Raw genomic sequence first — 144,179 nt, 5'->3', positions numbered from 1 at the left:
AGAACGGTGATGGATTAAACCCAGATCTTTTGACTGGGTGTGAGTGTTTGATTAGTTCAGATGCTCCGTCCATCACCACCCCCTTTTGTACAGTTTTTGGCCGCCATAAGTGTGGCAGGGTATGCTCAGACGTGAGTCCCTCGCTCACTTTGCCACTGGAATCAAGCAAGCCGGGCTGAAGATGGCTGTAATGCCAGAAACCGGTCCTTGGAAGCTTGTTTCCGGTCCAGGGAAGGCATGGCTTGGCAGTTTTGGCTGGACTGTTCCCATGAGGCACAGGGTCAGACTGATTTGCATATAGCCATGTCTGAACTGGGGTGGCAGAGTGGGCTAAAGAACGGTGATGGATTAAACCCAGATCTTTTGACTGGGTGTGAGTGTTTGATTAGTTCAGATGCTCCGTCCATCACCACCCCCTTTTGTACCGTTTTTGGCCGCCATAAGTGTGGCAGGGTATGCTCAGACGTGAGTCTCTTGCTCACTTTGCCACTGGATTCAAGCAAGCCGGGCTGAAGACGGCTGTAATGCCAGAAACCGGTCCTCGGAAGCTTGTTTTCATTTCCAGGGAAGGCATGGCTTGGCAGTTCGGGCTGGACTGTTCCCAGAGTGGGCTAAAGAACGGTGATGGATTAAACCCAGATCTTTTGACTGGGTGTGAGTGTTTGATTGGTTCAGATGCTCCGTCCATCACCACCCCCTTTTGTACCGCTTTTGGCCGCAAAAGTGTGGCAGGGTATGCTCAAGCGTGAGTCCCTTGCTCACTTTGCCACTGGATTCAAGCAAGCCGGGCTGAAGACGGCTGTAATGCCAGAAACCGGTCCTCGGAAGCTTGTTTCCGGTCCAGGGAAGGCATGGCTTGGCAGTTCGGGCTGGACTGTTCCCATGAGGCACAGGGTCAGACTGATTTGCATATAGCCGTGTCTGAACTGGGGTGGCAGTGTTGGCTAAAGAACAGTGATGGATTAAACCCAGATCTTTTGACTGGGTGTGAGTGTTTGATTGGTTCAGATGCTCCGTCCATCACCACCCCCTTTTGTACCGCTTTTGGCCGCCATAAGTGTGGCAGGGTATGCTCAGACGTGAGTCCCTTGCTCACTTTGCCACTGGATTCAAGCAAGCCGGGCTGAAGACGGCTGTAATGCCAGAAACCGGTCCTCGGAAGCTTGTTTCCGATCCAGGGAAGGCATGGTTTGGCAGTTCGGGCTGGACTGTTCTCATGAGGCACAGGGTCAGACTGATTTGCATATAGCCATGTCTGAACTGGGGTGGCAGAGTGGGCTAAAGAACGGTGATGGATTAAACCCAGATCTTTGGACTGGCTGTGAGTGTTTGATTGGTTCAGATGCTCCGTCCATCACTACCCCCTTTTGTACCGCTTTTGGCCGCCATAAGTGTGGCAGGGTATGCTCAGACGTGAGTCCCTTGCTCACTTTGCCACTGGTTTCAAGCAAGCCGGGCTGAAGACGGCTGTAATGCCAGAAACCGGTCCTCGGAAGCTTGTTTTCATTTCCAGGGAAGGCATGGCTTGGCAGTTCGGGCTGGACTGTTCCCAGAGTGGGCTAAAGAACGGTGATGGATTAAACCCAGATCTTTTGACTGGGTGTGAGTGTTTGATTGGTTCAGATGCTCCGTCCATCACCACCCCCTTTTGTACCGCTTTTGGCCGCAAAAGTGTGGCAGGGTATGCTCAAGCGTGAGTCCCTTGCTCACTTTGCCACTGGATTCAAGCAAGCCGGGCTGAAGACGGCTGTAATGCCAGAAACCGGTCCTCGGAAGCTTGTTTCCGGTCCAGGGAAGGCATGGCTAGGCAGTTCGGGCTCGACTGTTCCCATGAGGCACAGGGTCAGACTGATTTGCATATAGCCGTGTCTGAACTGGGGTGGCAGTGTTGGCTAAAGAACAGTGATGGATTAAACCCAGATCTTTTGACTGGGTGTGAGTGTTTGATTGGTTCAGATGCTCCGTCCATCACCACCCCCTTTTGTACCGCTTTTGGCCGCCATAAGTGTGGCAGGGTATGCTCAGACGTGAGTCCCTTGCTCACTTTGCCACTGGATTCAAGCAAGCCGGGCTGAAGACGGCTGTAATGCCAGAAACCGGTCCTCGGAAGCTTGTTTCCGATCCAGGGAAGGCATGGTTTGGCAGTTCGGGCTGGACTGTTCTCATGAGGCACAGGGTCAGACTGATTTGCATATAGCCATGTCTGAACTGGGGTGGCAGAGTGGGCTAAAGAACGGTGATGGATTAAACCCAGATCTTTGGACTGGCTGTGAGTGTTTGATTGGTTCAGAGCTCCGTCCATCACCACCCCCTTTTGTACCGCTTTTGGACGCCATAAGTGTGGCAGGGTATGCTCAGACGTGAGTCCCTTGCTCACTTTGCCACTGGTTTCAAGCAAGCCGGGCTGAAGACGGCTGTAATGCCAGAAACCGGTCCTCGGAAGCTTGTTTTCATTTCCAGGGAAGGCATGGCTTGGCAGTTCGGGCTGGACTGTTCCCAGAGTGGGCTAAAGAACGGTGATGGATTAAACCCAGATCTTTTGACTGGGTGTGAGTGTTTGATTGGTTCAGATGCTCCGTCCATCACCACCCCCTTTTGTACCGCTTTTGGCCGCAAAAGTGTGGCAGGGTATGCTCAAGCGTGAGTCCCTTGCTCACTTTGCCACTGGATTCAAGCAAGCCGGGCTGAAGACGGCTGTAATGCCAGAAACCGGTCCTCGGAAGCTTGTTTCCGGTCCAGGGAAGGCATGGCTTGGCAGTTCGGGCTGGACTGTTCCCATGAGGCACAGGGTCAGACTGATTTGCATATAGCCGTGTCTGAACTGGGGTGGCAGTGTTGGCTAAAGAACAGTGATGGATTAAACCCAGATCTTTTGACTGGGTGTGAGTGTTTGATTGGTTCAGATGCTCCGTCCATCACCACCCCCTTTTGTACCGCTTTTGGCCGCCATAAGTGTGGCAGGGTATGCTCAGACGTGAGTCCCTTGCTCACTTTGCCACTGGATTCAAGCAAGCCGGGCTGAAGACGGCTGTAATGCCAGAAACCGGTCCTCGGAAGCTTGTTTCCGATCCAGGGAAGGCATGGTTTGGCAGTTCGGGCTGGACTGTTCTCATGAGGCACAGGGTCAGACTGATTTGCATATAGCCATGTCTGAACTGGGGTGGCAGAGTGGGCTAAAGAACGGTGATGGATTAAACCCAGATCTTTGGACTGGCTGTGAGTGTTTGATTGGTTCAGATGCTCCGTCCATCACCACCCCCTTTTGTACCGCTTTTGGCCGCCATAAGTGTGGCAGGGTATGCTCAGACGTGAGTCCCTTGCTCACTTTGCCACTGGTTTCAAGCAAGCCGGGCTGAAGACGGCTGTAATGCCAGAAAGCGGTCCTCGGAAGCTTGTTTCCGGTCCAGGGAAGGCATGGCTTGGCAGTTCGGGCTGGACTGTTCCCAAGAGGCACAGGTTCAGACTGATTTGCATATAGCCATACCTGAACTGGGATGGCAGAGTGGGCTGAAGAACGGTGATGGATTAAACCCAGATCTTTTGACTGGGTGTGAGTGTTTGATTGGTTCAGATGCTCCGTCCATCACCACCCCCTTTTGTACCGTTTTTGGCCGCCATAAGTGTGGCAGGGTATGCTCAGACGTGAGTCCCTCGCTCACTTTGCCACTGGATTCAATCAAGCCGGGCTGAAGATGGCTGTAATGCCAGAAACCGGTCCTCGGAAGCTTGTTTCCGGTCCAGGGAAAGCATGGCTTGGCAGTTCAGGCTGGACTGTTCCCATGAGGCACAGGGTCAGACTGATTTGCATATAGCCATGTCTGAACTGGGGTGGCAGAGTGGGCTATAGAACGGTGATGGATTAAACCCAGATCTTTTGACTGGGTGTGAGTGTATGATTGGTTCAGATGCTCCGTTCATCACCACCCCCTTTTGTACCGCTTTTGGCCGCCATAAGTGTGGCAGGGTATGCTCAGACGTGAGTCCCTTGCTCACTTTGCCACTGGATTCAAGCAAGCCGGGCTGAAGACGGCTGTAATGCCAGAAACCGGTCCTCGGAAGCTTGTTTCCGATCCAGGGAAGGCATGGCTTGGCAGTTCGGGCTGGACTGTTCTCATGAGGCACAGGGTCAGACTGATTTGCATATAGCCATGTCTGAACTGGGGTGGCAGAGTGGGCTAAAGAACGATGATGGATTAAACCCAGATCTTTGGACTGGCTGTGAGTGTTTGATTGGTTCAGATGCTCCGTCCATCACCACCCCCTTTTGTACCGCTTTTGGCCACCATAAGTGTGGCAGGGTATGCTCAGACGTGAGTCCCTTGCTCACTTTGCCACTGGTTTCAAGCAAGCCGGGCTGAAGACGGCTGTAATGCCAGAAAGCGGTCCTCGGAAGCTTGTTTCCGGTCCAGGGAAGGCATGGCTTGGCAGTTCGGGCTGGACTGTTCCCAAGAGGCACAGGTTCAGACTGATTTGCATATAGCCATACCTGAACTGGGATGGCAGAGTGGGCTGAAGAACGGTGATGGATTAAACCCAGATCTTTTGACTGGGTGTGAGTGTTTGATTGGTTCAGATGCTCCGTCCATCACCACCCCCTTTTGTACCGTTTTTGACCGCCATAAGTGTGGCAGGGTATGCTCAGACGTGAGTCCCTCGCTCACTTTGCCACTGGATTCAATCAAGCCGGGCTGAAGATGGCTGTAATGCCAGAAACCGGTCCTCGGAAGCTTGTTTCCGGTCCAGGGAAAGCATGGCTTGGCAGTTCAGGCTGGACTGTTCCCATGAGGCACAGGGTCAGACTGATTTGCATATAGCCATGTCTGAACTGGGGTGGCAGAGTGGGCTAAAGAACGGTGATGGATTAAACCCAGATCTTTTGACTGGGTGTGAGTGTATGATTGGTTCAGATGCTCCGTTCATCACCACCCCCTTTTGTACCGCTTTTGGCCGCCATAATGGGGCAGGGTATGCTCAGACGTGAGTCCCTTGCTCACTTTGCCACTGGATTCAAGCAAGCCGGGCTGAAGACGGCTGTAATGCCAGAAACCGGTCCTCGGAAGCTTGTTTCCGGTCCAGGGAAGGCATGGCTTGGCAGTTCGGGCTGGACTGTTCCCAAGAGGCACAGGGTCAGACTGATTTGCATACAGCCATGTCTGAACTGGGGTGGCAGAGTGGGCTAAAGAACAGTGATGGATTAAACCCAGATCTTTTGACTGGGTGTGAGTGTTTGATTGGTTCAGATGCTCCGTCCATCACCACCCCCTTTGGTACCGCTTTTGGCCGCCATAAGTGTGGCAGGGTATGCTCAGACGTGAGTCCCTTCCTCCCTTTGCCACTTGATTCAAGCAAGCCGGGCTGCAGATGGATGTAATGCCAGAATCCGGTCCTCGGAAGCTTGTTACCGGTCCAGGGAAGGCATGGCTTGGCAGTTCGGGCTGGACTGTTCCCATGAGGCGTAGGGTCAGACTGATTTGCATATAGCCATGTCTGAACTGGGTTGGCAGAGTGGGCTAAAGAACGGTGATGGATCAATCCCAGATCTTTTGACTGGGTGTGAGTGTTTGATTGGTTCGGATGCTCCGTCCATCACCACCCCCTTTTGTACCGCTTTTGGCCGCCATAAGTGTGGCAGGGTATGCTCAGACGTGAGTCCCTTGCTCACTTTGCCACTGGATTCATGCAAGGCGGGCTGAAGACGGCTGTAATGCCAGAAACCGGTCCTCTGAAGTTTCTTTCCGGTCCGGGGAAGGCATGGCTTGGCAGTTCGGGCTGGAATGTCCCCATGAGGCACAGGGTCAGACTGATTTGCATATAGCCATACCTGAACTGGGATGGCAGAGTGGGCTGAAGAACGGTGATGGATTAAACCCAGATCTTTTGACTGGGTGTGAGTGTTTGATTGGTTCAGATGCTCCGTCCATCACCACCCCCTTTTGTACCATTTTTGGCCGCCATAAGTGTGGCAGGGTATGCTCAGACGTGAGTCCCTCGCTCACTTTGCCACTGGATTCAATCAAGCCGGGCTGAAGATGGCTGTAATGCCAGAAACCGGTCCTCGGAAGCTTGTTTCCGGTCCAGGGAAAGCATGGCTTGGCAGTTCAGGCTGGACTGTTCCCATGAGGCGTAGGGTCAGACTGATTTGCATATAGCCATGTCTGAACTGGGTTGGCAGAGTGGGCTAAAGAACGGTGATGGATCAATCCCAGATCTTTTGACTGGGTGTGAGTGTTTGATTGGTTCGGATGCTCCGTCCATCACCACCCCCTTTTGTACCGCTTTTGGCCGCCATAAGTGTGGCAGGGTATGCTCAGACGTGAGTCCCTTGCTCACTTTGCCACTGGATTCATGCAAGGCGGGCTGAAGACGGCTGTAATGCCTGAAACCGGTCCTCTGAAGTTTCTTTCCGGTCCGGGGAAGGCATGGCTTGGCAGTTCGGGCTGGAATGTCCCCATGAGGCACAGGGTCAGACTGATTTGCATATAACCATGTCTGAACTGGGGTGGCAGAGTGGGCTAAAAAACGGTGATGGATTAAACCCAGATCTTTTGACTGGGTGTGAGTGTTTGATTGGTTCAGATGCTCCGTCCATCACCACCCCCTTTTGTACCGCTTTTGGCCACCATAAGTGTGGCAGGGTATGCTCAGACGTGAGTCCCTTGCTCACCTTGCCACTGGATTCAAGCAAGCTGGGCTGAAGACAGCTATAATGCCAGAAAGCGGTCCTCGGAAGCTTGTTTCCTGTCCAGGAAAGGCATGGCTTGGCAGTTCGGGCTGGACTGTTCCCATGAGGCACAGGGTGTGAGAAGTTGGCCTGATATATGATGCTCACTAGTTCTAGTGATCACCTTGTATCAGTCCAAACAACCCTTATGGTGATTGGTTGTAAGTCAACCTTATAGACCAGGTATCCTAATGGTAGCATGGAAAAAGCAGTCTTCGGCTAAACTCTTTTGGCATGTGAAGCCAGCTGTTTTACCACAATATAACCCCTTGAATACCAGATGACAGGACACCACACAGGTTGTTATGAAAATAAACAGTATATTTAATAATAACAACACCTCTGAACTCTTTATGAGGTCAGAGGGCTAAGCACATGATGATCTCTTACGAAAAATACGACATGTTGCACAAAATTAGAATGGTGCCCTACGGATACGACAAACCATATACTAAGTAAGTGGAATGTGAAAGTCGATAAAAGGAATGGAGGTGTCCAGAGGCTGTAGGATCGATGGGACCACGCTACACTAACTCTAGGTAAGTAATAGGAGGCCCACGGAACGCGTGTGCAGAGTGTGAACTCACACGCGAGATGCGTAACAATGTCTATGGACAGTACAGTTCAAGTTAAAGGTGAGTACGGACAATCCTAACTAGTTAGGACAACAACGACTGTGGAATTGACACTAGGACAGTTAGACAACCCTTGAGCACCGAAATGCTCTCGTTACCTCACCCACGGGCTGCGGGTGCATAGGTGCCAAAGTGTGTAGGGTTCTCGCGTTGAAGTCAATGGAGCCTGAAAGAAAAGATGCTGCAGGCGACCAGGAGGGAGATGTCCGGTGCGATCCAAGGGTGGATCGGTGAAGAAGAGGACCTGAAAGCAGAGGGGACGGTGTTCAAAGTCACTAGCCAGTGACCGGTGTGGAACCAGGAAGGAACCAGGTGCTGTCGTCGCGATCAGGTGAAGAGTGGACGCTTGAATCTGCAGCCACGTGGACCAGGAGGTGTCTTCGACAACCAGGATGAAGGCACGAGCTGTCCCACGCAGGCTCTCGCTGTCGGCGGTGTTGGATCCGGGATTGGAGTCAACAGGCCTTGGTAAAGGCAACCCACGCGGTGAAGGGAAAAGACGTCTGGTGCGGACTAGGAGAGTCCGGGGTGCCCCTCTTTTGGAAGGGAGCAAGGGCCAGTCTGGAGCAACCAGACCAGCAGTGAAGATTCAAAGGTTCGTCGTCTAGGAGGCCACTAGCCAGGCGGCAAGTGACCAGACAACGCGTCGAGCAGCAGACAAGCAGAAGGGCCCCACGCAGATCTTGTGGAAGCTGGGGGGCTGATCTTCGGTGCAGGGGCTGCTCGGGGCTAGGGCTTCTCAATCCCCAAAGCACTTGGTCGAGTTTACCTCGGGAGTCGTGCTGGAAGCGAAGTGCAGGTTCGTTCAAGATGGCCGGTCCCACGTGTCTCGTCGCACCCACGGATCTCAGCTGTGCTGCAGATGTAGGTTGAGATCGGAGAGGTCTGGGAATTCTGGTCTCGTCGGGCTCTGAAATCTGGATCCTGGAAGAAAGACGACAAAGGGAAGCCGCTGGACGCTTGATGGTGCCTGCAGTTGCAGCGTGGACACTCCTTGCCCACAAGGGAGATGTCTTCAGTCTTCTGTGGAGCAGAACGTCGAAGTCCAGAGTTTCTTCTTGTAGAGTAGTTCAGGATTAATCTAATTTGGAATGGGACCAGCTCCTACCTTTATCCTGCTAAAGGGGGCTGCACTACTGACTAGGTCCCTCCCCTGGGTGGGACCAGGAAGGGGGGTGGTTACACCCCCTATCCTTTGTCTGGTTTCGCGCCAGAGTTGGGGCAGGGATGCCCCAGCAACTGGTTTGAACCGGTGTATGCACAGGACATCTTGTGTGCCCCAGGCATGTCTCATTCATTTAAGGCCTATCCTCCCCAATACACAAAATCCTGTCTGGGGTGGTGCTAGCACCTCCCAAGGCAGGAAACCCTTTGTCCAAGCCTCCTTCGCTGGAAGGACTCCCAGCAGCAGGAGGTCAGACTTGTGTCTGTGGTGGCAGCATCCATTTTGTGATGCCAAGGCTCGAATTAACTTTAACCAGGGTTCACAGTTACATACATGTCGTGTCCCTCTAGAAGGGTGGAATGCTACCCCCATCGCCAGAATTGGCGAGGGGATAGTATTCCAAATCGTATGACAACTTACATGACATGTTTTGAGAATGTTATACCAGAGTTAGCATTTAACCGCGAGGTTGATAATGCACTTAAGAGTATATGGTATAGCGTTATCATGACTGTTGCCACGGAGAAAGATGTTAGGCTAGCCCGGCTGAACAACTTTCCTCTGCCATCTTTCGAGGATTTTTGTGTATTGGCTGACGGTGTTTCCTCGGGCTCGCCTCTTAATCCTCTTCCACATAAATTCTGGAAACTGTTCCGGGAAGAGCTTTTCCCCCCCCTTTTTTCATCTGCTGTCAGTTCCTCAGGTCTGCTCGGGTCCCGGATTGCTGGAAGCTGGCTGTGGTCTCCCCACTCCTGAAGAAAGAAACTTTGGATCTCACTTGCCCAGCAAATTACAGGCCTATTTCCCTACTTCCATTTCCTATTAAAATTCTAGAGAAACTGGCCACAAAACATCTTTCCAGCTTCCTAGAGACCAATGCTTGCTTGGATGTGGCTTAATTTGGTTTTAGACCAGCCCATGGGACGGAGTCAGCTTTGGTGACTGTTCTAGATGATCTTCGGACGCGTGCCGACCACGGTCGAGCAGCCTTTTTAGTGCTGCTCGACATGTCAGCCGTGTTCGATACGGTCAGCCACACGATCTTGATCAGGAGACTGGAGGAGGCGGGGGTATCTGGCTTGGCCCTTGATTGGCTGGTGTCTTATCTTGGTAACAGGCACCAGGTGGTGGCCCTGCCACCCTTTAAATCTAACACCAGAAGGGTTGGACAGGGCGTGCCTCAGGGGTCAGCCATCAGCCCTATTTTATTCAATCTTTACCTCCGAGTATTATCCTAAGTAGGATTGACTACTGTAACGCACTACTTCTAGGGGCGCCTATGACCTTGGTGGGAAAATTGCAGCGTGTACAGAATTTTGCTGCCAAACTGGCCCTTTCGCGCCGACGCTCTGATTCATCTGCTATGGCACTCAGGGACCTTCACTGGCTGCCAGTCCCTCAGAGGATCGACTTTAAAGCTCTGTGTTTGGTATTCAGGGCCCTCCATGGACAAGGTCCGTCTCCACTGCAGGACCTGTTCTCTTGGAATACCCCGGACAGATCTCTCCGCTCGGCCTCAGCTTGCCTGGTAGTAGTGCCCAAGATTCGGAAGTCCCGGATGGGAGGTCGGTCCTTTAGGTTCACCGCAGCGAGACTATGGAATTCTCTTCTGTTGTGTTTGAGAGGTATGGGAGATCTCCCTTCCTTCAAGAAAGCCTTAAAAACACACCTTTTTCCTAGAACAATGTAAGCGGACCAGTAGCTGGAAACATCATGTATGGGTCACAACAGTCTAAAGCGCCAGGATACCCGTTGGGTGACAGCCATTGCGCTATACAAGTATGCCAATACATACATTCATACATACATATATACTAACCAACGCTTCTCCCTAGGTGTCAACCTTCTGCTGATGAAAGCTACTGATTGATCCTGGCCCTCTGCATTAAGTTGTGATAACACAGGCCCAACTCCTAGCTCATATGCATCTGTCTGGACAATGAACGTTGTAGAGTAATCAGGACTCCATATCTCAATACAACAGTTACTACATACAGGCACAAAACCCTGCAGTGCACATGGCCTGCTTCACGTCATCAAATGCCTTTGACTGCTAACTGTCCACTGACATTTCTTTGGCCTTTTCTTTGATATGAGATCATTCAGGGGAGCCACAATAGACCCAAATCCCTTGAAAAAACCTCTGTAGTACCCAGTCAGTCTCAAGAAAGCTCTGACCTCAGTCTCGTTAGTAGGAGCAATCCAGTCCATAATGGTCTGGATTTTGCTCTCCATTGATTGAACCTGGCCTCCACCTACCAAGTGGCCCAAGTAGACAATCTTTCTCTGCCCTATCTGACACTTGGTGGCCTTGATAGTGAGGACTGTCTTTTGCATGGCCTCCAGAAAATTTCTTAGGTAGACCAGGTGATCCTCCCAAGTGGAGCTAAAGACAGCAATATCTTTGTTTACCAACCTCTGAAATGTGGCAGGTGTACACTAGGGGTTGAGAATGCTCTCATAGGCTTGGCATTCTCATCTAGTCTGATTTGCCAGTAGCCTGCTGTCAGGTCAATTGTGCTCAGATATTTGGCTGAGGCCAAAGTATTGATCAGCTCATCTGCCCTTGGAATAGGATGTGTATCAGTCCTAGTGACTGCATTGAGACCTCTATAGTCCACAAAAAACACATCTCTCTTTTTCCACCCTTGATGTGAGGTTTTGGTACAAGGACTACTGGACTAGCCCAGGGGCTATCAGAAGGCTCGATGACCCCCCACTTCCAGCATATTTTGGACCTCTGTCCGGATGCAATCCCTGACATGGTCAGGCTGTCAGTGGATTTTACTCTTTACAGGCAGGCTATCACCTGTGTCCACTTCATGGGTACACCAGGTGCACTGACTAGGTGTCAGGGAGAACATATGCTTGTACTGGTTGATGACTTGCCTACAATCAGCGTGCTGTTGGTCAGTGAGGATGCCTGCCAAGGCTATTCCTTCTACTGACCCCCCCTCTGTGAGGTTTTAAGAGAGGAGATAAGGGTGAGGGTCGCTCTCTTCTTCCTGTCCCTCATCAGTGGCTATGAGCAATCTCATGTCAGCCCTGTCCTCAAAAGGCATCAAGCGGTTCACATGAAGTACCATGGGGGGACTTCTTGGAGTGCATATGTCCACCAAGTAGGTGACCTCAACTTTTTGTTCACAGATGGTGTGGGGGCCACTCCATTTGTCTTAAAGAGCTGCGAGGCCACAGGCTCCAAGACCCACACTTTCTGGCCTGGATGCGCTTAAAAAGCCAGCGGGACTTGAACGTCCTGCAGATGCACAACAAAGCACTGAGAAACCAGCTGGCTGCCAACAGTCAGCACAGGTGCTGAGAACACAGTGTACTCACTCAAGACCTTGTCCCCATCTCTCCCATCTGCAGATAGCAGAACATCCAGCAGACGCCCGCACTGCAGGCTAGGTCGGAAGGAACAGTTCCTGCAGTCTTCAGAATGGTATCAGATCACCGTGTTCTTAGTACAGAAGTAATGCCGGACCTTGGAGTCTGAGTCTACGCAGTCGTGGCAGGTGTTGCACACTTCCTTCAGAGCAGGTGGATGGCCCGTGAAACCACATCCTGCACCAAAGCCATCCCACCAGGAACATAGATCTCCATCTTGGCCCACAGCTGCAGGCTGAGCCACAATGTTCTCCAGACCTGGATGTCCTTGCCTGGGCTCAAAGCCTAAGTCACAAAGCGAGCTACTGGCAGGGCACGGTTCAGCTAATTTTTTGGAGCCTGCTTTGACATTTCATGGGTGGACATCATCACCCTGCTCTGAGCAGGTTGGCAGGCAAGGTCAGTATATGCAGCTGATGCAGTACCCTCAGCCAGGAGAAGGGTACAGTAGAGTTTATTCATTGTCCAAATGCATGAGGCCTCTTGTGCACCTGCAGAGGACTCATATTCACTAAAATACCACTTGGTTTATTTGTGCCTGATCCAGAGGTGTCCAAATTAGGCCCAGGATGAAGAGATAGTTACCATAGTGTCAGAAGAATCACTGACTGCCAGTACATTTCTAATAAACATACATGAATTTATTAATAAGTATATCGTAGAGTTTTTGCATGGACCCAGCCCTCCAGGACCTGAATTGACAAACACTGAATTAAATAAGTGTTTTGTTATTTTACCACATCTCATAGGCCCATATTTACAAAGCTTTCACACAACACAGGGCATGAAGCAAAGTTGCTGTGCTGTCTTGCATCAACTGAAGAGTGCAGGTCTGAGCAATATCTACAAAGAAGTTGCACAGTTTTGCTTCCTTCCTGTGCTGGTGCACTTACTGCAGCCACGCACCAATGCAGGCACTTTTGTGCTATATTGTGCAAGGGTGCTGGCATTGTAGTCAGCATAGCTTTGGTGCAGAACGAGGTACCTTGCGGCACAAAAACTGTGCTTCAAAGCGATTACCTCTTTGCAAACATGTTGTAGAATGTAGCACACATACAAAGGAATAAAAACGAGTAGATATATAAATATTTCTCATTGTTATGCCAGCCTCTGGAATGTGCAGGATTTTGGCCTTCTCTATAAGTCTTTGTAGATATGGATTTTCCTCAGAATCCATCGATGGACGCACAGGAATGACTGTGCACCACCTAATTTGGATTTGATGCAACGTAATGCAAGGCACTGTATTGTGCTGCCTTGCGTGACTGTTGGTAACAAACCAATGCAAATCGACGTTTGTGTTGGTTTGTAAATACCAACGCAAACACATCACAAAATCATTACACATGTACTCCATAATTTGACCCTTGTGACTTGTAACCATTCTTAAGAATAACAAGTACTACTATTTTATTCCCATTTATGGGAACCTAACAGCTGTGTGTCCAACAACATGCTAAACCATTGACAACAGTAGGGAGCATGGAGGCGTCTGCTGCTGATGAAAAGGGGTGCATCAGCAGCGTACCCTTTGCTGTTCATGCACCAACAAGTTGTTGGCATGAACGCAGCTGCAATCCCTAGCTTCCCCTCTGTGACACCTGGCACTGCCTTTGCGACCCCTAGGCTCAGATGTAGCAAAATCAGTGAAAGGAAACCAGTGACAGCTCATCCTCATTTGGGTGAGGGTGTGTTTATGTGGGGGTGTGTGTAAGTATGAATGCATGTGTATGCGTAAGCATTTTTGTTTGTGAGTGAAAGTAAAGGGCATGTGATGTCACTTCCGTTACTCTTGCATTTTGGTAAATTGATGTCCATGATGGTCGAGCACGTCAACTATCATATGATGGCTCAGTCTTACTTTACCTCTGTATTAATATATGTAAGTGGTAGGTAAACAACATGAAACTTGTTGAAAGGCAATGCATAGGATAGAAGGCAGAAATGCAATCTGGGAGAATCTAGGGATTGTCCTACGCCACAATCTAATAATATTTACAGACATGGACCTCTTTTCTTTATTGCTTTTAGATAAGAGCATACTCATAAGACCTACCTCCTCAACCAAGGCTCTGGGCCTTGCCCCTAAGGTCACCATGGAATGATTAATAGCTTATTTCCCTTTTCTATGACATACTAATATTATAAAGAGAGAGCCCAAACCTTTGAGGCGTGTAATCTCAGTAACCACAGCACCTATCACAACACCCAATACAGCGTTGGAAGGGGCAGTTGCAGCAGAAGGACATAGGCTATGCAGACGGCCACCATATTTCTTTTTTTTTTTTTTCAGAGTTTTATATAGCGCGCACTTGACCCGAACTGAATCAGGTATCAGAGCGCTTTACATAGCACCAGTTACGTTACATGAGGACACACATTTATTTTTGTTAGGCACGGGGAGATTAAGTGATTTGCCCAGAATCACAGGGTGTTTGGTGTCGTTACCAAGACTCGAACCCACATCCCCAGGTCCGAGGTCGAGCGCCTTAACCGTTAGGCCAACTCCTCTATACATTTAAAAGGTAAAAGAACCATGCCAGCAAAGTAGTCCCGTGTGAGCGTGTCTGCGTTGTGCTGTGGGCGTAGCTGGGGGTGTGACTAACACTGGGGGCGTGTGGTATGGCCATCACATCGTGGGCTGTGGGCGTGTGCTGGGGACGTGACAAACGCTGGGGGAGTGAGTCCACCCTTCATGCCATGTGAGTCGTACATACAAGCGCCAATTACGTTGCTGCGCAGCATCAGGGGGCACCCTGGGGGCGTGACACGCTGGGGGCGTGTGTCCGGCCTTCATGCCATGTGAACGCAATTGCGCCGCATCAAGGGGCACGCTGGGGGCGTGAGAAATGCTGGGGGCGTGTGCTACGTTCTGCCCTTCATGCCATGTGGGTCGTACATTAATCAGAAGATCGTCTGCTGTGGCCGTGTGCTGGGGGCATGACAAATGCGTTTAACTGGAGGCCTGGTAAGTAACATTACTGCAGCCTCTCCTGCGTGCTGTTACTGAACTCTCTCATTCAACGAAATTACACGCGCCTGCTACCATCAACCAGGGCTCTAGCCGGGCTCAGGCGGCGGATCAGAAGACTAATTACACGCCTGATAACATCAACCAGGGCTGCAGCTGGGCCTCAAGCGGGGTAACACGCGACTGCTAACATCAAACAGGCCTGCATCTGGGCCTCAAGCGGGGGAACACGCAAATGAGCGTGTCTGCGGGGACAATTACTGCAGCCTCTCCTACTCGCTGTCACTCAACTCTCTCATTAAAAGGGTTGACCCGCGGCTGATAACTCTCTCATTCAACGACATTACACGCGCCTGCTAACATCAACCAGGGCTGCAGCTGGGCCTTCTCCGTCCCTATTCTAATGAAACAAAAAATGTTGTCTATCGCGAGATTTTAAAATAAATTGCCATTGCCAAATACACACATTCTATTTCAGACACGGACAACGTCGGGACAGGCTGCTAGGGTAAGTATAAACTGATCCAGAGCTCCAATGTACACAGATGGGAACTTGAGCAGATCTCCTGTTTGTGAAGTGGTTCATTGTCAATTTTCCTATTTCTAAATCTAATTGACTTCTGCACAGTATTTTAAGGTACTTTGTAGACTGCTTCATGCTCTACAAAACTACATGTATGATTTATATATCTTTCAGGAGTAGGTGTGGACAGAAAGGTTTATGCTGAGTGGGTACTTGAAGAGGAGGCGCTGTAAGGGGCGCAAGGCGCAGAAGGAGGTGAGGATAGAAAGGTTTATGCTGAGTGGGTACTCGAAGAGGTGTGAGCTGAATGAGTTTGCAACAAGTGATTAGGCACATGTGAGGCTCTGTGTCTTGGTTATGACGGTGGTCATTGATTGATCTATTTACCTATGTTTGCAGACTGGGCCTCATGAAAGAGGACCTCATTATTTATTGGTCTCCTAGAGAACTATTAGTAGACATATCAGATTCCCAAACCGGCGAATCACTACTTTGGGCCCGATCACGATGCAGCTGAAAAGGGTCTTACTGTGTGTCGGAGCCCTTTAGCCCTCATTGTAATCGGCTGGTCAGATTTATTTATCACCGACCCAGTTTGATGGGGTCGGTGAGAAGGGAATCCAAATCGGATTTCCAAATGGCTTCCAATGGCCTGGGAGAGCCTGTGTGCCATTCGGAAAGCATTCAGTAATCCCTCTTACCAGTTGAGGGATTACGATGGCAGATTCCCACAACCTTTCTGTGCCGTCCTTTCAAACACAGAGAGGCTTTGGGAATTTGTCTTTGGGGGGCCCCCATCAGGGCCCCCAAAGTTTAACCTAAATTTGTCTTAAGTTTAACCCCTTCCATGCTCATGACGAGCTGACCTCGTCATGAACAATGGGAATCAATAAGGTACAGCACAGGGGAAAAATCTGGGAAGCACCCAAGGTGTTAACTGAAGACAAAACCCTAATTTAAGACAAAATCCTAATTTAGGACAAAATCCTAATTGAAGACAAAATCCTAATTTAAGACAAAATCCTAATTTAGGACAAAATCCTAATTTAAGACAAAATCCTAACTTAATACAGAATTCAAATTTAAGACAAAATCCTAATTTAAGACAAAATCCTAATTAGAGACTACTAAATGCCTTCTATGAATACAAAAAGTAGTAAGTTTAGGATTTTCTCGTCAGTTAGTTCTGTAAATCGGCTCCAACGTTCCTCACCTGGGCCTCCAGAGATCAGAGGAAAGTAGCAAAATGGGAGCTGGTGGACTCATCCACCTTTTTAGGCCTCTCTCATATCTCAAAGAACCTGATGGAGGATGGAGACCATGGGGACATTTTGCCTCTGCCAATTGCCACATTACCTGTTACTTGCAGATCCCTGCTGATCTGCACTGAGACAGAACTGAAAGCTGCCTAACAAAGCTCTCATAAAGCCTGTCGATGCAAATCTGGCTTCCTACCCCAAGGGGAGCAGAGAGTGCAGGTTTGCAGGAAGGTGTAGGACACATGAGGTGGCGTGGTGATGGGCATGAGGGCATGCATTTCCTTTTATATCTGGCCAGTGAGAATGTGAGGGAAGGTGGCTCTAAAGAAAAGGGAGGGGCGGTGGGACAACAGGACTCAAAGGCCCAGATTTACCATAGGATTGCATTGCCTTTTTGTCACACAGGGTGACGCAAGGACAACGCAATGCTTAAGTGAGATTTACTAAGCCCAACGAGGCCACTCTGCATGACCCTGCATTGCTGGAGTAACACAAGACAGCTCAAGTTGCTGCTGTGCGTTGCGTTGCAACAGAAAGGCATTACATTGGAGTAGAGTAGGTTTTCCCAGGCATCCATCTATGGATTTTGGCCCATTCCAAAATATATCAAGACTAGCAAACCTGGGAATACGTTAACATGCTGTGCCTCCTAGACAGTGGGGCATCGAGAAGAAATATCTTTATTTATCCTCCTTTTTTCACATTCTAAGTGTGCTGCTGAAGCTCACTTAAAAAGAGGTTCACGCCTTTAAGTATTGTTTTTGTGCAGGAAGATGTGCCCTTCTGCACAAAAACAATCCTGTCTACAGCGGGTAGACTGTGCCTGTATTGGCAAAAGGAAAGAAGATGCATCGCGGAACACGAACTACACTTACCACAGTCCTTAGGGGCGATCCCGCTGGTGTGTGAGTGGTGTGCGACCCCACCCGCAATTGTAATGTTAAAGCTCCCTCGAGCAGTTGGCTGACGAGCCTGGGACCCCGCACCTGCGGGGCTGAGTGGTACTAAACCTGGCAATATTTGGCAGCCACCGGCAACCCCAGAACACGGCCTAATCCATGCTGATGAGGGGTAAATACCCCAAAACACGTGTCCAGGGATGGCGAAGATAGCGAAGATAGCAGAGAATCGAAAGAAGATGCATTGCGGAACACTAACTACACTTACCACAGTCCTTAGGGGCGATCCCGCTGGTGTGTGAGTAGTGTGAGACCCCACCCCCAATTGTAATGTTAAAGCTCCCTCGAGCAGTTGGCTGACGAGCCTGGGACCCCGCACCTGCGTGCCTGAGTGGTACTAAACCTGGCAATATTTGGCAGCCACCAGCAACCCCAGAACACGGCCTAATCGCTGCTGATGAGGGGTAAATACCCAGAAACACGTGTCCAGGGATGGCGAAGATAGTAGAGAATCGAAAGAAGATGCATCGCGGAACACGAACTACAATTACCACAGTCCTTAGGGGCGATCCCGCTGGTGTGTGAGTAGTGTGCGACCCCACCCCCAATTGTAATGTTAAAGCTCCCTCGAGCAGTTGGCTGACGAGCCTGTGACCCCGCACCTGCGCGCCTGAGTGGTACTAAACCTGGCAATATTTGGCAGCCACTGGCAACCCCAGAACACTGCCTAATCCCTGCTGATGAGGGGTAAATACCCCGAAACACGTGTCCAGGGATGGTGAAGATAGCGAAGATAGCAGAGAATCGAAAGAAGATGCATCGCGGAACACGAACTATACTTACCACAGTCCTTAGGGGCGATCCCGCTGGTGTGTGAGTAGTGTGCGACCCCACCCCCAATTGTAATGTTAAAGCTCCCTCGAGCAGTTGGCTGACGAGCCTGTGACCCCGCACCTGCGCGCCTGAGTGGTACTAAACCTGGCAATATTTGGCAGCCACTGGCAACCCCAGAACACGGCCTAATCCCTGCTGATGAGGGGTAAATACCCCGAAACACGTGTCCAGGGATGGTGAAGATAGCGAAGATAGCAGAGAATCGAAAGAAGATGCATCGCAGAACACGAACTACACTTACCACAGTCCTTACGGGCGATCCCGCTGGTGTATGAGTAGTGTGCGACCCCACCCCCAATTGTGATGGGCATGAGGGCATGCATTTCTTTTTATATCTGGCCAGTGAGAATGTGAGGGAAGGTGGCTCTAAAGAAAAGGGAGTGGCGGTGGGACAACAGGACTCAAAGGCCCAGATTTACCATAGGATTGCATTGCCTTTTTGTCACACAGGGTGACGCAAGGACAACGCAATGCTTAAGTGAGATTTACTAAGCCCCACAAGGCCACTCTGCATGACCCTGCATTGCTGGAGTAACACAAGACAGCTCAAGTTGCTGCTGTGCGTTATGTTGCAATGGAAAGGCATTACATGGGAGGAGAGTAGGTTTTCCCAGGCATCCATCTATGGATTTTGGTCCATTCCAAAATGTATCAAGACTAGCAAACCTGGGATTACATTAACATGCTGTGCCTCCTAGACAGTGGGGCATCGAGAAGAAATATCTTTATTTATCCTCCTTTTTTCTTCTTTCTAAGTGTGCTGCAGAAGCTCACTTAAAAAGAGTTACACGCCTTTAAGTATTGTTTTTGTGCAGGAAGATGTGCCCTTCTGCACAAAAACAATCCTGTCTACAGCGGGTAGACTGTGTCTGTATTGGCACTAGGGGGCGCATGGGGCACCAGTGCAGATAGAGAGCAGGAATGTGCCATATGATGGTAAATATGACGTATTCCTGCTCTCGCCATGTGATGCAGCACAGCAAGCTGTCGTGCTGCGGTCACTGATTCAAATACTGATAAATCCGACCAAGGCTTTTTATTATTTGGGCAGGAAAGTATAAATGTTGAGGGTTGGTTGAATATTACATATGTTTTTGTACATATATGGGAGGAGAAGAGTCACACAATGTGGCAGGTAATGTTGAAGGGTGGGAGGAGGCCAGATATATCTTTTTTTTAATTATTTGGTTGAGGCGTGGCAAAAAGGGTGGTGAGGAATCTGGCAGGACACCAAGTGTAAGGCAGGGCTGGGCAGGATATGTATAAACGTGTTTTGTATGACTCCCCCATAATTCTGTACTCATGCACAGCTGATAACAGTAGGGGGAGATTAAATTAGATGCAACGGGTAAGGTAAAGTTGTAGAAGTTTAACTCTGAAGAATGGGGGTGTTTTTCATTCGAAGTGATATCACTTACAACTTGTGCTTCGCTCTTGTGCTCTATTTAATGTCTCTCAGTCCCTCAGTAAATATATATCTCCATTATTCACAGTTACCCATCTATAAATCTGCAGCATCTTTGAATTCAGTGAACAAAGTAATTTAAGACCACGAAACTGCTCAAGTATTAAAAGCACTTTGTGCTGAGAGAAATTGAAAAAACAATGCATGAAACTTTCCCACAGTTTTAGGGGCGGAGCCTGAATTCCTGAAAAGTGCAGCCAGTCACACCTCACTGCAAAGACCAAAGGCACTCTGCCACCTCTGCCTGTTTCCCTCACTGGGTGCCCGTCAGGACCTCCCTCCCCCCACCTTAGGGGTTTAAAAACCAGCTGCAGAGCAGGATAGGCTGAGAGGACCTGCAGATCAGCTCAGCCCCAAGGACCCTGTGCTGCTCAGCTCCATTCTCTTCACCATGAGGGCCTTCCTCACACTTCTGCTGGCTGCTGTGGTCGCTGAAGGTGTGGTGGGAATGCTCTTCTCAGGGCTTGCTTTTCATTTCTCATAAATGGTCCTTCTCACCAGCGTGCATTAATGTTTCTTCTGAGATATTTGGGGTAGATGTTGTTTTGATATTGCACTGCACTCTCTGGGCCTGATTCAAAGAACTAACTTAAAACAAAGTCTTAAACTTACTTCCATTTTGGTATTCACAGAAGGCACTTACTCATTTTGGTATTCACAGAAGGCACTTACTCATCAATGAGTAAGTGCCTTGATGAGTAAGTGCCTTCTGTGACTACCAAAATGAGTAAGTGCCGTCTGTGCCTACCAAAATGGATAAATTGTACTAAGTTTAGGAACTTGTCTTAAGTTAGTTCTGTGAATCAGGCCCTTCGTCTGGTTTTCTGTTACACATATTTGAGCAGTTTTATGTATTCATATCACTATGCTTCTTTTGTTTTTAGCAACAGCTCATTACTTTCTTGGTATGCCACTGAATGTTTGTTTGCAAATCGTGTGAAAATCAGGTGTAAAGGAATGGGTCCCGAAACGGATGTGAACAGAAAGACAAGGGAAAACTAAGAACTTTTTTTTATTTTATTCCTTTTTCTGTAGATGCTGAAAAGCAAAATAGCATTTTAAAGATGTTTGAGTTCATGGGGTAAACCTCTCCCATGATTCAGGTTCGCGCTCATACGAATATTGAAGTCCATCGTGGGGAAGTTTATTGGCTTACCATCAATTGTACTCTATGGGCAAGATTACCAAGACTTTCTTTCAGATTTACATTACGTTTTTTAATGCAAAATCTACAGGTGTGATTTTTAGTCCAACACAAATCAAGATTTGCATTGGATTATAATGCAATGCATAGCAATCCGCTGCCGTGAGTTACTTTGGGCATATTTACAAAATATCACACAGCGCAGAAAGCTACATTGCTGCACTGCGTGATATGGAAAGGGCAGGAATGTGCATATTTAACATTATACAGCGCATTTCTGTCTCTTCACCGTGCTTCCTAGAGTTGATTCAGGCACCCTTCACCATGGTGCAAGGGTGCCTGTGTTGTAAGCAGGATTCTTTTTCTGCAGGAAGGGACACCTTCCGGCACGAAACAATCCTCTGAGGCATTTTCTTCTTTCTATTTGTGCTGTATTCTGCATCACACATGGGAAATGAAACAAACAAGGAAAAATAATGATATTTCCCCTTGTTACACCTCTCCTGGGAAGGACTAGCAGTGACACATTCCCAGGTATGGCAGTAACGGTAAATCTGAGGATGCACCAAAATCCATGGTTGGGCACGTGGGAACACTCACACTTCACCCGTGGAATGCCTCCTTGGGGCAGAAAAACGCAATGCAGCAATTTGCGCTATGTTGCGTTGTTCCAAATTAATTATCCAGCCACTCAGGGCCACACAAGGTGGCCTTTTATGGCTTGATAAATCTAACTTTAGAGTTAGTCGCGGCTTCATCTCGTTGTGTGGTGCAATGCCGACACATCTCCTTGATAAATTTGTCCAATTGCATCATGGGGCATTCAATGGATGGTGCATAGGAACTCCAAAGCAACCACCCATGTGTTTTAATGCAAATTCCTTTCTGCGCCACCCTGAGGCAGGCATAACGAGGAGAAAAGTTGTAATTGCTCCTCGTTTTTCCTTTGCAGGGTGCTGCATTCTACGGTACACAGTCAAAGAGGGAAAGTGCATTAAAGCAGGGATCTCGATGAGCAGCTTGGGAGCTACAAGTAGCTCACCTGTACCCTGAAAGTAGCTCCCAGAAGTGCAGTCTAGCGCAGTATGTTATTCAAAGGATCCAGCCAAATTGAATATTCAGCAACATGCTTCTCTAGACCCTTATAGTAGCAGTCAGACCAACCAACGGCAGAGTCACACACTTACACACACACACACATTGTGATCGCCAGGGGGACTTGCAACACATCCACCGGTCTCCACCGTTAGTTTAACAGTGTCACACTGAAAAGTGTCACCCTGCAAAGCCCATTCTATCAGTCATAGAGACACTGTGAAAAAGATAAGATGTTCTTGGAGTGTTTTACCGAGAATGAAAAGGGCATATTTCACAGAAAAATGTGTACTTTGAGTAAGTGATATGCTGATGTTTGAAAACAAAATGATTGAAAGTCCAAACATTTTTTTAAAGCTGCTGTTTGAATGGAAGTTTATGGTGTTGTTTAGGAGATTTATAGGTGTTATTATTTACTTTGTGCCGGTGACAACTTGATGCTGTTACTATCCCCCGATTTAAGCAGTGAGTTTGTAAGTGTTCTATCACAATATCCAGTTTTAAATATCGTCCTGCCAGAATAATGTACCCAGAATATCGGTAAACAAAACATTAGGAAGGTTGGTGTATATTGAGAGGTATACTCATATTTATATTCTTATTTCAACATCTTGAAGATGTATCGATTTATATCTACTGCAGCAATGAACAGACACCCTTCCAATATGGCGCAAGGGTGACTGTGGTGGGGCACAGCTGCCAGAAATGTACCAGAGAAGTAAGAGGGTAGATCCTCCTGTCCAGGTGAGCTTAACCTGTGCCTAATTGGAACCCTAAAATAACATAAACACCTTTGCACCACAGGAGGAACAGGTAGCGATGAAGCCTGAATGTGTCTGTTGAAGGAATGAAGCACATTTAGAGGCATATTTACGAGGGGATTTCGTCTCTTTTTTTGGCTTAATGCCATTTTGTAAATATGGTAACCTTTCGTGCAGGCAGCTGCATGAAAGGGGTGTGCAATGCATGTCCATGTGGTCGTTGCACCACAACACCCATTGCTTTTGATACTGCCTCAGATTTACAAGGAGGTGTAAATCTGAGGCAGTGCCAAAAGCTGATGCCATGCAAGAGCAGGAGTTAGAATGGCGCTACAAGGAGAAATACAGTCCATTCTCCTTTTGTTTGCTTTTTCGATGTGTGCAGCACACATAGAGAGAGCAAAATGCCATTGATGACTGTTTATGTGCACATAAACAATCATTAAATAATGATGATTTGCTACTACTAGGTTTGCTGGAGAAAATACCAGTTTTTGATTTGTTTTAGATTTAAATGTAGTTAATTGGAGCACACAAAGAGATCCCTTAGTCACGGAAGAGTCTCCCTACTGCAGTTATCATTGCAGGCTGTTTGTGTGACAGACACTGTGACCCAGTGGGAGGCACACACTGCAGACAGGACAACATGGGATGTGCCATCCTCAATTTATTCACTACTTATCAGTCATACGCACACATACAATGTATGTAAAGTTTGTGCTGTCCATTGAGCTTAAATACTTTCCATACCTCTGAAGAATCATGTGGGGTTGTGGAGGAAATTACAGATTTACCTGTATTTTCACAATCACATTATTAACTATTGCTGGAATAGAAACAAGGGAAAGAAAGTTTCAAGGGCTATTTTGAAGCAGTTTCAGGGTAGTTCACATTGAAATGGGAAGTCCCCATGTTTTTAGGTCGAGCCTGGGCAGCGCATGCGCTCCTCTGCGAGGCATGATGAACTTAGAATATGGGCTTTAGGCAACCCCCATGTTTTCAGTTGATTCTCTTACCATCCTTTATAAATGCCCGTGTTTGATTGGTGGATAAGCTAACTAATCCCTCCTTTTAGGCATTTGTATCCACCCATGGGGACTGCCCTGTTACATGTGCTTATGCACTTCACGTTTATTTCCCAAACTTCGAGAGAACTCCTTTTTAGGTCTCGCCAGCGAGACTTATTGTCAGCGTGATGCCTCCCAAGGGAGACAGACTGTGGCACGAGCAGATTGGGGTCTGTGGACGCACACGTCCACCCACGTGCACATCTCCTGTCCCGAGGCAAAAGCATGCAGTTTCACTTTCGCGTCGACACTGCACTTACACCACGTAACCAACACAGCATTCAACATGTAAGTCGTAAGTCTTTAAATGCTTTAAATGTAGATATACCCCACTTACCAGCAAATGTGGTGACTTTGCGCTGGTCTCGTGTCTTCATCAGCATACTGCAGCACCACGCGGGGCTCCGTCTTGATCACAGGAGCCCCCTGAAGTCTGCCTCGCCGCCACTGTGCACGAGCCGCAGATCCAGGAAAAGCCCATGCGCGAGCAGCCCTCACGCTCTTATCCCTCCCTCTGTCTCCCGGATGTGGAGCACAGGTGTCGCGATGCTTGTTCTCAATGATAACAGTTTTGGGGCGAATGGGGGAAATGTGCCACTAAAGCCTAAGGTAATAAGACAGTTATGTATGTAAATGAATTTATAATTACACATAACTGTGCTCCACAAAGGAATTCATTAAAATGCACATTTTCGTAATGAGCCACATGAGGGCAGTGTTGGCAGATAAGTTTAAACCATTGAGAATAGCGCCGGTCCCTGTTCTTAATTTTCATGGACACACTACTCTGTGCATTTCCGCGCCACTTGTATCCAAAACCTTGCTTTATTTATTTTCGTGCTATTTAACTGATTTTCTCTACTGTCATTATTGGTGCCCTAGACTCAACAGACCCTATAATTAACTGTAAACTCATAAAGTTCTTGATTGCCTTTGAAAAGCGTCTGAAAGCTCTTGAAATTTTAAAATAAGATTTTCAGTATTTTTAAACATTTAACGACGATGAATCTGATAAAGCTCCTACCAGCATCATTTTAAATTCTGCGTTTGAAACTGCACTATGAAGAATTTTATTGATTTTTTTGTAATGCTCAATTCTCTTCCGTTTTGGCTTTGTTATGGTTTTAATTAACTAAACAATAAAGTTTATACTAGATATGGAGAAAATGTGTTGCTAAGGGAAGCTGAAACAAGTGAATTTAATCATTGCTCCGGAGAGTATGCGGCGTTTCCGGCAGAACTGGCGTCTTTGGAACTACGAAAACCACGTTCGAGTCACTCTCGGCGTCGGTTCAACATCGTGTGATTCGGGGCAAATCGCTAGGAATAGCTTCCAAACGAGGCAAAGGGTTGAGGCGCACATTATGACCTGCTCCTTTTGCTGAGTGGCTTTGCAGGTCTTTAAAGTACCTGGGAGTGGGGGCTTGAATTCAAAAAAGCTTGAAACTACCTGAAGGAGGAAAGAGAGCATTTAATGTGTATTCAAAGTCTTCACATTAACAATTCTAATTCATTATTAGGATTGACTGCGGGCCTGGCATGGGGCAGCTCTGCACTAGCAACCGTGGATTGCGAGCCACAGCCTATTTTTCAGATACATTTTCCTTAATGGAACGTTTTTTACTTAAATTTGGCAGTCGGCTTAACTTTGTATTTTAGGTGGTTGCCTAGTTATAGCATGCAATCAATAACGGACACCTTACATCCTAGACACACTGTTTGTATGATACTGTTTGTATGATACATTTTAAATCCATATTTACGAGATGTCTGCATTTATGCGTAATTTAAGAATCTGCTATACATCAAATCTAACTATGCAACTAAAAATTGCAGATTTGAGGCTACTACATAACTCCGTGCGATCTGAGACAGAGTTTCCAGTCCCGGGTTTCTTCTTTGTTTATTTGACAGCAACATAGCAATTCTGCAAAGCGCAACAAGTGCATTGTGGGAGTTGCAGTATTAGTCAGTTTGACACACTACACAACATTGATTTGTAACAGGAAAAAACAGGGCTCGACGCTCTTTGCATATTACAGGGTACCCTGTGCAGGTTGCAGTAAAGTTGTGGGTGTGCAGTATTGTTGTCGGGCATAAGTAAAAAAGTATTCCAGCGTTCAGCTGTCCTTCCTGTTAATTATGTGCTGAGTGAATAACCATCTAGTTATTGAATGTCTCGCTACTCTGATGGATTTATTTCTACACAGTGCACACTTGTATGTGGTATAATGACATTTCTAGCGGAACATGTTATCAAAATTATTATTTTGTACTGCAAATGCCCCTATTTATTTATCATTTTCATTTGATTAAGTAAATATTACCACGAGGGCCATGAAAAACAGACGGCTGACTCAGATGTGAGCCTCCAATGTGGGAAAGTTTCCACTGTCTGATCCGGGAGTGGGAAGGAATGCGTTCCGCTTATAAATATCCCAGAAATGCACCAAAGTGTGTTATTTACAGTAGCTCGCTCCGGTCGCACGGTTCCCCTCGCGCTTCGCCCGTAGGACAGCGGGCACATTGTGCACCACATGTGTTTTCTTCAACATGACACATTGCCTCACTTCAACCCAGTGAGTGACCAGGCACCTTCAGCCCCTTATGCAGGGCCAGTGATGTGTGTGTCTCAAGAGTCAGGGTTGTCTTTGCCAGGCACGTTTGCTTGTAGTAGGCCCCTTTTTTTGCAGTTTTACAAAGCGCAAATTCGACTGAAGGCATTGGAGCGCTTCACACAAGCACCAGTTGCGTTCTACAAGAGCACCCCCATTCCATGTTTCCTAGGCTCTGGGAGATTAAGTGATTTGCCTAGAATCACAGAATGTTCCAAAGTCCGCAGTTCTAGTCGTTACGCCACTACCTATCACCTGAGAGCTGATTTCAGGTTTTTATTATGCACAGAACCAGTCAGAAGCCCTCACCCCTAAATATGGGAAACCTTATACACACATACAAGCGTCCATTGTTGGGAAGTTTGCAGGTTTTATACACTGCTTGCTCACAGACTAAGCAAGCACCTTCCCCCCCTCCCTCCCCTAGTTCTCCCCCCTCCCGCCTGACTGTATCTATAAGCTGTAACAAACTATCACCCCTCAGACTGGGAAAGTGCAACGTCCGTCACACGCGTCCCAAGTTTTGTATTTGGGTGTTGAATGTGTGGTGTGTCTGCGTGGTTATTTGTAATATCAATACATCTAAGTCTCGTAAATACAACACATATTTCATTACAAATGCTATAGGTGTCACATTTGCGAAAGTTAAAAATATTGGCATTGTAAATGACAAAGCTATTAATTTCGCTATTTTCAAAACCAACACATAAATAAAAAATGTCTCATTTACAATACCAATAGCTCAAACGTTCCTAATGCGAGACCTATTGCATTGCAAATACTTGTTTGATTTCCCTGCCTCAGCTCATGTTCCTGCCATGAAATCTTTCTGGCCGCTTCATTTTTCAGCTAGGCCCCTAACTTAATTTTTTAATCTCCCAATGCCATTCCCCACACCACATCACTCATCCCACATGTCCGTGCTTTTTTCTTCAGCACCACAGCTGTTGTTAACTTTTAGTGCTGAGTTTTGGTTTTGAATACTCGCAGAAGGTTAGACTGATAGATAGATGAGGTAAGTGACCCTGCGGTGGTGCAGTGAAGCAGTGGCTTTGCTTCTCAAATGTAGCCATTTATTGTGAAGGAGTCTGTGCTGATACCAGAAGTGAGTATCTGCCCTGTGTGCTGCTTCCATGTTAGCAATGCTCTTATACACTCAAAACTGTATGCTTCATTTTCTGGTGCCCACTGTGCTGTTGTTAATGTCTCTGTGCCCTTCCACACACAACCTCACCCCCCACCCCTGCAGGAGTGCATGCCCATCACAACTAAGCATGGGCGTAAAATCCGTTCCGCTCGCTGATTTTGCGGATTTTCGGTAAATTCGCAATCCGCGAACTCTTGCGAACTTCGTAAAATCCGTGCGAAGCGGATTTTTTGCTTGGTCACACTTGCCAACTAGAATACTATACAATTTCGCGGGAGTAAACACCTGCGAACACGTAGATGCGGCGGTCAGCGACAATCTCGTAATTGCGAGATTGCAAAATTTGCAATTTCGCACAAGAAATCCACCAGCAGGCAGCATAAACCTTGAAAATTATGATTTTTATCAGAATAACTCCTCAGGTTGACATTTGCCTGCACTTTTTCTTTGCAAGGAGTCCATTTTGGGGGGGGGGGGTGGGAGGAAGGAAGTGCCCCCCAGTCTCCAACTTCCTGTTCCTGTCCAGCAGGCTCCTCCCAGTGCTTTCTTCATGTGCTGGTCACTTTGATTTGGATCTTGACCTGGAAGGATTACTTTTTGTGGATGCTGCTGGATATTTGGAAAACTGAAAGCACTCAGCAGGTGCAAAAGTTCAATCTTATCATTAGTAACCATTCCCTGTAGTGCTTCCTGAGGGGCCCCTTCAGAGTTCATTTGCCTACTTGCAACTATTCTATGACCCTGCTCTGACCCTCACAGCAGGCTCAGAAAATAGCTACAAGTATACAACAAAGGTCCTGTTAAAAAATTACACTGCAACAGAAAGCAATTACAGACAAAATTGAAAGCACTCAGCAGGTGCAAAAGTTCAATCTTATCATTAGTAACCATTCCCTGTAGTGCTTCCTGAGGGGCCCCTTCAGAGTTCAGTTGCCTACTTGCAACTATTCTATGACCCTGCTCTGACCCTCACAGCAGGCTCAGAGAATAGCTACAAGTAGGCCACAAAGGTCCTGTGAAAAAAAATGGCACTGCAACAGAAAGCAAATTACAGATAAGGAAGCAGGTGCCAGCCAGACTGGAAGTTTAAATTCAGTGACACATTAATCAACCCCAAATTAATTCATGTCAGTTGAAGCAGGGCAGGTGTGCTTGCTTTTTTTCACCCCCATAATCTACAATGATAAACCAACCAGAGGGTGGCAGTGATGTACCAGAGGGTGGCATGGGTGTACCAGAGGGTGGCAGTGGTGAAACAAAGGGTGCTGTGAACCTGTGATGATGAACCAGACGTAGAAACAACATAGTCGCGGCCGTTGCGAGCCGACAAGTAAGTTCGCAATTGCGAACTGGTACACAACCCTCGCGAACTGGCAGAAACCCTTGCGAACAAAAAAAAAAAAATTGCGAGAGTTTGCGGATTTTGCGGATTGCAAATCCGTAAATACGCAAGTTCGCGGATTGCCAATTCGCAAAATCCGCCCAGGCTTAGTCACAACACCCCTCCAAGGTTGCTACTTCTTGGTTTCTTTGCTGTAATACTTGCTCTAGCGTTTGCTGTCTCTTCTGTAGGCATTTGTCCCTGAGCCATATTGCAATATTTCCCTTGTGTGGTTTCTTCAGGCTGTGAACTTCCTCCCAATATAAATTGGTTTTCCAAAGTTTTTTTTTCCTTTCTAAATTATATGCGCTTAACTATGTGATAAGGAACTGATTTAGTCCCAGCTGTACTAGTATTTTGAGTACGTTTTTTTCCTTGTGCGATATCGGGGTAAACAAGGGAGTTTTAGTAACTGCTCCATTCCTCACACCGACAGGAATGTCTAAGGCATATAAAAAGAACACTCCCATTAACCATAGACTGCAGCCTCAAGCACAAATAGTGGGGGAAGCGCATATATTTTCCTTTCTACATCAGTCATTTGCTTTCGGAGGTTCCTATTTTTGAAAACACAATACTGCAGTGGAAACAAGGTAAACGAAAAAATACATATATCTAGGTAAACAATGGTAACTCCAGCTTCAGGCAGCTTGGAACTGTCTTTCTAATCTTATCATGTAGTTTCCTCATTAGGAAATTATGCTAAGTGAGAACTGAAAAGAACTGTGTTTCAATTTAGCAAGTTCATTTTGATTTTTTGGCCAGGAACGCTACATGGTGGTATTTGTAGTTTTGTATTTACCTTTTTAGGTCGAGCCTAGAGCCGCAGCACGCATGCAATGCTCGCTTTGCAAGGCACGCAGTATTCAGTATGGCAGAGAAGCTTTGTGGAAGCTCCGCCCACTGTCCGCCCATCTTTTTCATTGGTTTAGGTCCAAAATGCTGCCTACCGATTGGTTTTAGGCCTGTTAGTCCCTCAACATGAATGCCATGTCTTCATTAGTATCCTTCCATGGCTACAGGCCCCTTTACTATAAACACTATTTTCTTCTCCTGGCCCCCCTCCCGCAGTCCATGACTACTGGGCTCCCCTCCTGCCCCCCCCCACTGCACTCCCATTTGTGCCTTCTCGCACGTTGCACTCCTATTCCCAATGCAATAGGTCTAGCGTAAATGTGAGTCCTATTGCATTGCAAATGCTTGTTTTAATAGTAAGTAAGTAATGAGTTTATTGTGCAGTTAATTAAAACCATTACAATGATTGACCCACTATTATAAACAATAAAACCTCAATTTTTTTATAAAAAAGCTGATAGCCATAGTTAAAAAAAAACATGTGTTAAGAATGGGAAGAAAATCCACACCTCCGGCCTCGGTAATCCATAATCTTGTTTCTTCACTTCGGCCAGCGAATATTAGTAGCAGTCCATGAGATAAAAGTACCCCCCTTATTAAAGTCTTGGCTGCAGAATGATGACAGACCGAGATGCGCCGATTTAAAGTGCATAGTGCTACCTCGGCTTCTGTTGGTTTGTGCAAAGTATGTCATATGGTTAGCTTTTCGATAGTTTCCTTTGAGCCTTGGGTGTGCAAAAAAACCTGACATTGCATGCTTAAAACACTGTTACGGTTGTGAGCACTTTTTTTTAAAATGTAGGTCAGCTGCAATTAAAAACTTTACCAGACAGCAGCTTAGTTGAGTATCTTGGCCAGAGAAGCTTGCAAGCACCGCTTGTCTGCACGACCGTATTTGTTTTTTGTTGAAAATTGGTCTGAGTAGTCGCCGGCGCTCCTGCTTCAGCACGCGGCAAATGGTTATAATGTGGACTATGTCCTCCTCTCCTTCCCCACAAAGACAGCACATTGCTGGCTTTGGAGGGCGCAGCCAGGGGGGGCAGGTGGTATGCTGTCGGCAGCAGACCTAACCGAAATTTCAGAAACTTCTCTTTGATAGTTCTGGAGAAGTTAGAGAGGAGGTAAGCTTGAGGAGTCGCTTTACTATAATATTGTATAGTGAGCCAGCCATGCGAACGTTCAGTCAAGGCCGCTTTGTCTTGTAAGATGGACTCTTTTTTAACAATGTTATTTATGATTTTCTTGAAGCTTGCCATGGTCCCAGGCATTGCCCAGAGTTGCCGTAACCCCAACTGGTCCAGTGCAGTGTCCAAGAACAGTCTGGCTGGGCAAGTTTCTTTCGTTTCTACTTCTCTCCACAAATAGAAATTTAAATTTTCTGGTTGCCCTTTTTTGATTTTAAACCAGGGTTTAACAAAGGCTCCTTTCCTGGCTAGCTCCGGTTTTTGTATCCCAAATTCCAGCCTTATTTGCGCTGGAGATGTGTATCCAGGCAGCCCGTATATAATTCTTAGCGCTCTGGTGATGGTACCATTTAATGTTTCCGCATCCCTCCCTCTCATGGCTTCGCTTCCATAGGTGATAGATGGTATGAGTTTGGCCTGTATCACCTTGGTCAGAGGGAGGAAGCTCGGGCCCGCGGTTATGTTCTTCAAGTTTCTTAGTGCTACTGCTGTCATAAGCCCCCTCTTTTTTATTGCCTCAAATTGTACTTTGTAATTGCCTTTACTATCGATCATAACCCCCAGATATTTGTAGTCTTGTACGACTTCAAGCTTGCTTTTTGCCAAGTGCCAGTTGTATTTTGATTTTGTTTTCCGGTAATTTATACAGATGACTTTTGTTTTGTCTTGGTTGATGCTTAGTTTGTTGGTATCTGAGTATTGAGATGTAATGTCCAGCAGACGTTGTAATCCTATGGGTGTCCGACTGATAAGTACTAAATCGTCTGCATATAGGAGGTTAGATAGCTGGTGACCACCTAGCTTTGGGGCATGCGCGTTGCTTCCATTGAGTTGAACTGAAAGCTCAGCCATAAATAGATTGAATAGTGTGGGGGCTAATACACACCCTTGTTTTAGTCCTGAGGTTGTGTTCATCTTTTTCGATAGATGGTCACCTGCCCCCAGCTTTACTTGTATCCAGGTGTTACTGTGCAGAAGGATTAGTTGTCTTAGGAGCAATGATGGAATACCTAATGTTTTTAATTTTTGCCACAGAATATTTCGGTTTATGTGGTCAAATGCTGAACTGTAGTCGATAAAGCAGATGTACAGAGGCTGTTTAATTGAAAGTGCTGTGTCTATCTTAGTGAGAGGGCGGAGATATTAGTTGCAGTGCCCATGTCCCTACAGAAGCCGGTTTGATTGTAGGGTATTGCTTTGATTTCCGTGGCCCATGTTATTAATTCTTGAAGAAGTACCCCAGCATAATATTTGGCCTCGTTATCCAAAAGAGCTACCAGCCGATAGCTCTTTGGATCGTTCCTGTTGCCTTTTTTGTAAATGGGGGAGATTATTGAGCCTCTCCATGATGATGGTAATGTTGTTTTAATAGTCTCTTATGCTTAATTTTCGGAAGGGAGTGGCTTCTGATTTATTTTTATAAGTTTTCTGAAGGTTCCAAGTTGTTGTCTGCTCCTTGTGTTTCTATTGCCAAAATCAGTTAGGGCCTTTTTACACGGATCTCTCAGCAAACGTAAATGTTTGTTCAGTACAGTTACACTCTATTCATTGTCATACAGCCACGTGCAGCAGCAACTTGCTTCTCTTGCGGTGAAGCGGTTTTTACTTAATTATTTGCTTTTATGGAATATCAAGCGGCTGAGTAGCAACAAGACACAATGCAATTAGGGAACAGTTACAGAATAAAACATAACTGAGCCACAAGGAGGTAGATAAGCACCAAGAGGCCAAGTAATTGTTTATCAATGCACTACAGTAACATACTATAACACAACAGAGCGTCATGGTGTCAGATCATGGTTACCTTCCCTGCCATTGAAGAGGGCACACGGTATAACCTTTGAATGTAGTAGTCACATATTGTTGTACCGCTAATCACTTGCTTGGAGTTTAATTATTCCAAACAGGGTAGCTCACAGAGCTATTTGACTTTATAAATGTTTTTAGACATTTTGCACAGCAGGGTGGGCTGCTGTGCAACATACCTTCAAGTAAACAATGAAAAGCACAATGAATTGGTTAACGGTGCCCGCGCCATAGCACCTTGTTTTTATTTACGCCATTTTACACAACAGCTCGCGCTGCTGTGCTACATCACTAAAAGACATATACTGAATAGTATATATGACCTCTGTCCAGCCGGACAGGTATTTATTTTTCAATTTTTCTGTTATATTTATGAATATAGCACTTATACAAAAGTGGGCACAGCCTGTGACCCACAGAGGACAAGACAAAACAGGTGACAAAACAATTATGTAAAAACGCACAAAAGCGGTCTGTACTATTATTCACTTTTACAGACTAGGATTCATTCATAGCAACCCATTGTTTTACACAATTCGTAAGTTCAAACAAACATATGGTGCAGTAGAGTCGACGACGTTTCGATGCAGTTAGAGAATACATGCATCATCATCAGGACAAAAAGTAATATGTCGTGTTTGTCTTTAGAGTTATTTTTCAAGTTACATTACCCCTCATGGAAGCATAATTTCGTTATTGCAATCCAGGGGGAATCAATACAGAAATGCATAACAGCATCGCCCATAAGAGGAATAATGCGGGAAATTAGAATCCAATCGATCACCGCCAGAACCCCACCGCCCGGCTATCATGCACAACTGAATTGATTTTTATTATGGATTATTGGACCGCCGCTAGAACGAGCATCAATCCACCATTCTAATTTCCCGCATTATTCCTCTTATGGGCGATGCTTGTTTTAACATATTGCCCTTTGATACGGTTAACAGGAGTATGGGCATTAATCTCAATGGTATGACTGAGGCCAAGTCAACCTGAAAGTTTTGAAACTTTATATTGCAGAAACTAAAACATTTAACCAGTGGTGTGATCGGAGTTATTTCATAGAATCAATACAATAAGAGCTCGCTTAATAAAGGTCCTTTATAAGAACCCCTGCCAAGTTTAATTTTAAGGGGTTAACCCAACGCAACTGAGTTAGTTTTACCACATTTCAGCACTGATTTAAGTTGTCACATATTTATTCTGAACTTCAAGCAGACTCTGTAATATTTAATCATGCATGGTGGTTGGTAATAAATATTCGCCTATCTTACTGTACACAACATAAACTGAGAGACTGATGCTGCAAGGCTAGATCCTCATGTCAAACGTCGACGGGACGTTTTGTGCTTCTGAAGTGAAAAAGTGATGGCGTCAGACCTATACTTGCCAGGCACTCGCTGTGTGGTATGCTGCTGACCCTCTTGTTTCACTGTCTCCAGTGTTGCACGATTGGGCCATATAGTGATGCTGTGGCCATAACCTAAACACAGGATCAGCGAGAAGATTCAGCCCTCTGCTTTAGAGCCTGCCTGCCCAGGCTACCAGACTTGTAAACTGCACACTGCCGGGTCTCCCCAGATCATGCCCCTTGTAGAGGTACACAGAAGCATGAGAAACTGACTCCTAACTCCAGGTAGAGCAGTTGTGCTTTTTTTCATGTCGAGCATTCAAGACCTCTTGTATATACTTATATGGGTATGTACTTTGTGGGCTCTGGAGATCATCCCTAGGACTTGTCTGCTTCAGCATGTTTTTTTCTGTTCAACTGCCTCTACTTAACTGTCTTAATAGAAAACGACCAACAGAGGTCAGTAAAGTACCAGAATTGCTTTATGCATAGGGACTTTCTGTTTTAAATTTTTCTGGCAACTGCCTCTATTTAACTTTCTTGATAGAAAACGACCAGCAGAGGTCAGTAAAATACCGGACTTACTTTAGCATTCTCCAGATTCCAGTCTATAGAAATTGTCTTCCATGAGCACCCGTAGACAATACATTTTCTTTCCAAATCTTGTATTTTCAGTGATATGACCACGAAGGCCCTGATTTTATATTAAAAACTGTGTTTTGGACTATTCCATTTCCCGCTGAAAGGCAATATTTCTCTCCATGTGTTCCCATACCTGGTGTGTCAAGCAGTTTGGTGCACATTCTCCCTCCATGATAAAGAACAGTAGATGTTTCAGAACCCAGTCTAATGTGCTGCATAGCTAAATGCATATAAGGTCCCAAAGGCAAGACTGATTGCATTGCAAATGCTAGTTCAGGATGTAGCTTGTCCAGAGCAAACACAAACAACTACAAATGGCTGACCCGATTCTGCATGGTTTAGCCACTTAGCAGTTGATTATGCCAACGAGCTCACTAAAATCTCTGGCAAATGACTTACTGCACTGAGCAACTTGTACAGAGTGTAGATTGGGTAATTGTTTAAGTATCATTTTATTTTGTAGCTTTACTTTAATGTTTTAGTACCTATGCAAAGGGGGTGTGTAGTAAGCGGACATGATACATGTAAAAACAAGCATTTGCAATCCAATAGGACTCGCATTTACAAGAGTTTTAGCTATTGGCATTGTAAATGACAATACCTTTTATTTATGTGCACCCCTCCATTCCCCGGGGGCCATTTGTAATGCAACATGTTTTGTATTTACGTGACTTACATGTATTGATATTACAAATAACAATGGCTTTTAATTTTTTTAAATAATTAATACTTAAATAAAAGTTATTGTAATTTATAATGGCAATAGCTTAAACTTTTGTAAATAACTTTTGTGAAGATTATGTTCAGTGTATTTTATTGTGACGAAAATCCAAGAACAGAAGTGAAATATTAACATCTTTTTGTGACACTTGCAATAAAGCTTGAAACATTGAGAGAACATATTTGAACCAGTTGTTGTTGAATGGTTGCACAGATTGATGCTGTGGTGGCCCTGAGTGATGTTGTGGTGGCGACAAGTGATGCTGTGGTGTTCAGTGATGCTGTGATAGCGCATAGTGATGTTGTGGTGCCCCTGAGTGATGCTGTGGTGCCCCTGAGTGATGCTGTGGTGGTGCGATAGACAGATAGAGGGAAGGCAATAGATAGATAGAGGGAGGGCGATAGATAGAGTGAGGGCGATAGAGAGATAGATAAATAGAGTGAGTGTGATAGATAGACAGATAGAGTGAGGGCGATAGATAGACAGATAGAGTGAGGGAGGGCGATAGATAGATAGAGAGAGGGCCATAGATAAATAGAGTGAGAGCGATAGATAGATAGCTAGAGGGCGATAGATAGAGGGCGATAGATAGATAGAGTGAGGGTGATGGATAGATAGATAGATAGATAGATAGATAGATAGATAGATAGATAGATAGATAGATAGATAGATAGATAGATAGATAGATAGATAGATAGATAGATAGATAGATAGATAGATAGATAGATAGATAGATAGAGTGAGGGCGATAGATAGATAGATAGATAGATAGATAGATAGATAGATAGATAGATAGATAGATAGATAGATAGATAGATAGATAGATAGATAGATGCCAATAGATAGATTGATTGATATAGTGAGGCCAATAGATAGATAGACAGATAGATAGATAGATAGATAGATAGATAGATAGATAGATAGATAGATAGATAGATAGATAGACAGACAGACAGACAGACAGACAGACAGACAGACAGACAGACAGACAGACAGACAGACAGACAGACAGATAGATAGATAGATAGATAGATAGATAGATAGATAGATAGATAGATAGATAGATAGATAGATAGATAGATAGATAGATAGATAGATAGATAGATAGATAGATAGATAGATAGATAGATAGATAGATAGATAGATAGATAGATAGATAGATAGATAGATAGATAGATAGATAGAGTGAGGACGATAGATAGATAGAGTGAGGGCGACAGATAGATAGAGTGAGGGTGATAGATAGATAGAGTGAGGGCGACAGATAGATAGATAGATAGAGGGAAGGCGACAGATAGATAGAGTGAGGGTGATAGATAGATGTGTATGGTTGTGTGTGTGTGTGGTTGTGTGTGTGTGGTTGTATGTGAGCGTGGTTCGGTGTATAGATAGAGTGAGGGCGATAGATAGAGTGAGGGCGATAGATAGATTGATAGAGTGAGGACGATAGATAGATAGAGTGAGGGCGATAGAGTGAGGGCGATAGATATGTAGAAAATAGAAACCTTCTCAGGGGTCCCACTGATACTTGGTCCTTTTAAACCAACAAAGAAGAAATTGGCACAGAAGCTGAAATATAAAAGTAACATCTTTATTAACCTCAAATGATGGAGACTACGTCACACAGAAGCCTTAGCAAATGCATGAGGCAGTCTGTGGAGTACAGAAAACAGAGGCCTTATATATGCTTAGGGTTACATAGTCAGCATAAGACCAAGGGGCAGTCCTGGCTCATGTAAGCATGCAAAATGACTAATATGGACATACAAGATCTGCTTGCTCAACAAAGTGGGAGGAGCTAACAGTTGCTAATTATGGTGAACACATCCTGACATTTACAGACTAGAAACAGTTGCAAGGATAGCTGCAAGCTCAACTGAGCATGTGCGAAGGTGGAAGATGCTAAATATAGTTTGTTTCTAGGCAGATTACAAGAGCAGTCAACACTGAGGGTGGATAGAGCACGTGGCAGCACATGGCAAACAAGATGGCTGCCAGAAATACAAAATGGCTTTCAGCTCTTGCTAGCAAATCCGTCCAATCTTTAACAGATAGTCCTTTTAGCATGAGCTAAAGACATTACTATGATCCAGTAGGAACATAGAAAATATTTGCACATTAATTTTCATAAATTTATCAATATCCTAATTCATTACTAGGTGGGCATTTTCTATTCTAAACATTTCATTAAGTGGGTACATGTAAGGTATAAGCAGGAATACAAAGAGAACGAAGCATTGGGTCATAATTAACATACAGATAGCAGGAGAAAGTAATGACCACTATCAGAGAATTATCATTTTTCCTAGTCCTAAACAAAAGCAAATCCTAAAATCATCTAGTAAACATTTTCAGGGCTCCTATGCATTTCAGTGATTATTCATTTTAATTTCAGAATAGCCAACAACACATATCTAATAAAACATTTTCCAATTGACTTTTACATTTTCCTTTTATGAGGGCTAGAACATCAATCATATCTGGGACCAGGAGGAGCACACAGGGCCATAGGAATTAGGACGAAGAGCTGCAAAGGGCTGCTCCTCCTTAAAAACGGGACATCCAAAGGGGTACATTATTGACAAGAAAAAGAAGTCCTTGGGGAAATTGAAGTCGCTGTACAACCAACCAGAGTGGAGTCCTCTCCCTGTGTCCGTTTGAGCCTCACAGGAAAGCTCTTGTTGTTTACACGGTGGAGCTGCACAACTTGCAACTCAAGAATCACAGCCCAGTTTCAAGGAAAAAGTCTCTTCTTTCAGGATAGGGCAGTCACCCACCAGGCAAATGCTCTTAGCGATCCTGTCCAGGATCTCAGGCAGTGCACCAGTTTTCTTCACTTCAATCTAACAGGCACCAGAGACACAGCACCTGTACCCTAATCTCAAGTCCTTCCCTAACTCCTCTATTGCTCTGCTGGCGCACTGCTCATTCGTTGGGGCCACACATTGCATCCAGTGTGCTCAGGTATCTCTTGACCAACAAACAAAGAAGCAAATTTGCATTCAATATAGGACCAGGATTCAGAGGCCTGATGCTAGGATCTCTGAAGCAACCCTTGTTTCAAAAGGGGTCACCTCAAGCAAAGCTTCCTCGTCATTCTGGTCGGTCTGTGACTCTCAGCTGAGCATCAACCACAATTTCTCCTTTCTGATTTGTGATCCCGTCTTTCGCCCAAGACAGTGGCAGGGGTACACACCTGATCACAGGGCTTCCGCCTTCACTGAGGTTCTAGTTGCCAGAAATGCCTGTGCTGGTTACCTTCACTTTGGCTTCGAGCTGGACTGGTGCTGACTCTGACTCCCCAGGCTGAATCTGATGTCCGGGACCCTCTGGCAATGGTTGTAAGACAGCAAATATCTATTGGTGGACAGTACAAAAGGTCTTTAGACAAGGCACAGAAACAGTCTATCAACAGAGAGGATAGTCAGAATACTTCCTAGTCTTGGGACGCCCCATATATTAGCAAGGCACCCAAGAACCACTTTCATCTATCTATGTGAGAGTAAAAAAAAACAGCCTGGTCATATTGGCAAGTATAAAAGGAACTCTATGGAAATACATCACCCAATCCCAAACAGCCAAGGAAGTCTGTATTCATTTACTAAATTGTGAGGAAAAGAGAAAAACAACACAGACATAACCTAAACCCTTACATTGGTGTATTCCTGTGTGCTAATCTTAATACCCTCAAAAAAAAGGAAATATTGTACACTTTTGCTCATAAACGTTACATTACTTGTACAGGACTACAGACACTTATAAAATGATTCTTCTTAATTAAAGCACCTACATTGTACGCTTTAGGACCATGCTCTCATGTTATAGGAGCAGCAGGAAAATCTAAAACTGCTAATTTAACAGGGTTTCTTATCTATAAAACAAAAGTTTCTTCAAATTTTTTTTTGCTAAGGATCACATGGGCATCTTCCCTACGTCCAGCTTTTCATGTTCCAGACAATGCAACATCAGCTCTAATAAGGACTGTCAGTTTATTTACACAGACTAGCTAATAAAAAACTAGCAATGCCCTTGCAAAACTATGTAGCATGGAAAAACATACAATAATGGTGTTATCATCTAAGAATTTTAGAACAAAAACTACCCACATCTAGATCCCCTTAAAGGTCAAAATAAGGGAACAACAATCTAGACTACTGAACCTGTCATAATTTCATCAAACAGGATGGGCAGTGACATAACATATATTTATTCATTTTATTAATGTCAACACTGTTTAAAACAGTATTACTAAATAGCCAATTAAATGTCTCATTGCTATTTCACAGACAGCTTAGACAGGCTAAAAAAAATAATGAGAAAAGGAGAGAGCAACATACATATTACCTAGCCTTAATTTATAGAGGAGATAGCCTCCTTCCCCCATTTTGACAGTAGGAAACCTGAAACAGGTTTCACTTCTGTCAACACTATCAACCCCTATTTGTAGCAACTGGCCATAAACAAAGTTATAGGAGGTACATAGCACTTTTGAGGAGGTAAAGAATATGAATACCCAAACACCAATCCTTTTAGCAAATGTACAAATGTAACATGAGGGCGAATGAATTCAAACTAAATCCCATTAGCTCAGCCCTAGTAAGCACCAAACTAAATGCATTAGTGCTGTATATATGGCCAAGCTCACATATACAATTATATTGTGGTATATTCATATGAGTGCATAAAACTTGCTTTTACCAACAAAAAAAATAAGCACAACGCCTCCTTCTTTCCCTGCGCTGCCATCTTGTCTTTCAAAAAGTTTCAGATGTCAAAATGTCAAAGCAGAACTTGCTCTGGTAGCCCTGCCAGGCTTCTAAGTATAGAATTGACTTTTAACTCTTCCAAGCTGTCCTATTCTGTGTGCAAATTTTCCATGCAGCTTTCCCTATTCAAAGTCACCCTGAAAACAGAAAGCTGACCCATTCCCTGGTTTGTTAGAGTTAAGAAAATAACTTCTGCTCACTTGTCTAACAATATAGAAGTCAGCTATTTGTATTATACCTAAATGTATGCATTTACTGAAGCCTAAGGCACTTTAAAAGCAGCTCTGAATGGAAAAAATGCTGTTTAAATAGGGAATTTTGCCCAATTTTGACTTTGATATTTGGGGCACTAAAAAATGAATATCCTATAATTTTTTGGCATAATAATCATCCTCAAAATGTTCTCTAGATAGCCCAGGAGTGAGAAATCAGAAATAATCATATATACCGTTATAAAAATGAGTTTTTTACGCCTGCGCAGAGTGACATTCCATATGCTAATATCCTCATTATGCGGTACTACACAACTTAAATTCAATTCTAATGCTAGGAGGTCACAGTATGAGTATTAAGCTTTATAAATATTAAAAAATAAATTTAAAAGCACTCATTTTTTTAATAATATTTTATAATTATTTTTTTGTTTTAATAAAACCAATAATTTTTGATAATTCCACATGAAAAGCAAGCTGCATCCCTTGCCTATCATTTTTAGATGCATTCATTCACAAGCCTAAGCACAGAAGTTTAACTTGAAACACAACAAATTTTTGCACCACTTTTTAAAAGGACAATTATTTAACATCATCACCACGAATATGCTTATAAAAAAGGCTTTAAGAAAGGAAATCCTTACTTTAAATGTTTTCCTGTTATTCTAAATAATGAACCTGATTTTTGTAACATTTTAAAACAGCAGTCTGAAATGCAAGATTTTACCCAGTGTTCAACTGACAAAATCCTGGCTGAGTCAACATTCCTGTCTCTCCGTGGCCTACAATCAAAACAACAGGTGCTGCTAAGCGCATTTAAAACACAGCTGTTGTAAAGCTTTTCTAAGTGTTAAAATGGAAGCACGATGACTGTCTATTTAAAACTGAGGCATTTCAATGCATGTTCTATAATATGTGTTTTAGTTCAACAACATCCAATTTACTCAGATGGTGTGTTTGCCTGTTTATATCTAATACAATGTATCTAAGGAAAATGTTTTATAATTGTTTATTTATTACAAAAACACACAATTTCTTTTTTTAGACCTATTTTATTCCGATTGAATGTGAATTCTAATTATATGTTTTAAGCATTAGCAGTTTGTAATGTGCATAGTTGCTTACTCTATGAATTAAATAGTAACATATAATCATTTAGCATATCATATGGTTCATTTCTGGATTTTTATTTAATTTTTATTTAATATTAATTAAATGACATTTTGCATAACAGACTGATGACAGCAAGAAAACACAAACACACATTGAGCTCATTCCAGACATATAAAGAAGGGGTCATACACTCAGAATCACATAATACATAATACAGTGCGCTTAAGGCTATAAATCCTTACACAAGGAGCGCAATCGCTATTTACTTACAGAAGTATCACTAATGTGAAAACCACAAACCACATAGACATTTAAACACATGATTAACCCACAGATCAACACTTAGGACAGAAACAAAGGACAGCCCACAGACTGTTCTTAAACCAAACCATTTTTAAATACTAGTTGTAAGTCATATTTACAAGAAGCGCTTCTCAATAGTATTCCAAAAGACTGCAAAAAAAAATAGCCCAACAAACTGTTTTATTTCCAAGAATCCAAAATACACTCAATTCACTAGCTTTGTCTCGCAGAACACCAAAAAATCACTTCTGCATATCTCCTTTTATAAACGTGTCAGAATCACCAAGGAAGAAATATGTTTTTATACCTAAACCTATCTAGCTATTCCCTCAGAGGAGCCGGCTAATTTAATTCACATCTCACTATGGTACCTCCAAAAAGCACCACATCCTTCGATGTGTGCTTGAAACAGGCATGCCAAAAATATTGCAGAATATGCAAATATTATAACCAAAGTAGCGCTTAAGGTACTCTTCGTACGTTGCGCCGTTCAAACAAATTCAAACAGAGAAAAATTTCCTCATTACCTGCCTACATAAATTGCAATTTACATATTACATACATACTAATCAAAAGTTGGCTAACGCAAATCTAAGCCACAGTAAGTGTTACTAAACTACCTTACCAATCAAAGGCATCAAAACCAACAGCAAGAGCCCCAGAACGACTCTTACCAAACAAATGGTTGTCCAAATTCTAACTGCCAAGTTCTGAATGACCTAAGGGTCTTTTTAGAATGTTCACGCCAAAAAGGTTCTCAGTCAGGAGTGACATCATATGGAGGATCAAAATCAGGAAGACCAGAAATATACTGGGCTGCAGTGACAGAGAATCCCCAGAATCTCCGTGCACAGAGTACTTCCTTAGTAGAGTCTTGTCCTGTCCTCCTCAGTAGATTTCTTTCTCCTGAAAAGATCAATCCTTAGATAGCCACTTCTCTGATGAGTTCCACGTTGGGCGCCATTTGTAGAAAATAGAAACCTTCTCTGGGGTCCCACTGATACTTGGTCCTTTTAAACCAACAAAGAAGAAATTGGCACAGAAGCTGAAATATAAAAGTAACATCTTTATTAACCTCAAATGAGGGAGACTACGTCACGCAGAAGCCTTAGCAAATGAATGAGGCAGTCTGTGGAGTACAGAAAACAGAGGCCTTATATATGCTTAGGGTTACGTAGTCAGCATAAGACCAAGGGGCAGTCCTGGCTCATGTAAGCATGCAAAATGACTAATATGGACATGCAAGATCTGCTTGCTCAACAAAGTGGAGGAGCTAACAGTTGCTAATTATGGTGAACACATCCTGACATTTACAGACTAGAAACAGTTGCAAGGATAGCTGCAAGCTCAACTGAGCATGTGCAAATTTATTTATTTATTTATTTATATGATTTTTAAAGCGCAGCAATTACCCGTGGGTGTCTCGGCGCTGGGAGCTAGATCTTTTACCAGTGTCTTAGAGAACAAATGCATAGTTCTATGTCTGAAGGTGCTAATTAATTCATTGAGAAAACAACCATGTCTTAAGTTGCTTTCTGAAAATAAGCAATGTGGGGCTAGATTTTATGTTGAGAGGAAGAGAGTTCCATAATCTTGCTGCTGCAATGCTGAAACGTCTGTCTCCCCAGTTGACTTTCCTTGTTCTGGGAATTTGAATCAGGTGAGCGGTGTTGGAACGAAGCGTTCTAGGGGTTGGTAGAGGCTTGAGGGAGATTCTAAGAATTTTGGGTCCCATGTTGTTTATTGCCTTGTACACAATACATAAGGACTTAAACTTAGTACGGCTCCTGACCGGGAGCCAATGCAGTTGGGCCAGTTGTCTTCAGACGGAGGTAAATTTTGGAATGCCGAGTAGAACTCTAGCCGAGGCGTTCTGAATCATTTGCAGTTTGGAAATAACTTTTTCTTGCGCGTTGAGGAAAAGGGCATTGCAATAATCAGTACGTGAAAACACCAGAGTTGAAATAAGAGTTTTGCCAGTAGTGGTGGGGAGGTATGGCAAAAGCTTTTTAATTTTTCGCAAGATGTTGAATGACGATGAAACTACAGAGTTCACGTGGTGATGAAAATGGAGTTTGTCATCGAATATAACTCCCAGGTTTCTCACTTTGCTGACCGGTTCAGGTGGCGTGCCCATTTCCTCTGGCCACCATAAGGGAGACCAGGCAGGCTGGACCTTACCGAACAACATTACTTCGGTCTTGGAAGAATTCAATTTAAGACAGTTGGAGGCCATCCAGCTGCTGATGGCCCGCATGCCGTCTTTGAAGTTGGCCGATATAGTGGAACCGTTTTTGTGAATAGATAATACCAGCTGGGTATCATCAGCATAAGTGGTCAGATTGATATTATAAGCCTTTATTACCCTCGCTAAGTCCGACACGTAAATGTTAAAAAGGGTCGGACTCAAAGGTGGAAGATGCTAAATATAGTTAGTTTCTAGGCAGATTACAAGAGCAGTCAATACTGAGGGAGGACAGAGCACATGGCGAGCACGTGGCAGCACATGGCAAACAAGATGGCTGCCAGAACTACAAAATGGCTTTCAGCTCATGCTAACAAATCCGTCCAATCTTAAACAGATAGATAATAGATATAGTGAGGGCGATAGATAGATAGATAGAGTGAGGGTGATAGATATAGTGATAGATAGAGTGAAGGTGATAGATAGAGTTAGGGCGATAGATGGAGTGAGGGCGATAGAGTGAGGATGATAGAGTGAGGGCGATAGATAGAGTGAGGGCGATAATTAGAGTGAGGGCGATAGATAGAAGGCGATAGATAGAGTGAGGGCGATAGATATGTGTTAGGCCATTTTTTTGAGCCAAGCCCTTAATTACATTGACCACGCCTCTTTGAGAGACCCCCCCAGTTCATCCCACTTAAAGCCTTGCTGAAAGGAGCACCCGCAGCCTTTATCGAATGAGTTCTGCAATAAATGTGGAAATGTGTGCACGAGAGCTCAAGCAAAGCCTGCGGGTTTACAACCACCTTTAGAGTTTCAGAAAGACCACAAGACCAGCTCTTTCTGTGAGAATGCAGTGTTCCGATGTTAAATGGGAGAAGCTTTGCTGATTTACTGCTGATGAGGAGGTTGTCCGGATGTTGTTTGTATATTAAGCTCTGCCATGACACCACATCTTCGCCGTGCATAATCATCAGTCTCTTCCAAAGAAGCTGTCAAACAAGTGGGACATCAAAGTGCTACCCTGTTTGTGAGTGCGCGTCTTTGGGAGTGCGTGTGTTTGTGAGTGCGTGTCTTTATGAGTGCGTGACTTTGTGAGTGCGTGTCTTTGCGAGTGCGTGTCTTTTCGAGTGTGTGTCTTTGCGAGTGCGTGTGTTTTCGAGTGCGTGTGTTTGCGAGTGCGTGTGTTTGTGAGTGCGTGTGTTTGTGAGTGGGTGTGTAGCTGGAGCCCGTGATTGATTGAAATGGAGGGGGGAGGGAGAGCGGGTGGGTGAAAGCAGAACCAGCGCGCCGCTTTGAAGTCCCCATAAAGTCTTTCAACACGGATGCCAGCAGCGCCGAAGGATTGTTTGTTGCCTTAGTAGCTCATGAGCTAAGAATCCTCCAGGAATATGATGGATAAATAAAAATCCATCCGAAGAAACATATTGAAAGTGTCTTTCGGTTACCAGTGTATATTAGTGTTTAATAACGAGTGGGGGAAGTGGGAAATGTACCTCTCGTATCATCCTGTGGTTTGGCCGGACTCTTTAATTAATGGCCAGTTGTGTCAACATTGCCACAGACGTGGCTTCCATCTGGCGATAGGGACGCAAGCGTTGATTCTTAGGAGGGGAATGAGGCCTTGTCTATTGCTCCCCTCCACGGCCATCCTTGTTGGGCAGAGGGAGGGGCGGAAGGCTGCAGCCAGAGGCCACCATCCTCGCAAACACACAGTCGTGCAAGAAAAAAACGCTATCCCCACTAAAAGCCAAATTACTGTTGTGCCAAATGAATGTTGTGTAATCGTGCCATAGACGTGCAGTCAAATGCGCTCGCCACTCTCTTTGAAAGCGTTTATAGAGGAACACTCTATTAAGTAATGAGCTTTGCAAACATTTGCAATGCAATAGGTGTCGCATTATTAAAATTTGAGCTATTGGTGTTGCATTATTTAGCAATGCCAATAGCTCAAACTTTAATAATGCGAGACCTATTGCATTGCAAATGCTTGTTGCTCAATAGGCTCCTAATGATCGAGGCCCGAGCGCTTTTCGACGCAGTAGCTCTTCTGTCAGAGTGCCCTGAAGCCTGCCTCCCCTGTTGAGGGTAATAGGGGAGTCTTTTTGTTTAAAGTTGCCTGTTGACTATATTTCACCAATGTCACCATGCTTCAGTCCTATGCTTTTGTTTTACTAATCACTGCTTTCGGAGTCCGTTCACCTAAAGATCAGAACTACAATTCCCAGAAGTCTTCAGTTTGTTAAATAAAAGCTCCGGAACTGGAGCACATGGCATGGAGTCACCTGGGACTAGAGTTCCCTAAATTCAAAACCCTCAAGATATTTAGTGTCAGCTCCCCTCCAAGGCTTTCCTCTTTACTACAGCTCTCAAAGTAAAACAATGGACAGATAAAAGTCAGAGAAAGCAAGCGAAGACAGGGCAAGGAATCTGGAACAGGGAAAGAAATCTGAGGCAAGTGGCGACAGGTGAAACAAGCAGGGTCAGAGGGAGTCGGCAAAATTAAGGAGAAACAGCGGAGAGTCAGAGAAAGCAAGCAAGGACTGGGCAAGTAATCAGGGCCTGGGCGAGGAATCTGGGGAAGCACAGAAAGCAAGCAGGAACCGAGGATCATCAAAGAAGTCAAGCAGGCACAGAGGAGGGCGAGAGAAAGCAAGCACGGACAGGGCAAGGAATCCGGGACAATCAAGCAGGGACATATGAAACAAAGAGGGTCAGAGGGAGTCAGCGAAAGTAGAGAGGGACAGGGGAGGCACACAAAAATCAATCAAGGACAGACAAAGGTCAGAAAAGCAAGCAGGGACAGGGCACAGAATTCGGGGCAAGCAAGCAGTGGCAAGAGAAGCCAGCTGGGATCGAGAAGTGTCAGAAAAAGCAAGCAGAGACAGGGCAAGGAGTCTGGCACAGGGAAAGCAATTAGAGGCATGCAGGCAGCAACAGGGCAGGCTGGCAGGGGGATTCAGGGAAAGAACGCATGGGCAGAGGAGGGCCGGAGAAAGCAAGCTGGAACAGGGCAAGCAAAGAGGGGGCATGAAAGTATGGCTAGGATAGACTCACTGAAAGAACGCTGGGACAAGAAATCTGGAGCAGCGTAAGCATGCAGGGAAAGAAAGCATCGATGGGAGAAGCACGCAAGAACAGAGGAAGTTTAGAGAAAGCAGGCAGAGACAGGGCAACGAATGTGGGCAGGGGGAGAAACCAGGCACAGGGGAAGGGCAAGGAATCCGAGAAAGTGGAGGCACGCGGGGAAAACGAGCAGCGACCGGAGAAGCAAGCAGGGACAGAGGGTCACAGAAAGAAAGTAGGGCGTGGAATATGGGACAGGGTATTCAAGCAGGAAAGCAAGCAGGAGTGAGAAATCTGGAACAGGCAAAGTAGGCAGCGACAGGGCAAACAAGTTGGGACAAAACAAGCAAGCTGGGAGATGGAGCAGTGGATTAAAAACAAGAACAGGGGAGGAGCTACGCTAGCAACCAAGATGGCCGCATAAGCTCCCGGCTCCGTCGACCTCCGCCAGTTGCTAATATATCCTGTTATTGATCCGGCATTTGCACCAGACTACCGTGTGGCTGAATCGTTGCTCATTCTAAAGGTGCAACTTCGAGATCTTTATCGCTCCGAATGAGGGAGTAACGTCGTACTTCATTCTCGGCCTAACCCAGCATGTGAGCCGGAGCCTCGAGTACTGACCCGGCCGGGTCGGAATTGAACAACATCGGCTGCGGGACTTGGGTGGAGTCCGGTCTTTCGAAAGTGGAGAATATCCTGGTCAATTTGGATGGTGGTTCTGTGGCCCAGTTGATAATAAGGGGACGGCGGTGAGACGCATCTCTGGCTGTGGGCGGGGGTCCGCTGCCCGAAGACCCTGCTGCACCCCCCCGGGGTCGACGGGCTTGGATCCTCGCTGGTGGTGACGGGGTAGAGATTGCTGGATCGACGGATAGCCTGCCGTTACCGTCCGCCCCGCACGCGCCTGGTCCCCCCCGAAGTAGTCGACCTCCGGGGTTAAAGATTTTGTCTGCCGTTGAGCGGGAGAAGATGGAGCGGGCGGAACGTACACCATCGCTGAGAACAGTAATGGCCGCCACTGGGGCGCTTCATTCGCATGTCAACGCCATCATCCAAAAAATGGTCGAAACAGTAAAGACTGTGTGTTTGAGACCAGACTCCGACCCTTTGCCAGACCTGGAATACGTGGTTTTACCAGCACAGCTGGTTTCATTCGAGAAAGAAGGCCCCGTGCACTTTCCAGAACTGGCGTCTTTGTTCAGCTCTCGAACAATAGCTTGCGAGCTCGGAACTACTGGAAGCTCAACTTATTCGACAGCGATGCCGCCTAATGTGGACATAGCCGATCTCCTGCTTCTGGAGAAAGCTTTCAGTACTGATCAGATTGACTTCCTATCTTTCTTCTCCCATTTGGTTCTACTATATTCTCGAGGACTACTGTTGGTGGAAGAGCATCTTCGTGTAATTGGTGGATTTCGAAAACTAATACCTTGGACTCGCTTTGACTGTGATGGTTTTGACTCTCCTGAACACTTTAACTCTTCAGTAAATATGGCGGTCCTTGCTGAGGGCCCTCGCACAAAAGATCGGAAGGGCCAGGGATAAGTTTGACTTTCTGGGTTTTATATACTGACTTCCTCGGATAACGGGACATGCTGCCTATAATTGCGGCAGTCTGGTGGTTTTCATAACTTCCCCGATTTGTTTGCCTACTACTTTCTACCATTTATACTGTTTTGATTGAATGTAGGGGTTGTTATGCTTCTGGCGGGGTGGGGGGACCGGGAGCCTGTATGATTTCTCCTCCTCCACCCTTTTTTCCTACCTTTAGGACTTAGTTAGTGGGGCGACAGGCACGCTGCTAGTGGGGTCAGGCCGTAGCCATCTGCAGGGGTGCAGGGTGGGGGATAGGGGGGTTCTTTTGTTTTGCTTTTATTTAGTTTCTATGGCCTTTTTTCTTTCCTTTCTTCCCTTACTTTCTTATACGAGAGGCGGGTTGTCTATCCTGATCTGATATTTTTCTCATATTCGGGTGTCTACTCTGGTTTCAATTATCCTGATTTGCGGGTGGACAGGCTCTGACGGCTCCAGAATAGCGGGGTTGCGGATTGTGGTGTCTTTTCTCCTCCCATGTACCTATTAATGTTGATGTGCCAAAATCCCATAATTGATTTGCATATGCTCAGTCTATTTGCCTGTCCGCCACTGTACTGTGTCCTATTGTATGATACCCGATATGTGTATTACTTCCTCTTGTTTTCTTCTATTAATAAAAATATATATAAAAAAAAAAACAAGAACAGGACACATAAGCAGGGAAAAGGAAAGCAAAGCAGGTCGAGGGTAAGCAGGGACAAGGAAAGCAGGGCGAGGGTAAGCAAGCCAGGACAGGGAGTGGTTGTGACAGGAGGGAATGAAATGGGAACCAAAAGTGGACAGGATATAATGAATAAGGTAATTGACGTCATATAAGGTCATATTAGGAATGGACAAACAGGAGCAGAAAGAACACGCAGGGTTGAGTGCTACAAAGCGCGTTCAGTTTATCAAAGCACAGAATGATGGAGCCGGGAAAAAGCAATGAGAAACAGGAAAACACAGGGAGAGTGTATAATGATAAAGGCAGCGAGGGCTGGGGCTTGGACAGCAATCAAGTACGTGGTCGAGAAGGTACTGAATGGGAAAACACAGAAAATACCCAGGGCCAAGTAAGGAAGATGCAAGCACACTGGAGAGCAGACGGCAAGGAGTAGCAAGCAAAACAAGCTCTCGGCATTGCTGTGGCGGGGGAGCGGGGTAGCAGGAGCGCATTCCTTTGAAGTCTGATGTGGGGGTTGGGGGAGCAGCAGCCTTTGAAGCACAGACAAGTGGTGGTGTGTGACGTGGCTGGCGTTGTGCACGCGCCTGTCTCACATGAACTGTGTCTAATCCGCCGTTTTGGTAGACACATTTCAGACCGCTTACTATAATCTCGCGGGAGCAATGCGCAAGCGCATTGGCTCAGGCGAGACCTAAAAAACTCACGGTTCAGGGCTCGGACGGGGCCCCACGGGAGGAACAGAGAATCAGAATGGGCAAGGATGGCGCCATACAACTAGAATCTGCCAAACCGGGTGCCTCTGCTTCCCTTGACACTGCGTCTGAGCGTGAGGCTATGCGAGACGAGACCTAAAAAACTCACGGTTCGGAGCTCGGACGGGGCCCCACTGGAGGAGCAGAGAATCATGATGGGCAAGGATGGCGCCATACAACTAGAATCTGCCAAACCGGGTGCCTCTGCTTCCTTTGACACTGCGTCTGAGCGTGAGGCTATGCCAGTGACATTGAACTAGATGATGGACAATGTCCCTGAAACTATCTTGGAAACAGCTCCTGTAATGGAAGATATATGACCGGGTATTCTCCTGCAGGTGCTGAATGTTAATTGCTTGATACTTATGGTGAGATACAGTGATGTATACTGGGACCGCACAATTAATATATTGATGGTGGAGAAGTGGTCGGAATGAATGTGGGCCGTCTGAGAGCGCTGTGGAATCTGGTGATGGGCCTGGGTCAAGGAATAATTAGAATTCACACTGACTATGCCATAACCCCTCTGGAACCGTTCTATGATTATAAGCCCCTTAATGGGCACTTTGGGTGTATGGTGTTGGGTGGGTTTGGCCAGGAGGCTTGTTGCTTTGGGAAGTTCAGAAGCCGGCTGCGAGGTAAGCTGTGCAAGTCCTGGCACAAGCATGGGAAGGGCATGGATGTTAGCACCTTTGCAAGGTATTTGCCCGTGGGTGGCAGAGGAGGGAGCTTGTTACAGTTTGTATTTCTTGTTAGAAGTAACAACATGCATCAACTGTTGACAATAGGCAAAATGCGACACTACACGAACCGCTACCATGACAATGGAGAATAAGTTCCCTAGCTGGAATGTAAGGGGACTGGTTACATGTTCAAAACGCTACAGAGTACTCTCATTTCTTAGGTGTCATTATATATCTGTGGCCTGCTTGCAAGAAACTCACCTAGATGACATGGGAGCACTTAGATTAAGATTAGTAAAAAAGTGGAGGGACTAGATGTTCCACTCGTCCTACTCTACCTATGCAAGGGGTGTGTTGATCAGTGTGGCCCCTGGTACGCTGTTCGCCTGGAAGTATATGGAGGTAGATGTGAATGGATGCTATGTACTGCTCAGGGCGACAATCGACGGACTGGATATTACTTTGTTAAACATATATGCCCCGAGCGTGGACAACCCTGGTTTTAATCAGACTATACAGAACATACAGGCCCTAGACATGGATGTTCCTCTCCTGAGGATGGGGCATTTAACTGTGTGTTGGATCCCCACTTAGACAGGCATCCACCCAGACAAGGCACTAAGCCGCAGATGACTAAGAGTCTCCAGGAGGTAATGCAGAACCTGGGGATAAGGGACATCTGGAGAGATATACGCCTGATGCAGAAATTGTACATCTGTTCTTCACCTACACATAATACACACAGCAGACTGAATAGAGTATTAGTGGCAGGGATATACAGTTCCCAGATATGGCGGTGACGCACCTGGCATGGTATCTGTCTGATCATGCCCCCATCAGATGCGTTGCCCACTTGAGTGCCTCAGCACAGATGCCCAGAATGTGGTGAATGCCAGTGGATATCATGCAGACCCGGTTGGGAAGGAGGCCTTATCTCAAGCTTTGACTGACCACATGACAATTAATTGGGAGGGTACGGCCACCACTAGGGCAATGGAATGGGAGGCGATGAAGGCGGTGGTACAGGGGCTTGCATGGGGCTGAAATGCAGGGTTTGCAGGCAATTACAGTGAGACCTCAGGGCGGAGAAGACAGCATTAGCAGAGGTTCAGGCAGTAGTCTAGCCCTGCCTGGCTGCTGCTGAACAGTTGTGACCATACGCACATGCATCAGCGATATATGTAATAGGCTAGACAAGTACACTCTCCGCCAGTATCGGCAGCGACTTCACAGAGAGGGAATGGATTCGGGCACCTCTTCACCTGGATTCCCCAGAGAGAACAGGCCCCATCCTTGACCACTGCCTTTCGTGCCTCAATGGGTGAGATGGTATACTCCAGAGCTGCAATACAGGAGGTGTTCCAACAACACGTGCAGATAGTCTATGCAGCAGACCAGGCGGTACGGGAGGAACGCTCCATACCATTTTTGCATAACCTGGCCCTGATGCACTCCCTCCGTCGGTCAAGAATTGGATGCTCAGCTGTCCCTGGAGTAAGTGCAGGAGGCTCTACTGAAGCTTCCAAGGGGCTAAGGCACCTGGAGGAAATGGGATACCACCTGAGTTCTACCGAGCATACTCTGCCACAGTGACGCAACCATTATTGCAGGTTTGTAGGGAGTCCTTTCACCGCAGAATCTTACTACCCACCATGAGAGAGGTAGAGATATGTATGAAACCACAAGGGGATAGTCTGGACCCGGCCTCATACCACCCACTCACTATGATCAACTCAGATGCAGAGATATTATGCAAATTGTTGGCACAGCGCTTGGACCCGCACATGCCACGATTGATTCATGAGGACCAGTGCGGATTTATACCGGGTCATCATAATGAATTTACGACGGTTAACCTATATAATGCACGAGGTGAAACATAGAGATGAGGAGATTTCTCTGCTGTCAATAGACCTTGTGAAGGCCTTTGAAACTGTTTATTGGGGTACCTCCTGGAAGTACTTAAGAAGGTGGGCTTCAGCCCACAGTTCTGCGGATGGGTTAAAATTCTGTACACAGAGCTGCGTGCACAGGTGCGGGTTGGTCGAGCCCAATCAGTGGAGTGGGCACTGCAGTGGGGTACGCGTCAGGGATGCCCACTCTCACAGCGGCTCTTTGCATTAGCCATCAAGCCACTCGTGGTTTGGGTGCGAGGAGAGATGGAACAGAGGGGCATCCGAATAGGTGAAATATTGCACGTAATCTCTTTGTACACGGACAATGCTCTCTTTTATATAGCCTCTCCCCGCTTGGCATTACCTAGAATCCTGCAACTCCTGGAAGAAATTGGGAAACACTCTGGGTTGCACCTCAATAGGCACAGATCCTTGTGTTTCCTTCTGGCACGCATGGCCACATTGCCCTTGTAGAGTCTCCCTGATCTTGGGATACATTGCGAGAGAGCGCATTTTAGGTACTTGGGCATGCATGTTGCACTTGATTTCTTCCAGCTGATGCACCTTAACATGGATATGGTCATTGATACTCTGTGACGTTCTGTGACCTTTTGGAACTCTTTGCCACTCTCCCTGATGGGCAAATTGATGGAGCTACCTCGCTGTCTCTACATACTGCCGAACTGTCCGGTTCCCAATCGGGTTTTCAAGCAGCTGAAATCTCTACTTGTCACATTACTGTGGAGGTGGTTGCAGAAAGGTGGCACTCGGTACCATGATCCATCGGTACTAGGATGGGTTTGGAGGTGCCCAGATTGGATCTATACTATTACGTGGCACAGTTACAGTACGTGTCCTGTTGGTTAAATGATAGAGACAACTGGGAGAAACGAGTACTGGTGGACGGACTCACCCGGATAACCTCCAAGTGGCATTGATGCAGGGCAGAGGAACTCCCAATGATACGCCTTACATAGTTGAGTACACTGTGCCTATCTGGCAACAATACGATACGTGGAGAAGGTTCTGCAACGGGCCCCGTTCCAATGAGAGCTTCCATTATGGATACTCGCCCCAGTGTGGGAAATGAGCTTACACATGTCCTTCCAGGTGTTAAGGGAGGGGGGATGTGAGGTCTTAGGAGATCTCTACCCAACTGAATAATTCATCACATACGAGCAGGCATGCAGGGACTTTGCGTTGAAACAAGGGCAATACCTACACTACATCAACCTCATGGAAATCGCAAAGATAACCTGGCCCAGGTACTCTTATTAACCGCAAAAAACTCTCACACTGGATATACTGCTCACATGTGGTTCTTGGTGGCGACTGATCTCCCTCCGATACAAATCTATGAGGATGGACTCAATTGCCCTTCCCCCTTTTGCAAGAGCAGCTTCAGATACAGACTTGGACGGGCCGCTGGATGATGACTTGGGCAGCTATATGCGTGCAAACACACACAGTGCCCTGCAATGCACTATTTAAACTGATACACTATAACTTTTTTGTACCGCACCTACCTAACACCAGGAGACTACGCTGTATTACAAAGACCCAGGCTGACACATGCCCTAGATGTGATGAACTTGGGGCAGATGTTTTACATTTAGAATGGAGATGCCACAGGGTGAAGCAGTTCTGGAGTCAGATGGTGGAGAGAGTGCATGAGAGCACAGGTCTTTGCACTGAGGGGGAGCCATGGCAATGTATATATGCCTTTTTACAGGGCACTCACAGGTACGACACCTAAACCAATCAAGTAGCACCCTAACCTCGTATGTGTAGGAAAGGCACACACATGTTCCCACTGCAATACAGTGGGAAAGTACTGAGTGTCCTAAGGTCATGAAACAAGAGTTGGCAATAACCAGGAGGACAATAAGTTTTAGGAACATTCCCCTCAGAAGGGCCATATCCAACAATAGGGGAAAGCATTATTTCTTCAACAGAACCATCGTTCTCCTTGGAGTCCAAGAGGTCAGGGAGAGGTTCACTCTGTTCTTCTCCATCAGTCCCCAACAGCATGGTTAGTTCAGACCTCTTAAAGTGTGGTTTGAGGTGATTACATGAAGCGCCATGCGGAGTTGTCTAGGGGCTTTGACGTCCACTAGTTATGTGGCCTTACTCTTTCTTTCAGTCACCTCATATGGCCCATTCCAGTGGTTCTCGAGGGACCTGGGCTCTACCGGCTCCATCACCCACACTTTCTGACCATGTTGAAGTTTCACAGTGCTAAAATTGTTGTCATACCACCCCTTAATGACTTCCTGGCTGGCTTCAACGTTAGTGGAAGCTTAATTCCATAACTTAGACTTCTGGCTACTGATGGCCCGAATGTACCTCACTACATCCTGGAGTACATTCTTGGGAGTTTGCTGCCACCCTTCTTTCACCAGACTCACAAGTCCTCCTACTGGGTGCCCATATAGCACTTCAAATGGGCTGAAACCCTGTCCTCTATATAACACCTCTCTGTAAGCGAACAGCAGACATGGTGAGAGGATATCGAACTTTTTCCTTAGGGCCTCAGGCAGGCCTCTGATCATGCCTTTCGGGGTGTTGCTCAAGAATCCCATTGGTTTGTGGGTGGTGGGGGGGTGGAGAACCTGTATGTTACCCCACATTACTTCCACATTGACTGGATATAAGAAGACATAATGTTTTTACTCCTGTCAGACATAACTCACTTAGGGAAACCCACTCGGGTAAAAATCCCCATAAGGGCCTTTGCCACTGGGGGTGCAGTAGTTGTCCTCAGAGGGATTGCATTTTGGGGATTCATAGGCCCTACAATGTTGTGGCCTACCATCTCAAAGGGGCTGCCAATGACAGGCAAAGAATTTTATTCTCTGGCATGTCTTCCCGCTGGACTGGCACGCCATACAAGTTCTACAGAATATATCTGAGGAATTCTTGATACTGAGACAATAGCCTTGCAAAAGTCTGTTTCTCTTGGTCTAGGTGTCCCGTCCGGGCAATTTTGTGAGCCGGCTTCAGTAAGATTGCCCTGTAGCCTTAGGCCCACTGTACAGGAGTTTGTCCACCTAGTAAATGTGGTGACTACCTGAGACATCACCTGCTGCTTGGGCTTCAGACTGTTGCCTCATGCCAACAATGGTTGGAGGTGCCTCACTCCCTTTGTGCACTGCAGAACTCCTCCTTGGTGGGTCCTCCTTCCACATGCCAACCAGCAAGCTCAGTTAGAACACCAAAGGAAGCAATGTCCGCCACAGTAGACTCTGAAGTAGCCATCGCAGGTGCCCACTCCACAGGAGTTCAGGGGCTGGTTGACCACGCCCTCTGCCTTTCCCGTTCTTAGCAGCTGGCTGGTAATTTGTTCCAGGCTCCAGCCCTTCTTGACTTCCTTTCTGGGAAGCCTTGGACCTTGTTGTGGCACAGATCCACTCAGGTAACCCTTTGTCAAACTCTGTTATTCCTTTGAACTTGCTCGGTGCTTGAATGTCCAACTCCAGGCACCAACGAGTCTGAACGCCATTATGGCTCAAACTATTAGAGTGGCCAGGTGGGGAAAAGGGTTATGGGGAAGGAACTGCTGGGAGGGAGGCCTGTAAAGGAATAAAGCAGAGTCGTAATCGGTCCTTCATTGAAGTGCCCCAATATGCTCTACCTAGAGAACCCCTATGATAATTACCAGAACCCATGTTGGCATCTAAAAAAACATTAGTACATTTTGTGAACTGGGATTAAAGCACAATATCACTGACAACCAATGTCATCATGGTACCCTATTAGCACATACCAGACTCCACTCTTGAAGACTTGAGCGGGTCTCAATGTAGAACACTGTAAGACAGTTATTATCACTGTTAATCTTAGTTCTTCCTTTGAGCCTTGTTTAGTCCCCCACCTTCAGTTTCTTCCAATGTACCAAAACAACTATGCAGGTCTTCGCTCGCAACTTGGGATAATGAGTCCAAAAATTATGTCCACTTGATGTGTTGAGTAAGGTTAGTGTGATGCGCTTCTACTTCAGAGATTGGTAAGATCACAAATCTACAGTAGTTCAATGATTGGCATAATTGTCATAATGATTGGCATAATAATTACGAATGGATCATTCAGACTAGCGTTCAGATTCTCGTCTTATTTCCAAAGGACAGCAACCATCGGTTCCCTGAAAGGAGGCCACACCTAAAGCAACCACAGCGAGCCAGAAACTCCTGCCAAAATTGCCTCCAAAGCCAGGCAAGAGATACTGAGTCTGCGCTAACTCACAGTGCTCGTTTTAAACATAAGCCTTCCCAATATGGCCGCAATGCACGAGTGTCTGGGAGATGAAGTCCCCAGAACAAAGTGCCTGCCTAGAAAGGGAAAAAGTACTCAGAACGCACAGTCTGAGAAAGGTATGCCAAGGGAGCTGAAATAAAGGGCAGCTGAACAAGGGGGCATAATAATGATGCACAATCAATGATTACATTGGGTACTGTACACAAAATCACCAACTGAATACAAGGATGTAAAACAAAGGTAAAAGGACCTATGGATTTGCAGAATGGTATAAACCTGCAGTATAAGTACAGCATGCCACAGGACAATGCCACCAATAGTTGGCAGCAGCAAAGGCTCCATGCATTTTGCCACAAAGTACATGGGAACACGATGACAGTACTGAGGCTGAGTCTATAGAGTTGCTGGACAGATCCATGACAAACTAACATCTCCAAATGGGCCTTGAGCACCACTTCCTTTCAGGTTCGGTTTTCCAGGTAATTTCCTAACAAACAGTCAACCGGCATGGCAGGGCTCACTGTAACGTTCAGAAGACCTGAAACCCCACTCACTCAAATGTAGTCACAGGATAGTGACCCGCTCTTTGTCAGCCATAACAACCCAATGGAATACATAGGAATTACCTGCTCTGGAGGAACCAGCTGACTCCTTACCATAGTCACACCAGCTCCTGTATCCCTCAGAGCCTCCAAACCTTCCTATTGTTGGTGACCCATTGCCTATACTTAGTAGTATTTGAGGCCACATGGATCTTCTTGTTTTACAAGTGCTTATTACCTATTTCACTGTATTTGAATTGTTGTGTACCATTGTTTAGCTGTAATGTGTTTTTGATTCTACTGCTGACAAAATAATGTCCTGGAATGCTGGGAACAGTTACTCTGATTTCTGGATTAGCTGTTCAAGCGATGCTGTAATGTGCTGCTGTGAATAAAAGACTTAATTTTTATAAAACTATTTGCATCTGTATTTACCACCATCTCACTGTCACTCAGGGGCACTTGGGTGGCCATTGTAGACTCCCCACCATTAACTGGGACAAACTCCTCCCCAGCACTATGCTAGCCACCTCTGGAATCTTTCCTCCAGTTGGAGGTGGTGCTCTGTTTGTACAGTTAGGATTCTCCATGTAGTGTCCATACTAGTAGTACTCATAGCATTTGACGGGCTTGGGCTGCTGTCCTTTGTCAGGGTAAGGCTTCTTCTGGTGGCCAGATTGGGAATGTGAACCAGACCCTTTCCCCATGAGTTGTTTAGGTGCCTTTAGAGAGCTCAGTCTTTTATCTCTCTCCTCCTTCTTCTGGAGAGAACTGTGACCACCCTTTTGGGAGTCCCCCCAGATACCTTTTTGGACACTCTAGTGCTGAACCAGAGGTACGCCCCCTCAGCAAGCTTTCTGGAGTGAGTAAGCATGATATCAACCAGGTGTTGGCACAGCTCTGGAAAACAAGTATCAGGAATGTGCTCCTTCAAAATCAAGTTGTACAACCCTTCATAGTCATTGACTATGATGTCCCTCACCCAGCCCTTCAGTGCCTTACCAGCATAATCCGGAAAATCCAACCAATGTTTATGTAGGGAGATTTTGACTGCCTATACTTCCCCGGTGCCAGCCCAAACGTATAGACCAAAATAGTCTTTATGGCAGCGTAGTTGGTCTGGTCCCCCACTTCTGGTATAAGGAGTGTGTCCCTTCCCATTGTGGGCATTTATTGCCAAAGATGACCCCTCCCCCTGAACTACTCTGAGACCCTGTGCACTTTCAAAGCCAAATCATAAGTTCACAACCATGTTATTTATGTCATCTCCCTCTACATAGTTTTGCACCATATCTTTTGGGATATGGAATCTGTACTGATGTTCAGATACTGCAGTTATGCTGCCACTATTATTGCTGTTGCTATCTAGCTCTCTGAAGCTTAGATCAATCAATCAATCAATCAGTGACACTTGTAAAGCGCGCTACATACCCGTAGGGTCTCAAGGCGCTTGGGGGGGGGGGGGTGCCGCTACTGCTCGAACAGCCAGGTCTTCAGCTTCTTCCTGAAGGAGAGGTGGTCTTGGGTCAGGCGCAGGTCGGACGGGAGGGAGTTCCAGGTCTTGGCGGCCAGGTAGGAGAAGGACCTTCCTCCTGTAGTCGCTCTTCGGATGCGGGGGACGGCGGCGAGGGCGTGGTTGGCTGATCGGAGGTGGCGTTTGGGAGCGTAGAAGTTGACTCGGCTGTTGAGGTAGCTCGGGCCTTGGTCGTGTAGGGCTTTGTGTGCGTGGGTGAGGAGGCGGAAGGTGATTCTCTTGTTGATGGGGAGCCAGTGAAGGTCTCTCAGGTGTCCGGAGATGTGGCTGGATCGTGGGATGTCGAGGATGAGTCTGGCTGAGGCGTTTTGGATCCGCTGGAGTCTCTTCTGGAGCTTGGCGGTGGTCCCGGCGTAGAGGGCGTTGCCGTAGTCCAGTCGGCTGGTGACGAGGGCCTGGGTGACGGTCTTCCTGGTCTCTGTGGGGATCCACCAGAAGATCTTCCGTAGCATGCGTAGGATGTTGAAGCACGCCGAGGAGACGCTGTTGACTTGCCTGGTCATGGAGAGGGAGGAGTCCAGGATGAAGCCCAGGTTTCGTGCATGGTCTGTCGGTTTGGGTGCGGTGCCCAGGGCGGGAGGCCACCAGGAGTCGTCCCAGGCGGAGGGTGAGGAGCCCAGGATGAGGACCTCCGTCTTGTCCGAGTTCAGTTTCAGGCGGCTGGTCGTCATCCACTCGGCAACCTCTTTCATCCCTTCGTGCAGATTGGCTCTGGCGGCGGCGGGGTCGTTGGTCAGGGAGAGGATCAGCTGGGTGTCGTCGGCGTAGGAGATGATGCTGAGGTGGTGTTTGCGTACGATGGCCGCGAGGGGGCTCATGTAGACGTTGAAGAGGGTGGGGCTCAGGGATGATCCTTGGGGGACGCCGCAGATGACTTTGGAGGCCTCTGACTTGTACGGTGGTAGGCGGACTCGCTGTGTTCTTCCGTCGAGGAAGGAGATGATCCATTCCAGCGCCTTGTCCTGGATTCCGATGTTGCTGAGGCGCTGTATTAGGGTGCGGTGGCAGACCGTGTCGAATGCCGCGGAGAGGTCTAGGAGGATGAGGGCCGCTGTTTCTCCATTGTCCATCAGGGCTCGGATGTCATCGGTGGCGGCGATGAGGGCGGTCTCGGTGCTGTGTTTGGCTCGGAAGCCGGACTGTGAGGGGTCGAGGGATCCGTTCGTCTCGAGGAAGGCGGCCATCTGCTTGTTGACGGTCTTCTCGATGACTTTGGCTGGAAACGGGAGAAGCGAGATGGGGCGGTAATTCTTGAGGTCGGTGGGGTCCGCTGTTGGTTTCTTGAGTAGAGCGCTGAGTTCGGCGTGTTTCCAGCTTTCAGGGAAGATGGCGGTGTCGAAGGATGTGTTGATGATGTCTCGCAGGTGGGGTGCGATGACAGCGTCGGCCTTGTTGAAGACGTGGTGAGGGCAGGGGTCGGTTGGTGATCCGGAGTGGATGGAGTTCATCGTGCGGATGGTGTCTTCGGTGCTGATCGGGGTCCAGGCGTGGAGGGTGGTGGTGGGGGGGGGTGGCTGGTCGGTCGTGGTGTGCGTTGGTTGGTTGTTGAAACTGCTGTGTATGTCCGTGATCTTGAGCGATCTTCATTTCCTCCATGGCCAGCCTCTTCTCCTCTAGACCTTGCTCTTTCTCAAGCCTAGCAACGGAAAGGGTATGTTCCTTGTCCTTCTTCATCTTCGCAAGCTCTATCTCTAGTTTTCACTCCTCCCTCCTATCCAGCAGATCCTCTGGGGATAGGCTCTTTGAAGACACACTGCTGCCTGCTCTAGAGTGGACTGCTATTTCTGGTAAAAAAGAAAAAAGAAACATGTTCCCCCCTGTAGGATGCATGTTGTTGTTAGAAATTGGGTCCAAGTAGGGACCACTAACCTAGCCAGGATAAGTCAGATGCACACCATAAATTAATCTGTGCTCACCCTCTGGTAGCGTGTCACAGAGCAGGGAAGCTTAACTTACGAGGCAATGTGTAAAGTATTTGTGCAACACTTATAACTGTAAAATTGTGAAAAACACCAAGCAAAAATGATCTGCACCAGGATAGAAGAATAGAGCTCAATTTAATATTCAAAACAAGACTAAAATGACAAAGATCTAATAAGTAGAACTGGAGGTATTAATTTTTAAAAATATCTGCAAATATAGTTCTTAAAAGAGAATAGCGCCAACCGAGGACATCTGGTCATGCTTGACCGGGGTAAATTCAAAAGTTTAGGCTGACCAGGAAGGAGCACAGGTCAGATACAAAGACTAACCCCGTCCCACTAAAAAAATACCTTTGGATGGAGGATACATCGACGTCGAAGACACGATGCAAGGAGCAGAGCAGGCAATACATCAATGTTGATCCTTTCAGGTGCCTGTCATGTATCGGTTCTAATCGACGCAGTTGTAGATGCGGCAGGACAAACCCTTTATGAGATACATCCTTACTGAGCCACACAGCCCGCAATGCAATGTCTTTGTCCACAGCGGCAATGCATCAGCATCAAGGAGCGATGTGTTAGTTCCCACTGATACAACAGTGGTGATGAATGGATTTTGCAGAAAGCAGCCAGACAGCCCAATCAAGGGCCAAGGACTGGGTTGGCAGCACTTGACAGTGCAGGACTCACAGTTGGCAGGGTCCAGAGACTGTAGCCAGGTTTTTGGAAATCTGTCGGGCGAGGGGGATTTCCGAGGGTGGTTGGCCATCATGTTTTGTCCCATGCTGAGGGTGTGGAGCCAAAGATGAGAACTTCTGTTTTCTCAGAGTTTAGATTCAGGCAGCTCTTCTTCATTCAGGTGACAACGGCCTTCATCCCTTCTTGGTAGTTGTGCCTGGTGATGGTGGGTTCCTTGGTGAGGTAGAGGATGAGCTGGGTGTTGTCGGTGTAGGAGACGATGTTGAGGACATGGTTTCTGATAATGGTTGCTAGGGGGCAATATAGATGTTGAAGAGGGTGGGGCTGAGGGGGAATCCCTGGGGTACTCCACATATAGTCTGAGAAATTAGCATTTCCTGTCGAGGGCCTTTCCTCGGATGCTGGGGTCACGGAGTCTGGTGGCTAGTGTCCAGTGGGAGACGGTGTCCAAGGAAGCTGGGAGGTCCAGGTGGCTGAGGGCTGCCATTTAGCCCTGGTCAAGGAGGGCACAAATGTCGTCGGTTGCAGCGAGTCAGGCGGTGTCAGTGTTGTGGTTGCTGCGGACTCCAGGACATTGTTAGCTTCAATGAAGTTTGCTAGCTTTTTGTTAACAGCCTTTTCGATGACCTTGGCTATGAAAATAAGCAGTGAGATGGGCCTGTAATTCTTGAGGTCCATCGGGTCTGCAGAGTGTTTCTTCAGGAAGGGGTTGACTTTGGCATGTTTCCAGGCATAAGGGAATGTGGCGTCTTGAGGGAGCATTTGATTGTCTAGCATAGATTGGGTATGATGGCTATAGTGGCTCTGTGGAAGATGTGAGTGGGACAGGGGTCTGAGGGTGCTCCAAGTGGGTACCCTTCATGGTCTTTAGGGTGTCTTCTGTCGTGAGCAGGGTCCAAGTGAGTGGAGTCTGTTGGGTGGCGTCGCTGGGGGTGGGGGCTGCAGCGATGCTTAGATCTTGGTAGTCAAAGTTGTCATAGAGCATCTTAATATTGAGGTGAAAAAAGGTTCGGAGTCTATTGCAGAGGTCCTGGGAGGTTGGGACATCTGTTGTTTTGCTGACGGGTTTGGCAAATTACTGGATGATAGAGAATAGTTATTTGGAATTGAGGGCTTTGGTGCGGATTCTGTCTTGGAGGAAGTTCTTTGTGGATTTGATGAGTTGATGGTGTGCTGTGGTAGGTTTTGTGTATGCGGAGCATGTTTCTGGAGCTTAGCTGTTCCTCCATGTCTTTTCGAGTAGTTGGCAGGAGCTCTTGAATTCTTAGAGTGCAGGGGTGAACCAGCTTGCTTTCTTGTTGTGTTGTCTTGTAGCTTTCTTGAGGGAGGTGAGTGTGTTGGTGCAGTTAGGGATCCAGCTGTGCATCTGGCTTCATTGGAGGTGGAGTGCTGGTGGTGGCGTAGGTGAGTTGTTCTTCTGTGATTTTGTTCCAGCTTGCTTGTTCGAGTGTGCTTGTGTACGGTGGGTTTTCTGAAGGAGAAATGGATGCCGTGGTGGTCCATCCAAACAAGTTCAGTGCTGTTGTTGTACGAAATGCTGTTCACTTCTGAGAAGGTGTTGTTGGGTGTGTGTCCCGCTGTGAGCGTGGGGGTGGTGCCAAGTTGATTTAGTCCTATAATGGCAAGGTTCTCTAGGAGGTCAGTGGTGTTGGGGTCATCGTGGTTGTCTTGGTGGAAGTTTAGGTCTCCGAGTAGTATGTAGTCTGTGGAGGAGAGGGTGTGGGGTGCGATGAGGTCGGCGATGGCGTAGGTGAACGAAGCATGGGTGCCAGGCAGCCTGTAGATTAGGGTTCCACAGGGAGTCATTTTAGGGTTGATCTGGTCCTGAAAGTGGGGATGTCCCATGTGCGTTGATGCGTTGTCCAGGTCAGTTGTTATCATGTGGAGGGAGCTTTTGTGGACAATGGCGATGACTCCTCCTGGGCTGGTGGGGCGGTCTTTTCTCAGGATCTTGTATCCGTCGGGAATGGCGGTTGCGATGTCGGGCGCGGAGTTGGTGTTGGTCTAGGTTTCTGTGAGGAACGCGATGTTGGCCGTGTGGGTGTTGAGGAGGTCCCAGATTTCTATAGTGTGCCTGCGTAGGGAGCACATGTTGAGGAGAATGCAGTGGTTTGTGTGCAAAGACATTCGGTGGTCTGGGGGTTGCTGCTGGGGTCCTGAGGTGGGTGAAGGAGCAGCACCAGTGTCGGCAGGAGCTCGGGCCTTGGGTGTTGCTCAGCGACGAAAGCTGACAGTTGTTGCTGTGTCCGTGGTTGAGAGCGCGGAGGGTGCGGCAGTCATAACAGAGGCAGTTCGGAGTACCAGGGTCCCTGGCACTGGTTGAGGTTGGGTCACCGACGGACGCAGACAGGCTTGCCTTTAGAGCGCATTGAAGTGGAGGTTGGGGAGGGTTGTCAGCTGGGAGGCGGGAGCAGGAATGACACACTGGATGGGGTGGGGGTCCAGTATTAATACCCAGTTGTGTCTGTTAAGTGGGGGAGACATCAAAGACAGGCCTTTGAAGTGCATAATGCCCCTGCCCTCACTGCCCTTCCTGCACTGGCTCCAGACTCTACAGGGGGTATGCAGCTCTTTGTGCAGGGACAGGCACATCCCAATCAGGTGCAGGGGCCAGTTCCTCCCTCTCATCCTGCCCTGGATGACATATCAGGATGGTAATGATTGATCAGGATGTGGATGGCACATCAGGCAAACAATAAGGTCCCTTTGTGTGTGGATTCTTAAGGAAATGTACAAAGCCCAGCTGCCAGCCACCTCAGACGTTTATTCAAAAACAGGCAGAATCTCAGAAGGGTTAAAATAAGAAAATGCCACCTTTCGAAAGGTGGCATTTTCGGACTTGTAATTTAAAATCCAACTTTACCATAAGTTATGATTGTAAATTGTGAGTCCAGAGACATCAAACCTGAAATGTCTATCTTTTCCAAATTGAAAATTAAACTTATAAAATGTAATGAGGCAATCCCAATGCTAACCTATGGAAGGGATAGGCCTTGCAGAAGTGAACAATGTATTTAATAGTGGTTTGCTACCAGGACACGTAAAACTTAAAAGTACAAGTACTGCTTTTTAAATGCAGTGCACCCTACTCTTAAGGCTGTCTAGGGCCTACCTTAGGGGTGACATTTGTATTAAAAAGGAAGGTTTGGGCCTGGCAAGAGGATTAACTTCCCAGGTCAACATAGTTTAAAACTGCACACACAGACTGCAATGGCAGACATGAGACATGTTTAAAGGACTACTTAAGTGGGTGGCACAATCTGTGCTGCAGGCCCACTAGTAGCATTTAATTTACAGGCCCTGGGTATATGTATTGCACTTTACAGGAGAGTTATAAGTAAATTAAATATGCCAATTGTGGATAAGCCAATGCTACCATGCTTTAGGGAAAGGAAACATTCACGTTAGCACTGTTCAGCAGCTTTAACGAACCCAAAATCCTAAAGCCAGCAAAAATGAAGTCAGCAAAACAGTTGACCAGAAGGCAAGAAAGTCAGGAAGCCACACCAAGGATGCCAGGTCTAACAGCTTTGAACTTGTACTCTTAAGTCAATGTGTTGTATTGACGGGAATGTGTAGTATCATTGACTGCTACATTATTCATTGGAACTCTGGCCATGTAATGTTACATCATAGAACCTGGTTTGTGAGAAAGTTCCAGCTGGTAAGTGCTGGTTCTCTGTTGTGATTGGTCATCCTCATCGAGGATATATCTTATTTTTCTTTGTAGCATATATAATTAATTATTTATTTGTTTGTGTGCACATGCCTCATTTCAAATTGTATTGTTGTGTTAGGTTCCTACTTCAACAGCGCCATGAAGCCCACGGGCGTACGTGCGCTTTACAAAAAAACCCTAACATAACATAACATAACATTACCTATACCTCCAGAATTGGAAATACTGAATGTGGTATTGCCATCTTTTAATGAGTCCCTAAAAGCCTTTGATAGAAACATCACATCACATATTGAAAACTCAGATGTAATGATTTTTTTTTATAGTATATTCCCTGCAGTGCGAGACGTGCTCCATCAATGGGTCTTCAACGTGCTCTGGACCTTCCAAAAACTGTGCCTCGGATGTCACTATGTGCGTAAAATTATTGGAGACTACCATAATTGGTAAGTAATTTGAGTAAATGCTGTGATATAATTCTGGGCACCCTGGTACTTATGGTGCATGTGTAATGTGAATTAACCATTTTTCTGCCACAAATGAAAACATTCATACTGAGGATCATGAATTGTATTCAGCGAAGCATCCTCAGAATTTTGTTTTTCCAGAGGGTTGTAAATGGAGGGAAGTTGAGACTTAATGGGATCATGTTGTGTAACTTACTGACATTATTCCTTGACAGTCCTTTAAGATTGAAAGTGCTTGCAAACCAGAGGCTCAAAACCCACCCCCTCTTCAAGATCTAGACCTACAGTCAGTGCCTTTACCTATCAGACATAAAGACCACAATGAGCTACAGAGAACCAAACCTACAGTCAGATCAACTCCATTATAAATCCAGAGTATGATAAGCTCCATCTCTGAAGGAGTTGAGAACCAGACCTACAGACAGATCATCTCCCAATCATAGATCCAGACCACAATGTTCTCCCCAGAACCCAACCCACAGTCAGATCAGTTCTCTATTATAGATCCAGACAATGATAAGCTCCCTATTTGAGTGAGATGAGAACCAAATCTACTGTCAGATCAGCTCCCTATCATAGATCCAGACTATGATAAATTCCCAATCTGACGGAGCTGTGAACGAAACCTACAGTCAGATCAGCTTCCTATCATAGATCCAGACTTTAATAAGCTACCTCGCTAAGGTAACTAAGAAACTGACCTTCAGTCAGATCGAATCCATGACAAATATCCAGTCAATGATATGCTCCCTTTCTGATGGAGCTGAGAACCAATTCCAGACAGATCAGCTCCCTTTCATAGATTTAGACCACAATGAGCTCCTGAGAACCAAACCTACAGTCAGAACAGCTCCCTTTCACAGATCCAGAGAGTGATAAGCTCCCTCTTTTAGGGAGCTAAGAACCGGTCCTACAGACAGATGACCTCCCTCTCATAGATCCAGACCATAATGGGCTCCCAAGAACCAAACCTACAGTCAGTCTATGATAAGCTCCTTCCGTGAGGGAGATGAGAACTAAACCTACAGTCATATCAGCTCCTTTTCATAGATCCAGACAATGATAAGCTCTCTATTAGAGCTAGACATACAGACAGGCCAGCTCCCTTTCATAGATCCAGAGCACAATGAGCTCACAAGAACCAAACCTACAGTCAGAACAGCTCCCTTTCACAGATCCTGAGAGTGTTAAGCTCCCTCTTTTAGGGAGCTAAGAACCGGTCCTACAGACAGATGACCTCCCTCTTATAGATCCAGACCACAATGGGCTCCCAAGAACCAAACCTACAGTCAGACTATGATAAGCTCCTTCTGTGAGGGAGATGAGAACCAAACCTACAGTCATATCAGCTCCTTTTCATACATCCAGACAATGATAAGCTCCCTCTATTAGATCTAGACCTACAGACAGGCCAGCTCCCTTTCATAGATCCAGAGCACAATGAGCTCACAAGAACCAAACCTACAGTCAGATCAGATCCTTTTAATAAATCCAGATAATGATAAGCTCCCTCTTTAAGGGACTTGAGAACCAAACCTACAAACAGATCAGCTCCGTTTTGTAGATCCAAACTATGATAAGCTCCCTCTTTGAAGGAGATGAGAACCATACCTACATACAGATCAGCTTCCTATCATAGATCCAGACTACAATGAGCTCCCCAGAACCAAACCTACAGTCAGATCAGATTTTTATCATAGATTCAGACTACAATGAGCTTTCCCAGAACCAAACCTACAGTCAGATCAGCTCCATTTCAAAGATCCATACGATGATAAGTTCCGTCTCTGAGGTAGATGAGAAACAAACCTACAGTCAGATTAGCTTCCTGTCATAGATCCAAACAATGGTAAGTTCCCTTTCTTACAGGACCAGACCTGCAGACAGATCATCTTCCTTTTATAGATGAAGACCACAATGAGCTCCCAAAAAACAAACTTACAGTAAACTCAGCTCCCTTTCACAGAGCCAAACAATGATATGCTCCCTATTTGAGCAAGCCCAGTACCAGACCTACAGACAGGTCAGCTTCCTTTCATAAATCCAGACCACAATGAGCGCCCTCAGAATCAAAACTAAACTCAGATCAGCTCCCTGTCATAGATCCAGACTATTATATGTTCCCTCTCTGAGGAAAATGACAACCAGAACTACAGACAGATCATCTCTGTTTCTTAGAAACAGACCACAATGAGCTCCAAGAACCAAACCTACACTCAGATCAACTCCGTTTCATAGATCCAGACTATGATAAGTTCCCTCTCTGTGAGAGTTGAGACCCAACCCCACTGCCAGATCTGCTCCCAGACATTAATCCATACTATGATAAGCTCCCTCTCTGAGGGAGCGGAGAACCACACCTACAGACAGATCTGCTCTCTGTCATGGATCCAGACCACAATGAGCTCCGGAGAACCAAACCTAGAGTTGGATGAGTTCCTTTTCATAGATCCACGCAATGATGAGCTGCTTCTTTGATGGAGCAGAGAACCAGACCTACAGACAGATCATCTCTCTTCATAGGTCGAGACTACAATGCGCTCCTGAGAATCAAACCAACAGTCAGATCCAGACTATGACAAGCTCCTTCTCCGAGGGAGATGAGAACCAGACCTACAGATAAATCGGCTCTCTTTCAGAGATATTGACTACAATATGCTCCCTATTTGGGTGAAAATGAGAACCAGATATATAGTCAGATCAGATCCCTCCATGTAATCCAGATCTATGAACCGCTCCCTCTCAGAGATCCAGTCCACAAAAGACAACTTTTTAAACTTTCAAAAAATGAGCAGACACTCAGAGCAGCTAGCCTTCAGAAGGAGGTTTCAAAGCTAAATAATTGAAATATGTTGTTTTTAAATGATTTTAGCAGAACATCAATGAAAAATGTAAAACACTTCTGACTGCAAAACTTGAAGAAAGAAAAAGGTTTTAGAAATATTTTATCTCCTATTCAGCATCTTTTAAACGAAAAATGAGAGCGGCATCAAATGATCTTGAGGGATCAGTGACAGAATATAAAAACAAATAAATATTGTGTCACACAAAAATCGTGTCAAAAATATTGTTGACATATAAAAAAATATTGATGACATAAATATAGCTTTTCCAATCTTATAAAGATAATATCAAAAACAAATATTGTTCTCACTAATATCGTTAAAAAAATGACATAAATATATTTTTTTGAATAAATATATAGTTAAAAATAGTAAAACTGTAAAACTTTAATACAATGTATGTTGTACAAAATTACTACCATTTAATAATAAAAATAAATGTATACTTATATAAACATAAAAAAATAAAAACATAAATGTGTCTATGTTTATATATACATATCTATAACAAACAACTAATATTAAATACATATAGTTACAATATATATATTTTTTAATATCACACAATCCTGTCAGGATAGCTGCCGCGTCTTGAATCATGCGCTGCCACCAGAAACAGGACACAGACCCGCCGATATCGGTGCTTAAGTCGTTTATTAACCCAAAGCCAAAGACGCGTTTCGCAGCTTAACGCCGCTTGTTCACATATATTTTATAATATGTATATATTTCCCCAAGTTCTGTGTACTTCAGCAACAAAACAAGAGCAGACTGCAAATGCGTTAAGATTTTCTTTATTCTTCCGTGAGCTTTCGCATAATGCATTTAGGTTATCTCAGAGACCTTGGTGACATGCCATTACCTTGTATATATAGCAGGGTCGGAATTACAACCTGCGGAGTAATTAATCGATATAAAATACGGAAACCTAAACAGCCTTGAAGAGGTCGAGGGTAATCCCCAGGTGACGAAACACGTGTTGGCTGGATGTTTTTGTTTGAATATTAAGACAAAGAAATGTCTTTATGAGACTTTACTAGCGTCTGTGCTCAAATTACATAATACAATTTCACAGAACACTAACAGTGTGTGCATAGGATTTTTTGTTACAGTTACATGTAGGATTCTTTGATCCTTCACAAGTTAGGGATTGCAGGATGTTTTCCCCTACCTCTTGGACTGCACAATCTATCAGACCAACATATTAAACGCAGATATTGACAGACGCAATCACTTCCTATACAACTATCATCCCCACATCACTAAGGAATAAACTATTTCCACTGAAGGGGTAAATTGACCTATTCCCACACCAGTCTGTGCAACAGTAGGAAAAACATAAAAAATAATGAATTATTAAAATGTTTAATACTTAATTTAAAATGTGTAATTAATTAATAATTTTATCAAAACCCATATTATACTCCCACAGACAAAGCAAAACACAATTAAAATCTAATTACAATAAAAAAATTAACATATTAAATAATATTTACAATAGTTATTAGAAAAATATTAAAATGTGTTACCTAATTATAACTACATAACTTCCCACTCTATACCCCTACAAACAACACAAAATATAAGTATTAATAAATTAAATTTGTTTTTAAAAAGGAATTATTAATTGATGATTGATTATTACTTAATTTACTTCCCATCCTATACACGCACAAACACAGCAGCCTGTACCTAAAATATAACATAAAAATAAATTAAACAATGTACCTAATGAATTGTCAATTAAATATTTACTATCAAATTAATAATTACCTCATTAACTTCACACCCTATAACTCTTACATACACAAAAACATACACCCAGAGTATCACAAAAAATATATAATAATCACACAATTTACATAATTACTTGTCAATTAAGTAGGAATTAATAATATATTACTTAATTAACTTCCCACCCTATATACCTCCAAGCAGCAAAGAAAACAGCACCTGATTTATCACTTACAACATAAAATAAGTACACAATTTACATAATTAATTATTAATTAAATAATGTATAGCTATTAAACAGTTATTATTACTTAATTATACTTAATTAACTTCCCACCCTGTACCCCTGCAAACCTTACTACCCACTACAACACTATAAATTGCTGTTAACAGTTTATTTATAAAAGAATTATGAATAACTTAAAGTTAAAAACTATCATTTAAAATTCCTAAAAACAATTACACAAACAATATATAACATATACAATTAAACTATGTACTAAAACACATGCAAACAATTTAAAAACAATATTTTTTACAAAGAATATTATTGCTAACAATATTAACAACACCAATGTTATTGTTAACGACCTTAAATCAATATGTATATCCACTATATTTCTGCATCATGATATTAATGTGTCACAATATTAAAAATGTGGTATTTGTATGTCTTGATATTTATGACTCAATATTTTGTCCAACCACTGTTCTTCAGTGATGGAATAGCTTTGGGCTTCTAATTGACTGCATGCCTATTTTTATCTGACACTGAACCCAGTGTTCTTTGTAATTCAATAAATAATTCTTGTAAGTAATTGGGTAATTAGTTCAGGAGGTGGAAGCCTCACTCAGGCAACAACCCCAATCCTTCTCAGGGTGAGCCACAAAAGTCACAAAATTAACCTGTTGATCACTTTCCGGTAGCTCAGCACAAAAGTAGTCAGGCTTTATTATTGACCATGTGTAAAGCATGTATGCAAAACACAAGCAGTAATAAAGTGAAATCACAACACAAGTAAAATCAGAAACCAATTTATAAAAATAGAGTAAATTGTAATTAATCAAATGCCCTCAAAACAAAATAAATCCAACCAGAAGAATCAGAGTTGTGAATTTTTAATGTGTTCAGTGAAAAAAGTGGCTAAAAGATCAAAGCAACAAATGTGGGCATCTGGTTGCACAAGACCAGATGAAAGTTAAAAGTTAAGGTCGACCACGATGGAGCACAGATCGGTTAGAAGGGGTGGATTAGACCCGGTCTTAGATTACCTTTGAACTAGAAAAAGAAAGGTTACTGAGGAGGTAGGGTTCAGTGGGGGTAGTAGGCGGTGTCCGTGGATGAAGTTTCGTCGTAGGGATCAACTGGATTAAGCTGTATAGAAGGTTTTTTCGTCAAACATAGACAACTTTTTGGAAGTCGAAAGGCTCCATTGGGATGAAGCTACAGGCTGTAGCCAAAGAGAGCTCCACGAGGAGCTAAAATGCAGCCCTGCTAAGCTCCTCTCCCTAGCCGAAAGTATGCAGTGCATTCTCATTGGTCCATTAGAGAGATAGGCCTTGCAGTACTGAACATTTTTAAACTGAGACCTACATGTCCTACTTTTTAAATACAAGGCAAACTGTCCTATAAACCTTTAGGGTCTTCCTTAGGGGTGACTTATGTGTATTTAAAAGGAAGGTTTAGGCTTGGAAAAAGGTGTATTTTGCCAGGGCGAAATTAAAGTTCAAAACTGCACTACAGGCTGCAGTGGCGGGCCTGAGACAAGCTTTAAAGTACTACTTTAGTTGGTGGGACAATGAGTACTGCAGGCCCACTTGTAGCATTTAATTTACAGGCCTGGACACATGTAGTACCACTTACTAGGGACTAACAAGTAAATTAACAATGCCAATCATTTGTAGGCCAATTTTACTATGTTTTAGGGAGAGATCACAAGCACGTTGGCACTAGTTAGCAGTGGTAAAGTGCACAGAGTTCTAAAGCCAAAAGAAATGTATTAAGTAAAGCAGAAATGGCGAAGGCAAAATGTTTGAGGTGACCCTGAAAAGAGGGCGAGGTCCAAACAATTATAAACACAAATCTAACTCTATTACCATCCATACCCTTCTATTTTGTCATATATTCGCATTTTAATTCCAATACATTATTAGTATTGACAGAAAGCTTATGCTTAACTCTACGGCGTGTTCGAAATGGGACTAGTTTATTGAATTACTAACCTTAATCCAAATTAAACCAAAGTCTATTGACATAATATACAACCAAATAATTGGTTGATTTTTAAAATCCTTGTACTAAAGTTTACTTTCCTTAAAAGTTGCTTTTCTGGTGTTTTGAACAAGGTGATGGTACAAGGGAGTAAATGCGGACGGAGTGCAGGTGTACTCCAAGCAATCACAGAGAACTGCATTTCGGATGAATTAAAGACGGTGCAGTTTAAAGGATTCTTGGGAGTTCAGGTGTGGGCGCAGGGTCCTAAGGTTGTATTAGTAACTAAAGGGCATATGAGAGCGTTGCGTGATGTTTGTACCATGCAACATGGTGCATGAATGACACAAAGATCTAAGTCCGATTTTTAAGTGGCTTTGAGTGGCTCAAAAAATCTAGAGTAATACAATGGAGAGCAAATCACATTTTGCAGCACACACAGAAAGAGTAATATCTAACCCTGGGCGAAGCACTACGCTACGCTCGCGGAGTTTGCTAAGTTTTCGCAACTTCGCACTACGCGAGCTGCACGTAGCACAGTGCGAACATGCGTAGTGCAGCGTAGCGTAGTGCAGCGGTCATTTTTTGCTTGTTCGCGGTCCTGAACGTCATGTTCGCGACTGCGAGCAAGCAAAATGACATCCCGGCGAGATTCTCAACGCGAGGAGGTCAGGTTTCTCATTGTGAGTGGTTGCGCATGCTCGCGACCGCTCTCAATGAGAAACTACCTGTTCGCGTTGAGAAAGCTGCTGCTCGAGTAATAATCTACTCGAGCAGCAGAAAACTACAGCTCGCACTGTGCAAGATGCCGTTTTCAATGCTTGCACAGTGCCGGATGCTTGTCCGCACTGTGCAATCATTGAAAACGCATCTTGCACAGTGCGAACATGCTACTACGCAGCTCGCGTAGTGCTACGTGAAGTTCGCGTAGTGCGAAGTGCACTTCGCGTAGCTTCGCGTAGCGCTACTTCGTGAACTACGCCCACCCTTAGTAATATCCCTTAATGCACAAAAACAATCATGCATGAAATGCAGGCACCTTGGTGCAAGGGTGCCTGCATTGGCGCTAGGCAGCCCAATGTGCGCCAGCACAGGGGTAAAAGTCAGGGGCATTCCTGCCCTTTCCCAGTGATGCAGTGCAGCACAGGAAGGTGACTTGCTGTGCTTTGCCACTTTTTCATTAAGTTGCCCCTAAGTTTGAAGTGTTATTTCTTGTTCATCACAATATGGCAGATCATGGACTCGTATCACACGATCTCGGTGGGGGTAACACCTGTAACATGAAAAAGTGCCTCCAGACAACTAAAAGAAGGAAATAGCAGGTGTGGTATTTTTTAAAAGAAGCCATACATTACCTAAGGGTGTACCACTGTAAGTAACAGCGTTCACTAGTTTAGTTGAGAGCAAATCTAGGGATGACTCCAATCTTTCCAAAACTCAATGTATGTGCATAGAAGTTAGGAAGAAACTACAGTTGGGCACCTTGTTTTTGTTAACATTCAAGTAGGGGGGCCTACTTTGTACTTCCTAATGCAAATAGAAATATCTGTTGTATAGATCGTCTGGAGACAAGAGAAGAGCAAGTGTTAAAGATGGTTCTTGCTCTGCGCTTGGTTGTTCTGTGACCTCTGGACATTGTCTTTGTTACCAGGAAAGTTGACCATCCAGAATACGTTCAGGGGCTGCCTGGACCCAAACAAGCGTAAGATCTGCTCGAGAGAAATCTCCTTCAGGAACAACCATTTTGCCATGAAGATTGCTGCAAATTGCTGCAGCTCAGACAATTGCAATGGGGAAAGTTTGCCAGGTATGTACTGCTGCTGCAGTGAATTTATCCAGCCTTGGGGATTGGGAACATACCAAGCTTTATATGTCTGGCTTGCAGAGAGCATTGAAACATCACAAAGGAGCAAACGTGTTTAAAGGCAAAGCTGGAGAGAGAAAAGAAAAAAGCATAAAAACATTGTAAGTGGATAGTCTTAGAGTGAGTATATATCATGTGCGGAAATAAATCCTTTACTGAAGCAAGATCCATGCTATTATACATACGGAGGGAAGCTGTGATGGGTAAAATAAGCCCTCTGCCCCCAGGTGATCATATAGTACAACTCCATTACATTTCATAATCTTGACTAGTTTTTACTCAGGAAGACCCCGGTGGCACAGTGTTGCACCTGGTGTAGTGAGCCATGTGTAAAGTTTGTTGCCACAGGAACAATGTGAAGTAGCCAGAGTTTTCAGCTAGAGCCCAGCAGGACATAGAAAATGAAACAGTGGTGTTTCTGAACAGAAAGAAGTTTGTTTCCATGCAACACGGAGGGAAAGATAAAGGTGTATATTAACAAGAATTGCAGCTAACCAGTTTTGAAGCTGATTAGCAGCAATTTTGTTTACCGCTGACTATGGCTGAAATCCATTGCCATGTTAGCGATGTATTTACCATACATCATTACATGGTGTAAGGATCAGCAATTGGCGGTGTAAAAATTTGCAGCTAACTCTAGCGTCACAGCAATAAAAAAAGTGCCGGCCGGTCGTCACTTTTTGGCCTTTAGAGGCAAAAAGAGCCTACAAATACACAACTGTTATGAAATAAAATAAAATAAAAACACCAGAATACAGAATGGAGCAGCAAGGACCAAGTTTAGCACAGGTCAACAACCCACCCCCCCCACCCAAGTCCCTAACAGCCAGGATGACCAGCCAGAGTCCCATGGGAAGAGGAAATGCTTAATCAGGGCCTCATTAATGAAAAGTGTTGCATCGCTGGGAAAAATAGTGATGCCGCACTTTTCATTGCGCCATCCTTGCCCACCATGGCAGCCAATGCCTTGAAGTGCGGACAGTCCACAGGTCCTGGTAGCCTTGCTGGGCCTGCATCTGAGACCTGAAATGGGAGCCAATGGGTATGTGGAGTTACTGTGACTTGCCAGTGGAGGTGGACCGCATCGGGCCAGAGTTTGTGGCCCATGGCTGTAGACATTGAGGTGTCAACGATCCCCCTTTCCTGGTGGCGAAGTCTGGCAGGTCGCAAGGAGACACATTGCTGACTTGTGTGAGAAGATCGCCTGGTGCCCTTTGGAGCTGTGATCAGTGGAGTTGATCCTGCGCACTAATGTGGGGAAGTCTGCATTGCATAACACGCGCCACCACTACAACGGGGTGCATGGAGGAGATTGCCGATGGTGGGCCGCACCTCTCGTCATCACAGGTCGGAGGAGGTGGTGCTGCCCGGATGCTGTGGAGGGTGAGGTTCCTGAGTTGCGCTGAACTTGTGTGGTAGGAGTGCTACGTCTATGTGCCTAAGAGCCCTGTTGCATCACCTGCACACACATTCAGAGAAAGCACAGCGATGTGAGCCCTGGTGTCGATGTCGAGGTGAGTAGAATGTGGGACGGGGAGCAGAGTAGGCCGGGGGTCGTGTCGGTCCCAGGCCTAGTGCCTGTGGTTGGTTATCATCGTGCCATGAGCAATCCCTGCACTACAGCGGACCCCCATCGCTGAGCACAGCGCAGGAGACTGGTGGGGGATTCCACTAACTGGCTCAAGTCACTGATATTGGCTGTCAGTGACAGCAGGTGCAAGGGGTTGGATCATACCCAGGCACTTGGGCGCACAGCTTGATTTGCTGTTACTCACTGGGGAACACGAAATCTGGTTGCCCCTGTTAGATTGGAGGAGGCAACTGGGTGGTGCTGCCTTTCCTCGCACCCTGTTAGTTTGCTTTTTGGTGTACACAGGACTATCCCTTAGTAGACTTGCTGCTTCCACAGTGAGCACCATTTGGTAGCTGCTGCTGCTGTCCCCATCTGCTGCTGCTGGTTCCTTTGACCCAGAGGTCAGGTGCTTGAGGCCCTCCTCCACCCACATAGTTCTGCCTGCATCTCATCCCTTGTGGTCTAATATTAGAGCATCACTATTCTGCTCCTTGACTGCCCCCTGCCCTCTTTTCTGCTGTTTCTGTCCCTCTTGCTGGTCTTCTCAATTGCTTTCCTGCCTCTGCCTTTGGCTTTGTTATTTTATTTGCTTTGTTTTTTCTGTTCATTTTTCAGTTCTTTTTTCCTGTCCTCTCCCTTGTTGCTGCTGTAATCCCCGCAGCAGAACCAACAACACCAAGGAAGACCTTACTTCCAGTTCCAGACCAACCCCAACACCACCCTCCATGGCACCCCCCTCTATAGGCTCCCCAGTCCCTGGCACTTCTTAACCGATGCCATTGTAGACGTCATTGCACCCCAGGCTCACGCATCCACCGACTACATTCTACTCGGAGACCTCAACTTTCACTTGGACAACCCATGACCACAACACCACCTCTCTCCTGGACAAACTCACCAACATCAGACTCAAGCAGCTAGTCACTGCACCGACCCACATAGTTGGACACATGCACAATCCCGTCTTCTCTGCCAGCGGGAACTTCAACTACATCCTCACTACCAAACTTTCCTGGACCAACCATCATTGCATTCATCTCTCCTTTACCACACCCACTGTACACACTACTATCATCGCCGCCGTCGCAGCTGGATCAAAGCCACCAAAGAACGTCTTGTGAACTCCCTCAGCACCACCCCTCCGCCAATGCCCACGGACGGCAACACCACAGTTTGCAACCTCCACCGATTGATCTCCAACTGCGCCGACATCCTGGCATCCCTCAAGAAAAGACCAGGCAAACAACACTCCAAGAAGGCCAGCTGGTTCACTCCTGCTCCATGAGTCCAGATGCACCTGCAAATGTCTTATGAAGATATGGAGGCACAACAAAATGCCGGAAACTCAAGCAACCTTCGAACCATCGTCAACGCACACCACCTCCTCCTGAAAACCACTAAGACAGCCTTCGAAGACAAAATCAGTGCCAATGCACATAATAGCAAGGAGCTCTTTGCCATCATCAAGGAGTTCGCCAACCCAACAGAGAGACCACAGAGGTGCCCCCCTCCAAAGACTTTTGCAACAAACTTGGCACGTTCTTCCACAACAAGTTTATGAAGCTCTACAACAGCTTGGACACCCCAGATCCGGTCGTCACACCCGCCACCATCGTACACAATCAAGAGGCACCCCAACAGGCCATGGTCTGCTCGACCCCACTCACAACAGAGGACACACTCAATACTATGAAGAGCACCACTCAGGTGCTCAGACGGATCCCTGCCCGTACCACATCTTCCATAGAGCAGCCGCTGCCAACGCACCCCAGCTATGCCACACCATCAACTGCCCCATGGAAACGACCACCTTCCCTGAGATTGAGGAACATGCAGAGATCAACCCTCTGCTGAAGAAGCCATCCTCAGACCCTAAAGACCTCATGCACTTCAGACCGATCTCACTCCTCCTCTTCCCAGCTAAGTTCATAGAAAAGGCCTTCTACGCCCAACTCTCTGAGTTCATCAAAGTGAACCATGTCCTCGAGACCTCCCAATCTGGCTTCTGAATGAACCATAGCACAGAGACTGCATTCTTTGCCGCCAAGACCTGAAACACCCTGCCCCTGCACCTCAGGCAATCCGCGTCACGGACCCAATTCAGGACGAATCTCAAGACCTGGTTCTTCTAATGATCCTCCACCCAGTCAGATCAGCAGCCCCCTCCTTGAGACCCTCACAGGTGAGTAGCTACGATCGATTGAGTGATTGATTGATTTCCATTGATGCCGCTTGAACAAAGATTCCTGGCTATCAAACACCAGACTGGTGGAGAGGAGCCAGCTGGCTGCACTGCACCACAGGACATACATAGTTCCTGGGCATCTGCCGCAATGATGGGATTCCTGTACACGGGGGTGGCATCAACACCTGGCCACTCCTCTATGTTTGTGGACTGAGCGGCTGGTGCTTGTTGGTCACCAGGGCACGTGACAGCAGACAGCCTGGACTCCAAATTAGACCCTGTACTCGCAGCTGTGGAGAAAGTAGGTACCTCCCTCGAACAAATGCATGCTTCCCTTGAGGGCCGCATCGACAAAATCAGCGTCTACTTTACCCTGGAGTGCGAAGATCATTGCAAGCTGACTGACAAGGTACATGACATTGAGCAAGAACTGTCCGTAGTCCACCCTATGACTTGGAACGGAGCATTGGAGGTACAGCAGCTAATGGCACATGTGAAGTCATAAGAAAGAAGAGCGGAGGATGCAGAGGGCCGCTTCTGGTATAAAAACATGCGGGTGTTGGGACTGCCCGAGGGAGCAGAAGGAGTTGATGCAGTCTCCCCATTCTTTGTTGTGGAGCGGGCCCATCGTGGGCCGGCAAGCCATCTGCCTCCCGTGACAGGTCCTAGACCCTTTCTCTTCACCTCCTACAGGGATCATGACGCTGTCCTGAGGTAGGTACAGCAAGCTGGGGAAGGTGAAACTGGATAACGCCACAGTAGTTTTTTTCCCTGACTACGCCACGGGGGTGCAGAGGCGTAGGGGCTTATTTCTAGTGGTTAAGAGATGCCTCCGAGAGTTGACCATCAAATACTCCCTTGTCTTCTTGGTAAGATTGCGGATGGTCTCAGATGGTAACACCCGATTCTGTGATGGCGCAAAACAGGTCTGAACCTGGCTGGAATCTACTGGTTGCCAGGTTCTGCGGCCAGAGAGGGAAGGGTATGTGCTACAAACTGCCATTCGCAGAGCCAGTCGTAGTGGGAGGGGTAGAGGAGCAGGCATCTCCCACCTCAACTACAAGCCACCCCCAATGTGGAGCAGGTTACAGAAGGGAGGTCGAAGGTGCTGCATGCAGCGGCGACGATGTGCGGTTGCACTCAGAGACAGGATCCCAACACTTCCCCTGAATGCTCCACTACGACATGGCCATCCGGTGTGGAGTACGTGCAGCCCCCTGATGTGACTCTTAAAACGGCGATGACCTAATTTAACGTTGACTGGTTGTGCGTCTTCCCTTCTTCCACGGTTCCAGAAGACTCTGGGGAGTCTCTGGCTTTCTGCAGTTCCCGGGCTCCAGCTTCCTGTTGCTCATGTTCTGGTCTAACAAGGTCAGCACTTAGAGGGAATCAGGTCCAGTTGTCACCCACAGGGAACAGAGCAGTTGTTCAGGTGAGTGATGCATGAAAGGGGTGGTGTTGGTGGTCTCCTTAGTGCTCCTAGCTGCAATGGCAGGAGATCCATTGCGTTGTTGACCTTGCCAGGGATAAATTGTGGGAGTTCTTCTATTGTCAATGGGCCTCTAGTGGCCCTTTTGCACCGCTGGAATGTCCTTTTTTGACTTTACGGTGGCGCAATGTGCCACAGCATGTTTACAAAGCCACATAAAGCCACTTTACGGGGCTTATCATTGCCTTGTCAATATGTGTTCCTTTCATGCATGAAACTGCGTGAAGGGGGCATTCCATGGGTGTTGCTGTGGGTGTTCCCATGCAAAACCTATGAAATCTGAAGCCTTTCCAGATTTACCCGAAACCTGGGAATGCATCAGAATCTAACACCCCCGCTTGACTGGCATTTGGGAGGCGCAACGAGGATAAATATTTTCATTTCTCCTCTTTTTTTCATTTTTTTCTATGCGTGCAGCATTCTGGAAATCACCTGTATTGATTGATTTTGTGCAGGAAGGGGTCCTGCACAACATCAAACAACTCAGGCACACTGGTACCATGGCACAAACTTACGTGCGTTGGCACATGGCAGCCATTGTGCACCAATGTAGGGGAAAAGGGGAAAAGGACAGGAATGTGCCCTATCTTACAGGGAGGGCACATTACTGCCCTTTTGTTTGGTCACAGGGCAGCGCAGCAAGGTTTCTTGCAGTGCTTTCCAGCACCAAAACCTCTAAAATGAGGCCCCAAATGTGTTTGCACAAGTTTTAAGACCACGTATTTTCTGATGTTAAAAAACTGACTCTAATTGAATTTAGCGATGTACAAGGAAATCCTTGTAAATATTGTGTTGTGTGTTTTGCTGGAGCTTTTACGTGGAAATGCCTACCTTGCATCTCATTTTTGGTGATCACGCTAACAGAGGTGCCACTAGGAAAAATTCACATTAGTGCTAGAAAAATGCTGCTAACTGGGGTTAACAGCAACTTGTAAATACGGCCATTAAAAAAAATGCAGTAACGTCTAAAAATTGATGCTACGGTAGCGTTAAATCCTTGTAAATATGCCCATAGTTGCTATACAGTAAGGGAAATAATTGTGCCTGCTCATGTCTGCAAAGACCTGAAAATAACTTGATTGATGAACTGCTTTCATGGAGCTAGCAGGGAAATGAAGGTAAAGTTCACCAAATCAAAGTCAGGGTATGTAAAGCTCAGAGAAACGGTTAGGACTTATAGTTTTGTTAAACAGAATTAAACAAAGATTGTTTGAAATATGTGTTTATCTCACAAACTGACATTTCCAGCATTGCCTACTGATAATGAAATACTTGTTTCAGAAACTGGAAAGTACCCAATATTTTGCTGATTAGTTTTTTCCATTGACATTGTCACTCTGCATATAGATCAGAGTCCTGCACAGTTTTTTCTGAGGAGTTATTTATACATGAGCCGTACCATATATGACATCCCTGTGTTCATCAATACTATCTCAACCATACTCCAATTTAGGAAAGAGCTAAAGAGACACATCTTTAGAGAACAATAATTGAGAAAACCACTCAAACTCACCAGTTATAGTTATTTGAATAAACTATAACTTGGGCCCTAAAGAAAAGTATAGCTTGCGCCCTCATCTACCGTATTAGCAGCAATGATGGCATTTCAGATGTGATTAGGGATGTCATAAACGTGTTCAGTGAATATGTCAAACAGTGAATATCCAAAGGTAAAAGCAGTGCATGGCGAGGGCACACGTTTTAGTTACAACTTACAGTTATAGTTACTTGAGATAATTATCACTGGTGAATGTCAATGGTTTTGTTAGTTTGAAATGGTATTTTTTGCATGCCATTTTCACTTAACTATACCATACCTTTAACCTTTAATTTTAACATTGAATATTTAAGCTTTTTTAGTTTAGAATTGGGGGTGAGGGGGATGGACGCAAGGCCCGGCGTAGAATTGTCTGCTGTGCTGTCCCTGTTGAAGCTTGCTGTCCCTGACCCCCCGCATACTTGGCATACATTGTCCAAGCCCATACCCCTGCCCCCTCATTCCAGCTCTGTGTGGCCATAGTCTTCTTCTTATGTCCTCATTTACAGTAGCATCCTCAGTAGAAAATGCTTACAGTTTTCCATTTTAATTCCATCAAGATGACGTTCAGATGTGACACACATTTGGCATAAATTCAGAATGGTAGCACTCTAGTTGCTCCTGAGAACACTGCAGAAAAGCTGATGATCACCAGGCAGTTAACTGGCAGCCTGCTGCTGGTGTTAAAAATGCAGGTTTCAATCTGGATGGCAGATTGTTTTAATGAAAAAGAAGAGGAAGATACTTGAGAACTCATTTAAAATGTGTTCAAATGTTGCTTTCTACAGCACTACCCATCACATTGTGTTCCTTTCTAAATGAAATGTTTATTGTTTTACCAGTTTGGTTAAATCAAGATTGCTTCAGGTATGCCATTCTTTTGTCATAAGTAAGACTGTTCGCCCTGTAGTTGTTTTTTAGAACACTCTGGGAGACTGCAGTATAACCCAGGAATCAACTGACAGGCTGCTCCTGTTGAAAGTACATGTGCAGCTCAGAATGGCAGAGTTCATTCGCACATGACTGAGAAAGATTATGTGAATTTACGAAAAATCAATTTAGCTTCTGGAGCACCTTCTATAACCTCCATGAAAAAAAAGAGAGAAAACAGTTTTCTCTCAAACTTGATTCATGAAACCACCAACAAATGATTTATATTGTAACTAAAATCTGTTATGCCCCTTTTTACATGCTCCTTTTTGCGACCCTCAAAACCTACCATTCACTACAATGCATTTCAATAGGGTCCATGTCCCAGAGTCCTGTAACTGCTGCCACAGCATGTTGTCAATGTTGTGGCCAGCCAATAAAGGGGCATCTCTTTGGGACCCTTTGGAACCCTAGGCCCCCACACGTCCCTGAGACATGTAAGGGCTACCAAAACATATTGTTCAGATTGTCACCAACCAATCAGGATTCACTTGTCTTCACTAAAATAGCCAATCAGAGCATATCTGTACGGATGTATGATGTAACAACGCATACCTTTACAATGCATTTTTCACAACGCAACATCCATTACAACGCAATCCATTGCAACGCATGCCATTACAATGAATTTTTAAAAACTACCATTACAACGCATTCCATTACAACGCATACTAACTTTGCAACGCATACCATTACAACGCATAACATTACATTGCATGTATGGTAAGTATTGGATAGTGTAGGGGTAAAAATTACTATTCTAACTCCAGGGGGATGCAACAGTAGGGTAAGTGTTGGATAGTGTAGGGGTAAAAATTACTATTCTAACTCCAGGGGGGGTGCAACAGTAGGGTAAGTGTTGGATAGTGTAGGGGTAAAAATTACTATTCTAACTCCAGGGGGTGCAACAGTAGGGTGAGTGTTGGATAGTGTAAGGGTACTATGCGTTGTAATGTTATGCGTTGTAATGGTATGCGTTGTAATGACATGCGTTGTAGTGGTATGCGTTGTAGTGTCAGGCGTTGTAATGGTTGCGTTGTAATGCATGCGATGTAATGGATGTTGCGTTGTAAAAGTTTCTTTGTAATGGTAGTGCGTTGTAAAAGTTGCATTGTAAAGGTTGTTTCCCTATCTGGACACCAACTGTCCAAATATCTATGCACTTTAAACATTAATTTCTCAAAAACTACTGAACGAATTTACAGCAAATCACAAAAAGCACAATAGGTGAAACAAGATCTAGCTTCCTGCCAAATTTGTTGTAACTCCGTGCAGCAGTTTTTGCTTTAGCCTTGTGTGGGGATTTTGCACTTTGGTACCCCCCCCCCTCTTTCTCAGCCCCCGCTTGATGGATCCTCCTTAATCTTTCTATGTGCTTCCTAGACAAACATTAGTACCTTTTATTAAAGTATTGCAAAGATTTGATAAGGGGCACAAAAGTTTCCAGATAAACAAAAAGGCATTTCCTATGGAAACACTAATCTAACTATAACTACACATTGGTGACTGTCACTGTGTAATATATTATCTTTTGGGTTCAGCATAGCACGTGCATGCCAATCACATAATCAACAACTCAATAACTGAAGCTTTCTAGTGCATCTAGGAAATGGTTTACAAGCCTTTTGTTGTGTAGCTCCTATTAATCCATAGGATCTGCGCATTGTTTGGACAACGTAAACTAGGGGCCAAAACTTATTCCGGACACCACTGCAGGATATGTTGGCCTACAGACCAGCTAGCTCACAGTGCCATTGCGAGCTCCCCTAACTTACCAACTTACCAAAGAGCGAACAGTTTCTGGCAACCATTTAACATGACAACTCTGATTTTTCAGGAACTGTGGTAATTGTACAGAACCTTTTGCTCAGTCACTCGTGCTCACTTGTTCTCAGAGAAATATACAGGGAATACACAGTGGGACGTTTTCAATAATATTTATTGAACCAATGTTATTCTTGCATACAATACGTGTGCTGCAATTATTAGGAGACAGAAGCAAATAAAGGACCTTACAAGCACCAAAAGAGTAAATAGTAGCTACATTTCTACCATGGTGCTGAAGCAATGGATATATGCAGACATATATACAAAATGGTAATCTAACATACTCCTACGATGCAAACCCTACTCTAAGTGTGCCTAGAGTGCGTGTAGGTGTAGAGCCAAGAATCCCCCCTAGGATCCAACCCCATTACCTGATGGGAGAGAGTGAAGGACCCAGTCCTGGTCTCGAGTTGGACAACACCCATGGAATGTCAGACCGGTGTGTGGCGATTTATCAGCAGGCAGGGACCTTCGGTGTCAGCAGAAGTGACTCCTCTACCAAACTATCGGGATGCCTATTATTTATAATAAAAGCAGCCTTCGCGATGTGCGTGCTAGATTAGTGATGTTATGGATATGTGGATAGGCCTGTCGCCCCATGGATGAAGATAGGATGACTTTTGTACCTAATACGTGGAGAGGCCTAGTACATGATGTTGAGGGCATCGTGACAATGTTGTGTGAAGCTGGATATGTAAACAAAATAGTTTCGAAGAAACTAATCCAAGATTGTTATGCATGCAAATGTGTGCAAAAGGTCACTGCTGAAATGTTATTTTCTTGGACGATGTAAGGAATAAGTTGCATTGCTACATGGGCCTAACTCAGGAATATAACACTTTGGAATGGGTATGTGCCTCATTCAGCCAAAGTGACATTACCTTAAATTGAAAGTAGCCCTCTGGTGCAGAGAATAGAATGGAATGGAATGATCAAATGCACATCAATGCGCATTGATTTGTTAAACTTAGAACATGATTGCAACATTTACTGATAGTCCTGCTGATGCTCTTTAACCACATGCGCGCTGCGGGTTTTCCCGCTGCGCGCTGAAGTTTTTAAAACCCCGCGGTTCATGACGAGCTCAGCTCGTCATGAGTGCATGACAGGTAAACCTCATGACGAGCTGAGCTCGTCATCAGCGCAGAAGGGCTGCGCAGAAGGGGTTAAGATAGGTGGTAAACTAACTTTCTCCCAAAAGCATCCTTGACCTTTTCATGCAGGAGACTAGGGAGAGGCCCACCTTCCTACTAGTCCCGTTCCTCTTCAGCAGTCAGAAATTGTAGCACCAAAGGAGCTTAGTCAAAGAGGTGCATCAATCTGTTCACAAGGAAGCATCCATGGGAACAAGGGACCTCATTTATGAGAAGTGACGCATCGCTGCGTGAAAGCAGCGATGCGTCACTTCTCATTGCACCCTCCTTGCGACATGATGGATGCGTCATATTTACTGTATGACGCATCATGTCGCAAGGAGTTGCAGATACGTCAGTATATATGATATCTGTAGGAGCAAAAATGACGCATTGCTGGAGTGTGTTACAAAAGAGATGCAACTCCAGCAATGTGTCCTTTCGAATGGGGCAAGCCCCACATGAAAGGGCCTGCATCAGTCTTACGCCTGCTGTGAGGCAGGCATATGATATTGACACATTTGCACCCTAGAATTGGTGCAGTGAAATCTCGTAGATTTCCCTGCGTCACTTCTACGAGGCTTACTTACCTGGGAACGCCAACCCTGCATACATTATACCTGATGCAGGTATAATGTAGCGCAGGGGTTTAGAAAGTGACGCATCTGCTTATGCATCACTTTGTAAATAGGGCGCAACAGGAGACATGTTTTACGCCGTTGATGCATCACAAAGTGACGCAACGGAAGCGCAAAACTGTTGTAATGCCTCATAAATAAGGCCCAAGCTATTCTTTTTTTTTTATTTTTTATTTATTTATAGTTTATTTAAACCAGTGAAAAAACAGGGAGTGGTACAAAGTCTCTCGCCTACATCCCTTCTCGGGCCGGCCGCATCATTTGTCATAAGCAAATCAAAAAATCATGTCCAAAGTTAACAATTGCAAAACGGTAACTTCCATTTACAGTAAGGTAAAGGATCATTAGCTGTACCAATGCATGCCTGCACTACATAGCATATTCCTTACAAACAAAACAAAGCGAAATGAACCCATCTTTATGTCTCCCTCCCGTTAGACTGTTCTACCCTCCCCTATCACACAGCCCACCCCCCCAACTAACCCCAACTAGATGCGCTCATCAGGTCCTAAGTCCTACTGTGTTGTGCGCCCTGAACTCTGTGTGCGTGCCAGGTGACCTGTAGTAATGTTGTGTGCATATTCGCCTTACCATGCTCCCATTCTTTTACTGAATGTGTGTAGTTCTTCGTGCCTCATAGCGTGTCTCCCGCCCGCGACCCACCAATATCGGGGTGGAGGGGGGGTGGTGTGAGGTCTAACCCCCGCCGCCGTCATCTAATCTCGTGTGTCAGCCCTCAGCGCCTCTCGGTCCTCCTGTGAAGGTGTCAGTGTGTCACCCTCCGCATCCTTAGCTGTCAGGTAAGCCTGATACAGTCCCCAGAAGTTCTTAGGGCGGCTCCTAGGGGGGAGCAGCTCTCCAAAGACCTCAGATTGCGTATTACAATATAGCATCTCACGGGACCATCTTTTCAGGACTGGCAGCGGCCCTCGCATCCAGCAGGTCGCTACAACTTTACGCGCCACCAAGAGGCCCATGTCGACAAGCCGGCGCAGTGGAGCAGGGACCGGCTTAGAGTAGCCCAGCAATGCCAAAGCCGGATCCGGCTGTATCTCTACCTCAGTTATATTGCTCATCTCGCTAAAGACCGCCTTCCAGAACTTATGTATTCCCGGACACTCCCATGCCATATGCATAAAACCAGCTATCGGCGTGTGGCACCGCTCACATTCCGCTGATTGTCTAAGACCATATTTGTGAAGCCTTTCCGGGGTGTAGTATACCCGCTGCAAGTATTTAAAATGTATCAGTCGATGCCTGGCATTCAGGGATACCCTCCTAGTGCTCGTACAGCAGTATGTCCACATAGCGTCGTCTATCTGTATGCCAAGATCAGTCTGCCAGGCCAATCTCGCCCTAGTGTATGTTACTTGAGAGTGTCGGTGCCCAATTTTGTACAAATTGGTAATCAGCTTATGCTAGGATGATGTTTTTATCACGTATGTGTACTCCGGTACCTCAGGGGGCTCCGCAAGGTCCGGGCCAAGCAGTTCCAGAAAAGCCCCCCGTACTCTATGGTATTGGAATTTATCTAGGAGCGTATGGTGCTCTCCGCCCTGCGAGACTTGCTCCCAGGTCTTGACTATCCCAGCCTCGAATAAATCCCCCATAGTTTTAAGACCAAGTTTTTGCAAAGCCCTGACTACCCCGGGTTCCACAATCGTGGGGAGCCATCTTGCCCATTCAATCAGCATCAGCGGGGAATACAGCAGCTCGCAGGCCTGCGATCGTAGTATCGAGTGCCAAGCGTGATTAGTGGCCCTAACTGAGTCAAGTGTTCCCACTCTGCGGTCCATTGGGTCACATACCGTAGCCGGTAACGGGACAGGGGCTGCAAAAAGCCGCTCCATAATCACGTGTGGGATGTCTCGCCGTCCATGAATCCAGGTGTGTAAGTGCGTAGCTTGCGCAATGTGGTAGTATCTTTCGAAATTAGGCACTCCCAATCCACCCTGCTCATATGGGAGCATCAGGACCTCCCATTTCACCCTAGGCTGTCCACCACCCCAGGCCAACCGGCTTAGGAGCTGCGTGAGAGTACGAAAGAATGATTTCGGCATTACTATGGGGAGGTTAAAGAATAAAAAGAGAAAACGGGGGAGTATCACCATTTTTATGATGGCTATTCTTCCCATGAGGGAAAGCGGAATTTTACACCACCTGTCCACATCGGTAGCCAGCTTACCACAGGCCACGCCATAGTTTTCACGGGCTAAGATGTCTGGGTCAGTGTGTATCTGAATGCCAAGGTATCTGACTGGGTCCGTAGACCACACTAGTGGGTACTCCATGTCAAAACAGTCTGTACCGCTCGTTAACGGGAAAGCCACCGACTTCGTCCAATTCACTCGAAGTCCGGAAAGTGCCCCAAACCGCACCACCTCCCGCAGGACCGCCGACAGGTTGCTGACAGGATCCCTGATATATAGCAGTGTGTCATCCGCATATGTGGATATCCCTATCTTATATGTCGGAAAGCTGATAGCTCTGTGCCTGTGGTATTCTCTAAGTGCACACGCCAAAGGTTCCGCAATCAGTGCATACAGCAGCGGAGATAGGGGGCAGCCCTGTCTGGTGCCTCTACTAATCGGGAAAGGATCCGAGACTGCGTCTCCCATCCGTACCCTGGCAGTGGGATTGTGATAAAGTGCACCTAACATTTGGACAAAGGGTTCGCCCAACCCCAGCTTCCTCAAAACTCTAAGCAGAAAGGGCCACTCCACAGAGTCAAAAGCCTTCTCCATGTCCAAGAAGACAGCTACTGCTTGCGTGTCCTGGCGGGTGTGTTGGATCGCGCCCAGCGCCGTGCGAATGTTATAGTTCAGGTTGCGTTCGGGGATAAAACCAGCCTGCTCCGGTGCCACCAATCCGGGAGCTACCAACGCCAGGCGTGTCGCTAACACTTTTGCGAAGATCTTAGCGTCGACGTTGATCATCGACAATGGCCTATACGACCCGCAATGTTCAGGGGGCTTCCCTGGTTTAAGAATCGTGACTATGAGAGCCTCTCGCATGGATGGGGGCATCATTCCCGACTCACATATTTCGTCAAAGAGAGTGGAGAGATGTGGAATCAGCAGTTCTTTGAAGGCTTTATAGAAGCCCACCGTCAGACCATCCGCCCCAGGGGCACTCCCCGATTTCATACCCTCTAGCGCATCAGCGATTTCATCCTTTTGTATCGGGGCCATAAGGAATTCCCTCTGCCAATTTTCCAAGAATGGCATCTTGATGTAGCTCAGATAGTCATCAATGTCGCTCTCCACATTGGTTAATCTAGCAGAATAGAGCCGCGAATAAAAGTCTGTGAATTCCTTGAGAATTTCGCCCTCGTCTCGCAGAATTCGGCCCTCCTCTGTATGAAGTTCCTTGAGTGGGGCAACACGTCTCGTACCCTTAATGAGTTTTGCCAGTAAAGAGCTCGGACGCTCCCCCTCGCCATAGATTCGCGCGGAGGCGTATTTACCTAGATGTCGTACCTCCCTGTCTGCCTCCTCACAAAATTCCCGGAGAAGTTCCTGCATTCGAGTCAAATCAGCCTCAGCATTGCTCGCTTGGTGTGCCCGCCCCAACTCCGCTATACTCTGCTCTAAGTGGGTCAGTCTCTGCCTTATAGCCTTAAGTACACCAGAATGCCTCGCCATCACCTGACCTCTTATGACCACCTTGAAAGTCTCCCAGACCGTGGAAAAAGTGTCAACCGACCCAATATTAGTGTCAAAGAAGGAGTCTATCTCTTCGGCCAGCTCTGCTTGGAAAGTCTCGTCGAGCAGTGAGTAAGGAGGGAACCGCCAGGTGAAGGGGGGTATTCTCTTCTCTGGAGTGTCTATCACCATCAGCACTGGGGAGTGGTCAGATAACGTACGAGGAAGTACCTCACATCTCCGTACCTGTGTCATCATGACACACGATGCCAGCCAATAGTCTATTCTGGTATATATGTTGTGAAAAGACGAGTAGTGTGTGTAACCCCCTGTGGTCGGATATTTGTCCCTCCAAACATCAACCAAGTCGAGTGCCAGCATTTCCACCTGTAACTGTTGTGCCGCTGCCGCCGGGCGACGTGGGGGCCCAGTCGATCTGTCTACCTCAGGGTCAAACACTAAGTTGAGATCGCCCCCCCATAACATCCTGGAACCTGCATACTGGGTGCACAATCTAGCCAATGTAGTGTAAAATGCGGGAGTGTCATAGTTCGGGCCGTATACATTGACTACGATAAAGTCTTGCCCTTTCCCCACACACCTCGCAATAACAAATCTGCCATCCGGGTCAGCCCTCAACAGTGTGAGCTGTAGCCGGGATTTGGGGTTAACCCATGTGAGCACCCCCCTAGAGTGTGATGTGAAGCCTGCCTGCACGGTGCATCCCACCAACCCTCTAGCATTTAGCATCGGACTAGTTGGAACTAAGTGCGTTTCTTGTATGAGGGCCAGGTCAATGTGCTGTCTCTGCAAATAGTTCAATACTTTCCTGAGCTTACGATAATCGTTAAGGCCCCTCACGTTCCATGTCAGTGCTCTGAGGCATACCGTGTCACCATTCAAGCCATGGTTAATCTCTGCAGTCATAGACATTACAAGGTAATCTGCACTATATAGGACACAAAAGCAGCAATGTTGTAGCACACTGGGAGGGTCAAAGAGCAAGGTCGGTGCCAACCATCTAATGCACCAAAGGCTACACTACAGTATCCGGCCGACAAGTGCGATCTTGCATTATCCAACACACATTGATAGTACATCCACAGCAAGCCATTGTCAGCACCATCATTCAAGGCCTTCCTGAAAGTTTCAACCTGCAGCAGCATCTCGAAAAACAAAACCCTACCCCCACCCACCCTCCCACAGCAGACCTCCCCCAACTCGGCCCGACAGTATAACACACCCTCCCGACCCCCAACGTCTCCCTTCCCAAACTTAACTTTACTCCAAGTGGCCCACATCGGAACCACAGTAGCCAAAGGCGCGGGGGCAGAGGTCGCCGACATAGTCAGCCGTAGTAAGTCCAACAGTTCTCCATGTACTCTGACCCCAACGCCCGCATACCCTTATAGTCTACCATTGTGTGACGTATCTCAGCGATTCTCAAGAAAGAGGGGGGTAAAACCATATGCCCCATTCCCACTGAACTTGGGTATATCTCTCCATTCGAGGTGCCCACCCACCCGCCATACAGCCCGCCCCTGAAATGGATTGCTAAGTGCTCAAGTGACCACAATACATCTCATCCATCTTAGTGAACTCAAAATCTCCCCCGCAGATGATGCCATTAATGTACTCAGAAAGATCACAGCCAATGAGGGTTCCCCACAGAGCGCGGCATAACCTCCAACTATACATACAAACAGTGTTGCAAGCAATGACCAGTAGCCCAACATTGGTAAGATCTCACCCAGTAGTCGCCGCTGCTCTCGCATATGGGCAGCTGGTCCGCAGATTAGTCCAATCGCCCACAGAGTTCTGGAACAGCTCGGCCGCAAACCCCCCCCCCACCCATGTAGAGAGAGGCAAGTCACTCGCTCAGTCCTGCTCATCCATCAGCGCTGTATCTTCATGTTCCTCGTTTTGGCTGCGCGGGCTATGTCGCTGTTCCTTCGACCACACCTTCAGAGTTTTCTGCAGCTCCCTCGGGTCTGTGAAGAAGTGGGATCGGCCCTGCTTATTAATGCGAAGTTTGGCGGGGTACAACATCGCGTAGTCTAGACCCAGTTCTCGCAGCTGTTTCTTGTACGGGGCAAAGTGGCGTCTCTCCTCTTGTACCTTAGCCGTGAAGTCCGGGTACAAAGATATGTCCATACCCTCATACTGCAGTGACCCCTTTTCTCTGGCCACTCGCAACGCCGCGTCTCTGTCCCTGTAATTCAGGAGTTTGGCTATGATGGGTCTCGGTGTTGTCCCTGTTTTAGGCCTGGGTCCAAGGGTGCGATGCGCCCTCTCAACAATAAACATCGGTGAGAAGGTTTCTTCGCCCAGGAGAGTGGTCAAGAGTTTCTCAACAAATAGCTCCATTTTGCCAGTATTTGTCGTTTCCGCCACTCCCGTGATGCGTATATTCGAGCGCCTGGAGCGCGCCTCCAAATCTTCCGACTTGTCCTGGATGACTTGTAGCAGCTTACTGAACTGCCTGCGGTCCTTGTCCCACTCCATTTGTGCTTCTTCGACCTCCGTGATCCTCCTCTCCGACATGTCCAGGCGTTCCGCATTTTTATCAACCCTCTCCGACATGCGGTCCATTCGGTAGGAAAGGGCGTCTATTTTGGTGCCGATTGCTGTTATGCTATCTTGCAGTCCTTTCTCCATGTGCGTCAGCAGTTCCCTGATTTCTGAGCACATCCCACTCTCAGGAGCTGTGGATTGTGGAGGCGGCCCCGCGGCCTGTGTATCCGGGTCCTTCGCCCGCCTTTGATCGAATGATAGCTTGGGCTGAGTTCTATTGCCCTTACCCATCGTTGTCTGCCAAACGTCCTGTTGCGGCTTCACTCTATGCTAGGGAAACCTCAGAGTGCCTCCACTCCACGTCGCGCCTGATCCTATGCACCCCTCGTAAGGCTATCAGACTATGGTAAGCTCGCTGGATCCCCTTGTCAATGAATATCCTGTAGTGAAGCCGCCGTCACGTTCCTCACTCTGTATGCTGGTCGAAGTGAGGTAGGGGGGGGGGGGAGAGGGGCCAGTGTCCGCCGCGCAGTGGGTGCTGTGTGGGCAGACGCACCTCACCGCCCCCCGCGCACCTCTCGCCTCTCGTTTCGATGCCACGTGGCGCCTGAAGGGTGAGCCAGCCTAACCTCACTAGGCTGCAATGGTGGGGTACTTCTACCCCAGACCGGAGGGACAATGCTCCCACCTCCCTGCAGGGCACTCTTCGTGTTGGTGACCCCCAAACGCCAGGCCTCCAGGAGGGACTCCTCGTTTCAGCGAGGGGGCAGACTCAGTCCGGAGCACTCGTCCGCGCTCACCTTCACAGGGGGAGGCCGGGGTTCAGGGCCTGGTTCACGATGCAAGCGCTCAAGACCTCAGCACCAGCAGTCCGACTGGGTTACTGTGCCTGACTTGTTTGGTTCCCGCCACCGTCGGGACTCAGGCGCGATATGGGCTCCAGGTCCGGGCTCCGCAGTCAATGTCCACGCTGGTTCCGGCTTTTCCCCAGGGCGCACCGGGGCCCCGCGCCCGTTGCAAGGGCACTCCGCTATCGGCCGCCAATACTGGCCGCTGCCCCCGTTTGGCCGTGAGAAAGGTCCGTGGCAGGTTGGAGACACTCCCGTAGGTGTCAAGCTGGTGTTCAAGGGCAGGAAGTACGCTGGGGGCCTCCGACGCGGCTGTTCCGCACCGTAGCGGGAATAGGTCAGTCACCGTGCCGCACGCACGGCTACGCTGTTCGGATCCTTCTCAGCGCGAGACCGGGGACTGGGCCCAGTCCGTCAGCCCGCGCGTCCTGTGAGCGTCCGTCGGCGCGGCTCTCCCCCGGAGCCCAGGTCTCTGACCGGAGGAACCGGACGCCTCTCACAGTCGAATGCCGCCGCCTGGTATGTAATTCACCGCAATGGGAGGATATTAGAGCAGGATCGTGTGGGTATCGGCGAGGAGCCCAACGCTCACGCGTCCACCATCGACGCTGGCTAGCTCCGCCCCCCCCAAGGCCCAAGCTATTTAAGCTCATTGGATTTCTACAGAACTGCATAAGCAAAAGTCCACTTAGGGCCAAATTATGACTCTGGCAGTCCGAGGACCACCAGACTCATAAGCCCATGGTGGTGGCAGCCAAGCCACCGGTGGCCTGATCGCCCAATAACAACTTATGCGGTCGGATCAGCATTGCACAGCAGAAGGTGCCATGGGAGCGCCATTCCTGGTGGTTGCGCAGCAGTCAGAGTCTAAGTAATATTTTGGTGATACCGCTGCAGTCTCGCCATGCATATTACGAGTTTCAAGACGCTGCCTTGCCTTACTCTGTGTCAAGGAGGTGTTCTATGGATTTTGCAGTGGGTTATGCAGTGGGTTTTCCCACGCAGCACCCATGGATTTTGACACTACCTCAGATTTACTTAATTGCATAAACCTGGGGCTGCACCAAAACCTTACGTCTCCCCAGAGCAAGTATAAGGAGAAGAAATATTTTAATTTCTCCTCCTGTTTGTCTGCCCCACACATGTAAAGAGGAAAATGCCTCTCTGGATTATTTTTGTGCAGGAATGGGCACCTTCATGCACAAAAACAATCCTTCTGCAACTGAGACACCCTTGCACCATGGTATAAGGGTGCCTACGTTAGCATTAGGCACATCATTGTGCGCCTGCTCAGGGGAAAGGACAGGATTAGGGGAAAGGACAGGAATGCACAGTATTTCATAAATACAGTGCATTCCTGCCCTTTCACATTGGTGTAGGCTAGTGCAGCAAGAAGACTTGTGGTGCTGCCCTACGCCAATTTGTCATAAATGAGGCCACACGTTTGTTTACGTGGCTTTTTGATCTCACCTGACTGCCATCCAAATTTCAAAAACCTTCCACATTCTCGATCGAACATCTTCATGTAGAACTCATCTTAGAGCTGAGGCAACCCCTGTAGTCCACGATTTCATGCAAGGAATGTTGAGGTAGCCTTTCTAGTTTGTTTTCACAAGTCTAATAGGAAGCTCAGGGTGTGCAAAAGACCAAAAGAAGGTGTACGTCAACCTATTGTTTATCACAAGCCAAATGATCTGCGCATACAAATATATGAGAAATGTATACACAAGTCAACCCTCATCTCAAATGGCCTTAACATGTGCTGACAAACAATTTCCCTGTGAACCCCATTGCTTGTAAAGATGCCTAAAGACCTCAGACCACTACAGGAGTAGTTACTTCCTATACCATTGATGTTCTCGTTGCACGGTCTACCACCATCAGCAACCATTCTTCTCTGAGGTAATCCTGAGTGCCAACCATCAGACACTAGTAACTGCACTGATTTAAAAAGTATACTCATCTCAGTTAGTGATATCAGGAAAGCCAGTGAAGAAGAAGGACAAGTTTATGTTTTGTCCATGTAAAGTTAGTGCAAATGGCTTTGCCAGAAAGCTGGCCTTTTAATGACACCAAGATGCCCCAGTAAAGGTTTTTTAATGAGCCAATTCTAACTTTCTCTCAAATTAGGGCACCTCTAACATTGAAGTATTCCCCAGAAGCAGAGTGCATAGGTTCATTTTTTCCTTTTCATTGTACAATCTAAGGTTTACACCATCAGTTTTGGCTCCAGCCTTATTCAAAAGACCCTCGCTGGATGCAACCATTCTGTCCTTTACAGAAGCAACTCAGTGAACTCTGCTAGGCCTCAGGATGAGAGCCTTTTTTTTAATTGTACTCCCAACAGAGTAGCCCCACAGCCCTGAAACTCTGTAATGCAGGGTCTCCCTGAATGTTATTGTTTTTCTTTCGGTGACACCACTTATTCTTCTTTTCATGGTCAAGAATCTCAGACTTTGGTCATGGATCTCAGACTGTGTTGTAGGCTAGTATGAGGAATCCACAGGAGCCAATTTAGAGTTCCATACATTATTGCCAAGACAGCTTTTAACAGGAGTCTCATTGGTGACTGCAAATATTTACTGAGTGGTAATGTCCTGTTTTTTCCAAGCTAATATTTGATAAGGGATGTTCCTATGTTCCTACCCCCCAGTCCTCTCAGTCTAGAGGTGTGGCCCTGGGTGTGCTGAGCATCTACCAGCTTTGCTGCCGTCCCATTCTGGGTAGCCTTAGCATCGCTCAGAGCAGTTTAAGAAGCCTCACTGATTGACTTCTTCTCAAGATATTTTGCAGTTTTCGTAGGTCCTCCAGCCAGGACATCATGGTCAGCCAACAACTCACATACGTAAAGAAGTGACATCTCTTCCTCTCTACTCCAGCTTGGTCAGCAACTAGATTGTATATTCCAGTATCAGAGTAATTCAGTTGCCTTGGACCAGTCCAATGCAAGGTTTGGAGGCTTTTGGAGTTTTTGCTGATCACTGATATAAGAAAGAGGTGTGTTGACCCTTGCCAAGACATCTCCTAAATCTGTGCTCTTTTTCTCCACCTTGTTGTTTAGAAGCCTTAGCTGAGACTCTTTAATGTTCCTACTACAAATTAGTGAAACACTTATGCAGCTCTTTGAAATAATCAATCTATATAGGGTTTTATGAAGCCACAGGTTACAACTTTCAAACACTTCTGCTTAGTTGCCGTTTATCCATCCATTTGGTGATATCTATGTGTACAGAACAAATCTTCCCATGTTCGGATTATCCTTTTTGTGCTGCAATTAAATCTTCTCAAGAAATGCTCCAGAGACGAACTAAAGATTTGCAGACCAGCTTCGTTCATGTGTATAGAATGTGTTGTTTTTCTGGCTTTAGAGGTCAGAAGACATCTGTGCCCTGTGCAGAAACTCTTCTCAGTATAATTGCATGCAATGGTCTTTCTTTAAATAGTGCTTCACACACCTCAATTCTAAAGAAACAAGACGCACAAAATAAAATGCTGAATACCACCCTTTTTTGTGTTACTGATATCTGTGGTGTAATGAAACCTACCTGGTTCTCCTTCTGTCCTCTGCAGTGTCGGCCAACTTAGACCTCATCCCCAATGGTTACAAGTGTGGTGATTGCAGCAATGATAACTCAGCGAGTGGCTGCACTGCTGTCCAAGAGATTTTGTGCACAGGGCCACATTACCATTGCGGCAGCTTCTCCGGAACGGGATCCCGACCAGGTAACCTGCGCAGATGGGCATGGCAGACTGACTTTGGCAACTGTCTTAAGTGTATCGCTTGTAGGAAAAAGATTCACCTGTTTTATTTAAGACCTTTGTTTTTAATCGGTCGAGCCCCTTGTCCCTTATTTCCTCCATTTCAGCCACCTGCTGATTGCAGTCACCAACATCGACCATTAAAATCTGTCTCCTCTATTTACCCCTTAGAATGTCCAGTACTTCTCTCCTCTATCATGCATCCCAGTATGCCCTACATTAATGCCATCTTTTCTATCCATCCCCTTCTGATGGATGTGTCTTCCATATCCTAAATATATTGCATTATTTAGCATTTGCTCTATCCATCCTCCATCCCATCATTCATCAGGCATCACTCAAACATCATTATAGTTTATCCTCCATATTCTGCTCTCCTCCTCTGTTCTCGTCTATCCATCTACCACCTGCTTCACCATCCTTTTCCCTCTTTTATCTCCAACAGACAATATCCATTTCAATCATTTCCCCAAGTGCATCCAGTAATTCCTCATCTTGTCATTCACGCTCCATCTTCTCTATTCATCCCCATTCCCACCACATCCTCTGTGCATCCCAATATTCTTCTTTCAGATGCCATTTCCTCCATTCATTTCCATTTCCAACATTTATTCACTGTCTCCTCCTTTCATCTTCCATCTTTTTATTGCATCCACATCCCCTCCATTAAACCAAATCCCTGTAATTAATCCACCACCTCTGTTTTCATCTGCATGTTCTACAACTATCTCCTTTTCCATTATCTAGCCTCCATTCATTTTCCATCTCTTCCACTGATTCGCTATGTCCAAGGGGATGGATTTAATCCTATAAAACAGGGGTCTGCAGCATACTTGCCGGTGGGCCAGATCCATCCCAGTTCTCTGAATAGCATGAACCTGGCTGAGGAGCTGTGGCACTCTGTTGATTAATGGGTGTGTGGGAGATAATGCAAGATCATACACATCAAGCAGATCTTCATATATTTTGATCACAGTTATTGTATATTATAATATATTATATTATTTTACATTATAGGATATTATATTATGTAGTATTTTACACATTCAAAATTGCATTACATCTCACATACTTACGATTGTAGGCAAGTATTATGTAAATGTTTTTAAGAACCTATATCAGGCGCCACGTATTTAATGGATCATTCATGTTGACTGTTCCTGATATGGTGAGAATTCCTATTTCACAAGGAGTCATGTAGGAGACAGGAAATGTCAATAAGGCATTCTCTCCTTACTCATTATTAAAAGCCACCTATAATTTCGTAAAGTTGTAAAATATTTTTTGACCCTAGTTGTGTCTTGTTTATATTTATTGTAAAAAGCGAGATTCAAACGAGGTGTAGGGACTTTCAAAATGTGAATTATGATTTGTGTTCATTTTGATATATTTTATAGATGGAAAGCACATACATAAGTGGCTGAGTAGTCCTGGCATGTACATAGTCTTTGAAACATCGACTGTCCAACTCAACCTTTTATCACCCAGGTTTCCCATTGTTCCTTTATCTGCATTATTAAGTCAATCTCCCCCATTCATGCTCCATCTGCTTCTATTGACTTCCTTCTCCTGAAGTAATCTGCCTTCTCCATTCAACCTCTTACTCCTTATTATATCCCTTATTTCTCCTTCCGTCCACCATCACTCTCACTGATGCTCCAGTTCCATAATTTATCCTAATGCCCCAGGTCCAACTTTGGCACCTCTATTGCTCCTCATTTCCTCCTTTCAAATACTTTTACTCCATCCTCGCTCTGCTACATCCACTTACATCTCCTATATCCATATGATTAAGTATGAATTTTTCCCCTATTTACTGCAGTCATCTTCACTTTTTCTTACCCATCTCCTCCATTTATCCGTTAGGGAATTCCATTTCTTTCTTTCACCCCCCCCCAATTCTTCTATTTATTGTCTTCTCTAATATTATTGTGTTTCATCCATTCATCTTTTCAATTTCGTCCAGTCATCCTTCATCTCCTCTGTACATCCTTCATATTACGCAGCTGTCCATCATCTCCTAAACTCACTTTACATACCCTTTATTACAATTGATCCTCCTTCGCCTTAAATCAGCCTTCATCTCTCATGCTTCCTTCATGTGTCTTTTATTACTTCTCTTAAACTCCATCTGTTGCATTCACTGCTATTACAGCATGCCCAGCATGTGTTTGTTCATTGTGCCATCACAGACAGAGAACAACAAAATGCTTCATACTTCATCCTACCCGAAAGTGTTGACCTAATCTTCAAGCCCATGTCCTCACTAACAGGGATCTCCAAGAACAGCAGATATATTTCAGTCTAGTTGTTCTTCATCAGTGAAGTGTAGTTTGAGTTGCCGGAACAATGTATTGACAAACTCCACCTACACAAACTTAACAGAATACACAAGTCAACAATCAAAAAAGTGAAAAAATAAAGGTACTATTCAAACCGAACTCAAAATGTTTAAATGTGCAAATATTTTTTTAAATAAAATTCTCACTGAATTTCGTTAACCTAAATGCACAGAAAACCCCCAGCCCATTTCTCAAGAATTTACTGACAAACTGGCTAATCATTACACAAACATAGCAGTTATGTTGAACTATATAAAACAAAGGAAACCACCAACACCAACTCATTTCCAACAATCTTCTCCAGGAGTAGTCTAGCACAGCCTCTAAATTCCTTCAAACAACTGTCATAAACTGAATTTATTGATCTAGTCAAACCAAGCAAGCAAGCCAACTGCCCTTCTGACACTTGTCCACCACAAATATTCAAGAACATTTCTTTAACCACCTCTGCTGCCACACCAGTCAGAATAATCATCAGTAATTCTTTAACTACATAACTCTGTACAGAAGACTTACAAAATGCATACATATGCCCATAAGTAAAGAAAACAAACTTGACCCACATGACCACAATAATTACAGGCCCAGTACAAAATGACCTTTCTTGGGCAAACTCATAGAAAAAGCAGAATTTAACCAGATGTCACAATTCATCAAAGACAACTCCATACTTTCCAACTTTGATAGAGGATTCTGTCCAGAAAGAGGCACCGAATCTGCCCTCATGTCCATCTGCATATGCGATGACCTTAAAAATACAATTTGCCAGAATGTGGCCCCTACACTCCTTCTCGTGAACCTTTCAGCTGCCTTCGATGCAGTTCTTCAGAACATTCTAATACAAAGACTCTACGAAGTCAGCATACAGGGGACTTCCCTGGACCGGATCACAACCTCCTCTCAAAACATAACAATGTCATCCATACTTCCCCTTGCTCATCCAAATTGTACTTCACAAAAGCAAGGGTCCGTCAAGGCTCTGTCCTCTCACCCATACTTTTCAACATCGCGATGAAGTAATTACTGGAAATGATCAATTAATTTCACCTCATGTGCTATAACTATGCAGATGGCGCACAAATTTTTTTTTTAATTGGAACGCCCCAAAGACATTGGAAACTCAATCAGTGGATGACCTGAAGCTATCACCCTTGGGTCTAGCCAGTGCTATATAATACCGTTTCAAAACCTAAATAAATCTCAAATCGAATGCATCCAAAACTGAAATATTCCTCCACTCTGCTCCTGGCCCGACTGTCTGGGACCAATTCCTAAAGCATCCAAAGAAGTAAGGAAACTTGGAATCACAAAAAACATTTGTGGTTAATCTTTCTCTGTATAAGAGGCTAAACCATCTAATTCACTACCCCAAACATAAAATCCATGGATAACTATCTTATCTCCAAAAGACTACTCAAGAGTTGGCTCTTTCCTATATCATAATCATACACAAAATACAAATTACAGCATATGTCTGTGTATGTAAACATTTAGGGCCCGATTCACAAAGGTAAAAATTAGAAGAAAGTCTAACTTTACGTCGTTCGGTATTCAAAAAGGGCATTTACTACTTGTAAGTTTGACTTTTGTCTCATTTTATCTTTGTGAATCGGGCCCGTTTAGTTTTATTGTTTGTTTGTACTTAGATTTTTTCTACAAATATATATATACTACTTATGGTTTCAAAATATATAGATATTCTTTTAGATCTTAACAAATATATTTATTACTTATGGTTAAAATATACATATTATTTTATGCTTAACATGTACATAGGTCACTGCATAGTTTACATATAGGTTATTTTTGTATATGCTTAGGGGTCTCTATTATGGGTCTCAAACTGATCTTCAAACAGAGTAGGGCAGTAAAGATGCAAGCCAGGCCTACCCCCACATCCTGTATCCCCCATGTAGATGGGACCCCCAGGAATGGAATTTTCTAATGGTCTGGTAGAGGGTGTGTGAAGGTAAATGAGTCACTCCAGTAGGTTGGCTTAGCCAGATCTTCACTAGACAGAGAAAAGTAACCATGTTCAATTTTAGAGTGCAATGCTTTGTGGTACAAGCATATGCCACACTTTGGAAGAAGCTTTTGGGTGGCTCCCTCTACCCCTTTGGTCAGAGGTGCCCCCCTGCTTGTCATTCCAGAATAATGGGTAAACATGAAAGAGCTGCATAGCAACTCAGAACTTCTGCTCCCGACTGGAAGAACAAGGATTGCCCTGCTGGAATCCTGGTCTGCACCAAGAGTACTACACTCTGTATGACTGTGCCTGCTACATACACACCAAGGAAGTGCAGCCATAATGAATTTGTCTGCCTTCAAAAATAAAAGGAGTAGGGTATCTGAAAGCACAGGTTATAAGAGCTCCACCTGTATCATTGCCAGCAAGAAGAACCGAGCTGGCCACCTTCAGCTGAACTTTAAAGGATTTGGGCACGTGCATTGTGGGAACGATAGACTCAACTCTTGAGAAGCAACTCGGAGGCTCTGGAACCTTGGACTTGTGTTGCGGACACTTTGAATCCTCAAGAGGAACTTCAGGAAGACATTTCAGAAGTTTGGTGCAACTACACTGGGCAGAGGATTCAGTGAGACTCAGATTGGTATACAGAAACAAAAGTAGATAATACTAATGCTCTATTTGTGGTAGTGTGGGCGAACAGTTCAGCTTATCAAAGAGTAGTGCTAAGTGTGTGTTGTACTCACAGAGGCAATAAATGAGACAAACGCATATGAATAAATCTGGGACAAATTTGCAAATATTACACTAATTTTTATATAATTTTGAAGATGACGAGCTTTGTTTACAGGTAGCTACATTTTTAGTTATGAATTTTCAAAGAAAAACTCACTGTTGTGTTCAATTATGCACAATGAAAGTCTAGGCAAGAAAATACAGAAATGTATATGAAATCGTACAGTCGGTTCTAGGGGTTCATTTTCAGGGTTTTGGGAAGCAACAGGCTGGGGGCAAATGTTCCACCAGCGAATCATCGGGATCGTCCAAAATTCGGTGGAGAGCAGGGTGCTGAGGTCATTCATAGCTGGTACCTGGTGTGCTATGAAGCAGGTTGGTTAGCTCAAAACAGGCTGCATAAGGGGACTTATAGGGAAGTCTGAGGGAAACCAAATGAGTGTTTGGGTCTCAAGGTCCTCAGGACCATGGAAGCACAGTTGGTTCATCAGTTCCCAGGCCAGGCGAGCTGGGTGCACAGCAGATAGGTCAGCCAAAGCTCTGTGAATCAAGATGGTCTTCGCGGTCAGGGGCAGGCAATTTGCAAGGATGATTCAGGAACCACTGGAACAGACACAGAGTAGGTCTCAAAGGTCTCGACGTCCCTTGACGGGTGCTTGCTTCTTAGGCAGTTAGAGTCTGGACTGGACTCTTCGTCTCGTGTCATCTGCAGGTGGTCTGACACCTTGAGAATTGCTATGGCACGGATCCGATAGGTCCAGGTGTCCTCTCACTTGGTGGGGGTATGGATCTGACCCTCAGGAACTGGCGTACTGCTTTTTGGTTTGGTTGCTGCATCACCAGGGAGCAGCAAGTCGGTAAGTCGGGCTCTTCTGGTTCAGTGCCTACGGCTACAGAGGAGTAATATCTCTATTTCAAGGGAGTTCTTTGGCATTTGTCAAACCGCTGAAGGTGCTCTATGGTTCTTTGAGGCCTCACAGCAGCAGAATGAGTCAGCACACCATGATGGTCAAGTCCTCTGAAGCAGCAGGCAGGGTTTTGAGCCACAATTCCACAGCAGGTACTCCGTTCTCAGGTCAGCAGCTCTTTGTCTGTTTTCTTCTTAGGGCCATCATATCTAAAGGTCGGGGTCCAAGGGTGCCACCTTAATACTCAATTTAGGGGTGTTACTGGTTAACTACTTAAAGGTAGGTGGCAATGTGCTACCTACCTTCAAGGTGTCTACACAACCCTAACCCTAATTGGCTGATGGCCTCTCAAAAAAGATTGAGAAAACTGAAAAGTGGGGTACACATCACCTTTCCAACCTTAGGGGCTGGCTGGCTGAATGTGGGTCCACCTCCTAATCTAACTAACTTTCCCACCCTTCCTCCTGCCATATGTGAAGCAGGACAGGGCGTTTGGCATCCTCCACTATCTGGAATATACAAGACCGAAGAATGGATATAGATATTCTAGGGTCATATCTGCTCAGACAGATATGACCACACATGGGCAATGAGGCCTGCAGTAGGGGAGACTTACCTATACCTCATGCAATGTCTGAGGGCATGGCACACAGAGATGTGTGCCATTTCGACTGTTCAGCTTTCTCTGCACCTAGACATGCAGCCTTTAATGGCAGCTTGCATGGTCTTGGTGAGGGGAAGCAGCGTTTACATCGCATGCCGTACAAAGCATGCGATTACAACGTGGTTGTTAAATCGACAGCGTTGTTATAACGCTAACCATTACAATGAAAGTCGTTTCTACGGCTTACTGTAGCAGGCGCTCTAAACTAAGGAATAGTATAATTTACTATTCCAACACCTTCCCTACTGTTGCGTAGGCTGGAGTTGGAAAAGTAAATTAGACTATTCCGAAGTACAGTGCGCCCCCTACAGCAAGTCGCAGAAATAACTTGCGATGTAATGGTATGCGTTGTAACAACACAGTTGTTATAACAACCGCGTTGTAATCACATGCATTGTACCGCATGCAATGTAACATCGCATATTCCTTGTTGAAAGATGCCTAGGGTGGCACATTTGTGCTGCAACCCTAGTGGACCCTCTTCTGTCCCAATGCCCTAGGTACCAGGGGTACTAGGGCAAGTTATGGAATTATCTTCCAGTACACATTCGCGCCATCAATTGTTTGGCTGCTTTTAGAAAAGCAATCAAGACCTTCCTGTTCCCTTAATCCTAATCTTTTCATGCCCCTTCTTCTTTTCAGTTGGTACCTATCTGTGTACCCCGCATGGTTAGCGCCGGGACGCCTCTTCGCTGGGGCAGCTGTGCGCTCTACAAAACTGTTAACATAACATAACATAACTTACAGAGGTGTCTGAAGTTGGGCCAATCACGGTGCAGTTTTAGGAAAGAGCACTGGCACTGGGATCCTGGTTAGCAGGGGCCCGTACTCTTTCATTTTAAAATCTCATCTTTTTCTAGACGAAAAATGAAGGTTAGCCATGTCAGAAGAGACACTTTCCAACAAGTTGACTATGTTTAACTATGACCTAGCTGGATTTCAGGTTTGTCCTGCTGAACTCTCCGGAGCTCAATCCTCCAGGAAATGCCCGGGGCTCACCTGAACCAACCCAGCAAACCCAGCATGATTAATTGCCTTGCTCACAGTCGAGAGAGAAAGCTCTAGAAATGTTTTTAAGTATGAAGGTAAAATTGTGGCTATGGACTCCCGCTTAGTGTATCTGACCAGGGCTTCATCACAGTTGGCCTTAAACATTGACTTTTTCCCAGTCAATGGCGAACAGATGTCCCAATTCGCCACTTTCATTTTTAAGCACGAAAGTAAGTGCTTATTCATAACTCAAGATTCCTACATTGTTTTTTTATGTTTTTGTGTCATTATAAAGATAAAAATATTTCCTATTCTTATAAATTGGTGTTGCATTTTTATTGGGTGTTGTTATTTAATATCTTGGTGTATTTAAATGCTTTATACACCTGTCTCCTAAGTTGAGCCTGCCTGCTCATTGCCAGCTACAGAGGGTTGAGCACAGGAATCATTTATGCAGACATTGTCTTTGCCCTATATTGTGTTGATGGCATTATTGCTAGTGGTAGGTACATACTAATCCATTCACACACACACATATATATATATAAATATATATGAGAAAGGAGCTTTAGGTACAGCAACACTTAAAAGTCGGTGTTTCTAACGATTTATCCATACAGGTAAATATGGAAATTTCTAAAACACAACTGTATATCTCTTTATCATTTTCCACACACATGTATTCATTTATATGTAGTTATATATCCATATATTTGTTACACTACTCCTACTGTCACATGTCACTGGCGGCCATCTTAAAGTGTCACTAACTGTCGGCATCAACCTATAAAAACCAAGACAAGCCGCTATCCACCCCTCAAGCACTACTATCCTAACAATTAAGCCCACATTGACTGGCGCTCACTGTTCCAGTTCTTCACGAGTGCAACCACCCCAAGCCAACATGGTGAGCCCCTGTCTAACTGCCTCTGGGACAACCGCTTACACCCTGGTACACCCCCAAACCTCTCTAAAACCACTACAAAAGCCTTCACACACTGCACCCTGAAAAACCATCCCGAGACACTGATCTCGGACCTACGTTACTGTGCGGACATAGGCACCATCACTAATGACCTTGTTTTCTACTCCAGAAGAATCCCCGCTTGGCGCAATACCTTCTTAACATTCCTCAATGTACGTTCATCCAGGAACATTCCATATGGCACTAAGCTCACCACAGCGCCATCATCAACCCTTCAAGCTGTCCTCACTATCACCCTCTACAAAAGCGGCATTGTACTGATCCAAGCCTCAACTAAAAACCTGGACAAATTCTCAGACCTTTTTACCACTCTCCAAAATCACGTGCATGGCACTGGCACGCCGACTAACACCTGGCATGACCCTACTCCAACCCCCCTGCCCAATCTAGAACACCTTAAACCCCTAACCACTCCCACCAACCTCCTTGACACCTTGGACCAGAGACCTGTGATTCCACCCCTCCAGGCTCCCTTTTCAAAATCCTCGGATCCCTTCACAGCTCACCTTAACTCCACCAGGCCTCCTTCAACCAACCCGAGCGCAAAAAACCCTGAACCCTTGGTCTCCTCCCTCCACGATCCCCTCTCGGTCTCTATGACCATTACAGAATGTGGCAGATCAAGCCCACCCTTGCCCACCAACCCCCCCCCCTCCTCAGCAACTCCTCCTGTAGCAGGTCACGCCAGCCACGCCAACACTCAATCCACCCCTCCCAAGACTCCTAACATAGTCCTCCCTTGCCCTCCTGCCCCCTCCCCCCTCAGCGACTCCTGCTATTGCAGGTCATGCCAGCCCTGCTGACACGCAAGCCGCCCATTCCATAACGTCTAGCACAGCACGCCCTTTCCCACCAACCCCCCCTCCGCAGTTATCCACTCTCTACACCTCAGAGCCTCCAAAATAATTCAGAGCCTCCACTCCATCCTCGATCTAACTAATCTCCTCCACCTCGCCGAACTCTCCTGCACAAACCTCTTACCTCAACTGTCACTCGCTCCAGTCCCAGAGCTCCCCACACACCCCCTACCGACATCCTTGAGACATCTTCACCCCTGCAAGCACTCCAGCTACCTATCAGAAGAGGAAACCCTTGACCTCGCCCTCTCCTACAACCTTTCCCTCTTCTCAACAAATTCACAAGACTTCACTGAAAATGAAATCCTGGTTTTTCTCAAAGACCATAACGCAGCCACCACCTCTCTACCATGTCTACCAGACCCGAGTACCGCAAACCCCATCTGCACAGTCGCTATTAACCCATACAGATCAGCCCCCCGCTGCAATAGAAGGATGATCGTTAGCAATCTTGCACCCGTACTCCTGTTCGTCCCGACCCCTGCTACCACCCCTCTCCCTGCTCTGAAGGGGCTCTTAATCAACTGCCGCTCCGCAGTAAAGCATGCGGCCGATATCGCTGCTCTCATCCTGAACAACACAGACTTAGCCATTCTAACAGAATCATGGCTTAACGATGCATCATCCCCATGCCTCGACCTCTTAATCCCCCCCAACTTCAACATTGCCAGGCTAGACAGACCACATAACAAAAAAGGTGGCGGAATGGCCTGCATCCATCGCTCTAACCTCCTTGTCACAGAACTTTTAAAGGATACCACTGATGCCTGCGAATATCTAGCCCTCTCAGTAGCACCACCCTCCTCTGTAACCTACACATATTTTACCACCCCCCAGGCAATAACGAATCCTTCAAGGACTACATCATGGAAGTTATCACAGCTAAGAACTCCCCCAACACCAAAGACATTTTCCTCAGTGACTTCAACCAACTTCGACCTTAAGGACCCCCATGTCAACGTCATTAAAGACCTCATGACAGATCTTGCCCTGACCCAAGCTTGCCCTCGCCCAACACACTCGAAAGGGACCACTCTAGACTGGATCATATCCAAGGAGACAACTATCAAGCTCATATCGATTGACCCCTGTGACTGGTCGGACCACCATGCTATCAGCTTCCTGCTAACTGGCACACGCAGGTCAAGGACACCACAACCGGTGCTTCCTAAACGCTGGGCCAGAGATACCAAAAACCTTGACCTCAACGAACTCGAGGCTCGCTGCAAATCCGACCTCCCCCTCCCCACCACATCACCTGAGTCAGTGACCTTAACGATCACTACTCTGTTACTATGTCAAATATCCTGGATGACCTAGCCCCTCTTAAACTAAAAAGAACTCAAGTCAAAGATAGAAACCCATGGTTCACAGGTTCCCTCAACGACGAGAGGAGATCCCTCCGACAAACCGAAAGAATCTGGAGACAGCACCCCTCGGCTGACCACCTAAAACCTCTTCACCAGGCCAGAAATACTTAGAACCAAAATATCGTCAACTCAAAAAAGAGTTTTTCAGAGCAGAATTAGAAAATGCCCAGAACAGACCACGCAAACTCTTTGCGATGGTCAAACTCCAATCGAACAAACTATCCAAAACAGTGAAAGAAAACCCTAAGTCTCCCATCTCCTCCGAGGACTTCTTCTCGTATTTTGCAACCAAAATCAAAACTTTAGTAATCGAACCCAAGGCGGCCTCACTCCCCCCTCCATCCCTTGACCTTCCTACTCCTCTCACCTTGCCGCATGGTCCTCACCGAAGAATCTAGCACACTGGTCCGAATTCACACCCTACGATGAAGACGCTGTCACAAAGATCCTTTCCACCCTGAACCCTAATAACCATTTCAACGACCCGCTCCCCTCAAACTGTCTCGCGGCCGTTGCAAAATCCATCATTCCTAGCTGGACTACCATAATCAATGCCTCTCTCCGGCAGGGATCTATTCCGGCCTCACTGAAAGTTGGCCAAGTCCTCCCCATTCTGAAAAAAACATCACTGGACCCAGCCTCCCCAGACAACTTTACACCAATTTCCAACATTCCTCTCTTGGCCAAAGTGTTGGAAAAGTGTGTACATTTACAGCTAACTCACCACATCAACAACTTCCATCTACTTGACGACTGCCAATCCGGCTTCCGACCAGGACACAGCACTGAAACCACCATGCGCCACATTGTCGATGACGCTCTTCAAGCCCTTGACCAAGACAAAACCTGTCTCCTAATCCTCCTCGATCTATCCTCGGCCTTCGACACGGTCAACCATGAGATACTACTCGAACTCCTCAAACAGAGGGTGGGATTAGATGGCACAGTCCTCGACTGGTTCAGTTCCTACCTTCAAAACCGTTCTCAGAGATTCCTTATCAATGGCGATTTGTCCGCTCCCTCCTTGGTCACGGTGGGAGTCCCTCAAGGATCAATGTTGTCCCCACCCTCTTCAATCTCTACTTAAAACCCCTTACCGAAGTCCTTCGCACTGCAAACATCTCCTTCTACATGTACGCTGATGACACCCAGATCTATATAAAAATCTCCTCTCTGGAGGAGATCCTCACCTTGAATGAAGCTCTGAAAGTGACCGTCAGATGGCTCTCCCCCAACCAACTCAAACTCAATGCTAAGAAAACAGAGTTCCTTTTAATATCCCCACCCAAGAGCAACCCTGAGATCCAGTCTTGGATTAAAGTCATCACAGCCTTAAACTCAACCATTGTGGACTCGGCCAAATCTCTGGGAATTACCCTGGATTACAACCTGAACATGCGAGACCACATCAACGTAATGGCCAAATCTGCCAGATTCCACCTGAGCTATCTATGGAAACTGAAACCCTTCCTTGACGCTCCTGACCTAATTTATTTTATTTTATTTTATATTCTTATATAGCGCCTGAATAGACCCCCGAAGGGGTATCTCCGCGCTTTTGCCAGTAAGAATATGACTCCAGATAGTCGTGTTCAGGGGGGGGTAGTACATATTGCAAAGGAGGCGTTAATTACTAGTGAATAAGTGTGTTTTTAAGGTCTTCCGAAAGGCCAGATGGCTAGTGAGTGATCTCAACTCAAGAGGTAGAGAGTTCCAGAGCACTGGTCCCGCATGGGCCAGCGCTCGGCCTCCTTGTCTGGATTTCTTTATTCTGGGTACCTGCAATAGCTGCAGATTACTGGATCGCAGGGAACGCCCAGGAGCATATGGCTGAAAGATTTTGGCCAGATATTTTGGGCCTTCGCCTATCACACTTTTGTGAATGGTACATAGAGTCTTAAACTGTACTCGCTTCCTCACTGGTAACCAGTGGAGTCTAGTCAGCAGGGGGCGAGAAGGAGTCCTAGGGGGAACATTCAGGACAGTCCTTGCCAGACGTATTTTGGATTACTTGTAACTTATTAAGTTGACCTTCATTAGCTCCTAAAAGAAGACCGTTACAGTAATCCACTCTGCTGATGACTAGCGCCTGCACAAGTCTTTTCCTGTGACAATCTGGCAGATAGGGAAACACTCTTCTTAGCATCCCAATTGCCCGAAAGCAGGTACCAGCCACTTGGTTTACGTGGTCTTTAAATGTGAGTGTCTGATCTAATAACACTCCCAAGTTTTTTACCGTGCTCTTGGGGCTGGGAACAGGTCCTAATTCTAAAGGCCACCATTCAGGTGACCAGTGTGTTGCCGCTTGTCCAAACAGCATGACCTCTGTTTTCCCTACGTTACACTGAAGACAGTTTGATGACATCCACTCTGATATTGCTCTCATTCCATCTGCAAATTATCTTTTTATTGCAGGTGTCAGACTTTTAAAAGGAAAGAGAAGTTGGGTGTCGTCAGCATACGACACCGGGGTAAACCCAAATGATCTTGCTAAGTTGGCCAAGGGGGCCACATACACATTAAATAGTGTCGGGCTTAAACATGAGCCCTGTGGCACTCCCTTGTTGAGCTCCCTGTAGGTGGATTTGTGGGAGCCCAGCCTAACTTCTTGGGAGCGGCCAGATAGAAAACTCTTCATCCATGACAGAGCCACTCCCTCCAAGCCTACGTCCCTTAAACGATTGAGAAGCACAGTGTGAGACACCGTATCAAAAGCAGCGGAGAGATCCAACAGCACCAGAATCATAGAACTGCCCTCATCCAGTGCCATTTTGATGTTATTGGTCACTGTTTGAAGGGATGATTCGGTGCTGTGGTTGGGCCTGAACCCAGATTGCGAGTAGTCCAGGCCCTCCGTTGCTTCTAGATGTCCTGATAGATAGGTGTTCACGTGCCTCTCTGCTATCTTGCCGATGTAAGGCAAGAGTGAGATAGGACGCAGGTTTGAGAGGTCTGTCCATGGAGATGCCGCTTTTTTCCTTATTGGGTTTACCACCGCTCTTTTCCAGTCAGCCGGGACCTGTCCTTTCGCCAGAGAGATGTTAATGACGCTCTGTATAGAGGGTCCCAAGAGAGAAATCAGAGGGGCAACCATCTTGGCAGGGAGGAGGTCATTTGGGGACCCAGATTTAATATGGACGATGACAGGAAGGAGCTCTGCATTGTCAATTGGAGGGAAGGATAGCAGAGGATGTTTATTGTGCTTTAGCGGGATCGGGGATAGGGGCTTATTAATGTCACCCATGTTGTTGTTAGCCGCCACTATTCTTTCGTAAATGATGTTTATTTTGTCCTCAAAGAATAGCGAGATTTCATCGCATAGAGTCTGCGAGAAATCATCAGAGCTCTCACATGCGGCGGGTTTTACAAAATTTTGCAGAATTTTAAAGAGCTCCTTTGGACAATTACCCGCTTCTGCAAGTTGTTGCATTAGGCGGTGTTTTCTAGCTTGCTTTATGTTTTTATAGTATATTGATTGAGCATCTAGGAAAACTGCTCGGGTCTCCTCAGTTTTACTTCTTCTCCATATTTTCTCTGCTCGTCTGCATTTCCGCTTCTCTTCTCTTAGCTCATGCGTGTACCAACTTTCCTGCTTAGAGGAAGGATACTGTTTATGCAGTTTTAAAGGGGCCAAAATATCACTGGCTCGCTTAATTGAATCATTAAGTTTAGCCAACGCTATATCTGCTGTGTCCACTGCCAAAATGGCAGGTTGTGTCCAGATTTCCTGTAGTTTGTTAGCTGAGATTTTATGCCATTGACGGCGCCAGGTAAGAGGAGATGGTACTTTATTTGTGGGTCTCTTTGGGGTCAGTAATTTAAATTCTAACAGGCAAACTAGCAGTCCAATCACTAGTTATCTCTAGACTAGAATATGGCTGCGCAACCCTCTCCGGCTTACCCAAGACCTTGCTGGCTCCCTTAAAAGCATGCCTCAAAGCAGCCGCTAGACTACTTACAGGCTCCAGGAAATTTGATCATATCACTCCTTACCTGAAAGCTTTGAAATGGCTTCCCTTCGAGGCTAGGATCCACCTCAAGCTGGCATGCATCACGCACAAGGCCCTACACACTAACTCCGCTGCGTACCTTGCACAAAAGCTTGTGATATCCGGAGGAAGCAGAAACCTACGGTCGACCAATGCCCTCCTCCTCCGGCCTGCACACTTCAGGAAAATAAAAAACCACAAACGAGCCTTCACCGGGACTGCACCAAGAATATGGAACTCCCTCCCTCCTGATATCAGAAGAATCCCTTCCCTGGCACGCTTCAAAAAAGAGGCGAAATCCTTTCTCATGGGTAAATTCATGGGATAATCCCGCTCCACAGCCACCGGAGAGACTATTTCTGCGACCCTGTACAGGACTCATGTTGATATCCTGCCTATTTGTATGACTCTGTCTCCTCATATTGCCCTGATGTACAGCTTTCCCCTATCCCTAATGTACTATACTTGTGTGATATCCTGCCTACCTTATGACCCCGCGACCCTCCCTGATGTACTTTTTCTCCTACGATGACCCGCCTCTGTATTACCCCATGAATACATAAAGCGCTCTGATACCCTTAAAGGTCAAGTTCGCGCTCTATTAAACCTTAAAATAAATTTAAATGGGGTGAAAAGGAAAAGAAAACCTCTTCAACTCTCTTCAATTCACTGTTCTATGCCTCATCCAATACCTCTTTCATTATATCCTCTACCTCCACACTCTGATTTATACCAAACCTCACTGTACCACTTTGGGTTCGCTAATAAGTCTTCTAGACTCTTCCCTCCTCTATCCCTCTTTGACTCATCCCAAATCTCATTTTGCTTTTATGATCTCCAAAATAACACTTTCTAGACCCTGTACTCCTCTGTCCTTCTTTAACCTATTCTAAACCTAATTTTTCTAGTACCATCCTCTAATAGACCTCTCTAAACTCTTTCCTCCTCCACCCCTTCTTTGACTCACCCCAAACTTATTTTTACTACTATGATCTCCTAAATCACATTTTTCAGACGCTTTTTTCCTCAAACCTTCCTTTATTCTATTCAATCCAACTACCAGACTCACATATCCGCCGCTCAAATTAGCAACTTAGATTTCCCTATAATTATCTATCACTAATTCACTTTGATTTCCAGAGTAGAGTGTTACTCACCGGAAATCATTTCAACGTCTTTTCAGAGGTAGTAAGCTGAAAATAAATACAATTATAATTGCAATTACATACAAGACTCAGAGAAACCGCAGAAAAAATAAAATTGAAAATGCTTAACTTAATTTTGGCCACCGATAATTTCCCTGGACAATATTCCCTGCTATCATGTTTCCAACTGTCCATTACAGACAGCAACCAAACATATGCAAATCAGTGTTTGCCCTAATGCAAAATGGATGGCATGGCACAAACTAACACACCACGTCCTCGGTTTCAGGCTTGTTGGATCTCATCCACTAGCAAAGGCTCCGGTTTGGTATGGCTCAGAAAGCGCATATTAGATGGAATGGATCTCAAAGTCATGGTGCACCTCACAAGTCAAGCCCACCACATCTGAGTTTGAATACGCTTACATTCAAAGGAGATGTGGTGTTTCAGATCGGGTTGGATCAGCTTTCGGCTGTTAGTGCTGAGAATGCTACACTGGCTCCCTTCCAGCCGCCTCTCTGAGACCAGGGTCCTGATGTTTCATCCAGGATTTTCAGCACTGTGCTCTTTAACCACCTTTAGAACTGGTGGCAACTAGAACTAGCCACTGAGCCATGGAGACTGATAGACTTGACGTGCCTGACTCTAAGATGGCTGCCAAAACCGCACTTCTTCTCCTACCTTTCCATCCTCGCCAGCGCCTACCACCCATCTTTGGTTTCTAGCCTTCTGATCCCCTCCTGATCCTCACTCTTCTCCTGGCGGAGCCCTAAACGCATACATGGCTGCTTTCCGGTGGAGCTGCACCGACAGCTAAAGGGGAGATTGGCCCTGGCACACCGCTATGGCCATCACCTACCCAGCCAGATCACAGACATTTGTCTCGTTTTCTTCCTCGCTGCTGTCTTCTCCCTGTGGATTACCTGCTGTCCCTGGTCTTTCCTATCCTGACTTTCGTGTTCGCTAATTTACTCCTGTATTGTTTATTTATCCATTATGTAACTACTGTATAACTCGCTGTGTCCTTATGTAAAGCGCTCTGATACCTCCGGGTCTAGCCAGCGTCATATAAAACGCAAGGAAATAAAATAAGAAAATAAATAGTGCTAATGATATCAAAACAGAACTAAAGCATATTGTGTTGTCACATGCTGTCGACTTTAAAGTAAGGCAGCATTGGTGTTTATGGATAATGTAGTTCCCATAGTCACTTTTCCATCACAATTTCACATGCATGGTATAATGGTGCCATCCTGTGGCTTTGAACCTCAAATGACTTTAAAAAAAATCCATGTCAGATGCACTGGCTTTGGGGAATCTTGATTCTTTCCTGAGGAATGATGAAACTTTTAGTACAGGGTAGTTTAGGTGTCAGTGGTCCATATTTGTCTTGGCATAAAACATGTAGAGGAACTTAGATCAAGTTGATAAATAAAAAAATAAGAAAAAAAGGAACCTATGCTAACAGTCATCCTAACATGCCAACAATGAACCCCTCTTATTCTAAGTATTCCTACTCAAATAGGGATACACAAAAGATGTTTGTAGGGTAGAAAGGTAGTAGGCATAGACAACATTTGCTGGTCCTTATTTCTTTTGCAGCATCCTTGAATAATTCAGCTCCTACTCTAAGTATATCCTAAAAGAAATAAGAGGTACTATAAAAGAAGAAATGCATTGGGTTATAAATCAACCCAAAAAGCCTACTCTTCTGTGTTTGGAAATGTGAAGGGCACAATCTGATTGTAGAGTTTGCAGATTGAACATAGTCAATCAATCAATCAATCAAACATTTGTACAGCGCACGCCTCACCCGTGAGGGTCTAAAGGCGCTGGAGGGGGGATCCACTACTGAGCAAACAGCCAGGTCTTGAGGAGTCTCCGAAGGTCAGCAGGTTCTGGGTCTGTTGCAGGTGGATGAGGAGGGTGTTCCAAGTCTTGGTAGCGAGGTGGGAGAAGGATCTGCCGCTGGTGGTTGTTCAGTGGATGCATGGGACGGCAGCGAGGGCGAGGTCAGAGGAGCGGAGCTGGCGGTTGGGGGTGTAGAAGGTGAGTCACTTGTTGAGGTATGCTGGTCCGGCGTCGTGGAGTGCTTTGTGCGCGTGGGTGAGGACCTTGAAGGTGATCCTCTGGTTCACGGGAAGCCAGTGGAGGTCCTTCAGGTGGGCAGTGATGTGGCTGTGGCGGGGGATGTTGAGAATGAGGCGTGCGGAGGCCTTTTGTATGTGCTGGCATCTCTTCTGGAGTTTGGTTGTGGTTCCCGCGTAGAAGGCGTTGCTGTAGTCCAGCCTGCTGGTGACGAGGGCTTGTGAGACCGTCCTTCTGGTTTCGGTGGGGATCCATCTGTAGATCTTGCGAAGCATACGTAGGGTGTTGAAACAGGAGGGTGCCTTGAGGCTTTGGCCTGTGTTAAGAAAGAGGTTGGAAGGGAATGGTGTAAAATTCCACCCTATGTAGGAATATCATAAATGAATTGGCCTTTACTCTACTCTTTGCTGACCATGGTGTACATGTTGCTCTTGTTTTGCAGGTGAACCTGTGAAGTCGTACAGTTTCAAAGGATGCATCAGTCAGGATGCCTGCAGCACTGGACTTCCCAACATTGGTGGCACGAAAGCTTACAGTTATCAAATAAGCTGTACTCCTGCCATGAGGGTCCCTGGTCGTACCCTTCGTGTATAGCACAACCATTTACCAGCCTTCTAGTCAGCAGTAGTGCCTTTGTTGTAGCGCAAAAAGCATCTTAGACCTGCAAATGCGCATGTGCAGTGTCTGCTCCGGTTATGGGTTCATGATAAATTGTACTGAAACTCAAGTCTCTACCACCTGAGCGAGGCAACTAATAAAAGGTTGATGTGTCCTGTACTGCACTGGACGTCTTGCTGTTCATGGGCGCATCCATTTCCAGTCTGCCATCCTTTGTTTATCTGGCCTCAGCTGCTTTCTTCCAAAACACACAATTAGGGAAAATCGTGCAGCCTGGATCTTCTTTGTCCAAAGGGATGGGTTCATCCCTTTAACAAGGGGGTCTCCAGCGTAAGTCCAGGGGGTCAAATCCATGTCATGTTCATAGAATAACTTGAACTTGTCTGAGGAGCTTTGGCACTGGGTACATTATTGGGATGGTAGAAATAATAGAGTCATGTATATCATTTTGGGTCAAAGGAGACATTCTATTTCACATATTCACCATTGCTCTAAAGTTCACGTGCTTACAATTTAAGGACATTGGTCTGTGAATGATTTCGTGGATCTATGCCAGACATCCATGATTTAAAGGATTATTCACGTTGGCTCTCTCTAAATTGCTGCTTTATGTGATCTTACAGAGAGTCACTGTTTCAGAGACATCCTGGTTGGTTCTCTCAGTCACCTGGCTTGAGATTGTTGAATCACTGTTTCAGAGCCATCCTGGTTGATACTCACTAACCTGGCTTGAGATTGGTGAATTACTGTTTCAGAGCCATCCTAGTTGATTCTCACTCACCTGGCTTGAGATTGGTTAATCACTGTTTCAGAGCCATCCTGATTGGTTCTTTCACTCACCTGGCTTGACATTGGTGAATCACTGTTTCAGAGCCATCCTGGATGGTTCTCTCACTCACCTGGTGTGACATTGGTGAATCCCTGTTTCAGAGCCATCCTGGTTTGTTCTCTCACACACCTGGCTTGAGATTGGTGAATAATTCTTTCTTCCTCTAACACTGGGTTTGATCTGCCCTACTTCCTCCCCCTGCAGTAACAGAGATACTCTGACCTGATTCAGCTGTCACTGCTAAATAAAGTGCTGCCATTGGTGGGAATTCTCATGTGATCCTAGCCCCATCCTAACCCTGACATAAAATTAGCCATCTCTACGCTCAGATCATTCAGGAGTCTCCAGTCTTCGGGAGCTGTCATTGGTAAGAAAGTACCACGTGATCTCAGAACCATCTTCTTCTGATCTGTCGCTTGCTCATGAGGCCAAGGCTTCGGCTAACATGAAACGTTGTATGACACTGCGATAAAAGAAGTGAATAAAGTTTGCTTTTAGGTGCTGCAGCTATGATTATGTCTTTTTATAGAATTTAAAATGCTTTAAGTGCAGACGTTTCACAGAAGGAAAACGGCATTGAAATAAGGGAACAAAACATTGGGCAGATCTGGCAGAGACACTGAAGTCAAAGATGAGATATCAGTCTTGTTCTCCAGTGGGACAGAGCCTTCGAGAGCATCCTGATACTGTTTCCTTAGTGGCACCCCTGTAAATCGGCAGGACAGGTTCAGAGTGAGTCAGGGATCAGCTGCAACCAACATTGACAACTCGGAAGCATACATGTTAAAAAAACTATATTTTTTTTAATGATCCAATTCACCTTTAGTGGAAAGAGCCAAGTAATTGACTTGCTTGTTATTAGCCTTTAGGGTGGGTGGGACGACTACCCAGTCAGGCTGCCTCAACTTCACAGAAAGGCAGAAGTGTAGGTACAATGTTCTCTGTGGGGTGATGACCAGTGGCAATAGACGAATAACATCATGTAGGTTTCAAAGATCAGAGTGTTGTTGAATCAACACATGAGCACAATCTGTACTCAAGAGTGAGTGTGAGAGAGAATGAGAGGGTAAAGTGTATGAAGTGGTCGCTAGGACATTTTTGGGGAAAATGGGTTCCATTACCGCATCTTAGCCACATGTTCCTAAGTCTATGCAAATATTTGTCAAATATCTTATATTGCGTACAATCTTTATGAGCGAGCAAATTCACCATCAAAATGAAGCATGAGTGCCAATAATAATCTACCAGAAACCACCACAAGAAGGGCGCTTACGATAATCAGTTTTAAAGACTGATCTAATGAAGAGTTCAGGAGCTGATGTCCTGCTCTCAGTTTTCATGATTGATCTAAAGATATTATTTCTCTCCTACTTAAAACCCTTTTTAGGTCCTGCCTAAGCAGCGCGCATGCGCTGAATAGGACAGAGACCTCTAGCCATCGCCACAGCTTTGGGGCAAAAATATGCACTAGTTGCATTGCTTACAATGCAACGTGTGCACATCTTGGTAATTCCATTGCGAGATCGCGCAGTGCCAAAAAAAAGTAGTCAAAAATTTATTATGTTTTGGCTCTCACTGAGGGCCACATAAAAATTAAACATAACATGATACAATAATAGCAGATAAAAGAAAAAGGATATATAAACATACATAATTAATAATGTACGAACAAAACACTACAGTTATCGGCTCTTAAAGTGAACCACGGCAACATCACAGTAACCTCAATAAATATTTAAGAACCCTTTAAAAAATTTAAAAATTCTACAACAAAACAGTTCATTAGGAGGGCAGTAAAGAGCATGTACAAACAATTTAGCATTTGAGATTCCCAATTGTAAACAAATAGGTTTAATCCACTTAAATCGCAAGGAACGTAAAGCAGGACAAATAAACAAGACGTGGTTACGATCTTGAACAGCGGCATCACAGAAGTTACATATAGGGGAACTCCCGTACCATTTTGCTAAGAGTGAATTAAGAGGGAGCAAATCATGTCGTAGGAGATACCATAGCCTACGGACTCCATGAGGAATATTCCAGGTCAAATATTGTTGGACCAGCTTGGGGGTGTATGTCTCTAGCAGAGGTTCCCTGTCATATAGTCTGGGTTGGGCAAGGGTATCCAACTTGTAACATAGCTCCCACGAAGCTCTTTTTAATGAAGCTTTAAGTTCGGAGGGAGTAAGTAAGAATAGGGTACTCTCATCCAACTCTAACAGGGCCACAGCTTTCCTAAAATTTTTTAGTAAAGAGGAAAAATCATTAAGATTACCCAGTAACTCCTTTTTAACAAGCTCTCTTAGGGTACCAGGTTTTCCTCTAGCCAAGCATGCTACCCATCTTACCAGGGCCACCAATCCCTGTGTCCAGCAACTTCGGAGCCCAAATTCTAATCTGCATGAGGAGGTAGAACATGCGTTACTAAGCGATGTAATTTTCCGAAGTACCCGTCCTTCCATTTTTTGAAGGAATCCCCAATATTTCAGCTCCACTAATTCTATTCCATATAAAAGAGTAGCTGGCACTTTTGCTTTAAAAACTTCCAGAAAGAGTGAGAAGTGTCTCTTCCCAGTGGCATTATATAGCGAACATAACCCCATACCATGGGTCAGTGCTTTGCGAGAGTTATGTTCGATATGGGGAATCTCACTAAGATTCGCTGATATTATTTTACCTAAAAAAGGATAAGATTTAACCACGTCGAGTTTTTGCCCCCCAATAAACCACTTATAATTGCTCGATCTGCATTTTCTCTTGCCAAAAATACACATGATTTTACTTTTTGATGTGTTAATTTTCATATGGTGTGCTACAGCAAATTCATTCAATGCAAGCAGACGATTAGATAAACCCTTCGGGGTCAAATCCAAAACAAGAATATCGTCTGCATACATTAGAATAGATATAGCAGACCCTCCAATTTTCGGTGCCACTCCCTCACAAGATGAAATAAAAATTGGGAGGTCAGCCACATATAAGGAGAACAATATAGGTGCCAGTATGCACCCTTGTTGAAGGCCATTCTGGGAGGGAATAGATGAAGTAAGACCCTCTTCACCGCCTTGTAGCACCTTACACCATGTGTTCATATGCAGAGAACGAACCAATGCAAGTAAGTATCCTGGCATACCCAATGCCGCCAATTTTCTCCACAGCGATGGGCGGTCCACTTTGTCAAACGCCGTGGAGAAATCAATAAATGCGGCATATAAGCCACCATCACGAATGCATACATACTTGTCACTGATCACCTGCAATAATGTCAGGTTATCGAGCGTTCCGTGCTCTTCACGGAAACCAGTTTGTTCCATTGGTAAAATCTTATTCGTTTCTGCCCATTCCATAATTAACATTAATACACATTTAGCGAAAAATTTTCCTATGGCATCTAACAAAGCTATTAGACGATAATTAGATGGCAGCTCCCGATCCCCCTTTTTAAATATAGGAATTAATATACTACCCCTCCAAGAGTCGGGACAGTTCTTGTTAGGAAGCAAGCCTGAAATATAGGGAGAAGAATCCTACTCCAAGTCGAGATATCCTGCTTGATGATTGTCATGGGAAGTTCGTCTGGACCCATGGCTCCAGTAGAGCGCATACTCTTTATTGCAGCAACTATTGTTTTTTCTGTAGGGAGATTGCTTTTTTGCATACCATTTAACTCCAACATACCTATATCCTCCAATACTTCATTTGGAGCATATAATGCAGTTACAAATACTGTCCAGACTTCTTCACAGATGGCTATAGGACGGGGAGCTACTATGGTACCACAACCTTTCCTTATTATAGACCAAAATTCTCTGGATCGATTAAAGGTTATAGCCTCCCTCAAACTAATCCAAAGAAAGTCTTCTTTTTCTCTCTTCAATTTGAGTCTCAGTCTAACTCTTCTACGTTTTAATAGTGCTAGTAGAGTCTCATTTTCCTCAGTTCTATTAAGATATTGTTTCCTGATTAGTGCATTTATCTCCCTATTCAGGAAAAATAGAGGACTAGGAGAAAAGTGTGGCCTTTTGGGATTTCCCTTTTTCTTGGCAAATCCAATAACTTTTTTAATAAGGTTTTCGAATTGTAGGAATTCTGTACCCTCCCACTGGTCGAGTTCTAGTAAAGTTTGAGCCAGGAGGCTTTGTACATCCTTCATGGTAGTGGGACCCCAAGAACATCTACCCGATCTTCGATCAATGGAAAGATCTCTATGCTTTAGGGACCAGGAGTTAGTTTCAGAAGGGGTTAGTGAAAGAGTCAAATTAATTATTTTGTGATCACTCAGTATAGAATGAGTGATCACCATATCCCTAATCAGATGGAACGACTCAAAGTCAGTAATGGCATAGTCCAAAATAGACTCACCCCTGTATGAGCCATGTGTGTAATGGGCAGGACTATCCGAGGGCATTCTACCATTAATAATAAGCCCTTCTAGGAGGCTAAGTTCCTCCAAAAGAATCTTACCTCTTTTATTAGATTTTATTTTAGGAGGCCAAGCCATTTGGGGTATATTATACACTTCTTCCTTAAGTTTATTTCTGAACTTAACTAAAGTAGAGTTGGATATTTTACTATTTAGGTCTCCAACCATTAGTATATAGGGGGGATATTCAGCATCCAATAGCTTTGCTACATAGGAAAACATTCGCTTCATAACTGAATTAAAACATTCCTCGGGGGGGATGTATGCATTTAAAATAACAAACGAAGACCGCGTACCAACATTGCCTAAGTTAGTGATAATTATAGATTGAAAAAGATTACTAGAGTCAGAGTAATGTGTATATTGCCATTGAAGAGAGGTGGATAAAAGACAAGCAATTCCACCTTTCGCATGGCCTTTTTTTGAAGGTTTTGCAGGAGCCTCTAGAACAAAAAACTGTTTCCCTACATAGGGGAGATTTTTACACCACGTCTCCTGCAGACATATTACATCAACGTTTAGAGTGGATAGAAAGTCAAATTTCTCAGGGGAATTAAACATGCCTGCAGCATTCCAGGAGACAATTTTTAAATTATTGTTAAAGATGTTGGAAGAGTCGTGGGTTATTCGCGGAATTAGTAGATAAAACCCCCGGCAACCAATTCCACATCTGATTGTCTTCTATTAGAGGGACATCTGTATTATCAGGCAATGGCAGGGCCTGAGATACCATTCTTTTGCCCTTTGAGACCCAGATTTTTAGATCTTTTTACCAAAGTAATGATCATCCTGTGTAGATACTGGATTAATAATACTATCTCTAGAGGCAATAGATAAAGCCTTATTATAATAAGGTAATACGTCAATTCCTCTGCATTGGAAAAATTCCGCCTGTTGTAGAACAAGATTAGTAATTATTTTTGAATAAAAAATTACTCTTGTTCGTTGTCCAATGCTTGATTTTATTGGAAGAACCAAGTCAATATCATTTGACAAAATCAATTTTAAATTATCAGTCTCTTTAAAACAATTAAGGAGCCAAGACCTATTCATTTTTACATCCTGATCAAACAACGGAAGAAAATCCAGTGTTAATGTATCCACACATATCGTTGCGCATTTTACTGGTTGAATAATTAGGCCACTAGCAGTATTAGGTTGGGGCCGGAAAATGGATGCAGTTGGATTTAATACTTTTACCACTTGCGGCGGAATTCCCATAACATCAGCCAGCACTGGTAAGGGTTCCGGCGCTTGTGACACATGAGATAGAATCACCTCACTTGTACAGCCCTCAACCATATTATCCTCCAATGCATCATTAAATGCATCGCCCGCTACCTTATTATTGGTGGTATTCAGTAGTGGATTTTCCAACTCCTCTCGTGCTTCAGGACTTATGTTTTTTTGAAAAATAATTTGCCTTGGCCTTTTTTTCTTATATTTACGTAGTAACTTCCTATTTTTCCCTTTTGTTTTTTCTTTTCTAGTTTTAGTCTGAGCCGGCAATCCATCCAGGCCCTTTTTTTCATGAGTAAAGATGGGAAAAAGATCATTTTCGATCGTTTGCACCACCTCTACCAAGCTATCATCCTTGACAGTGAGCTTTGAAAGTTTACTCTGTCCAGTGACAGATAGGTTAGGGCTCTTAAGGGGTGTATGGATGTCTGCCTTAACAGACAATTTCATAGGAATATTGCCCTGCAAGGGATTAATACAGTTTGACGCAATTCGAACTGCAGGTTCAGTAGGGGGTAATATAACATTTTCAACTACAGGTTCAGAGGGGGGTAATGAAACATTAGCACCCTTTTTAGTCAACATTTCCTTCAATATCTTAGACACAGATGATAAAATACAATCAGAACTCACAGCAAATTTACCAAGGAGCAACAATATAGAGGACAATATTTGTTCAAGCGCTATCAGAGATTCAGAAATTGGTTTCTCATTTTTTGGATAGCTAGATTGAACAAAAGAACAAATCCCTGATAAATTAAATTGAGGAGACTTCAAATCGCTATGCGTTAATAAATCATCTTGAGATTTGTTTGATGGAGTGCTGCTATATAAAAGCATTCCAGATGGAGTTGCTCTAATTGGAGTTTTACTATCCCCAACCTGGGCAGAAGGTTTCTTATCCATGTATCGACCACAAAGTTCAAGATCAATACTAGTGGAGATGGATGTAGCAGCAAAGTCTTCCTCTTCCTTTTCTCTTTCGATAAGAGTATTATGATCATGAGCCAAGGAGTTAATGTCATTCATTTGAGGGAAAGAAGAATGATTTAGTTCAATCAGTACATCAGTGTTTAAATCCAGTTCCACCTTGGTTTGTGGTTGCAAGTGAGGTGATAAAGCAGACTTTGAAATTATTGGGTCTTTTACGAGTTTATTTCCTGATTTTTCCCAAATGTGTTCCAGCTGCATCTGACCTTTCACCAACGCACTATTTTCTGACTTTTTTCTCAGGCGTGCAGGTTCAGATATCACCTCTACTTTATCCCTTAACACTTTCCCGGATCGTAATTTCTTTGTAGACATAATACTTCTTTAGAAGATAGTCCTTACGCCTGGTAGGCAGTCGCAGATATCAAAACACACAGTTTATAAAATATAAATACTAGGATACTGAAGGAAGCCGATAAGTTCACAAGAGCAGATAACAGAGTTACAGTCAGCAGATCATCCGTATATTTTTGTTCAAATATTTGCTGCAATTGAAAGCAGCGAAGATGTGCAAACAACGAAATATGGAAATAAGAATAAAATATCAGGGCCCAGCCCGGCCTACCTCGGCCACTGAGGGCCACAGAGGGCCCGCCCTTTGCCCGGGCTTCGCTCCGGGCGTCCCGCTCGCGTCCCGCGAGGGAGGTGTGCCGCTGTTTTAATACGCCTCCTGGCGCTAACGAGTGACCACGCGGGTTGCGTGGTCTGCTGGGAGGTGTAGTCCTCCTCCTGCACTCCACTCGGCAGCCGGCTCCCCAGATGGCAGTGGGAGCGGTGCTGCGGGATGCAGGGGCAATTCAGGAGCAGTTCAGCTGCAGTTAAGAGAGGCTGCTAGACTTCGCAGTGCTCGAAGGGGCTCCTGTAACTCGGAAGAGTTCAGTTACAGCAGCGGCGGCAAGTAGATAATTTTTGAGAGCGTTCCCACCGCTCCGCAGGTGTGCCGCTGTTTTAATACGCCTCCTGGCGCTAACGAGTGACCACGCGGGTTGCGTGGTCTGCTGGGAGGTGTAGTCCTCCTCCTGCACTCCACTCGGCAGCCGGCTCCCCAGATGGCAGTGGGAGCGGTGCTGCGGGATGCAGGGGCAATTCAGGAGCAGTTCAGCTGCAGTTAAGAGAGGCTGCTAGACTTCGCAGTGCTCGAAGGGGCTCCTGTAACTCGGAAGAGTTCAGTTACAGCAGCGGCGGCAAGTAGATAATTTTTGAGAGCGTTCCCACCGCTCCGCAGGTGTGCCGCTGTTTTAATACGCCTCCTGGCGCTAACGAGTGACCACGCGGGTTGCGTGGTCTGCTGGGAGGTGTAGTCCTCCTCCTGCACTCCACTCGGCAGCCGGCTCCCCAGATGGCAGTGGGAGCGGTGCTGCGGGATGCAGGGGCAATTCAGGAGCAGTTCAGCTGCAGTTAAGAGAGGCTGCTAGACTTCGCAGTGCTCGAAGGGGCTCCTGTAACTCGGAAGAGTTCAGTTACAGCAGCGGCGGCAAGTAGATAATTTTTGAGAGCGTTCCCAGCGTTATCGCGCAGTGCCATATGGTGGCGCCATATGGTCGCACGCTCTCGCTAGGGAATCACAGAGACCCCTCCCCCTGCTGCCGGGCGAGGCGCACACTTTTTTAAAATGCAGATGATGACTTTCACGGCAGCGCAGCTTTACTGCCTAGCAGCCAATGCTTGTTTGTAAGGGGCACGGTAGGCGCGCTAGGGATGGAGCACACAGGCACCTCTGGCGCGGTGACTGGCCCCCGCCAGGAGGCGGCGCTAATGAATCCATCAAGCTCCGTAAGTGCTGAGGTCGTCGAGCTGCAGTCTAGTCTGCGAGCAAGATTCCGGTTCCATGACAGGACCCTACAACACATCTCCAGCTGGAGAGAACGGATAGTTTCTATGCACCTTGAAGGGGATTAATGGATAGTGGAAGCCCACAGCCAAGGAGATGCAGGTAGTTGGTTTGCTTGTGAAGTAAGTGTTATGTGAAGATTTTTCAGCCTTCTTGAAACAATGTAAGTGTGAAGGCCTTTGAACCAGAGGCTCAGGGCACACCTGGAAATTAAGGGTACATGAGTTCAAGTCAATGGCTGGCCAGTCACTTCCGTCAACAAATCCTTAAAGATGAGCCGCATGATGGACAACTCTAAGGATTTCATATAGCAAACCTTCTCCATTGTCATCCCATGCGCCTTCTATTCACGTGTCTGATGTCTCAGCTCTGCCTGTCGATGCTTTGGTCCAATTCAATGGCGTCCGCATGTCACATCCCTATTAGTTTTAACCCCCTTCACTTTAGGGTGTGACACACCCCCTGTGAATTGTGGCCTCAAACTAAGAGAAATGGGGAAATGACGCTGAAATTATGTGTTCTATGGTCTGTTACTGTCTAAGACTGTTCTTATATGTACAAATCGTGCAACGTCTGGTCCCTTACTTATCGCAATTGGATATAATTACAGGGCCAAATTGCTTCTCTACGCATTCCCTAGGGAGGCCATATTGTGACTTATTTGCAAAGGTTATACGGCAAATCCTAAGTAGCAGTGTTGTTTATAAGGCATTTTTGGTATGTAAATATCTCATACGGTTTGCAGAGATAAACACGTTACGCTGTTAACTGCTTCATGGTTGTAAGGAGCAACATGATCCTTGGTACACAATTCCCATTGCAGAATCCACGCGAGAGGTGGGAAGTGTGGCGGGGGGAGAGGTACGTTTTGAACATACCATGGTAAAACAGGACCCTGGGATAAGGTCCCTGAGTGTAAAGCCGGATGCGCGCTGTAATCCTAGCAGGGGGCAGTAATTAGGCACCTAGACAGATGGACCTGGCTGCAGTGATCTGCTTTTTCATTCCTATTGTACTCGCTGGCGCTGCTAATTACGGCTAACTGTCAGGATGCCGTTATTATCTTGCTACACAGACAACGCCTTCACCGCACACAGTCCTCCTACAACGAGGTGGTATGTCTCCTGTCGTGGTGCAGGCACCAGTTAGCTGTATGTTTTAACTGGACGTGTCAATGGATTCTGTGAAAAGTAGTATTTATGTACATGGACTGAACTTTATATATGTCTAGGTGTTTACATAGCGCCAGAGGGGAGAGGGTGTGGCGCAATGGCCAGAGCTGCTAGGAAGGCAGATTCGAGTCTCAGCATTGTCTCAACATGGGGAGAGGGTGAGGCGCAACGACCAGAGCTGATGACCTTGGAGCTTGCGAAGCAGGTTCGAGTCTTGGAGTTGTCTCAACATCCTGTGATTCTGAGCACATTTCTTAATCTCCCCGTGCATACCAAAAATGACTGTGTTCTTGTGTAATGTAACTGGTGCTCCTGTAAAGCGCTCCAATTCCTTCTGTGGAGTTTGCACTATTTAAAAGTGCACAACAAAACTGGCTAGGAAACAACATGATAGGGTACAAGGGATGGAGCCCCTGTGCTGCAATTCATGACCATTTACAATAAAGTAGGACGCATAGAGCTAATATTGGTGGGTGCGATGCTCTCTGAAGGTACCTTTTGGTGCTCTTTGTTCTCAGAATCATTTCCAGCACAGGGGCGTAACAAACGTCCCCGCAGCAGGTGGACGGGGAGGCACTCTCTTCAGTAAATGAAGGGGGCCCCCCTGGCCTCAGCTCTTCAGTGAGAGCTTTGAGAGAGGCTTGCCAGCCTCTCTCCCTCTAAAGCAGGTGCAGGCTGTCTGAAGCCTGCTCTGAGCCCCGGCCCGCTGACTGAAGAGAAATAAAGTATCAACATTGTTTCTCTTCAGTCGGAGCCACAGACCAGCCTGGGACAAGGGTGGGGCTGGGGGCCCCAGAGGTCTCCACAGGGCTCTGCTCCTCTGAGGCAAAACAGGATCTGCTGGGAGCAGAGAGAATTCAAGGCATGGGCAAAGTGGGCTCTGGCCCAGGGCCCCTGCCTTTCAGGGGGGGCCCTGCTAAAGCAAGCTCTTTTCTGCAGAGACTCTTGACCTGATGACCTTTACTACTTCTTAAACTGATTGTTTTAAATATAGTTTTTCTTAAATTTGTTTTTAATGTGGGTGATGAGCATGGGCGTCCGCAGAAATGTTGGGGGGGGCAAATTTTTTACTTTATCACCATCCCCCTTGCACCCTTCTCCACTCTGCCTTTCACCCTTCTCGCCCTCCCCTTTGCACCCTTCTCGCCCTCCCCTTGCACCCTTCTCCCCTCTGCCTTGCACCCTTCTCCTCTCTGCCTTGCACCCTTCTCCCCTCTGCTTTGCACCTTTCTCCTCTCTACCTTGCACCCCTCTACCCCTTCTGCCTTCCACCCTTCTCCCCTCTGCCTTGCACCCTTCTCCCCTCTGCCTTTCACACTTCTCCTCTCTGCCTTGCACCCTTCTCCCCTCTGCCTTGCACCCTTCCCCCCTCTGCCTTGCACCTTCTCCTCTCTGCCTTGCACCCTTCTCCCCTCTGCCTTGTACCCTTCTTTCTCTGCCTTGCACCCTTCTCCCCTCTGCCTTGCACCCTTCTCCCTTCTGCCTTGCACCCTTCTTCCCTCTGCCTTGCACCCTTCTACCCCTTCTGCCTTCCACCATTCTCCCCTCTACCTTGCACCCTTCTCCCATCTGCCTTGCACACTTCTAGTTTCTGCCTTTCACCCTTCTCCCCTCTGCCTTGCACCCTTCTCCCCTCTGCCTTTGCCTTGCAAAGGGGAGAAGGGTGCAAGGCAGAGGGGAGAAGGGTGCAAGGGAGATGGTGATGAAGTTAAAAATTCCCCCCGCTCCTCCCCGGATACATTTCTGTGGACGCCCATGGAACGCACACTACTTTGTGAGAGAGAGCGGGAGAGAGAGAGTGGGAGAGAGTAAGGGAGAGAGAGAGAGAGTGGAGAGAGAGTGGAGAGAGAGAGAGTAGAGAGAGAGGGTGGAGAGAGACAGTGGAGAGAGAGAGTGGAGAGAGAGTGGAGAGAGAGGGTGGAGGGTGGAGTGAGAGAGTGGAGAGAGAGAGTGGAGAGAGTGGAGAGAGAGAGAGCAGAGAGAGAGAGAGCAGAGAGAGAGAGTAGTGAGAGAGTGAAGAGAGACAGTGGAGAGAGAGTAGAGAGAGAGAGAGTGGAGAGAGAGACAGTGGAGAGAGAGGAGAGAGTGGGGAGAGTGGAGACAGAGTGGAGAGAGAAAGTGGAGAGAGTGTAGAGAGAGAGTGGAGAAAGACAGTGGAGAAAGAGTAGAGAGAGAGTGGAGAAAGGTAGTGGAGAGAGAGAGTGGAGAGTTGCGAGAGAGAGAGATAGAGAGAGAGGGAGAGTGGAGAGACAGTGGAGAGAGACAGTGGAGAGAGACAGAGAGTGGAGAGAGAGTGGAGATAGACAGTGGAGAGAGGGTAGTGAGAGAGTGGAGAGAGAGTGGGGAGAGAGTGGAGAGAGACAGTGGAGAGAGACAGTGGGGAGAGACAGAAAGTGGAGAGAGAGTAGAGAGAGAGAGAAGGGAGAGAGGGTGGAGAGAGAGAGAGTGGAGAGAGAGAGAGAGTGGAGAGAGAGTAGAGAGAGAGTGAGGGAGACAGTGGAGGGAGACAGTGGAGAGAGAGTGGGAAGAGAGTGGAGAGAGAGAGAGAGTGAGAGAGTGGAGAGAGAGTAGAGAGAGACAAAGTGGAGAGAGAGACAGTGGAGGGAGAGTGGAGAGAGAGACAGTGGAAATAGAGTGGACAGAGTTGAGAGAGAGAATGGAGAGAGAGAGTGGAGAGAGAGAGTAGAGACGGACTGACTGACTCAGAGACTGAATACTGACTGACCGGCTGACAAACTGACAGAGAGAGAGAGACTGGCTGACTGAGAGAGTGAGTGATTGACTGACTGACAGAGAGAGACTGACTGACTGACAGAGATTGACTGACGGAGGTATAGGGATACTGACTAACAGAGAGAGAGACTGACTGACAGAGAGGCTGAGAGAGAGAGGCAGAGACTGACTGACTGAGGTACAGAGATATTGACTGAAAGAGAGAGAGACTGACTGACACAGAGACTGAGAGAAAGAGACTGACTGACTGAGAGAGATAGACTGATTGACTGCCAGAGAGACTGGCTGACTGAGAGAGACTGACTGACTGAGAGAGAGACTGACACAGAGAGAGACTGACTGAGGTAGAGAGAGACTGACTCACTGGGAGAGAGAGAGACTGACTGGGAGAGAGAGAGACTGACTGACCGAGAGAGAGACTAAGAGAAAGAAAGACTGCAAGACTGACTGGCTGAGAGAGAGACTGACAAAGAGAGAGACTGACCGAGAAAGAGAGAGAGACTGACAGAGAGAGTCACTGACTGAGAGAGAGAGAGACTCACAGAGAAAGACTGACTGACAGAGAGAGAGACTGACAGAGAGAGTCACTGACACAGAGAGAGAGACTGACTGAGAGAGACTGCTGACTGCGAGAGAGAGAGAATGACTGACTGAGAGAAACTGACAGAGGGAGAGAGAGACTGTCTGGAAGACAGACTGACTGAGAGAGAGAGAGACTCAGAGGGAGAGGCTGAGAGAGAGAGACTGACAGAGAGAGGGACTGACAGGGAGAGAGACTGACTGAGAGAGAGAGAGAGAGAGAGAGAGAGAGAGAGAGAGAGAGAGAGAGAGAGAGAGACTGAGAGAGAGACTGACAGAGAGAGGGACTGACAGAGAGAGGGACTGACAGAGAGAGAGACTGACTAAGAGAGAGACTGACTGGCTAAGAGAGAGAGACTTACTGACTGAGAGAGACTGATTCAGAGAGAGACTGACTGAGAGAGAGACTGACTGACAGAGAGACTGACCGACAGCGAGAGACTGCCAGAGAGAGAGAGACTGGGACTCTGACAGAGAGAGAGACTGGCTGACAGAGAGAGAGAGGCTGACAGAGAGAGAGAATAAGAGAGAGAGAGGGACTGACAGAGAGAGATTGACCGACATAGAGAGAGAGAGAGACTGACTGGGAGAGATAGACTGGCTGACTGAGAGAGAAAGACTGACTGAGAGAAACTGACAGAGAGAGATGTGAGAGACTGACTGACAGAAAAGGGAGAGACTGACTGACAGAAAGAGAGAGACTGACTGAGAGAGACTGACAGAAAGAGAGAGATAGAGAGACCGACAGAGAGAGAGAGACTGACAGACAGAGGGACTGACAGGCAGAGAGACTGACAGAGAGAGAGACTGACAGAGAGACTGACAGAGAGAGAGAGAGAGAGACCGACTGACTGGCAGACTGACAGAGAGAGAGAGAGAGAGACTGATTGACTGACTGACAGACTGACTGACTGAGAGAGACTGACTGACTGAGAGAGGCTGATTGACAGAGAGAGATACACTGACTGACTGAGAGAGAGAGATTGACTGACTGAGAGAGAGAGACTGACTAACTGACAGAAAGAGAGAGATAGAGAGACTGACAGAGAGAGACCGACTGACTGACTGACAGACTGACTGACTGAGAGAGACTGACTGACTGAGAGAGAGAAAGAGAGACTGTGATGGAATTGGGGTCAAAGTGTGTATGAAGCTATGCAATGCCTCTTAAGATTGCTATTGTCAACTAATAAAAATGTATTATCAAAATGTGGTCTTTGTAGTTACATCTGCTTTTGAAATACTGCATTGTCGCATTGTCTAATGTTTTAAAACGGAAACGAAAAGGAGCAGTGGATGCACTTTTGTCAAACCTGAACGATGAGTGGGCCCGATGTTGTATATCATGACAGCAGTCTGCATCAGGAAGCCCACCTAAATTTGGGCAAACTTCCCCGGCCTACTGATGGCAGGGACCCTGTAATGAATGGACCACCACCTATGATAGCCTGCTGGCAAACTAAGCCGAACCTTTAACTCCACCATCTAGTGTTACTTATAACGGCTGTGTTGGTGACAGTGGCGTAACAATAGCCCCGCATCCCCTGCAGTATGGCGAGTCGCTGGCCTGAGAACTCTAGAATGGCACGGAGAATGGGCGGGGGGCCTCCATGTAGTTTGCAGGGGGGCCCCCTCAAGTTTCGTTACGCCACGGATCCCTATAAAACCCCTATCCCACCCTACACATCTGCTGGTGACCCCACGTTTTATTAATGCCGGTGACCCCACGTTCTATTACTGCCGTGCCTTCACGTTTCTTACTGTAAAGGCCTGGACCTGGCAGCCTCTGGAGCTCAGAACCATTTCGATTCTGATTTCAAGTAAATATCTGAATATGTGTCTTTGTGATTTCTGAGTCTAGCACCTGGGTGCCCTGTGGGAGGTTGTCACGCTATATAAGCATAGAAATCACTCTTTTCCGAACTGCACTAGGGTTTGGTAGATCTGATGTTGGTGAGGATGCTGGACCAGGGTCTGGGAGGAAGGATGGCAAAGGCCTGTCTTCTGTTATCACTCTTTTTGGGCAGTTTCCTTCTGAATCTGGCGGTGTCTGGGCTCCTTGTGGCACGCATTGGCTTGGTCAGGTGTGCATGCTGCATGGAGGGACTGACACACCTGAAAACTAAAATATTGAGGTAATTCTATCAAAAAATTTGCCAACTTTTACTGCAGAATGTGCCTGTCACATAATTTGGCCTTCCCCTGCTGCATGATTCCAGTAGCCCTGGCTTTAGTGAGTGTATGTGGAATGGGGAGAAAGGTCTCTTCAGAATGCTTCAGTAAGATGACCCCCTTGTGGCAGTTTCTGGAAGTTCATCTTACTACTGAGAGCTCATCTCATGCAGGCTAACTTTACCCGGCCCTCTAGAATGCATATTCATGAGGGTAATTTGCTTACAATTCCGTTGACGAAGAGTTCTAATTTTGAAAGCGGCCATGTAAAGGCTGGTCACCTGAGGCACTGGAGGACGTGAGCGGAATAGAAAGCCAGGAGGACAACGTGAAACGAGGTGCCGCTCACAGGGTGGCGGTGCTCCCGGGCTTGCCTCCCCTGCACTCCTTTAGTTCCAGCACCCTTCATTGCAAACAAGTTGTGACAGCCACTGACAACCCGACGGAACAAACCAGAGTGAAGGTGTGTGACGTACCCAACATGGCTGTGAAGCAATGACGGTCTTTTAATTAATTTGCGCAATCAATCAGGGTTAGGGTTTAGAGAAGGGAGCCCAATGTTGGTATACGAGAGCTGAATCCATGCCCGATTTTCAATATAAATAGGCCAATGGAATTATGCAACAGCGGAGAACCAAACTATGCGTCAGGTTTGACTTAAGTATGTATCAAGAAATGGCTAATTGTGGGGCATATTGTGGCACTGGTTTTTATAGTATTACTTTATTATTTTGTGTTATATTTACACATTTTAATACTGTCTGGGTATAGATTTCACCTCATTAGTACCAGTTTAACAAATGAAGGGCCTTCCACTGTGCACAAACATCTGTTGCCTTACTTTTATCCTTTTGAGCTAGGAGAAAAGATTTTTGTTAAAATCTGTTGGTTATGCAGCAGCAGATGGATTGTGTGGCAAATGTGGCAAAAAACTGTGGCTGCAGAATCCCAAAATTCCAGTGGCACTGAATGTAACCCCTGACTTTGCATATGATTCCCATTTAGATTCATTGTATTTGAGCATATCTCCTGTAGATATCCTGAAGGTCAGCCGTGGATCAACCCCTCGTTGGCTAATGTTGGACAGTCCTGGCTTACCGACGGCAAGCCCAGAGAGCTTTCACTTGCTCCAAGTGAGGAAGTAAGAAAGTGACATCTAATACTTTTACAGCATGCCTTATAGTAAGCTGTCATTGATCGGTGAGTTTGCCCGATACAATTACAGTGCATCCCATTTGAGCTGCCAAAGGGACCTGGAACCACAGCTGATATTCCCTTACAAGATGCCCCCTACACTAGTTGACCATTTCCATGGGAACACCTTTGGATGCAACTCAGGGGTTTTGGACATTTCAAATATGAAAAAAACAGGCTTCTTGGATAAAAATGGAAAAATGATGTGGCTCTGCTCCAGAAAGATATGGACGGTCATGCATATCTGCCCTTTTAGAAGAACTGTATGGGCGGAAACTTGGGTGAATCATCCAATATGATCCTCTATCAAACCCCAAACCAGTAGTTTCTCCATGTGTCTGCCTACCGGATAGGCAATCGTATTGAGGTTGCATGGTGTGTAAAAGAACAATAGATTTAACCCAGATCTCTTGCCGGGGGTTGAAAGTTTTGATTTGTTTTGCATTCCTTCCACCATTTGTGTGTCTTTTGCTTTCTTGCTCTAAGTTGGCCCAGTATGCCCAGACGTGGGTCCTGGGCTCACTGTGCCACTGGATTCAAGCAACCCTAGCTGATGAAGGGTGAAACCCTGAAACAGATCCTAGGATGCTTGTTTCTGGTCCAGGGGGGACCTGGCCTGGCAATTCGGGCTGGACTGTTTTCATAAGGCACAGGCCAAAGACTGATTTGCATATGGCTGGGTCTAAACTGGGATGGCATGGTGAGCAAAAGAACAATGGATTTAACCCAGATCTCTTGACTGGGAGTGAATGTTTTGATTTGTTCTGCATTCTGTCCATCATTTGTGTGTCTTTTGCAATTAAATTTACTAATCCAATATTCACCGGTCAAGAAGAATGCATTTGTTTACAAAGATGGCACGAAAAAGTCAGGGGTCAGAAGCTTGACTTATCCTCAGCCACTGGTAACTGCTCAAGGCCATATTCCAGTTAATTCTTTCCCGTTCATCTGTACCATTACAATTGGGGTCCTGCCAGTGCTTAATTTGTAATAAAATAAATGGCAGGGCTCTCAACAGAAGGTCACTGCAGATTGCACCACAGAAAATAAATCCAAAACCATCTGGTCACCCCAGACATTGCACTAAGACTGAAAACAGCCACCTTTCAGTAGCCACCTACACAGTGCTGTTCCTTGTACTCCAACCCTGCTTTTCCCTGAAAAAATTGGCTACCTTAACTAAAGCCCTTTGAGTCCTGATTAAATGATCTAGGTGGTCTGTAGTGTTTTTGAAAATATGTACATACCAATATCGAGGCAAACCTGGTTATCCAAATAGCTAAAACAATTTTCTGGGCTGGAAGATGTTTACAAGGCTGCATATTAACACTCACCACCCCCAGCTCTGCACAGTTGCTGGCTGTGGAGAATACTTCCCCATTTGCTAGTCTTTAGTAACTTGTATCCTAGACTGTTGGGCAATGGCTGTTCCACATATAGATTATCTATGTGCTGGTTTCTAATATGAAAAAGAACCATACTGTGTAGAGTTTACAGTATAGTGAGTTGCGCTCCACTAGATGTGGTGGCGTGCACGAAAATATTCACCAATCTTCATTGGCTGTACTTGTGTATACTGTATCTGAATTGGCAGTAAATACTTTCAATGAGCATAATTGTATATATATCCTGCCTGTTCTCTCCATCAGATTCTTTATCATTAGGACCTTTTCTTTTTGCCGACTTGTAGTAACTGCTGGCATGTCGACCAATTTTAACATGCTTTTCAAAGGCGGATGCTCCTGTTTAGGTTCGTTCAACCCCCACCCCCTGGAACCTTCTCTGTTTAAATGCATAAAGGACTACTTAATATCAGAAAAGAAAAAAAAAGTTTCTTCCAGTACGGCAGTGCCAGCAATATGCTTCCTTGCCTGGGAAGGCTAAGCTGCAACCTCAGTCTTGTGATATTTTGTACCAAGGGCCGTCCAGAATGGGACCCAATGATGTAGTGAAGCGTACACTCAAACTGAACATGGAGCTCTGCTAGGCAGACAATACACACATGCATTTAGTCTGGATATTAGAGCAGCGTCAGCTCACTAGTCAACTTGAACTTAACGCATATGGTACCGGTTGGCACCATACGAACTAGAAACAAGCATTTGCAATGCAATAGGTCTCGCATTTACCCGATTTTGAGCTATTGACATTGCAAATGACAATGCCGTTTATTCTTTTTTGCGTTTTTAAAACATAAATAAAAGGCATTGTGATTTACAATGCCAGTGGCTTAAACTCGCATAAATGCGAGACCTATTGCATTGCAAATGCTTGGTACATTTTGTCTCAACGGGATGCCTGCACACAAAAGAGGAACCTTCTTAAGCCATTGAAGAATATTGAGCCAAGGCAGAAATCCATCATGAATATGTCAGGGGAATAAGCAGATATCAACCAAATGGAGTTGTAGGAGAGTAGGGTCTGCTTCCGATGGTCACCCCCACTTTTTGCTTTGCTTTACTGGTTTTCGACTTAGATGTGGCTGTGGGCCCGCTAATCAGACCCACAGCCCAGATGCACTCTCTCTAAATAAGTGTACCCTAGGTACTCAGGACGTAGGTGTAACCAAGGCCTACCAGGGGCTGCAGCATGTATTGTGCCACCCCTGGCTGGCCAGTCAAATAGACATAACTGGCTGATCACTCAGCTGGGGCAAGGTTGTGTAATCACCCCTTGCTTAGGTATGGTATTCCTATACCTACTTATATATAGACACATAGTAACCTATAAGTCACTCCTATGGCAGGCTTTAACAATCCTGGAGGCAGAGTGCTTGGTTATGTGTGAGATGGTGCTCTAGCATGAGTTGAGCCTGTCTTCAGCTTTCGGAACATGTCCTTATAGCTGTTCTATGATATTGCCATACCATATACTCTTAAGTGCATTATGAACCTCGCGGTTAAATGCTAACTCTGGTTTGGCTTTATCAAAACATGTCGTGTAAGGTGTCTTACGCTTTGGAATACTACCCCCTCGCCAGTTCTGGCGATGGGGGTAGCATTCCACCCTTCTAGAGGGAGAAGACATGTTGTTGCTGACTATCCCGGTTAAAGTTAACCAGAGCCCCAGCGTCACAAAATGGACGCTGCTGCCACCGACACAAGTCTGACCTCCTGCTGCTGGGAGTCCTTCCAGTCACGGAGGTTTGGACAATAGGTTTCCAGCCTGGGGAGGTGCGAGCACCACCCCAAACAGGACTTTCTGTACCGGGACAGGGAGGGCTGAATAGAATGAGACACTGCCTGGAGCACACTAGGTGCTCCATGCATACCCCAGTTCAAACCGGTTGCTGGGGCACTCCAGCCCCAGCTCTGGCGCGAAACTGGACAAAGGAGAGGGGGTGTAACCACCCCCCTTACTGGTACAACCCATAGGAGGGACCTAACAAGTAATCTAGCCTCTTTTAGTTGTATAATGGTAGGAGCTGAGTCCTGAGACTTTAGATTAATCCTGACCCGAAACTTGAAACAAAACTCTGGACCTTCGACATTCTGCTGAAGCTGAAGACTGAAGAATCTCCCTTGTGGCCAAGGAGTGACCACCCTGGGCAACCAGGTACCATCCAGCAAATCAACGGCTTGCTTTGTCGACGTTCCCACTGGAACCCGAGCACAGAGCCTGACAAGACCCAGACTTCCAGACCTCTCTGACCCTCTCTTCATGACTGCAGCATAGCTGGGATCCGTGGAGGCGACGAGACACGTGGGACTGGACATCTTGGAAAGCCTGCAACTTGCTACCTGTGCAGCTCCTGAGGTACCCTCGAAGCTGTGCACTGGGGATTGAGAAACCCCGATCCCGAGCTCCATCTGCCATGAAGATCAGCCCCCCACATTCCACGAGTTCTGCGTGGGGCCCTTCTGCTTTTGTTCTGCTCGACGCGTTGTCCGGTTGCTGGCCCGTAGGCTAGTAGCCTCTGTGACGACAATCCTTTTAAACCACATTGCTGGTCTGGTTCCTCCAGACTGGCCAATGCTTCCCTGCAAAGGTGAAGGACCTCAGACCTTGCTGGTCTGCACCAGAAGCCTTTGTTGTATCCTGTGTGGGCTGCCCTTGCCAAGGCTTGTTGACTCCAATCCGGAAGTCGGCCCCTCCATCTGCGAGATCCTTCGTGGGACAGTCCGTCTCCAGCACCTGGTTGTCGTCGACACCTCCTGGTCCACGTGGCTGCCAAGACAAGATTCAAGACAGCACCTGATTGCCCCTCGACATCATCTGGTTCCTCCCTGGTTCCACCCGGTCACTGTCTAGTGACCCAGACTCTATCCCCTCTGCTTTCAGGTCCTCTTCATCCTCGATCCACCTTTGGATCCACCCGGACATCTTCCTCCTGGTCGCCTGCAGCCTCTTTCTTCAGGTCTCCATAGGATTCCACAACGAAACCCGACACATCTTCACACCTATGCACCCGCCGTCCGTGGGTGAGGTAACGCGAGTATTTCGGTGCTCCCAAGGGTATTGAGTATCCAAGTGTCTAAGTCTCTAGTTGTTTCCTCCTAGCTAAACCGGAAGTATCTTAAATCCTTCTAAATCTAACTTCTAAGTTCCCATTGACTTTGCATTGAATCCTGCATGTGTGTAAAGACACTGCACGCGCCACCTGTGGGCCTCTTAGTTCTAAAATATTGTTAAGACAGTGTAGCCCCAGCGATTCCCTAGGCCCTAGGCCTTTCCTTTTCTCGTGAGGTGGTATTTATATCACTTTCTTAATATATGGTTTTCTTCGCCCCTAGGGCCTAAACGTAAATTGTGCAGCTTAACGTATAATAACTAAGTGTCTTGTTATGTGCTTTTGCCTCTGACCTCATAAAGAGTTCAGAGGAGTGTGTTAGAAATAAATACACATATATTTTATATATATATCCTGTATGGTGTCCTTTCATTTGATATTCAAGGGGTTACATATGGTAAAACAGCTGGATTTACACAACCTCTAAAGTCTTTTAGCCTAAGACTGCTCTGTCCATGCTACCACTAGGATAGCTGGTCTATAAGGTTGACTTACAACCATTACCATAAGGGTTGTTTGGACTGGTGCAAGGTGATCACTGGAATAGTGAACATCATATACCAGGCCAACTTCTCACATTGGGTGCAGCCGTTGGGATTAGAGCTTGCTGTTGTTTTACCACTTGTAATCTTGAGATATCATTTGAAAGATCACACAGGTACCTGTAGGTACATATAAAAACAAGTCTTAGTATACTTAAGTTCTACTGAACTTATCTGTTGTAGAGCAAAGGGCCTAGCATACCCTGGCTACAACTCCTAGAGAGGTTCTAGTAGGAAAACAAACAGTGTAGGTAGGTGCAACTACACATCTCACTAGATCTTGTCTCAGATAGCGAACCCCAGTGGTTCTCTGCCTGCAGAGGTAGATCCTTTAGGGACTGCCTCAAGATATGAAGCCTTAGCCTTCCAAGAATTGAGGCAACTGTGTACTTCTAGAAGGCTAAACAGGGTTCAAACCCTACCCTCAGATTCCTGATTGAGCTCTTAGAAGAGTATGATGCTCAACAGACACCTAGAACAGGTGCTTCAGGTAGTGCAGATGATGTCCTGCCCTCCACAGATGATATCACTGCTACTGTTGTACCAGATGAGGAAGGTGAAACAGAGGATGAAGATTCTGACAATGAGGTAGACAGCCAGGTCCCAGGCAGAAGACTTAGCCAGGCTAACATAAGCATACATGGGAGTCAGCATGGGCAGCCCCCATACAAACCCCCAAGTGGGCTTAACCAGAGGCAGAGGAGAGGAAGATCCCACTCTAGGGAATCTCTCCAATCTAATGCTTCACATGGCTCTCATGGCCCTGCTCAGAGAGAGATGACCTCTCCTCAGAGACGGGAACATGAGGCCAGAAGGAGAGAGGCCACTCTAAGGATTGAGAGACAGGAACGTGAAGTTGCCTTGGCCAAAGAGAAGCTTGCTCGTGCTAAAGAGCACAGAGAGAGTGGGTTAGAACCCACTGGTGGCAGCAATATCCCTAAGGATAAGGATAGGTCCTATGATAATAGAAACCTAAGCAAGATTGGCGCAAACCATCCCTTCCCTGACAAATAATGCCAATACGGACGCTATACTTCTCAATAATTGGATCGGAAAGATGGTTTCCTCCATTGCTCCAGCCTCTCGGGCCCTATCAAAGAGAGACTCCCCCTCAGCTCCCTGGTTCTCGCAGGAACTTAGGAAGGAGAAATCGACCTGTAAAAAAATTGAGAGACTCTGGAGAGCAAACTACGGTCTGGAAGAAAAAGCTAGGTACAAGGAAGCTTCCAAAAAATTCCGGAAAGCCATTAGAAAAAGCAAAAAGCGGTTCTATGCGGACTCGATTCTTCAGGCAGAACAGTCTAGCAAACAAGTCTTCAAAGTGGTACAGTCGTTTTTTAAGCCAAAATGCATTGAACGAGAAGTTGTACCCACAGCCACGCTATGTGAGCAAATTTCAGAGTTTTTTGATCATAAAATCAAAACAGTGTATGACTCTTTTGGCCCAGCAATAAATACAGTGAAGCAGGACCTAGCTAATAACGGCGAGTCAGGTGAAACTCTCACCCAGTTCATGCTTATCCCCTTGAATGAGGTAAGGCAGGAACTTAGCCGCTGCAAATCCGGCTCCCCTGACGACCCCTGCCCAGCTAAACTATGGAGTACCATAGCGGATTCGGTAGCCCCCACACTTCAATGTATTTGGAACTCGTCCATCACCTCAGGCACCTTCCCGGATGTCTGGAAGCACGCCACCCTCTTACCCCTAAAGAAGAAACCTAACGGGGACCCAGGCGACCTTACGAACCTCCGCCCAATATCCCTACTTGCGGCCCCGGGAAAAATGCTGGAAAAAATTATACAGCGCCAACTGAGCAAATTTGTGGAAACGAACAACATCCTACATGATACTCAATCGGGCTTCCGTCCCGGCTTTAGTACTGAAACAGCGCTCCTAGAGGTAGCCGAGTCAGTGAGGTGGTCGATGGATGCAGGAAACTCAGCAATGCTGGTACTCCTGGATCTGTCGGCCGCCTTCGATACGGTGGACCACGCCAGGCTACTCAGCCGGCTGACAGAGATAGGTATTCAGGACAGAGCACTGGGGTGGATAAACTCCTACCTTTCACTCAGAACGCAGAAGGTGGCACTGGGGACGATTTCTTCCACACCTAAACCCCTCAGTTGTGGAGTTCCGCAGGGTTCGGCCCTCAGCCCCCTTTTGTTCAACATCTACCTGGCCCCTCTCTTCACGCTAATTGCCAACTGGGGCATCAAGGCAATTTCATATGCCGACGATACCCAGTTGGTATTTCCATACTCGGAGACGTCGTAGGATGCCTTCTCTGATTTTAAAGGCTGTCTCCGGGACATTGCGCACTGGATGAACACCAATAAATTAAAATTAAATGCTAATAAAACCGAAGTCATTTTCTTCGGCAAGGGTGCACCCCCCCCCCTGAACTCTGGTGGCCGACGGAGTTGGGCCCGCCCCCTTCACCCAGTCACTCGGCAAAAAATCTTGGAGTGAGATGGGATGTTAACATGTCCTTTACATCCCATATTCAACAAGTGGCCGGATGCTGCATGAGTAAGCTGAGAAACCTCCGGAAAATTCTTAGACTCTTACCGGAGAGCTGTAGGAAAACGTTTGTTCACGCGACTGTCACTTCGCGGCTGGACTATGCCAATGGTCTATACCTTGGCCTTCCAAAATATCTGACGCACAAGCTCCAGGTAGTTCAAAATGCGGCTGCGAGGCTGTTACTGCGAATTCCTTTCAAGCAGTCAGTCTCTCCGCATCTCCGAACCCTGCACTGGCTATCAGTCGCCAACAGAATAAAATTCAAAGCTCTGACGCTTGCGTTCAGATCTCTGTATGGCTTCTGCCCACAATACCTGAAAAACCGCCTTCCAAAATACGCCCAAAGCCGTGTACTACGGTCCAATGACCGTGTCCAACTGATCATTCCGCGGGCAAAAAAGGCACGACTAGGAGGTCGGACCTTCTCAGCTAACGTCGCTGCCCTGTGGAACTCCCTGCCACAAGCAATACAACAGGCCCCCTCCGAACCCTGCTTTAAGAAACTGCTAAAGACGTGGCTTTTCACCCAGCCACGTTAACTCTCCTATTTTTTTCTTGCCTCAGGTTACTTGTGTTCTACTAGCGCCGGGACACCTCCTCGAGAGGTAGCTGTTCGCGCTGTATAAAATCCAGTATTATTATTATTATTATTATTAGATTGTGCCCCCCTACAAAGAAGGGGATGACATCCACAAATGGATAACTGCTTTGGAGAGAGCCTGCAAAGTGCAGTAGGTACCCCAAAGTCAATGGGCTGCAATCTTATGGCTCTCCTTTTCAGAAAAAGGTAGAGACAAGCTCCTCACAGTTAGTGATGGAGATGCTAACTACTACTCTGTCCTGAAGAGTGCTTTGATTGATGGGTTTGGCCTAACCACTGAACAATATAGGTTGTTGTTCAGGGATACCCAGAAGACACAGACTCAGGACTGGACTGATGTTGTTGATTGTGCCACTAAGGCTCTGGAAGGCTGGTTATTGGAATGTCAAGTTAAGGACTATACAGAATTGTATAATTTGATCATGAGAGAGCAAATACTTAATAATTGTCAAAACCAGTTACTGCATCAGCACCTGATTGACTCTGGTCTGACCCCTCCCCAAGAATTGGGAAAGAAGGCAGACAAATGGGTCAGAACCAGGATTAAGCAGAAAAACCAAAACCAGGGCGGGGATCAGAAAAAAAACAGACCAGAAGGGTAATGAGCAGAACCCAAAAGACCAGAAGTCTTTACCAGGCCCCCAAAAGGCACAGGGGGAGGGTGGCTAAAAAAAAAACAGAAACAAAAAGGCCCAAAGAAGCCCTGGTGTGGATACTGTAAGCCAGTCTCTCACTGGTTTAGTGAGTGCACCAAGAAGGGCACAGAACCAACCACCATTGCCCCTAAGGCAACTGTTCCCCCTAGTCCAGCGGTTAGTGGTGGTTCCCAGCAAAAGGATGTAGTAGGGTTGACCCTGGGAACTGTGATGGATTCTGGCCTAGTCAGACTAGCAGCTCAGGCTGTTCTTGTCTGTGATGGGGACATAGTAATGTCCTCTACTGTAAGTCCCAGTAATCTGAGCAAGTACAGGCAGACACCTTTGATTAATGATAAGATGGCTCAGGCCTACAGGGACACATGTGCCAGTGTCACCATGGTGACACCTGACTTTGTGGACCCTGAACAGATCATACTAGGTGAGAATTACCTAGTGACCAACTCTAGCAATGCCACTACCTCCCATAGTGTGACAGTTGTTAACTTCTCCTGGGGAGGGGTAACTGGCCTCAAAAGAGTTGTTGTGAGTTCAGACATTCCTGTAAATTTGTCTGTTAGGTAATGATCTTGAAACCTCAGTTTGGTCTGAGGTGAAGTATAGGACCCATGCAGAAATGCTGGGAATATCAGCACATGTCCTTGCTGTGACCAGGTCACAGGTCAAAAAGTGCTTACCTGAACAGGTGCTGGATCCTGGAACAATGGACCAGACACCACCCAAGAGAATGAGCAGTAGGGTTAAGGCAGTGCCTTCCCCCCTGCCTCAGGTTGAGGATTAGCCCTCCCAGGAGGATGATTCTGAGATCCAGGAAGGAACTGTCCTAGAAGAGCTTGTGCCTGACCAGGTTGAGTTTCTTGGGACAGGGGGGCCTTCAAGGGCAGATCTGAGGCAGGCACAATTAGACTGTTCCTCTCTTGAACCCCTCTGACAGCAGGCTGCTGCTGAGGCTGCTGGGAACGCTCAAGGTACCCATAACATGTATTGGTATGATGGGCTCATTTATTCAGAGGCTAGAGACCCCAAGCCTGGTGCTTCCAGGAGGTTGGCCATACCTCTGCAATTTAGGGGCTTCCTTCTTACCTTGGCCCATGATATTCCCTTAGCAGGACACCTGGGCCAGAACAAGACTTGGGACAGACTTGTCCCTCACTTTCACTGGCCCCACATGTCAGAAGATACAAAGGAGTTTTGTCGCTCCTGTGTTACCTGCCAAGCCAGTGGCAAATCAGGTGGCACAACAAAGGCCCTCCTCATACCACTACCTGTGGTGGGGGTACCCTTTGAAAGAGTGGGGATAGACATTGTTGGACCAATGGACCACCCAAGAGCATCTGGGCACAGATTTAAACTGGTGGTAGTGGATCATGCCACCAGGTATCCAGAGGCTATTCCCCTGAGGACCACAACAGCTCCTGTTGTGGCAAGGGCCCTACTTGGAGTTCTCTCCAGAGTGGGGTTTCCAAAGGAGGTTGTTTCTGACAGAAGTGCAAACTTCATGTCAGGATATCTGACTGCAATGTGGAATGAGTGTGGTATCAACTATAAGTTCACCACCCCCTATCACCCACAGTGCAATGGGCTTGTGGAGAGATTCAACAAGACCCTCAAAGGGATGATAAAAGGGTTACCAGAAAAGCTGAGGCGAAGATGGGACATCCTTTTACCCTGCCTTCTGTTTGCTTACAGAGAGGTCCCACAAAAGGGGGGTTGGCTACAGCCCTTTTGAGCTTTTGTTTGGGCATCCTGTAAGGGGACCCCTATGTCTTGTGAAGGAAGGATGGGAGTTACCTCTCAAAGAGCCTAAGCATGACATAGTGGACTATGTACTTGGTCTCCGCTCCAGGATGGCTGAGTATATGAAGAAGGCTTCTAAAAACCTTGAGGCTAGCCAAGAACTCCAAAGAGCTTGGCATGACCAAAAGGCTGTGCTGACTGTGTACCAGCCAGTACAGAAAGTGTGGGTGTTGGAGCCAGTGGCCCCAGCAGCACTCCAGGACAAATGGTCTGGACCCCATACTATAGTTGAACAGAAGGGAGAAGTCACCTACTTGTTGGACCTTGGGACTCCCAGAAGCCCCCACAGGGTGCTTCATGTCAACAGACTCAAAGCATATGTCGACAGGGCAGACATGGGCTTGCTCATGGCTACAGATGGGGGGCAGGAGGAAGAGAGTGACCCTCTCCCAGACCTGCTTACTCAGAACCCTGATGATGGTTCAGTAGATGGTGTAGTCTTTACTGACAGCCTCTCTGAACATCAGCAAAAGGACTGCAGACAAGTTCTTCAGTCCTTCCGACATCTGTTTCCCCTGACCCCAAGTCAGACAAGCTGGTGCACCCATGAGGTGGACACTGGTGACAGTCTGCCTGTCAAGAGTAAAATCTACAGGCAACCTGACCATGTCAGGGACTGTATTAGGACAGAGGTCCAAAAGATGTTGGAGCTGGGAGTTATTGAGCCATCAGAGAGCCCTTGGGCCAGTCCAGTAGTCTTGGTGCCAAAACCTCACCCAAGATGGTAAGAGAGAGATGAGGTTTTGCGTGGACTACAGAGGTCTCAATGCTGTCACTAGGACAGATGCCCATCCCATCCCCAGGGCAGATGAGCTCATTGATAGATTGGCTTCTGCCAAGTTCTTGAGCACATTTGACCTGACAGCAGGCTACTGGCAAATCAGATTAGCTGAGGAGGCAAAAGCCAAGACAGCATTTCGACCCCAGGAGGACATTATCAATTTGTGGTAATGCCCTTTGGTTTGAAGAATGCA

At 46.0% G+C, this 144,179-nt stretch overlaps 1 protein-coding gene across 1 annotated transcript; it reads left to right on the top strand.

Annotated features, from left to right (window-relative positions):
• Positions 1-48,308: 48,308 nt before the first annotated feature.
• Positions 48,309-115,389, top strand: LOC144769707 (uncharacterized). The gene is made up of 5 exons (XM_078653888.1): positions 48,309-48,824; positions 65,900-66,005; positions 74,467-74,622; positions 96,568-96,720; positions 115,238-115,389. Exons 1-5 carry the CDS (start codon positions 48,309-48,311, stop codon positions 115,387-115,389), a joined length of 1,083 nt encoding a protein of 360 aa, XP_078510014.1.
• The last annotated feature ends 28,790 nt before the right edge of the window (positions 115,390-144,179 follow it).

The sequence above is a fragment of the Lissotriton helveticus genome, chromosome 7, assembly GCF_964261635.1.
Source record: "Lissotriton helveticus chromosome 7, aLisHel1.1, whole genome shotgun sequence".
NCBI lineage: Eukaryota > Metazoa > Chordata > Amphibia > Caudata > Salamandridae > Lissotriton > Lissotriton helveticus.
The sequence above is the reverse complement of the archived record's forward strand: the minus strand, read 5'-3'. Positions and strand labels throughout refer to the sequence as shown.

What these genes read in the sequence shown, in the direction of transcription:
- LOC144769707 (XM_078653888.1), top strand. Translation starts at nt 48,309, where the DNA reads ATGGAGCGGGCGGAACGTACACCATCGCTGAGAACAGTAATGGCCGCC. An exon ending in CAATGGGGAAAGTTTGCCAG is followed by an intron (nt 74,623 to 96,567) that starts GTATGTACTGCT and finishes TGTCCTCTGCAG; the next exon opens with TGTCGGCCAACTTAGACCTC. An exon ending in CGGAACGGGATCCCGACCAG is followed by an intron (nt 96,721 to 115,237) that starts GTAACCTGCGCA and finishes CTTGTTTTGCAG; the next exon opens with GTGAACCTGTGAAGTCGTAC.